We start from the raw sequence: 143,193 nt of genomic DNA on the forward strand, positions 1-143,193 counted from the left end.
GGAGGACTTGGCGCATGACTGTCCCCTGAGGGCAGTCCTTCTGGGGTCTCACCCTCCCCACATAGGCCAAAACAGAGGCCAGAGGGGGTCTGCTGTGGAGAACTTACCAGAGCAGCCAGAGGCGCCATGCCCAGAGCAGCCTCAGCTGCCTCAGTACTCTCCCACTGAAGAGAATGTCAGGGACGGCATTTCCCCTGGGCGTTCCATAATATACAATGGGACTCCTGGGGCTGGGTGAGGGTCTCTGGATTTTCCTAGATTCCCTCGAATAACATCAGAGTTGCCTTGGATACACACAGCCCCCTCTATATCAGGCTCTGTGGTAGGTACAAGGGTTGGGAAGAGATAAGACACGGCTCAGAACTACATGGGCCTTCCAGGAGGAAGCAGTTGGAGGTTGGAAGATCAAGCACCACTCACCAGCTGACCCTGACCAGGCCTCCAGGCCCAGACTCATAGAGTGGAGGGGCCTCCAACCCCAGGCTCACAAAATGGAGGGGCACCCACCCCCAGGCTCACACAGTGGAGGGGGCTCCAACCCTAGGCTCACAGTGTGGAGGGGCATCCAGGCAGTCTGGGGAGTTGGGGAGCCTGGGGGTGAAATTCAGTACTAAAAGACTACTGTGTTGTGCTGGGTGGTGGCAGCACACGCCTTTAGTCCCAGCAAAGGAAGGCAAAGGAAGGCAGAACTCTGTGAGTTTGAGGCCAGCCTGGTCCACAGAGCTAGTTCCAGAACAGTCAGATCTGCTACACAAAGAAACCCTGTCTTGAAAAAACAAAAACAAACAAAGACTACAGTACTGAGGTGCCCAGGAGTAACGGGTCTCTAGTCAGATGGAGGAGGCCTGGCCTGGCCCTGCCCTACCCAGGCCTGAGGAAGACGAGTTTCTCTGGAAGTGTGTTAGTTTACTCACTGCCTCTACCTGACAAAAGCAACTTGAGAAAGCAGTTTGAGGAAGCAGTCTATGGTGGCGGGAAAGGCATAGCTGCGGATACTTGAAGTAACCAGGCATAGCACATCTGCAGTCAGGAAGCAGAGAGAGACGCAAGAACGCTGGGATCAGCTCCCTTCTCCTTTTATTCAGCTTGGATCCCCAGCCCAATATGAGCATGCTACTGCCCACATTCAGAGTGTGTCTTCACCCAATCTAAAAGCTCCCTCACAGGCACACCCAGAAAGCCTCTTAGGTGACTCTAAATCGCATCAAGTTGGCAATCAGTATTAACCAACGTAAGGCACCTTAAGAAGACTAAGAAAACAGGCCTTCTGAAGTCAGGACTCTCACCACCCCAAAGACACCTGGGGCTCCAGATTTACCCACAGTAACTGGAGGTCAGAGCTGGCAGGCTGCCACGTAGCAGCCAGCCTGATCAAGGCTTTCCCATAAGGTAGGTGATAGGAAGTAGGCTTGGCGCAGGGAGTTCCAGCTCTCCCTCACCCTCGACTGTGGCCTCTGATGGCTCTCTGGTTTAGAGACTCTCTGGGGCCTCTTAGGGATTAAACCCTCAGGAGAGAGCCTCTGCAGCCTGAAGAGAGTGGCCTGTGTTTCTCCCTGCCAGAAGCCCTAGGGAGAATGGGGCAGGAACACCCAAGTCCCTACATCAGCAGTTCCTCCAAGGGATGCAACAGTCCCACAGCTAGGCCCCACCGCCACTTCTCCAGCTCAGAAAGAAGGCCTGGAGTTCTGGAGTTCTGCTTCCCCAGGAAAGCTCATGGGGACTTCTGCTCTATCCTTCAAACTCACCCAGCCAGCTCTCAGAGACCTCCCCAAGCAAGGCCCAGACCAGGGTCCCGCCTCAGCACACACACATGCCTCCTCCTCCATAATCCAACACCATTCTTTTCCCCAGCATCTCCTCCCTATTAGAACAGTTTTTACTGGGCAGCCGTCAGCCACCACCATACACCTAAGTACCACAAGCCAGGATGGAGGAGGCAGGGCCAGCTTCTGCCCCGGACACGCCCAGCCTCCTGGAAGGACAGAGAGAGCCATAGAGCCATAGGAACAAGGGAGGAGGTCAGGTCTTGGGCTGGGTCACTGTCACCCTGGTCCTTCCCTCAGGCCACCTCCTCACTCCTAGCAGAGAACCAGACTACTCATGCCAAGATGATGCTAGGACATTGGGAAGGTGTGGAGACAAAGCGGGGGCTAAAAGAAGAAATGGACCTAGACCTTGAGCCCGCGAGAAGGGCTAGGGTGTGTACAGCACCTGGTAGAGAGGTCACTGCAGGCTGAATTAATAGCGCTCCCTTATCACTCCAGCGGGTGTCCCCTCAGAGCAGGGGATGTAGGCAGACCCCGGCCTGTGCTCAGGATGGGCCTGACCTGGCCTCCAACCCTCCAACCACCCCGAGGTGGCCTAGATCTGCTGCAGACCTCTCCTTCGACCTTGGACAAGTCACTCCTGCCCTAGATTTGGAACATTAACAGGGTGGATGGGTACGGAAGGTGCAGCTTCCCAACCGGGTGATCTTGGAGACACCCGGATGGAGTAGAGGAACGCCTTGCTTGGCAAGCCTGACACCCACCAGCCCTTCTTTGGGAGACTCTGTCAAAAGGGCAGAGTCACCCCTAGCTCCAAGATCTTTGCTGCACACCAGGCCTGGGAACCCGAATGCCAGTGAGTAGTGACATCGTGTGATCATAAGAGCTCTAACTTTCTCAGCACAAAGCAACACGAAAAGTAAAGCAAAACCCAACACCCCAAGGCCCAACAGCACTGCTCCATGCAACCTAGTAGACACTCAGCTGCCGGTGGCCGTGGCAGTGGCACAGCATCTGGTGGTGGGGTAGGCAAGGCAAGGGACAGCCCTCTGGAGGATGGCATTGACCCTCTGGTGTGGTGCCAGGAGGCAGGACTGTTCACCAGCACCCATCCTGAGGAAGGCATGATGCAGCCTCCCTTGCTGTTAGCTGCCCACACAAGCGTTCTGAGTTTTCCATTTGTTTAGCTTTGTATGCAACTTCATTGTGTACACAGCAAGCATGCAAACAGGTATGTGTGTATACGTAAAGCCATACATGGTTTCAGGTTAAGATAAAAAAAAAAAAAACTTCCAATGTGCCAGAAACTTCTCTAGAGACTCCTTCCAAGCAGCTCCCTCAAGGATAACCAGCCCCGACCACTTCCCATAGACTGCATTGCCTGCCTTTGAACACACCAATGGACCCCACGGTACCTATTCCTTTGCATCTGGTTTCTTCACTCCCTCGTGTTTGTGTTTTGAGAAATGGTCTCTTCTAGCTAAGGCTAAGATCAAACTTAGCCACAGATGACCTCGAACTTCTGATCCTCCTGCCTCCACTTCCTGAATGCTAGGACTGCAGGCATGTGTCACCATGCCTAGTTTAGATGGTGCTGGGGCCTGAACCTGGAACTTTGTGCACAGTAGGCAAGTGCTCTGCTGACTCAGCTATTAATCATGTATACAGAGTTCTGTCTGCATGTATGCCTGCAGGCCAGAAGAGGGCGCTGGATCTCATTACAGATGGTTGTGAACTACCATGTGGTTGGTGGGAATTGAACTCAGGACCTCTGGAAAAGCAGCCAGTGCTCTTAACTGCTGAGCCGTTTCTCCACCCCCACTTCCTCAGCAATTTGATTTTGTGTTTCCAGGGTCTCATTTTGTATCCCTGAATGGCCTGGAACAACTCATTAAATAGAGCCTCAAACTTGCAACAATTCTGCCTCAGTTGTCTTGGTGCTAGGATTATAGGCATGAGCACACCATATACACTAAGCTGTGTATATGTATATGTGTGTGTGCATGTTTGTGTTAATGTGTGTGTAACTGTGAGTGTATATATAATTGTTGGGGTGTGTAAGCGTGTTTATGAGTATGTATGTGGAGAGTATATGTGTGTGTGTGAATGTGTGTGCTTGTGTCTATTAGGGAGAATATATGTGTTTATATGTGAGTGTATGTGTGTGTTTAGACAGAGTGTCACCTATGTATCTCTGGCTGTCCTGGCACTCCCTATGTGGCACAGGCAAGCCTCAAACTCACAACAATACTCCTGCCTGTCTCAGCTTCCTGGAAGCTGGGATTACAGACAACTACCAGAACATTCTTTCTTTTGTTGATAGGCACCAGGGAGGATCCCACCCAGGGCTATTACGAACACCCTCAACACCTTGCCTGAGCCTGTTGGCCGTGTGCACCCTGGTTTTGTGGGTGGATGCCTGCACCCTTGGCACTGGCGGCCATGATCACATGGGGTGCACTTAGCTCCATTTCAAGGGATGGAGAGGAGGGTTAGAGGGTAGAAGTAGCCCTTCAGCTCACACAGCACCTGAGTGCAAGCAGGCTGTCTTTGCTTCTAGCATCTTTTGGGATGGTTAGCTCATTCAGTCACCTTTCTAATTCCATCTTGTAGAATGGGGGTCGGGGGCAGGACAGGAAAGGGGAGTCACAGTACATTCCCATGAACATGTAAGCATGCCTGAGTCCTGGCTTACAACAGTCAGCTCTTCCTCAGTCAATTTTTACCATGCACCTCCGTCCTTCCCACCGGTCAGGTGCACAAGACTTGTTTTACAAAGGCGAGTGATTTGTGCAAGGTCACAAGGCTAATGATTCACAGAGCCAGAATCTGAAGCCAGGTCTGGTGCTAGTGATGTAGCCAAGCATTGTATTCAATCTACCAAACTAAACTAAAAAAAAAAAATAGTAAGCAAACTAGGACCCTCTGAAGATGAGGGTGAGCTTAATCCTGCTCTCTACCTCCCAAGGGCTGGGATCATAAACCTGCCAGCCACCACAGGCTCCTTTATGCAGTGTCGGGGATGGGATCCTGAGTTTTGTGCACGGCAGGCAAGCACTCTACCAACTCAGCTACACACCCAACCCCTTCTTCCGGCTTGTCACCATTCTAACCTCGAAGCTGGACTCAGAGTTTGGCCTGTGTTCCTGCTGGGTCCCATGGTCACTTTGGCAGAAGGCATGAATGAGCAAGAGCCTTTGACCTTCACAGGTCAAAAAGCAGAGCATCAGCTCCCAGAGAGGAGCACTGCTCTCTCAGCCCAGCGGGGACCCGCGGGCTACCCTGACCCCTGCCGCGGCCCCCAGACTCCGGGCGCCGCAGGCCCCGCGGGCCAGGGTAACCGGCAATTTCCCGGGCCGCTCTGTACTTATCCTGATGAAGGGTTCCGCGGCCCTAATGGCCGGGCGGGCACGGGTTCAGGGCGGGCACAGCCGGCCCAGCCGGTCCCGTGCTCCTCTCGCGGGCGGCCGCTTGGCCTGTGTCATCCACCAGGAATTTCTGTTTTCCCCTCCGCGGGGTTGGAAGAAAAAACAATAATTAGGTCACTGGGCAGGCGGCAGAGAGGGTGTGGGACAGGCCAGTGGCGCCCTGTTGGGCAGGGAAAGGGTCTGGGAAGCCCCAGGGTGCTTCCTCACCCCCTCCAGCACTGCAGGATGCAGAAGGGGGCCCTGCTGTCCCCATTCTGCACTCTGGGTGCACGGTTCCCATGGCATTGACCTGGTATCTCCTGCATCAACCTCTGACCCTGGGATGAAAGAAAAAGGTGGGGGGGGCATTGGGGGTTGGGACAGAGACCAAGAGACGGAAATGCAGTAGCCATCCTTAGTTATTAGATAAGCCAAGGCCTTTCCTGGGAGCGTGAATGTGGTCCAGAGGCATTAGAGAAAACATGGAAGAGGAACGAGTTTGGGAAGGCCAAGGAGAGGCTAGTGGGAAGCAGGTGAGGTGTTCGGATGAAAAGAACACAGAACTGAAGGTGAAAATACAGGTGTGTATTCCTGCAGGCATGGACGTCCACCAGAGACATACATACAGCAGGAACATTCGTGTAGCTCCACTGACTAAAGGTAGATTTTTGGTGCTGTGAGTTCCTTCGATACAAGCCAACTGCTTTACCTGATGCTCAACTACAGAGAGGGATGTGGGCTAGTGGGAAATCCTAAGGGCACCCTTAGACGAGTGACGGTCAGGTGCATTGTGGACCAGCTGAGCTGGTGGGCAGGACACAAAGGGTCTTACTTGAGTTGAGACTCCTGCTGAAGGGAAGCAGGAGCAGAGCTCTAAAACAGGGCTTAGGGATGGGATCATCACTGGATAATAGCTGCCATTTCTTTAGCTGAGAACTGGTGCCGGCCAGTTTTTACACCCAGCACTGGTGGAGATGATGGAGACCTATTAAGAGTACTGCCAGGTGGGCATAGGGAGGGGAAGCAGGCTGGGGGTGGAGGGAGAGCTCACTGGCCACCGAATAAACCAGATATGTGATATCATCTGGGGGCTCCGGGGGACTGCCTTATCTGTTGGGGAAGACATGCTTAAGATGACTCAGTCCCCTTCGGGTGTTGGTGACGCACACCTTTAATCCCAGCACTCGGGAGGCAGAGACAGGCAGATCTCTGTGGGTTCCAGGCCAGCCTGGTCTACAGAGCGAGTTCCAGGGCAGCCTCCAAAGCAATACAGAGAAACCCTGTCTCGAAAAACCAAAAAAAAAAAAAAAAAAAAAAAAAAAGATGACTCAGTCTCCATGCCAGCGCTATTGTTTGCTGTTCTTACCTGGACACAGCACCCAGATGTAGATTGTCCCAGGCTGGGATCTGGGATCCTGCACTTACTTGAGCATGCCATCAGGGCACCTAGGCAGCTTTTGCCTCCTTGGGGTACCCAATGGACTCCCCTCCATGTTTATGTTCTGGGCAGAGGAATGGGGAAGGAGAGGGCAAGCTCTCTCTTCTTAGGGCTGTATCACCTCCACTCACAGCTAACTGGTGCGATGTAAGCAATGGACTCTGGGCAATGTAGTTTCTAACTGTGTAGTTCACATGTCCAACAAAAACAAAACAGAGTGCTGGCTTACCATAGCTGAAGCCCTGGGTTTCCACACTGGGAGGAAAGGAGGAACAATGACATTTAACACTAAGGAACAGGAACTGACAAGCTTTTCCTGTAAAAGGCCAGAGAGTTTCGTGGGCCATACTGTTCTCTGTGGCCTGCCTGCCTGTTCACAGATGACACAGCAACAAGAAATCGTGTCAGCACCTCCAAAATCATTCAGTCACGCCCACTGAAATGTGCATACGATCTAATTTCCATGATCCCCCAAACACATTTCTTTCATGTTTTCCAACCATTTAAAAATGTAGATAATAGGATTCCTGTAATCTCAGCTCTCAGGAGGCAGGGGCAGATGGATTGATCATTGCCAGTTTAAGGCTGGCCTGCTCTCTGTAGCAAGTTCCAGGCAAGAAAGTACTACATAGCAAGACCCTGTCTCCAAAACAAACAAACAAACAACAAACAAACAAAAAAACAGAAACAACAGCAATAACAAAAAAACCAACCCCCTTTTTCTGTTTTTATTTTATTTTATTTATTTATTTATTTTTGGTTCTTCAAGACAGGGTTTCTCTGTTGCTTTGGAGGCTGTCCTGGAACTAGCTTTTGTAGACCAGGCTGGTCTGGAACTCACAGAGATCCATCTGTCTCTGCCACTCGAGTGCTGGGATTAAAGGCATGTGCCACCAACTCCCAGTTTGAATAAGAATTAAAGGTACTCACCTTTAATCCCAGTGGAAAGAGACAGGTAGATCTCTGTGAGTTCAAGGTCAGGCTGGTGTCCAGGATAGCCAAGGCTACACAGAGAGACCCTGCAGGAGGGCGGGGGTCTCCATGGGCTCATATGTTTGAATCTTCAGCCATCAGGGAGTGGAGCTACTTGAGAAAAATTACAAGGATTAGGAGTGTGGCCTTGTTGAAGGAAATGTGTGTCACTGGAGAACTTCGAGGTTTTAAAAGCTTATGTCAGGACAACACCTTCCCCCTCTCTCTGCCTCTCTCAGGCTGTAGCTTTCAGCTACTGCTCCAGTGTCCTGGGTGTAGCCATGCTCCCTGCTTCGATGACAGTGGACTAAACCTCTGGAACGCAAGCTCCCAATTAAATGCTTTCCTTGATAAGAGTTGCCTGGTCCTGGTGTCTCTTCACAGAAATGAAACAGTGAATAAGACAAGATCCAATCTCTCCTGGTTTCTGCCCACAACTCACAGATGTGATGCATAGCTTGTCTTGTCAGGGACTCATGTCCTTCCAATGGGAGTCTCAGTATGGGCCTGAGGACAAGGGACCCTGGGGTAAGGCAATGAAATAACTGGAGCTAACATTCCTGCCCGCTTCCAAGATCTTTTAGATTTCAGAGTTCAGGCTCAAACCCTTGTGTCCCCAAAGAACATGCTGGAGCTGCCATCATCTCCTAACAGTGCTTTCCCAAGTCTTGAAAAAGGCCAGACCTTTTTCAAATAGCCTTTAGGATCATGTGTGTCTGCCTTCCATGGATCCCCACGGAATGTTGTCACAACAGGACTAGGTGGGGGGAGGAGAGCATGGCTGGGAAGATTTGTTGTAACTCCAAACCTTGAACTCCAACCATGGCTTTGCAGCTGTCTGTCAATCCTGTCTCTGGGCATTAGTTTCCTCCTTAGAAAATGGAATCATGCTATCTGCCTGACTTTGGAGCTGCAAGCAAAACAGGCAGGTCACAGGCAAGCGTCACTTGGTTAAAGAGCGCAGACCTGGAATTCCTTCTATTTCTACTTCATCTGGTCTCTGCATGGGTGTGACCTCCCACTACAGATTAGAAAGGATGACACAGGAAGGGGCCCAAGGCACGGGAAAGGTGTTTGACTGACAGGTGCTGTATTAATAGTCAGTTATGACTTATCTGATTGCCCCCAAAGAGCAACAACACACAGCAGCAAATATTTATCATGCTACAGTTTTTGCATTATCAGGGGTCTGGGCATTGTCTGGCAGGATCCTCTGGCCCAAAGTCAGGCTGCCATCAAGCTGTGGTCAATCCTGCCGTCGGAGACAGCTGTTTTAGGAATGGGGTCTTCAGCTTGTCCTCATAGGTCACTGGCCTGGGAGCCTAAGTCTCCTTTCTGGCCTTGCTGGCCTAAGGGATCTCGGTTGGAGCCCTCTTCCTCTGCAGATCCTTACCGCCTGGTCTTCTCTACTGGGCAACTCACAACACTGGTTTTACTCAGAGAGAGCAAGAGAGTACCCAATGCAAAAGCCACCGTGCCTTCCCAATGGCCTAGCATGAGGAGAAGCACTCCATCAAACCTGTGCTGTGTCTGATTGTCAGCGGCAGGCAGGTACCAGACATCAGGCGCTAGGACCAGAAGTAGGGTTATTGGGACGCATTCTAGATGTTCCTTGCCCCGTCACTCCAGCAGACCTCCTATGTGGAGGAAGGCCATCGGGAGAGGACACACATCGTGCTGTTGGTGAACAGTGGACCAGGGAGGGCTCCCAAGCCAAAGTCCAAAGCCTGTCTGCCCTATCTTTATCTTTATCATGACTGTGTCTGTTGGATGGCCAGGGAGTTTGCAGCCAGCAGGGGCTGCATTCCAGGGCTGGCACTTAACATTCCAGAGGCATTCAGCTAATTAGTGCTTTGCCTGTCCCAGGCCTGGACCACCCACCTCCCCAGAGTTCCCAGGGACACCAACCCCCACCCTACCCTCTCCCACCTCCATTCAGGCTTTGAACTACATAAATAGGATCATGGGTGGGCAACCAGGGACATACAGTCATGAGTCAGTGATAAGGTTATAAATGAATTCCAGAGATATTTCACCAATCTATTGTTGCCAGAACCTCAGGATTGGTCCTCCTGGGGTGAAGGGTATCCTAGAAGATCTCAAGTCACTGGTAGAAAAGGAAACTTTCTCAGATCCCAAAGCCTGTGACAGGGTCACTTTCCCTGACCAAACTTCTCTGAGCTTTTTCACTGGGCTTCATTCTAGGGCCTGGGCAGTTTTAGAAGAACTGCCCTGTGCTCCATGGCTCTGGAATTTCCACCCTCATTCTACGAACTGGCTACCAGAGTCCCAGCTGGTCTGTGCTGAGCTCAGAATGGAGCCCAGCCTCTCCAGAAGGAAGCCCTTTGTTCAAGTTTGCTTCCTATTGCTGTGATAAACACCACAACGGAAAGCAACTTGGGGAAGGAAGGGTTTATTTCAGTGTATCACTTGTAACTATGATGAAGAGAAGTCATGGCAGGAACCTGGAGGCAGGGACTGATACAGAGGGACGCTTGCACGCTTGCTCGCTCCCCATGGCTTGCTCAGCCTGCTTTCTCATACAGCCCGGGACCATCTGCCCAAGGGTGCCATTGTTCACCACAGGCTGGTCCTCCATATCGATCACTCATCAAGGAAATGCACCTCAGACTTGCCTACATGCCAATATGATGGGGGAATTTTCTCAACTAAGGTTCCTTCTCCCCGATGACTCTAGCTTGTGTCATGATGGCAAGAATAGTAACCGGCACTGCTTAGAAGTACCTAATTCTCCCATAGGTGACAGTGGGTGACAGGGAGACTCCAGAGGCACAAGAGAGTTGAGAACGGAACGTGTCTGACTGGTGAGAGGCCACGTAACAGTGTGTCTACAGAGTGGCTGGGTTGAGCCAGCTGAGGTCCCAGGAGGAGTGGAGGCCTCCAAAAGCTCTGACGAGAATGTCAGGTCCTCCCTGTGCACACAGTGTCTCTTCCCCTGGGACCACTGCTCTGCTGTCTTAAGTGTGGCCAGTTTTCCAGACTCTGCTTTCACATCTGCCTTAATGTAGAAACGCTGAAGTTTTAGCTTGCAGAGCTCATGGATGTTCATAATGAAAAATGTATCTCTATAGAACGAGACCTTGCCAATGGCTTGCAAGTAGAGTGTATATGCCCTTGGTCACCAAGGGCAGACAGTTGCTGGAGCTCCAGCAGCCACCCTGTACCATGAGGAGAGCATGGGGTGGGGGCCTGTGCACAATGAAGAAACAAGTGGAGAGGCCTGGATGTCTGTCATTGTGGCGTCTTCTCTTAGCCCTCTTGGAGACCAGGTTTCTATGCTAGTCACAAATAACTTCCTTTTTTTTTTTTTTTTTTTTTTTTTTTTGGTTTTTTCAAGACAGGGTTTCTCTGTATTGTTTTGGAGGCTGTCCTGGAACTCACTCGGTAGACCAGGCTGGCCTCGAACTCACAGAGATCCGCCTGCCTCTGCCTCCCGAGTGCTGGGATTAAAGGCGGTGTGCCACCACTGCCTGGCCACAAATAACTTCCTTATAGTTAAACTATTGCGACTTTTGTATTTGATATTTTTGACTTAATGACTGTTACTTTCCGCAGAGCTGAACCTAAAGCAGCAGATAAAATCAGGAAGCTTCTTGTCAGGCTACAAAAATGTCGCTCAGTTGTCGGCATCTGTGGATGATAATTCTCAGCTTCCCCTGCTCCCAACTAGAATAAGCTTGACCGTTCTGCTCTTTTTCTAAATAACAAATGAGGAAATTGAAGCACAGAGAGGCTCAGGAATTCCAGGAGCTCAGCAGAACTGGGATTTGAATTGGACCCTCAAGTCACACTCAGTGTCTCTCCTGTGGCGGAAGTGCCTCCTAAGTTAGGGAGCCACCCTGAACGCACCCAGTCTGGTCTAAGCTGGATGCTGAAGACCACACAGCATCTTTCCTCTAGAAGAAAATGGAGAGCAGGTCCTTGCTAGCCTACTGGGGACCACGAAGAACAGGGCTCAGGCCCCAGGAGAGGTTCGAGGAGCCAGGAATTCACATGACTTAGGTGACCCCAGGCACCTGCATCGGCCACACACATGTGTCACCACATCTGGTCTGTGTGCAAGTGTGCACACGCATATATATGTGTGCGTGTGATCACACCCCTGCAATGGCTTGTGTGTGAAGGTCAGGGTCAGGTCACTCCTTCTACTGAGGCCTCTGAGGACGGAGCTCAAGTCCTCAGGCTTGCGTAGCAGTGCCTTTACCAGCTGAGCCATCGCGCTGGCCCATGCCTGGCTTTTAAAATCCAAGTTCTAGGCATTGAAATCGTGGGTTTCTGCTTGCAAGGCAAATGTTTTACTACTGACTGAGCCATCTCCCAGGCCTTTCTTCATTTTCAGAGCAGAAGTTTTAAATGATAACTAATTTGTCCTTCATGGGCCATACTTCTGCTGTTTCTGAAAACTCACTTGCTAAGTCAAAGTTACTAGATTTTCTAGTAAGCTCACCTAGAAATTTATAGTTTGATTTTGCTTTAAATATTTTTTTTAAATAAAAGATGTGACATTGCCAGGTGGTAGAGGCACATGTGTCTAATCCCAGCACTCAGGAGGTAGAGGCAGGCGGATCTCTGAGTTCCAGGACAGCCAGCGCTACACAGGGAAGCCTGTCTTGAAAAACAAACAAACAACAACAACAACAACAAAAAAAAGAGGTAACATCTATTTGTCTACACTCATTTTTTTAAACCTAGATGTCCAATTTTCCTGGTACCATTTGTGGACAGTGTTATCTTGCCACATTTTCTGAGAATTTCAGAGATGGTCACATGGGTCTATGTCCAGGCCTCTTTTTTCTCCCCATCTGTTGGTCTATTTTTTCACCAGCATCATACAATGTTGGCGGCTGCCTCTTCGTTGTATACTCCAAGGTTGATGATATCAGCTCTCTTTGTTCTTTGCTTTTATGATTTTATTGGCTTTTCTGCCCATACCCACAAAGTAATTCACTGAGTTTAATTGGGGTTGGGTTAAACATTCAGAATAAATCCAAAAGAAATGACGTCCTAGAGATGCAGGCTCAGCCGTGGTGGGTTTGTCAGGCACACATAAAACCTTGGATCAGATCCATGTGAATGGTGGTACACACCTCTAATTGTAGCACTCAGGAGGTGGAGGCAGGAGGATCTTAAATTCAAGGTCATCCTCAGCTATGCAGGGAGTTTGAGGCCAGCCTAAAAGACGTGAGACCCTGTTTCAAAACAATAGTCATAACAAGGTTCCTATCTGTGAACTTGGAAAAACCAGGAACCAGCTAGTGTGTGTGTGTGTGTGTGTGTGTACACGCACGCTCACGTTTGAGCTCATGTGTGCTTGTCTTAACCAAAGTTTGATATTTACTCCAGATAAGACGTTACATTTACAGTTAGAATACCTCGGAGTCATCACTGTCCCTGTGATTAGCACAGCAGCTGAGTAGCAGATGGGAGCGCACACTCACAGGCTCACCAACACGCCGGGCCAGCCTGAGCTTTCATTCCTGCGGCCCCCTCAGCCCTTTGTTGGCCTTCTCCCTCGCCTACACCTTTCCTTCCTTTTCTGGCATTACCACAATCTCCATCAGTGCCTAGGGCTCCAAGATCTCACCATCTCTGATGGCGTGGGGGTCGAAAGATCAGCTAGCTGCTTTTCCGGAATGTGCTTTGTTTGTTTCATGGCACTGATGAGCTCTGTGATATGGCCGACACTGTCCCCTGCAGGTGAACCTTCTGCTGGTCTCTGGGATGTCGCCAGTGGTGAGATAAGCTGTCTACCTGCCCAACCATCTACGACACTGTCTCTGGGAGCTCCCAGATGGCGCCAGATTCCTGCATGTACAGTCTTCTTCTCAAGCGCCCTCTTGGTCTCTTGCAAGGCCTCCCTGTGCCCTGCATATCCTCTTTAGCAGCAGCTCCTCCCCTTCCTCCTCGGTAAGGGACTCCTGCTGCTTCTGCACCACTGAAGATGTCACCTTCCTCAGTCATTTCTTCCTCCCTCAGGACCACAGAGGGTGGGCTCCTTTAGACACTCTAAGAGATGGCAGCAGGCACTTCTAGCTGAAGGTGGGTGACTGGCTCCCAGGGGCAGCGTCTCCCATTGGGAGGGAGCTTGCAGTGCCCTCTCTGAAGATTCTCTGGGTGGCCTCCTGCAGTCTAGCCTCAAGCTGCTAGTCACCTGTTTACCCTCGACTTGGCCCATGTGCACCTGGGCTTTCTTCACCAGCCCCCTGGGAGGGTCTGAATATGAATGTGAGCTAGCTGGCAGGCAGGAAGGTTAGGAAGTGTAAGGCCGGGGGTGGGGGGTAACCTCCTGGTATGGGTGAAAGGTTAGCCAGTGATTCGACTGTCCCCTTAGACAGTCTTCTGTGACACAAGCATACCCCACTACTATTGGTGACTGACTAGAATTCTTTGACGCTCAGGTTGTCCCCCTTTCCTCATCAGTCACTTGCTACTGATGGTCCTCAGCTTCACGAACAGCTGGAGGCTCCGGGAGGTGTTGGTTTCCATGACTGGGGCTGGGTGGCTTACACAATGCCATCGCTCTGGCCCTCAGCTGTGCTGGTGACATCGTCCAGGGCCAGCCCATCCTCCAACACCTTGGAAAAATGCAGACTTTCCTCACTGCTGTCCCTGCCCTTCTTGAACCTTCTAGAAAAATAAGAGAAAGTCTTGAACAGCACCACTCTTGGCTGCCTTGCTCTCACAGGCTATCTTCTCGCAGAGTGCTGTGCAAACATAATCAGCTCCCTGGTTCTGTTTACAGCCTCTCCAGCTGGCTCAGTCTGCGATGACAGCACGTTGGGGAAGAGCTCTGGGATGAAGGACAACAGGAGGTAACTCCAAGATCATCACCAGAGGGACACTGCTGTGTAACCCTGGTAGTCTAGGAGGATCTCACAGTGTGCACTTTGCCATCCTGGTGTCCACGGCAGGAGGAGGAAGCTGCAGGCCCCTTTCTTCACTGCTACCTCAATCGGGTACCTGACTACGCGATCCTTTTAATCCAGCATTTTGATTTCTTCTTCCCAGGGGTTTGGGGCCACATCGCCGTGGAACCCTAGATCAGGAGTTGGGGGATATGAGTGCCAGTAGCTCACAAGAAAGGCAAGTGGTCTTGCAGTGACCAAACAAGCCACTGTCACTGTTGTATGTATGCTCTCAGGCCTTAGAGGCCGGCACAGAGGCAACACGTTACAGGGAGGGCTGCATAGCTGGCAAGAGTTTGGCGTTCATGTAGCCCACCAGTCCTGCACCGTCCTCTGGGATGGAGTGAGAAGGCAGATACTCTGCAATGGCAGTGTCTCAGCAAGGTGACACGATGTGCCTCCCATGGACACCTCCTCCTCTGCTCCCTAACTTTGCCTCCCTAGAGTCTCCGTGGCTCTGGAGTCTGCTGATGAGAGTTGCTGACAGTCACCGGTTCCCAGTTCAGGCTCAGCTCCAGGCCCTGCACTGGTGCCTGGATAGCGGCTGTCGCTGGGTACAAACGTCTTCCTGGAGGAAGGGGGAGATGAAGCGGGGATCTGCTCACACCAGGCTGTGGGCCCCAGGGTCTCAATGCTGGCACTCAAGTAGGAACCCAAGGCCTTCCACATGCTAGGCAAACCTCTATCACCAAATTATAACCCAGGCTGTTCTTTTTCTTTTTCTTTCATGGCAAGGACTTAGGTAAGTGCTCCAGCTGGCCTTGAACTCATCTGTAGCACAGGCAGGCCTTGAACTCGGCTCCTCCTGTAGACGTATACAGGCTGATACTACTAGGCCCACACTGTCTTCTCTCAGTTCTCCTGTTCTCCTATTCCTTATGTAGATACACAGCTGCTGTGTGCATGTTGTTATGTCTGACTCTGTTCTTTTTAAATATCTGGATGGGAGTGTATGTGTACATGTGTGGTGCCTGTGAAGGTCAGGGGTCAGTCACATGTGTCAGGATTCCCTTCCATCTATGTTCTATTTTTACAAGCCACTGGCCGGAACTGGCAGGTCTAGCTAGGCTTGCTGGCTGTGGAGCTCTGGTGGTCTTGTTTCTGCCTCTCCACACCCCTGGGTTAGAAGAGTTTACAACAACACTCAAGTTCTAAAAAATTATTTCACCTTTATTCGTTATGATTAGCGTGTGTGTGCGTGTGTGTGCGTGTGTGTGTGTGCGTGTGTGTGCGTGTGTGTGTGTGCGTGAGTGTAGCACATCATGCTGAATATATCTGTGGAGGTCAAAGGCCAGCCTGCTGCATTTGGTACTCTCCTTCCACTGGGAGCTCCAGGAACTAAACGTTAAGTTGTCAGGGTTCCTGCAAGCCCTTCACCTGCTGCCATCTCACCAGCACTGGCTTTTTTATAAATTTAATGTCAGTTAGTTCTGGGGGACTGAACTCAGGTCTTCGGGCTTGCCTGGCAAACACTTTACTAGCTGTGCTGTCTCCCCAGCCCCTCTCCCTCCACCCTATTTCAAATAAGGTCTCAATATAAAGGCCAGGCTAGTCTTGCCCGTCTTCTGAGCCTTCTGCTCCTGTCTCTCATGTGCCTTGGCCCAGGCATGGGACGATGCCAGGCTTCCTCCATCCTTCTTGAATTTGAATGTGCACATGAATCCCCCAGGGCTCTTGTTAACATGCAGATTCCAACTCACTGAGCTTGGGGGAGGACCCAAGACTGTGCATTCCCAACAGGCTCCCAGCTTTATTAATGCTATTACTGATGACTCTTGTAGTTGGGTCCGACCACGGCTCAGGATATCTATAAGTACAGCCCAACACAGAATAGTAAACTTAAAGCATCATAAGGCTTTTTGGTTTTGCTTTTTTTGAGAATTTTTTTTAAAGCAACTCAGTTGTGCAGCCTTCGGCGTGAACGTCATAGATGATGATGCTGTGTTGCAATATGGACAGGCTGAACAAGCCTGGCCTGCGCATCTTAAGCTTTGCGGTGCTCCATCTCTCCTCTTACACTAATGCCCAATTCCCTCTTATCCCCAGTTCTAAGAGAGCTCTGCCGACCAGTGACCTGCGAAGTGGCAGGAGAGCTGGAAGGTATTTTAAGAAAGGCTATCTAAGGGTCAGTGAGATGGCTTAGTGGTTAAAGGTACTTGTCACCAAGCCAGATGACCTGAGTTCAATCCCTGTACCGCATATGGTAGGAGGGAATGGAGAAAATAGATTCCTACAAGTTCTTACAAGTTCTCTCTCTCTCTCTCTCTTTCTCTCTCTCTGTGTGTGTGTGTGTGTGTGTGTGTGTGTGTGTGTGTGTGTGAGTGATAGATACATGCATGAACACACACACACACTTTTTAAAAGAAAAAGAACAAGGTAGTAGTGGCGCATGCCTTTAATCTCAGCACTCAGGAGGCAGAGGCAGGCGGATCTCTGTGACTTTGAGGTCAGCCTGGTCTATAGAGCAAGTTCCAGGATGGCCAAGGCTACACAGAGAAACCATCTTGAAAACCCCAAAACAAAACAAAACCAACCAAATGATAAAAGTAAAAAGTAAAAAGTAATCTAGCTTTAGTTGACAAATCAGGCCCAGGATTTCTAGCACTTCTGGGGACTGAGTGGCATTTATGTCACCCGTACAACAAAGGAATAATCACAGAAGTTGACCCAGAAGGGCAGACCAGTGGACTGCGTTTGAGCATGTGAAGCAGGGAGCTGGGGGCCTGTGGGCCTGTCACACAGCAGCAGGACTTATCCTGCTGAATACGTCACCAGCTGATGTGGACTTGAAGGTGACTACAGATCATTAGGCACCCCTGTCCCCAAAGTGAGCCTTCAGCATCACCGCTGGGAGGGCTGGTTAAAAGACAGGTTGCTAAGCCCATCAGGGTTCAGGCAAGCGTTGCTGCCGATGCTTTTCCCAGCCTGTGCTTTTCCACGGAGTGGGTCTGGAGTGAACTCCGGGAAGCTGTGTTTCTGGTCCACCTTCAGGTGCTATTGATGGTGCCGGCTCTGGAATCAGCTTTGGAAATCTCTGATCTCGGTGAACCTCCTTCCCAGAGAAACCTGAAGGCCAGAGCTGGCAGTGCTGGGACTCATCACATCAGGAGGGAGCAATCTTATCAGCAGCCTGGGTGCCAATGACACCAAAGGGGTGGGGTGGGGGCTTGGCCAAGAGCCAAGGCCCCTCTGCAGGCCTCTCCATAGGCCTGCTGCCTCCTGCCTGGCCCAGCACCCCAGCCCTCTGAAGGCCCCTCCACCCAGCGTTGTTTGCATTCCTGGAGCCTGTGTCAGCCTGGACAGCAGGCGCGTCTATGTGGGCCTGGCCTGGTGCAGCCTTGATGGCTGTCTCCACACTCCAGGCCTCCTGGGCCAGGCGGAGGTGGCCACCCAGGACTCCCTTAGCAGGCCAGTGACTCATGCTTCCCCTTAGATTCCGGGAAATGCCTTCCTGCCACCACTGCCACTTTCTTCTTATTTAGTGAAAAATTATCTGAAAATTTCCATGGCAACCTAAGGATGGGGAGGATAAAGGAAGGGGTGCCAAATCTAGTCCCCGGAGGGGCCCCAAGGATTCCTGTCCCAAGAATGTATTGTGTGTGTGTGTGTGTGTGTGTCTGTCTGTCTGTCTGTCTCTCCCATCCTTCCATCCCATCCTCATATCAGCCCCAGCCTGAGTCCCCAACCCACCATAGAGCTTTGGTTCAGGAAGGCCAGTCCCAGAAATGCTTGCTTTTATTAAAAAGGAATGGTTTCACAAAGGCACAACTGTAGGAAAGGTTGTAATTTGCCCAAATAAAACTTAATTTGATCCATGAAATAGCTGTGGTTTATTGTGTAATCAATGTGCTATGTGTTTCGATTTAAAAGAAGTCAATATAACAGGGGGCCAGCAGACACCTCTGGGGGTTCACCTCTTCCCTCTGTACACAGTAGGTTCATGCAGCCTTCCCTGATAGACCAACCTGTCCTGGGTCAAGGTCCACTAAGACTTCTGGCTGGGACCACAGAGCCTCATGGCAGAGATGGTCTGGGACATCCACGAGAGCATTTGAAGCTGGTGGGGGCTTGGGGGAGAAATGAAAATCACCCCTTTTCCTAAAGCAAGTCTGTGCTGGGTGTCAGGAGGAGTCTGTGGGGACTGAGTCACCTTCCAGTCTGCTGGGGTAGGGGGTTTCCAAGGCTGCGGGAGAAAGAAGCTGGACATCCCTTCCTGTAGTGAGGAGTCCTCCTGGAGGCACTGGAGAGGGCATGGGGAACATGGTAGGGGTAGTGGCCTATGACTGTGCGCTGTCTCAGAGTGAAGGTCGTACAGGCTACAAGCAGGAGTGGAGCTGGGGTGGGGATGCAGTCTGGTCTGGGGAGGCCTCTGGTGATGATTCAGCCTGCACCCCCTCCCCTTTGCCTGCCCTGGCCCTAAGATAAAGGCACTGAGGGAGCAGAGTCTCCGCTGGACGTGTGGTCCAGCCCTTAGGAGGCAGAGGCAGGAGGAGCTCCATAAATTCGAGGCCAGCCTGGTCTACAAGGTCTACAAAGTGAATTACAGGACAGCCAAGGCTACACAGAGAAACCCTGCCTCGAAAAACCAGTAAAAAAAGTCTCAACTGGGGTTCATTCTAGAAACTAATAAACTATCTCAAGTAGGCAGTGTAGCCCAAGATGACATTAAACTCCTGATCTTGCTGTCTCCACAGTTCTGGTGATCAAATCCAGAGCTTCCTGCATTCTAGGCAAGTATTCTACTGGCTGAGCCATATGCACTGCTGTCCCTCCAGAAACTGTCATATCATGTCACTGCCCTGGCAGGGGGTTGGGGGTAGTCTCCAGGCTAGATTTACAGTCACATCTCCTTGGGGAAGGAGAGCGGTCCTGCTTCAAGCACATCCTGTGGAATAGGTAATCCTTGTGACAACCTGTGCAGTAGGTGTCAGTGACCCCACTCTCAGATGTGGAAATTGGAGCCAGTGTTGGCCTGTTCAAAATGTTGCCAGGCGTTGGTGGTGCACACCTTTAATCCAAGAATTCGGGAGGCAGAGGCAGACTGATCTCTGAGTTCGAGGCCAGCCTGGTCTACAGAGCGAGTGCCAGGACAGGCTCCAAAGCAATACAGAGAAACCCTGTCTCGAAAAAGAAAAAAAAAAAAAACCGCACAGATGTCCTCTTACCTTGGCTGCCTCACGCTCACACGTGTGGAGGCAGGATACGTCTAGCAGCCCCACCCCAATTCTACTGTGTCCTTGATTATGGGGTGTGGCCCAGCGTGCTCCCACCACATTCTTCCCCTGAAGGGGTTTTCAGAAAAGGGCCGTGCTCTGGCTCAGTGTCACCTTGGACGAGTCTTGAGCCTCAGTGTTCATGTTTTCAAAATGGGATAATTACCCCCCACACACACTCAGAGATCATTCTGAAGATTAAATGAAACTGCACACCAAAAGTGCATATGCCAGGGCTTAGCATTCAGTAGACACCCTTTAAATTTGCTCATTTCAAAATGTCCACATTGAGAGCTGAGATATAGCTCCATGGTACAGCACTTACCTAGTATGTGTGAGGCCCAAAGTTCAATTCCCAGCACCACATGTGCATACAAAGGAGCCCTCATTGAGAATACAGGTTTAAGGTAGCTTCTAAACATTCGTTTGGAGGCAGAGCAGCTCAAATTTGAACACCAAGCCTGCTGCCAACTCACCAGGTATCTGGATGGGATGGATTCTCATCTTACACAGCTGAATCTTGGTTTTACCATCTGTAAAATGGGTATATAACAGGGATGCTGAAACAGTGAAATGACAGATAGCACACAACAGGTGCTTAATAAGCAGTCATTGTTTTATCACTTTCATCACCACTATTACCATCACTGCTCTTCCGAAACATCTTTTTAGGTCTTGCCCTTGGGTATTACGACATTATGTGAGATGCTTTTTTTTATGTTTGTTCTTTTGGGACAGGGTTTCTCTGTATTGTTTTGGAGGCTGTCCTGGAACTCACTCTGCAGACCAGGCTGTCCTCGAACTCACAGAGCTCCGCCTGCCTGTCTCCACCCAGCTACTATGTGAGATTCTTAACGTGTGACTTTCCTTGTGCACTTCTTTGCATCACCCCCCTTCCCCAGCAACTTTGTTCTGAGATGGGGTCCTGCTATGTAGCCCTGGCTGTCCCGGAACTTGTTGTGTAGACCAGGCTGACCTTGCACTCACAGAGATGGGCCTGCTTCTGCCTCCTGAGTGCTGGCATTAGAAGTATATGTGCCCAGCCTGTGCTCTTCCACTGAGTGGGTCAGCGGGGAAGCTGTGTTTCTGGTTGACTCTCAGGTGCTATTGATGGTGCTGGCTCCAGAACCAGCTTTGAGAGCCTCTGACCTCAGGGAAACTCCTTCCCAGAGAAGCCTCCTGGCTCTCCCCAAAACTTCTAAAACTGCACTGGGGTCTCTGCCCTGAGGCTGAGAACCCTCTGCATCCTGGCTCTGCAGCAGACCACGTGCGGATCCAGTGACCAGAAGGATGGGTAGCAATTACACACAGGGCTCCCCTTACTTCTTCCAAGAAGGAGTCCGTCCAGTCCTGGGCATCCCCGCTGCTGCCTGGGAAGGGCAGGCTGAGGGGCACCGAGGAAAACAATACCTCATGTGTCAGCACACTGGGTTCCAGGCAGAGGAGCCAGGAGGCTTCCTGTGAAGCTTGGAGACATGCAGTGCTCCCCACCACCCTACAAGGACTGTGGGGGCTTCTCTCCCTGCTCCTGTCTGGCCAGGTGTCCACCAACCCACAGAGCGGGCCAGCTGTAAAGCCACAGTGTGGCCTGTGCTTTTGAAGCTGCCACTTGCAGCCTGAGAGGACTGTGACCCACCTAAAGCCACAGCAGGTGCCATTCTGTTTGGCTGATACCTGGTGTCTCAGAGCCTTGCTGACGTGCTTCAGGGAACAACACTGTCCCTACGTTACTCAGTGTTACCCATGGGAGGGTTGTTTGTCATCACTTAATACAATAAACTTCAATTAAGCAGAAGAGCAGTGGTTAGAAGTGTTTAATTGAGATTCAACACTAGAGCTTCCTGGTTGGCATTTATCACAGGGAGCCTATGCTTATAATTATGATGAATGATGAAGTTTATAAAGATAATATATGATTTGTGTGGGAAATTTGAAAGAATTGATAAAGAAAGTATAAAAGGATACAGACATGTCCCCTTACTGCAGACCAAAGACAAGCTTACAAGTTACATGTTACATTCTGAAACTCATACCTTAATGTAATGAAAACATTTTAAAAATAGTTTGCAGAAGTGACAATATACTGTGTCAAGGCTGGAAGGATATCTCAGTGGTTAGAACACCTACTGCTCTTGCAGAGGACATGGGTTCAGTTCCCAGCAACCACATGGTGACTTACAACCATTTGTAAATCTAGTTCCAGGAGGATTCTGTGCTTTGGCTTCCAGAGGCACCACACACACCACACACACACTTAAAATGAATCTTTAAAAAAATCTGCAATATTTCCATTTCAATGGATGCTTATTTTCTAACAGTTTTTTCCATTTAGCCATTTACATTTTTTCCCATGTGTTGATTTTTCCTTTTATTTATTTGTTTGGTTTTTATTTATTTTTTGAAACAGGTCTCTATGTATCCCTTGCTGGCCTGAAACTCACTCTGTAGACCAGGCTGGTCTCAAACTCACAGAGACCCACCTGCCTCTGCCTCCTGAGACATGTACCTCCATGTGCATCTAGTTTTTCTTTTTATGAAAGTTGCTGTTCATGTTTCCCCACTGAGGTTTTCAGATCTTCTTTTCTTTTTGATTTGCAAGTGCTATTTACATATTTTGTTTTTATTTTTTTCCTATTTATGGTGTGTTTTGGTGGTACAGAGGTTTCCAATGCTAAGCATACAAATACATACATCTTTTCCTGCATAATTCCTTCCATTTATGGCCATTCAAAATCATGAACATTTGTGCAAGTTATTTTTCTGGTTTTGTTGTTTTTGGATTTCACGGTCTCATCCATCTGGACTGTGTTCTGCTTTGTAGAGTGAGGTGAAGACGTAATTATTGTTCCCTGCCCTCGCTGCCTCAGTTTCCCCAGCACCACTGGAGAGAAGCAAATCTCCTTTCCAGGGGCTTCTGTGAAGCCCAGAAGCTTCAGACACCATTACCACCTGGAGACCCTGCCAGCCTCCAGCAGAACTTTCCTTGGACAGCCACTGAGTGTTCAGCACTGTCAAGAGCCTCAACCTCCTTCTGGGGCCACAGGAACCAAGGCAGCATCATTAACATCCTCAAGCAGCTCTTTGGTTCAGGAAAAAATAGATCACAAACAGATTATCAAACTAAACTAAGCCCTATGAGGTTGTGAGCAAGCGCCGGTGTGTGGGCACTGTGGGTGCCAGTTGAGGAGAGAGGAAGGGACAGGTGAGCAGAACTACTATATTTGGAGAGAAACACAGGTCACCCAAGAGGATTAGGGCATCTGGGTGTGAGGAGACAATGCTTACTCGATGCCATTTTGTCCGTGTGTGTGCATCTCTTGGACTGATGTTCGCTGTCTATAAAGGTTGTAATTTGAGGTAAGTGAGATGGCTCAGCAGATAAAGGCGTTGTTGCTAATGTCTAGCCCTCCTTCTAATGTCCCAACAACAGATCAGGACATGATTCTACCGAAGTTCACTCTGAGGAACCAATGAGTTTGTTGGACTCTGTAAGACAGAACACAGTCAGGCTGGAGAGATGGTTCAGTGGTTAATTGCACTGGTTGCTCTTCCAGGGAACCCTGGTTCAATTCCCAGCAGCCACATGACAGCTCACAACTGTCTGTAACACCCTCACATAGACACACATGCACACAAAACAACAATGTGAATAAAAAAAAAAAGAACAGAGTCAAAGGGTTACTTACAGGAATGAGAGTGCTCCTCCCCAAAGAGCCACACCTGGAAAGTCGCTACCCAGGAGGGACAGGGCTTCCCATAGCCTGCATAGATGGATGCTCCCCCTCCAGCTGTCCAGGCCTGTATCCTCTAGCCCCTCCCCAAGCTACCTGTAATATGGAAGCGCTGCATTAAACAGGTGGTAGGGAGTGGCTAGATAACCAGGTGAAGGTCTTCTAACCCTCATAGACCTCCATGAGGTGACGTAAACAGTCAGCAAAGCCCACCTGGAATAGTTCTCTTGCAAAGCTGAGCTCTCCAAGACTGTGGCTGCTTTTCTCAGAGGACAAGCACACAAACAGCTACTTCTCTCACAGTCCAAGGGAGTTCAATCCCCAGAACACATGTGTCTTAGCTAGGGTTTCTATCGCTGTGAAGAGACACCATGGTCATTTAATTGGGCTGGCTTACATTTTCAGAGGGTCAGTCCATTATCATCAAGGTGTGACATGGCTGCATGCCTTCAAACATGGTGCAGGAGCAGGGGCTGAGAGGCCTTACATCCCGATCTGAAGGCAACAGGAGGTGAACTGAGATACTGGATGTGGCTTGAGCGTATATGAGGCCTCAAAGTCCACCTCCACAGTGACACACTTCCTTCAACAAAGCCACACCTACTCCCACAAAACCACACCTCCTAAGAATGACACTCCCAGTGGGGGCCATTTCCTTTCAAACACCACAATGTGTAAAGATGGAAGGAGAGAACCAACTCCACAAAGTTGTCCTCTGACTTCTACATGCACATCATGCCATCCCCTGTCATGTACACAATAATAATAATTTTTAAAGATTATTGATTCTGATTTTTCAAGACAAGGTTTCTCTGCATAGCCCTGGCTGTCCTGGAAATCACTCTGTAGCCAGGCTGGCCTTGAACTCACAGAGATCCACCTGCCTCTGCCTCCCAAGTGCTGGATTAAAGTTGTACACCACCACAGCTAGAGAGGATATGTTAAGCAGAGGACTGGAGCCATAAACCAGCTAGGCCAATCTAGGGAGCATTACTGGTTCAAGGGAGAGGAAGGGGCTGCAGACTGTAATGAGTTCTACTTGTGCTCCCATGAGGACCTGGGACTTGCAAGGCAGCCAGGGCATGATGACTGCCCAGGAGGATGCCTGGGCTGGGCTGGGCTGCACTTTAGGCAGCTTCACTTAGTTGTCTATAGACAGAAATAGCTGGTGGAGTCAGTTGGGTTACCTATGAGGGACAACAGCAACAACATTGTACACATCTGGAGCAATGGAGACCTGAGCTGTGCCAGCTAAGAGGAGATAAACCTATAGGCACCTAAGTGTCTATCAGTTGGGTATCCCATGCTTAGCAGAGGGCTCTGGGCCACCTCTGCTCAGGTCCAGCCTCAGTGTCCTGGTTTCTCTGGGGACAAGAGTCAACTGTATAAAAAAACCCAGGAGCTCAAAGAGAGGTTCTAGCTAAACACTGCCTCTGGCCCTCGCCTTCCTTTTTGTTTGTTTGTTTTTCAACACAGGGTTTCTCTGTGTAGCCCTGGCCGTCCTGGAACTCACCCTGTAGTCGAGGTTAGTCTCAAACTCACAGAGATCCACCTGCCTCTGCCTCCCAAGTGCTGGAACTAAAGGTGTGCACTGCCACCGCCTGGTGCTTCTCACCTTCGTAAGCAAGTTGGTGAGCCCAACTGAGCCTCCTTTCTCCACACTGTAGAATGGGATTCTGGCATCAGTATTCCCTTAGAGAAGGGCCTCAGGGCTCCTGACAGTCTACTTCACTAATGGCACTTCCCTTCTAGCCCAAGACGGAAGCTGACAGGGAACCTGGGCTCAGACCCACTTCTCAGATGAGGCAGCTGAGACCTATGCGTGTACCCTCAGCCTTCTAAGACACCACGTGTACAGTTCAGATCCAAGGTCAAGGCTAAACGCCAAACAATTGATCCCTCAAGACAAAACAATTGTCATGGCCAGGAATTGTTGAACTCTTTGCTCCCCTTAGAGAAGAGGAAGGCACGGGCGAATACTATGTAGCCCAGGATCAATGGGGTCTCTTGGAAGGTTTTGTGTTTCCCCTATACAAATTTAGGAGCAAATGTGTCTCCATTAAAGTGTTAACAAAAGTGCATCCTGAGCTGTTGACAAATGCACACAAGGTAGGGATGGAGTATAGTGTGTGTGTGTGTGTTATGGTATGTGCATATGTGTGTGTGTGTTGTATGTGTATGTGTGTGTGTATGGGTATATATGTGAGTGTGTGCACTCCTGTGTCCATTTCTTGACATTCCAAAAGCTGCCTTTTGTTTGTTGCTCACTGATGAGAAATTGAAAGCAAAACTGTTAAAAATAAACATTTACAATGAATATGCTATTTAAACAGAACTAACAACAACAAAACCCTGACAATAAACAAGATTTTAAAAACAAATACTAAACACTGCTCACTGTGGCCAGGCCTGTCTCAACTGTTCCCAAACACCCACTCTTGTAACCACGTGTCTTCCTAGCTGTCCTGGGCACGGGGCCCTACTCGTCTCCTACTTCAGTAGACGAGGAAACCGAGGCTGGGGATCTTGAATGAGTTGCTAAAGGTCTCTTGGCTGGAGGCTGAGCTGGGTTTGGAGCCCCAAGGGCTGACTTGGAGGCCTGAGTGCTTAGCTACAGTGGAAACTGTCCCAGCAAAGGGATGCAGGGAACACACAGCCCTGGGACCAGGGTGATGTGGGTGTGATTCCTGCCTCCACTACTCTTTGGACAACTTGCCTCACCTCTTTGAGACTGTCTATCAGATGAACATAAAATTCAATGAACTGATAGAAAATGCCTAGTAGCTAACAAGCTTCAGTATTAATGTCACTAAGAAAGGCAAGAATCCTATTTCTAGGGGTTGTTCTCCCTCATTCCAGAAGCTCAACATGAATTCCTCCCTCCCATCCTCTCTTGGGACATAGGTTTTAGGATAAGGAGAGGGAGTTTTTAGAACCCTCCCCTCTGGGGGAGCTCCAAAGAAGCTACCATGAAACCATCAAGCTCAGCCTTGCATTGGAAAGGGAAACTAAGGCAGACAGAAGTCTCTCAGCACACTCAGCTGCATCTCTGATTGTACAACCATCTATTCCAAGATGACCAGGTTGAAGGACAGCCCTCCCTCTCAGTCCACAGGCTAGGGAATTCTAGGCACTTTATTTGGGTTTGCTGTTTTCTGCTTTGATAACTGTCACAGAGGCTTCTGGATTCTTTCTCCTCCGCCCTAGCAATGGCCCATCTAGCCTGGACAGCCTTTCCTGACATCTCCCTACCCTCCCCATTAGCTTCCTCATTCCTGGCTAGACTAAAGTGACAACAGGCTTCCTCTGGCTCTTGGGGGCTATGTGGAGTTCCCAAAGGCAAAAAATTCAGGAACTATTTTCATTTGCCATTCATTAAATACAGTTTTGAGAGCTGAACAGTAAAGATGAGCTCACTGCTCAGAACCCTGTACTGCTGGAAACACCATCCTTTCCACTGGGTGTGTGTTACCACAGGGACTTTAAAAGCGCAGGGAAGAGAACAGGATGGTAGGGGTGGTGGCATGATGACGTAAGTGTGCATATGCCACTGATGCACTTGCCGCTGAACCATGCACTTGAAAGTGAAACAGACTGGAGAGGCGGCTCATCACTAAAGCTTGTCTACTCTTGCAGAGAACCGGGGCTTGGTTCTCAGCATCCACATCCAGTAGCTCACAAACCTATTACTCCAACACCAGCAGATCTGATGCCCTCTTCTGGCCTCTGGGAGCATCTGCACTCATGTGCACACACACACACATAGATGCACACAATTAAAACTAATAAAAATATCTTTTAAAGTAAAAAGGGAAGTTGAGATGTCACCCAACAGGTAGAGCACCTGCCTAGCATGAAATTGGATGTGGTAGGGCACACCTGACTCAGTACTTGAGAGGTAAAAGTAGGAGGCCCAGAAGCTCAAGGCCATGCTTGGCTACAGAATGGGTTTATTTGGTTTATACATCCACACCATAGTCCATCACTGAGCAAAGTCAGAGCAGAAACTCAAGGCAGAAATCTGGAGGCAGGAGCTGAAGCAGAGGCCACAGAGGAATCCTGCTTACTGACTTGCTCAGCTTCCTTCCTTCCTTCCTTCCTTCCTTCCTTCCTTCCTTCCTTCCTTCCTTCCTCTCTCTCTCTCTCTCTCTCTCTCTCTCTCTCTCTCTCTCTTTTATTTCTCTGTATAGTCCTGGCTGTCCTGAAACTTGTTTTATAAACCAGGCTGGCATTGAACTCAGTGATCTGGCCATCTCTTCCTCCTGAGTGCTGGGAGTTCAGCTATTTCCCCCCCCCCCCCACATACACACATACACACAGTTTCTCTGTGTAGCCCTGGCTGTCTTAGAATTTACTCTTTGACCAGGCTGATCTTAAACTCAAAGACAAGTGGCTGCCTCTGCCTTCAGAGTGCAGGGGTTAGAGATGTGCACTACCATGTCTGGCTCAGCTACCTTTCTTAAACCACTCAGGACCACATGCCCATGGATGCATTATCCTCTCTGGGTGCGGTCCTCCCTGGTTAATCAAGAGAATGTTCCACAGGCTTGCCAATCTGATGGAGGTGTTCTAACTGAAGTTCCGACTTCCCATGTGACTCCAGCTTGTGCCAAGTTGGCCAAACAAACAAAACCAATCATCAGTGCAGGTAGGATTGTTCAACTAGTAAAAGTTCTTGCTGTGCAAGCCTGATAATCTGAATTTTAATTTCAGAACCAAAACCCAACTCCACCGTGTTGTCCTCTGACCTCCACAAACCCTCCCTGAAGTATATCACGCATGCATACACACAGTGATAATTTAGTTTAAAAAACCAGGTGGGGCCAGGTGGTGGTGGTACACACCTTTAATCCCAGCACTTGGGAGCCAGAGGCAGGCAGATCTCTATGAGTTTGAGGCTAACCTGGTTTATAGAGCAAGTTCTACGACAGGCTCCAAAGCTACAGAGAAACCCTGTCTTTAGAAAACAAAACAAAACAAACAAACAAAGAACCCCAAGTGGGTGGCTCCTGAGATTGACCTCTTTCTCCACAAATACAATATGTATGCATACCTGCCTGCACAAGTGCACATACACTCGCACACATGCAGGCGTACGTACATACATGCATAAATGCACACATATATGTGCACACACACGCATGCACATGCACACCCACACCCACAGTAAGTTTTGTTACATATATTTTACCAAAGTACAACTCAACCTCTGACCTGCCTTCCTGCCATCCTTGCCTCTCCAAGGTTCTGCTTACGTTGGTGCTGGCCTCAACTGAAGGTGCTCCAGGTTTGGCCTCCTTCTGCCACTGTCCTACTATATGGCCCCAGTGAGCACTCCGCCCCCTCTCTGGTCCTCACTTCTGTCATGGGAATAGAACTAGAGGCATTCTGGGGCTTTCCCAGCACTGACATGCCCCAACCTGCCTTCTGTATCACCCAATGGACCTCCCATCTCCATGAACGTCTAAGAAGATACAACAAGGCTGCAGGTCCTCAGTCCCCGAGCCTGGAGCAGGGGGAATAGTCTTAGCAACCATGGGAAAATCCAGCTGGGTGTTGTCACACCATCCTAATAAACACACCCTTCTGGAGGCCTTCGTGGTCCCTTAGAGTTTATAGAATACTCCCACACCCATGCTCTCCATGACCCTTTCGTTCTACAAACATCCCAGATCTGTCCCCTGTGGCCTTGACTGGGCTAGCCTAGAACCACGGGGGAAGGGAGATGCTTGGAGTCATGATGGCTACAACATGGATGGAACATACTAGCTGGATCAATGAGGACAGAAAGACCATGGCCTGAAGAGGAGGCAGCTGGTGGATGAGGGACCCTGAGGGACCTGGGTTGAGTCAGGCAGTGCCAGGTTTCCTCCACCATCATCCTAAGCCACTCTAAAGGCTGGCCTCCATCCTTAGGGACAGGGAGGTAGCCCTGTGCCAAGGAGGAAGCACACTCCCACTTGTTAGTAGAACCTTAGCATTCTGGGTAGAGAATGGATTGGAGAAGAAGCAGAGGATCTTGGGAGCCCATGACTAGGCACATCGGGTTACAGGCGACTGGCCAAGATCATCAAAGAGTGACAGATCTAGTCACTTCTTCAAGTCCTCCCATTTGCTGAGTATTCAAACCCAGGTTTTTCTTACCCCCTTGGGCTGCCATTCAACTCCCTTGGTAATGCCACTGGATCCTCAATGTGTGCTGGCTCTGAGTGGCATCAGCATGAGTTCACACCCCCTCCCAGTTCCCAGTACTAGCCAAGTCCACTTTTACAGACGAGGGGACCAAAACAGAGATGGTGACTCACTTGGGCAAGGTCACGCAGAATAAGGCAGTTACAGCTAGAGGTAGCTGGAACTTCTAGGCCTCTGCCATGCGTGGGATGGGAGTGTAGAATGGAGGAGGGCTGGGTAAGAGGTTTGCAGCACCAGCCACTCCATAGAGATGAATAAAATGTGTGTGACCTTGGGTACTCATAATCTCTCTCTGAACCTCACTGGAGACAGGTACACAGTTTTCAGGACTGGCACCACCGCCCATTAGCCTGCTTTTCTCATTCTTAGTTGAACCCTAAACCTCAAAAAAAAAAAAAAAAGCCAGAGGCAGAGGGAGAGATGGGGGTGGTGTGCTCAATGGAAAGAACCCAATGGAGGTGTTAACGATTCTTCAAAAACTTAGTCCATGTCAGGTGTGCCCTTGGGGCATAGGCTGCCCAGGCTTCTTTTTGGGCACAGTAAATCCCACCTACCTCCTTTTCTAGCACCAGGAGGAACCAGGCTCTCAGCATTCTTCAAGGACCCAGGCTTTGTTTAGAAGTGTCTCCTTGGAGAATGAGTCACCAGATCTTGGGTGGTCTGGGGGGTGTCCAGGCTGTCACTGCTGGGTTTTAGGCTGGAGGCAGCTGCTGCCCAAGATGGCCAACTTAGCAACTCAACCAGCTGGAGGGACCCAGCACCCTCACCTGTAACCTGGGGGCTGGAGCAGAACTCAGCCCTCAGGAGCATTCACAGAGCAGGTGAGTTAGCTCAGCTGGTAATGACACAGATGGCCAACCTGAGGATCTGGGACCCACGAAGTAAAAGGAGACTCTTTAGGCCTCTACACATGTGCACATACACAAAACGAACAAACAAATGGATGTAATTTAAAAGGAAAAGGTATCTCTGGGCTCAGCTGGGTCCAAGCTCCTCCTGCAGCTGGGTCTCTACTTTAAACAAAGTCTCATTCAGGGCCAGCAAGATGGCTCAGAGAGTAAAGGCATTTGCTGCCAGCCAGCCATGATGACCACTGGGACCCACATGACGGGAGCAGTAAACCTACTCCTGCAGATTGAACTCTGATCTCTACATAGATGGCACGATACACACATAGCCACATGCACACAAAAGAATCAATTCATAAGTTTAAAGAAGAAAGCCCAGTGCTGATCACCTCATGGGTGCATTTAGAACCCAGCCCCTGTTCCTACTGACTGTGGAACATCAGCTTGGTGCTTTATCTCAATGACGAGGGTTCGCCACATGAAGTAGACAGAGATATCCCAGGAGAGTGCCCAATTTTACCTCAGCTCCCCACAGAACTTATTCCTGGACTCACTACTGGCCTGTGGCAACCAAGGGTCCTACACTAAGAATCAGGTTCTGGCGGCACATGAGGGAGGGGCACCTGGTGTCTTTAGGACAGGGTCTCAGTAGGGAGGTCCTAGACGGATCAACTGTGGTTAGCCAGCCTAGGGACACCAGTGATCTTTGGTGTGGGGACAGGATTACCAGAGGTGGGGACAGTCCAAGGATAAATGACGTTGGGAGATGAAGTTAAATGATCTATGACTCCTGTCACCTGCCCTGAGCCACCTGCATCCTCTTGTAGGAAGGGCTCATGTGATCAGTAGAAGGCGGCAGAGGTGCTGGGATTGGGGAATTCAGTAGCTTCCAGCTTGGTCAGTCCCGTGAATGGACCTGCTCTTGGAAAGCCTTGTCATGAGAACTCTGAGGGGTGGACCTTTGGGCGAGGAATCGGCCCTTCAGCCCAGTTAGCCTGAGGCAGCCATCGCCAGATGCCTAGCTTGATTGTAAAAGCTCTGCACAAGGCGACAGAAGCATGGGGCTCCTGCCACAGCAATAGTGGGCAGTAGGGAATAGTGGCAGCTTAAAGCTGCCCGCAGTGGGTTAGTTTACAGAGTTCTCAGAGCTCTTTATGTTCACGTAAGTCTCCAAGGGAAACACAAGAGCCCTTCTGTGAGGCTATCCTCCAGAAAGCTGCTCTCATATCTGGTCCTACAGGGTGATGGAGCATCCAACTACCATCTCCAGAACTGTAAGATGCCCCATTAATGAATCAGAAGTATACTCTTTGCCTTTAACACAGCTCGTGGTGTGTGTGTGTGTGTCCTATCAAGGTCCTAAGAGAAGCCTCACTCCAGAACTCAAGACAGGAGTTAGGTCTCCATCTTCCTTCCTCAGACTGTCATGAGAGATGGTATTTTCTAGTTTGTTCAGAGCCCTGAGATGGGAGGCAGGGACCTGAGCCTCTCCCATCAGACCAGGACATCGAAGGAGCCTCTCTTATCAGACAGGCCTGTAATCTCTCTCACCCCTCCCACACCCAGCAGACACGCCCCAGCCTGGAGAAGAAGGGACACGCTCTTGCCTCTTTCCTTTTTTCTGTCTCTGATTTTTCAAGACAGGGTTTCTTTGTAGCTTTGGAGTCTGTCCTGGAACTCTCTTTGTAGACCAGAATGGCCCGGAACTCACAAAGATCTGCTTGCTTCTGCCTCCTGAGTGCTGGAATTAAAGGTGTGTGTCACCTCGTTCAGATAACTCCCTTTTCAATTGAATCCCTCTGCCTCAAATTCAGTAAGTACTGAAACCATGTCCCTGATGGCTCCAAAGCCTACTGAAGTCCTGAAGGTTCCTTATTGTAAGAAAGAGAGCTTTAAAAAAAAAGCTATAATGCAAACACTTTATTATCAAGAGTGACTGGTATTAGTTTTGTCTGGGCATTAATATTTTTAAAAAACTATACATCAAACCCAGGCTTTTCCACCTGGTTCTGCTGTATAATTTTCTTTAAAAAAGTAAAGAAGGAAAGAAAGAAAAAATATATCTGTATTGAAAGAATTACAAGCCAAAGTGCATCTTTCTTGTTTCTCCATATACACACATTGCACCATATATAAATAATTACGTTGTAAAAATGACTCCATAATTACAAGTATAATATATATTTCCATATAATATATAAAACTTTATATTAAATCTAGGTAGATGATATCTGGGGGGGAGGGCGAGGTTGTCCCTGGGGTGGTGTCTCTGGGCGCTGACCCCCGGAGGTGGGGGGACGCTGCAGCGCAGTGGCAGCCTCGATGCTATCTGTGGTTGTTGAGGAGTATCTCCAGCCAACAGGGGCAGGAGGTGATGAACTGTCGTGAGTAGCAGGGTCCCCAGCCCTTGGCAAAGCTGATGCGTACGCTGTGTGGATCATAGGGGCCATGGGCGGCGTCTGCGTGCTGCAGCAGCCCTGAGCGCTCAAAGTCGAACACTTTGATGGAGTAGCCCGGTGGCACCTTGCGCACGACCAGGGCGCGACCTCCAGGCGCATCCAGCGTTGGGGAGTTGACAAAGATGGGGTGCTCGCCCCGGTTGTAGGCCCACACACCATCCGGCTCCTTGCTGAGCAGGATGCCGAAGCCGATCTTGCTGCGCGTGCGCCGCACCGACTCGCTGCGCTGCTCCAGGTTGAGCTGGCCCAGGCAGAAGCCGCTGCCCTGAGGTAGGTCGTAGAAGATGCTGACGGCCTGGTCATACACCGCATAGAGGCGGCCCACGCGCGTCCGGTGCTCCCAGTACGCCACGCTGCACCAGTGGCTCGGCTTGGTGGCGTCTGGAGACATGCTGGCATCTGCAGGGCAAGCACAGGAAATGGCAAGGTTATTGCCGGTGCGCAAGGGAGGGGAGGCTAGGCAAGGTTTTCCAAGGTCAACCAGCAAATGTATGCTAACCTACCCACTGTGTGTCAGACCGTCAAATGGGGAGATAAACACCAACAAACAGATAGAAGCTATAATTTATGAAGCAAGTGCAACAATCTCATCAGACCCTGTCTCCAAGGTCATCAGGGCCTGCCCAGGGTGCAGAGAGGCCCAGCAGGATATGATGCAAACCCCTTAGTCTCAGACTCCACCCCAATAGAGCTCCTGAAGGGGCTTCCAGCATAGGACAGGGTTAAGGTGGGGATCTCTTAGAGTTGCTCGGTTGCACACTCTGTTGGCCTTCCATAGATAAGGCTATCCAGCACAGTGGCAAGCATTTTCTGTCGTAGGTACTCAGGAGGTGGAAGACGAGGGACGGCTCAAAGCAGCCTGGGCAATGGAGTGAGGCCCCACCCCCACCCCAAAGAATAATGCTGACACTCCCTGCCTCAGTCTCCTTACCAAGTTGACTTCAGAGCAGCATCACTTGGTGGTTGCTAAGTGCTATTTTTAAAAAGTGGGCTTTGCTCTCCCAAAATATGTGGATGTTGTCAGTGTGTGTGTTGCTCTTCTCTGGGCCGCAGTTTTTCCACTATGTGGCAAAGCAGTGACCTGTGCTTTGTCCAGTCGGCCTTGAACACAGCCCTGACTCACAGTGAGGGAGTTCTGCATGGGTGAGGACCTGATACAGGCAGGTCTGCCTTGGAAGGCAGCCCTAGAGCCTCAGAGGAGTCTCAGATGCCAAAGCCTCTGGTATCCTGGTATCCTGTCTTTGCTTTGGGCTCACAGCTCTGAGAGGCAGGTGGGGACCATGGCTGCCCATTGAGGTGACCTGATCTGTCATGCCTGCTTCTGGCTGGGGCCTTCTAAACACCCCAGCCCCTCCCAGGGAAACTGACCAACAATCAACCTAAGCCCAGGTGGGCAGTCATTACTGGGACCACGAGACAAGCTGTGCTGCCTAAGTTCTAATTCTCAGCCCTGGAACACCTTTTCACACATACAAGACTGCCTGGCTCCTAGCAAGAAACTGCCCAGGGGGTTTTCTGCAGGCTGCCACCTTAGGCTGCACAAGGACCCTATGAGCATGCTCTTTGCCATTTGTCATTCAGGTGCCAGTCACAGTGTCCTCAGTCAGCGGAGGACAGCCAATCTTCACACCAGCTAAAAGCGGGGGTGGGGGGGTGGGGGGGTGGTGGAGGGGGGGGGCGGCGCGCGACCGGGGGGGGGGCGGCAAGGAGATCCTGGCTATCCTCAACTAAATGTACTCAGCTAGTGGACTTAGATAGCTCAAGCTCAAGCCCATGGCAAGTGACCGGGATCAGAGAGATCCTGAACTCCATTCTGCCAAGCCACCGTTTCTCTCTGTAGCCATCAATCTTGGCACAAGCTTGGGGAACTCAAGGGCCAGAAAAACAGGGCCATGCCTACTGGCCATGAGCTTCCGGTACTACTCACAGCCAACAAGACTTCTCTAGTGAGCCAGACCAAGTGAGGCCAAGAAGCTGAGGAGTTATGTTGGGAGCAGAGACAGGGTGGGTACCAGGCATCACTGGGCACCTCCTCTGAGCTAGGCACTGCCTTCATAGGCGAGGAAACTGAATCCCAGGTTGCACACCTCAGAATTCTGGACCTAGCCTCACCGAGTGCGTGTGGCGCCAGCGATGAAATAAATGCAGGGTAACCTGCAAATGCCAAGCACAAACTCTCCCTCTGAGCTACACCCAGACGCCCAAGTCAATCACGCTAGAGGGCGCTCTTCCCCATCCTCTAGATCTGTGGTTCTCAACTTTCCTAATGCTGTGACCCTTCAATACAGTTCTTCACTTTGTGGTGACCCGTGACCTCCCCCCCACACCCAGCATAAATTCTCATCGCTACTTCATGAGTGCAGTTTTGCTACTGTTATAAAATAGTCATGTAAGTATTTCTGGGGATAGAGATTTGCCAAAGGAGTCTCGGCTGACAGCTTGAGAACTGCTGCTCTGGGCAGAATGTCAGGCAGGCTCTACCTTAAAACTGCACACTGGGGCCAGTCACTTCCCTTCTCTAAGCCTCAGCTTCCCTGTCTGCAATGGCAACTGCTCAAGGGACTGTGAGTCCTGTAGGTGCTTACTTTACTCTCTCACCTAAGAAAGGGATTCCTGGGCATAAGGCAGCATCATGTACATGTCAAAGTAGCAGCTTCACATAAGGGTGTGTGCCTGGGGCCAGAGGCGGGGGAGTGTGTGTATGTGTCTGTGTGTGTGTGGGGGGGGTACTTTCTCCTTGCCAGCTTCTAGAAGGCTTTGCAACCCAAGTCCAGCCGGACTCGCTGTTTCTCTCAGCTCCCTGCCCTGGTCCCTAGCCTGGCCACAGGGTCCCTCACAGGGATGGTTGGTTACCTATGAGCTGGGGTGAACAGCTGCAGCCGTCTGGCTCTGGATGCCCATACTGCCCTGTATGACCTCTTGGACCACCCTCCTGGACCATCCTACTCCAGCATCCTCTGGTCATGGACAAGGTGCCTACTTGGGTCACTGACTCTGGGGATGGCCTACTCCCCACACTCGCTACATACAAACAGAGGAATCTCCGTCCTCTCTGTGTCCTCCCCCAAAGCTGCAAATCTTTTTTTGTTTGTTTGTTTGTTTGTTTGTTTATTTTTATGAGACAGGGTTTTTCTGTATTATTTTGGAGGCTATCGGTCCAGCCCGGCCTCGAACTTACAGAGATCCGCCTGCCTCTGCCTCCCGAGTGCTGGGATTAAAGGCGTGCGCCACCACCGCCCGGCAAGCTGCAAATCCTTACACTGCTGTGAGCTCACTAAAGCAGAGGAAGGGAATAAATGAAACACATCTTGTGTCCATGTACCTAGTTCACAGGAAGCCTGTCCTGAAGGTGAGTTCAGCCAAAGGGTGGTGGGCAAGGCCTGGAGGACCCTGAGAGTGACCTCCTAGCCTTATTTCATCTGGCAGAGATACCAAAGTGTTCCTAGAGAGGGGTGTGTGTGTGTGTGTGTGTGTGTGTGTGTGTGTTCATGTGTCCAGACCTTAGGCATGCTAGGCAAGAGCTACACTTTAAAATGGGAACAGGGAGCCATGGCTCAGTGCTGTCTCTACTTTGACCTATGGGCACTTATTTTCTAACTTTGAAACCAAGGAAAACATGGTCTAGAGAGGGCCTGTGGGTTCCACAAGTGCAGTTTGGTGGCCTTATACCAGAAAGGTGGCTCCCCAGGTTGGGGGTGTGTGTAGAGTGATTTGCCTGGAGACACGAAGTACAGAGTGGCGGAGCTGGGGCCAGGACTTAGGATCCCTGAATGAGTCCAACACTTTGAATGACACAGGGCAAAGGCTGCAGCCACTTGACTGGCTGTGGAGCCACCAGCAAGCTGCTACGTGAGCCCCCTGAGACATCAATCACAGGAGGCCACTGTGGACTCCATAGAAACTCAAACAGTGAACAAGCAGGTGTAGAAAGAGACAGTCATTGTGCTCACTGGCTCCAGGCCTGTCGGAACAACCAGGCAAGGGCATTGCAGCTTAGAGGTGCTCAGAGAGGACAGTGGGTGGGGGAGCCCTTTCCACACTCCATAAAGCATCTCAGTTAGTTCCCGGTGGCACCTGTGGTGATGGGCCTGTTTGTAAGAGAAGGCACGGGAAGAAAACTGAAGTTCTAGAATGAGCCTGGCTGTGGCTCCACGCTCAGACCCACAACTTCCAAGAACCTAGTTTTGTGCAGACATGTCTACTGTAAACTGATGTGCCTCAGTGACAGTGAGCGGGCAGGCTATACCCATGAGCCCACGCGGCCCTACTCTACTCATCAGGGATAGCCTCTTCTCTTTGGGGTTCCAGAGCTCTGGTCCTGTCATCTCCGGCAGCCACCAACCTAATTAGGAACCATCTCTTTAATTGCAAATAAATACCGGGGGAGTCAGACCAGAGCAACATCAAAGATGACCCAGGTCTGACCGAAACTCCCGCTCACTCCCATTTCCCTCCTCTGAATCCCTGGCCTGCTTAGGGCCTGGCCTAGTTCCCAGCCAGCTCTGGGTCCCGCTGGCTGGGAGTGGGAGGAGGAGAAACGCCGGGAGCCCTGCTTTCCAGCCAGGAATCACTAACTGCCTCCCTTCTCAGCCTCAGTCTTCTACCTGAGTAGCAAGCAGGTAACTTCAGCGCTCAGCTCTGACTTCCCATTCCCAGCAAGCTCTAGTCATTCCCTTGCCTGGAGTACTGCTCAGCCATGCACCAACAGGGAGACAGTGCCGACCTTTCAGGAACACCGTTCAGCAATGGAAGGGACCAAATCTACACACAACAGCAATAGTACGGCCCACCCTCACGGCACCTGCTTGGCCAAGGAAGGCACAGAGAACCCACTGAAGGCCAGAGACGGGAAGTTCTTGGCAGGCAGAACAGCTGATGGGACACATAGCAGCAAAGTCGGGCTTGTCTACATGTTCAAGCCCCCAGGTTCAATCCCCCCCCCCGCAATAAATAAATAAAAATAAAGGAAAAGGAAAAAAAAAGAGGAGAGTTGCCAACCTGGGGAGTGGGGTGAGCAGGAAGGGGTTGAGACTTCCGGGGTAGGAATGGTGGGAACTGGGGTGTACATGCACACTGTGAGGAGTCATAACCAAAACACTATGCTAAGCTTTTGCTGTAGTTATGATACCTATTGTGGTCTCAGCAGGCAGGTCCCCAAGTGACGGCCCCATGTAGTCTCCCAGAGGCACCCACATTCCTGCCACCAGAGGGTGGTGGCTGCCTGCTGAGAGCACCAGGTGACAGCCCCAACTAAGCCCCACTGTAGGGCCCAGCCACAGGCTGGCAGGCCTTTCTCTAGACTTCTCTGCCCAGCCAGGGTGCCTAGAGACCAACATGTAATTTTGAGTGTGTGGGGGGGTGCGGGGGTGCTGGACCTCAAAAAGGCTGGCTGGAGTCTGGAAGAGGCAGGGAGGGTTGAAATCCCAAGAAATGCCTTTAGCTTCTTCGAATCAGCAATTTTCTGTCAAAACAAAGAGCAGGAGCGCGTTCCTGTGCACTCCCCCACAGGACCCAACTAAAGCCCAGTGAAACTTTTCCCTGCCCTCCCCTTGCCTGTTGGCCAAAATGCCCAGGGTGGGCCATCCCAAGAAGGAACCAAAAACATGCCCCAGTTAGATGGGAAGACACAACACTCTCAGGAGGCCCGTGGGGTGGTCCGTGCCCACCATTTTCCTAACTATGCTGGGCTTCACATCCATCTGGGTTACAGCCCCTGCCCTGCCACCAATTTAAAAAAAAAAAAAAAAAAAAGACTACTCAGTAGTACGCTCCTGGCAAGGTCCAACAAATTCAATTCTGGCAGAGTGCTGAGAAGACAGACCAGGTCTTCAAAAACCAGAAAGGTGAAGCAACTAGCTTGGGGTCCCACAGCAAGTTGGTTGCAGAACTGGAAATAAGCCTAGGGCTTCCTCTAAGCCCTACGCATGGGGGCCTTCTACCCTCCTGGAAAACTACTTTCTTCTGTCCTATGTCATGCCTGTGGCTTCAAGTTCCCTTCATCCAACCGACAGCTTTTCATCTGTGGCTCTGGGGCCTGGGAGCAATTACACAGGCCCTGCATCTGGTTAACCTAACACCCCTTTTAAAGCCTTGTTTGCCCATTAGATAAGTAGTTTTTGTTATCAAACTTAGGAGAAGAAAAGAGTTTCCACCGAATTCTCCTTTGTCCTTTGGGGCCCCGCAGAAATGGCTTCAGGCTTTGCAGCCAGTCGGGCAAGCAGCATTCATTAATGGCCCGCTTTCCTCGCAGGGGAGGGAGGGAGGGAGGGCCTGTCCTTCCCCCTGGCTGCAACAGCAAAGCAGGGAAAGAATGTGCTCAGGGCCACACTAATGGTCAGCAGCTGAGAGCCAGCCAAGCTCTGCTGAACGCGGTCCAGAAGCCGGCCCAGCTGACTGGGGTTCCCTCCTCCCAGCTCCCACCCACCTCCCCAGCCCCCACCTCAGAGCCGGCACCTCTGGCTCCCAGAGGAAGCAAGGCTTCCAAGAGGAAGTTCCTAATCGGTCATTACATCACGGGCGATCTGGCCACTGCTGCTGCCTGCCTGCACAGGGCCCACCGCAGGGGCTTTTTCGACTGTGGGTCTCCAGTGTGGGGACAGTGCTGTCCTCCCTCCCCAGACGGCTACTTGGTTGTTATGCAGCAGGAGAGTGATGGGTGCCAAAAAGGAGAATCCAGCATTAAGAGGGAGGCCCAGGAACATGTGATCCTCTTGACTGATGACCCAGAGGGCTATAACTCGAGGCCCAAAGAGGTGAAGTGACTTGCCAAGGTCACAGCAGAAATTAGCAATAGAGCTGGGACCAGTTTGGTATCTGCTCTATGGGGCTGGGATTTGAGCACTGGTCAGGAGCAGGGCAGCATGCAAATCCCAGTTCTGTCATTCGCCAGCAATTGTAACCATCCCAACAGAAAATATTCTAAAGAGAGGCACTGTGCCCCTCCCTTTGGCTATCAGACAACTGTCCCCAAGGAATTGGAATTTCCCCAGGAATCTCACACTGGGAGCAGGAAAAGGCTGAAGTTTGGTGTCAGCAAGAAGGGGGACAGGTGATTTTACACAGTTCTGACCACCTTGCAGGAGGGACTGGATCTCAGAAGATGGATCAATGATGGGCAGGACCATCCCTTGGACCAGACTGCCTAGCCAGACATAGCTCTTACTATCTATTTAAACCTGAAGCTCCCGTGTCAGTGCCCTAAAGATGGCCTTGGGTGGGTAGTCACTACTTATTTGTTCCTCTTCCCACGGGGGCCACACCGAATATATCACCTTCTCTGCTTTTCATTACTCCTCGTCTCTTTGATTGGCCTATAGAGGATGCATAGCAGAGCCCAGCTTGTACCCCAAAATGCCAGTAACACTATGCTATCTCAGGCAAGTGTCTTTTTGCTCCTCTGGGCCTCAGTCTCCTAAACTGTAAAATGGGGGGGTGCAATCAGTGGTTACTTCATAGGGCATTGGGATCAATTGCAACTGCATCAGATGATGCCTGGCTGAAAATGGGCAACCTGGAAATTAACAGGCATCACTAACTCACGTTTACTAGATCTCAAAAATCTAAGCTATTCAAATTATTTACATCAATTATATAATGCACAGTTCACAAGGATATTCATGTTGGGTGATGACCATGGCAGAGATAAAATATGCTAATGGAATTGAGACAAGGAGAAATAATTAATGATAATAAATCAGTCAACACTGAAGGAAGCCTTATGAATGCCAGGCAGAGTGAAAGAGGTTAAAGACACTCAGTGAACAAACTGCTAATCTGCTCAGCTCCTCTTGTGCTCTGCGGTGCTTGTGTGATGTCTGCCCGTGTGTGCAAACATGTGTGCAGAGGCCAGACTATCTAGGCTTAGAGATGGGGGCTCTTGATATTATTCCCATGCATGCTGCCAATCCCAGTGGTAGCAAGGATAACATCACAGGCACCATGCCCAAACCTCATGCTCTGCGGACTCTAAGATGTTATGCTGGGCCACACAAAGATGGGATGTTAAAAAGGGGTCCTCTAGCCTGGGATGTCGCTAAGTGGTAGAGAGTATTTGCATGCTGACCACCTTCCTGGGAGGGCAGAAAGGTTTCTCAAATGCAGCCTCTCTCTCTCCGTCCACTATCCAGAGAGTCTAGTGCTGCTCTGAAACTGTATGTCCTTTTGGTTTCTCCCTCAAGTCCAAATGTTCCACTCCTCCAAACCACAGCAGTGGGTGCTGTCCAAGGAGGACTGCATGCAGCCTACATCCTGCAGCAATGAGCAAGTTATGAGCGCTTTAGCACCCCGTTCCTAGGGCAGGCCCCAAGTCAGAGTCTCCCTAGCAACTGCAGAGAGGGGATCCTGCCCCTGAGTGACCCTCTGAGCTGGGACCTTCCTGCTGCTCATCTATCTGTTGGTCTGGGTTATCCTCAGAGGCGCCACCCAGGAAGGCACTGGACCCCTCAGGAATCTGGTGACCAGCTTCTAAGAGACCCAGCAGGCCCTGTAGGAAGTCTCGGTGTCCTGACCTTGGCCTCAAGTCCAACCTCTGGTCTCTGGTGGAACCAAGTGGCAGCCTGGGCTGTGCTGGGTACGGTTCCTACTCTTGTATCTCCTGCACGATTCAACGGATTCTGTAAAGATGAACTCCTCTAGCAGTCCTGACCGAGTAAGCTTCACTCAGGTCTGTTCTGTGACTGCTCCTGCGGGGCAGTCTTCCCAGGAGCCCCAGGCTCAACCCCAGTGGGCAGAGGAACCAGCCAGAGGGCTCACGTCTATCATGTCTATCAGCCTTCCACCGATAGCATCCTAGTCTCCCACCCAAGGAGTCTCTCCCCAGGCTGCAGGGTTAAGCTTGAAGGCACACCGCCGCCAGTCACTCCAAAGAGTTACAGGAAGAAAGACGGGTGTCAGAGCCAGCTCTTCCGTGACAGCAAGTGGGGTAGGCAGATGGGGCCAGAGACACACAACGAAAACCAACAACTTCAGTGTGAGAAAAGACCACCGAGCCCCAAGGAGCAGGGAAGTAGTCCTCAGCCGCTGGGCAGGACCCCCCCCAAGCAAGCATGTAGGGAAGGACTGAAAAAAGTGTGTGCAGTACAATAGTAGAGAGAGGACGAGTTAGCGAGCAAGCAGTTAAGCAGCTTATGGAATCCACCTGGTTAAGGGTAAGAGCCAGTTCCCATCACAAACGACTCTGACCATTGCTCCCATTCCAAGGCCTCTTTCTGTTTTATCCCAAAGTCAGATACTGAGCCCCCGTTTACTTATTTAGGGACCATCTAGAGCAGGAAAGCCTCACTTTTCTTATTGTCCCGGAGAGTCTGGCTAAGAATGGGGAGCTGGGGACCTCCTTCTTCATGCCGTCCATGAGGGAACAGCTAGACACTGGATTCCCAGGTGTTTACCAGTCCATGAGAGGCTAGTCTGGGTTATCATCTCAGACCTTCCTATTGAGACATAGTCTCATATAGCCCAGGCTGATCTCCTTCTGTAGCCAAGGATGACATGACCTTCCTACCTCTATCTCCCAAGTGCCGGGATTACAGGTGTGCCCCATGCCCAGTTTATGAAATGCTGGAGATCCAGGGCCTTGTGCATGCCAGGCAAGCACTCTACCAACCGAGCCACACGCCCAACCCATCATCTCAGGTTGTCAACGTCCATGGTCAGCCTGACTTCCCTAGTGCACTTGAGACATCAAACAACATCTGCCCTCCAGCGGTTCAGCCTTGTGCTCCAAGTTCCCACCCTTCAGGTTCCCACAGAGGGAGAACTGGGACCTCTCCATGTCTCTCTCATTTTCCAAAAGGAGCCCGAGGCTTACTTGCACAGAACCTCAGACTTTACTTGGGACCAGCAATAAAGCAGTCAAAACAAAGCACCTAAGGCTTGTCCTCCATCACCTACTGCAGCTTGCAGAAGCCACACCCCCACCTCTGCTATCAGCTCAGCTTCCTGCATTTTGAACCCTACCACCCGGTGCACCCCATCCCATACTGGATCCATATGGCTCCAAGGCCATGGGTAACAAGAAGTGAAGAGACGTCAGTCTAAATCGCTCTGTTTCTTTGAGGGCCAAGGCCACCTATATGATAGGGGACGGGCAATGCAAAATAAAAATGCAGGACCCTTTCTTCAAAAGCCATTACAAGTTCTAAGAATATGAAGCAAACATTTAATTAAGCAAGGAAGCCTTCTAGGGGGCAGTGGAAGTGCCCTGCGATGGCCCACATAATTCAGCCTTAGGGAGTGTTGGCTTCTTCCAGGGGATGTCCCATCCAAGGGTGAAGGGGGGCATTGTGGTACTTGCCTGCAATCCCAGCACTCGGAAGGCACAAGAGAGAGGCTGCAGGTTCACCTAAAGCTCACAGGTAACTGACCTGGCAAATGGAGAGGCTTTCATCTCCTTGGGTTGTCAAGTCTACAAGTGTGGAGGGCTAGGGACATGGCTTTGGGTGGCAGAGCTGGTTTTCTTACTTGCAAACACACCAATCTATTTCACGGGCTGAGAAACTGAGGCATCTTGCAGTAGTACCCAGGTAGTCTGAAGGGAGATGTCAGGGTGTTTGGGTGTTTTGCTGTCATCTTTATTTAACTCTGGCTTTAAACACCTTTTCTACAAGACTTGGCTGGAATATTGCAAAAGGCTTGATGTCACTCAAAGGTCCATGAATTGCTTACCAAGGAGGAAGTGGTTAGGTGACCAGGAATGCAACATGCACCTCCCAGATTAATTAATAATTGGGATCTGGCCTCTGCCCAGGCAGAGTTGGAAATATTCGGTGAACCCAGAGGTAGTTAACTGCAGAGGGGAAGGAGAAGTTGGCCTTTGCCTGCGGCTAAGAGGGAATACACAGTGGCCATGATTCATGGGCTGGATTACTTGGGAACCTCTTCAGTGGCTGACTGGAGCCTAGGCTTTAGGAATGCAGACACCAGCAGCCTACAGGCCACTAGTGCCCATGGGGAGGGAGGAGAAAGGGTTGATGGTGGCTTGTCAGCACCAGTCTTGTAGAAAGGGTGTAAGTCACACCCATGGGTGACCTCGGGATGAGAGACTGTGTTGGCCACCTGCTGGAACTGTGTTTGCAGAGGTAGGGGTTAATCCAAAGGCCTCACATCTATCTGGTCATTCTTACTGGCCAGAATGGTGACATCAAAGCTTAAAGTCGCACTCAGTTGGTAGAGTATTTGCCTAGCATGCATGAGTACAATCCCCAGCACTGCATACACAAGTCCCGGTGGTACAAACTTATAATCCCAACCCTTAGGAGTTAGAGGCAGGAGGCTCAGAAGTTCAATGCCACTCTCAACTTCAAGGCTAATTTAATTCAAGGGCAGCCTGGACTATGCAACACTTCTTAGTGCATCCACTCACTTCACTTTCACTAGATGATGAAGGGACAGACATTCAGACATTGGAGGGAGGACAGAAAAATGGAACATGGGCAAAAAACTGTACCTGTGTGTGAGACCCATGCCTCTGCCCATGTTAAGTCTCTGGAAGACTCTCAGAAAAAACCATGTGGGCTGGGAATGATGGTACACACTTTGAATCCCAGCACTCAGGAGGCAAAAGCACATGATGTCTGTGAGCTTAAGGCCAGCCTGGTCTACATAGTGAGTCTCATGCAAGCCAGGGATACACAGAGAGACCCTGTTTGGGGGGGGGAGAAAGAAGAAACCACACGATCAGCCTTGGCATGAAATCCAAACAGAGGAGAAAATCCCATTGGGATATCAGAGGACCCCACCCCAGCTTAGTGCACAGCCCTAGAGCCAAGCGGTGTCTTTAATTCCTAAACACAAGGGAGATCTTTCCCTCCAGTAAGCTACAAGTTCAAATGGGCACTCTGTGCCACCAGAGTGGTGGCTGCTAGTCAGGTGATGTCAAAATCAGGCCAGAATCCAGGTCCCAGGCTGAGGCAGTAGAGCAGGGGGGCTGCTAGTTATAGAGAAACCAAAACAAAATACATGGGGTCATTAGCAGGAACAATTTGCTGCTGGTGGTAACTGCAATTCCATATTGTGGCTGCCTTTCTTCGTTAGACCCACACCACGCGGTGGTGCCCTGATCTCACTCAGAGGCGTGGCACCTTAGGGGGACAGTCCAGAGGCTTCTTCATTTCCTGCTTTACCTACTGTGTGCCTATGTCTGCTCCCAACTCACAGTACTGGGAGTTGAACCTAGGAACCCCTGAATGCTAGGCAAGCACTTACCGCTGAGATATATCCTCAGCCCTTCTTTTACTCTTTATTTTGAGATTATTTCTCACTTAAGTTGACCTGACCCTGTGATCCTCCTGTCTCAACCTCCAGAGTAGCTGGGATTACAGGCCCATGTCCCCACACTCAGTTCAAAGCTTTCTATAACTCCGATGATCTGGGGATGCAGGGAGACTTTTGTCTTCCCTTCCTCCTAAGCACAGAGACTTCTGGACATAAAGCATGCATTTTGCCAAAATAAATTATTACGCACGTACAATAAAGCATCAGTAATTAGGACCCATAAATCAAGGCTTTGTAATAATTCTGAAAGTAGCCGGGTCAAAGTTGAGAAAAAGTTTTGGTAAACAAATGCAAAATATAAATACGATTTAGAACAACTGTTTATCTTACTAGCACTATATAAACAGTACATCCCAGTTATACACTGCGCTCATCTGTCCACAACACAGTTCACCAGGGACCGCTCCCAGGAAACATTCCCAGCCAGCAGCAGTCTAGGACGGTCGAAAAACCACAAAACCTGGGTTCTTAGTGTCTTTTCCTGTCACCCCTCACCCCGTCATCCTGAGCTGGTGAAGAGCCCCTGAGTTGCTGGAGTTCTATATTTGGAAAAGAAGCCACTGGGATGGCTAAACTTTCCTGGCCCCTCTCTGGTAGTCAGTGGCCACCCAGGAAACAGTGGAAACTCTTGGCTCTCATGTGCTACCCAGTTTTCTGTGCCCAGCTTCAAGAAGTAGCATTTCCTAGGGCCTCTGGCCAAGGGACTTGGCCAGCTCTGGCATTCCCACTGAGAGTGGGCAAGGAAACCCTCAGGCATCAGCACCAACGTGCCCTGTTGGTGACCTCCCTATGGGGCGATCTACGAATTAGATCTGTTCTCCCCAGGGAATCTGTGAGTGGACTAAGGTGGTCAGTAGGAAGGCAGAAGAGGGGCTGGGGAGACAGCCCAGTCAAAACAAGAGCCTGCTGTGCAAGCATGAGGACCCGAGTTCAACTCCCTATACTGTAAAAGCCAGATGTGGTGGTATTCATACGTAATCCCAGCACTGGGGAGGCAGAAACAAGAGGATCTCAGAGACTTGGCCAAGTCACTAATGAGTGAGCCCTAGTGTGAGACTCTGTTCCCCCTCCCCCTCCAAACAACAACAACAACAACAGGGAGACAGCTCCTGAGAAGCAATTCACAAGGTTGACCTCTAAGCCTACACATACTCCTGCACATACATCTGCAAACGTGGCCCCACCGCCGGCCACAACATACACACAAAACATCAGGGGAGCTGAGGGGCCCACAGACACACACAGAGTATGGGGTGGCAGGAAGAGGCTCTGTGAGCCTCTGAAGTAGTCAGCTGATAGGGTGCCTTGGTCCTGGCTTGAGAGGGACAGACTGCAAGGCCCCAGAGATGTGGGCAGGGGGCCAAGCTGGAAATACCGAAGCTGTTCCAGCTTGGAGAGGTGGCCCTGCCAAGTCGGGAAGGCGGTGCTGATGGGGATGGGGGGGGGGGCCTACTGGCAGGTTCTGGACAGGCAGGTCCCTAAGGGCACAGAAACAGGATCGACCTCTTGGGTCTCAAGGCCCATGGGGGCTGGAGTCCAGCCAGGCAGACCCAGGGTACCCCCGTCCTCGTGCTCTCTCACGGCACTGTAGCCTAAGGACCCTCCAAGTGCATAGTGGCCTTGGAGACATTGGTCAGACTCTAGTACACAGGACCATTCTCTCCTCACTTCCCGATGTCAGAGATGCTCATCGGAGCCCACCAAGATCACCTCCCACCAGGGGCTCTGTAGCTGGCTCCCTTGTAGACATCTTGGAATCTTCTGGCCCACCAAGACCCTGAAGCATGCAGGGTGAAGGAGCCATCCTTGAAAGTGGATCCCAAGGCTGGCCAGGGCCGCTCTGTGTCCTCTGAGGAGTCATCACCCTTCAGGGTAGGAAGACTGGTGTAATGAGGATGCCTTCTTCCCACTTACATTACCAGCTCCTCTGCCTCTGCTGGTGGGCGTTACATACTGGTACCAATAAGGCCAGTGCAGAGTGCAAAGTCCTAGCTTCCGTCCCAGCCCTGGAGTATCTATGTAGCAATAAGGCAATGATAGCACAGCTTGCCATATGAGTATGCCCTGCCACAAGACAGACATTGCCCACTGACGCCATGGGAACCTAACCTCAAGGTGAGCGGTTCATCCCCTCTCCCTCCTCTTGACATTTATACTACAACTCACAAACAAACTCATTTCATCGTAAGCACACAGCTTGCTTGTCATTCTTGCAGGAGCCCAGCCATTTCTACCTTGCAAAGAGCCCCTCCTGCTGGATCACAACACAGCCAAGAGAAAACCACCCTACCCAGGCCTTGAACATGTGGAGCTCTGCTCAGAGAAGGTGGAAGCACACTCCCTGAAGGGAAAGCGTGGGTAGTGTGTTTTCAAAATCACTCGTTGTGGGTTTGTGTTCCAGCCAGCAGAACTGCCCCTGAGATGGTGCGAGTAGAGAGTCTGCTTGGGAGCTGGGCTCCTCTGGTAACAGACAAATGCCTACTGCATGCAGGGGCAGGACACAGAAGTGAGAAAACACCGGGGCTGTCAAAGGAAACCGAGGAGACTCTAGCTTAGCCCCTCTAGTCAGCCCCGAGTTATTTAGGGGCTTATGCACATTTTATTGCTTTCTCCCAACCAAAACAACACGAATAATTCTAACTGCTGCTCCAGAGTTACCTCCAAGCCCATAGAAAGTCCCACTCACAGGCATTGAGAGTCACTGTCCTACTCCTGCCTCCGCATGGGTCCCATGCATTGGGGAGATTGGCCACCACCCCAGTGGGTCACATGAAGGTTTCAGGGTAAGGGTGCTCGCCCATCGCAGACAGGAGAGCCCTGAAAACTCCAGGGGACTTTGCAATTTGATGTCAAAAGGCAACATCACGCTGTCTCAAAGAAGAACCTGGGGGAAGTTAGAGGTTCTAATGGATTTGTGGAGAATTGATGACCTTCAGAACTGGAGGTCATTGAGCTTAACCTCCTCTATTTAGAGAAAAAGAAACTGAGGCTTAGAGGCAGAAATCCCTTGACCTGGCATGTGGGACCCTGTCGTGGGTACCAACGAGGCCCAGAAACTGAGACAAGGGACACCAATGAGTCCAGCCAACATGAATTATTTTTGCAAAATGGTCTGTTTGTCCTTATGGGTAGCAGGGAGAACCCCTCAGCCCCCACCCCCAGCTGTCGGAATAACTCCCTGCCTGTGCCTGAGAAGGGACCCGCCCCGGCACCACCGTGGACTCTCAGGCAGAGGATGTGCGTTGCAAAAATGGGGCAAAGTTTCCTATTCTGAAGATAACATTGTAAGACACAGGAAGTCTGCAAGCAAGGCTTGTGTTTCCAGAAGGCCTCTCTGCACACCCATTCACAGCCACCTCCATTGTGCAAGGCTTCTAGACAATCTCAGGCGGGGGTGCGTGGGGTGTGTGCAGGACAGGGACAGTGTCGTGACTGACAGTAGCCACGGCCTAACAAAGAGACCAGAGAGTGGCTTTACAGGCCATAGGCTCACTGGGCCTCCCAGCAGCATGGCCTGAGACTCCTCTTCAAGTCCTGGCTTCCACAACCGCCACAGAAAAGGGTTAAAGGAGCCTTCGACTCGGGGCCTTCAAGTCGAGATTCCCAGGCCCCACCCCTGGAGACTCTGATTCATGGGTCCTGGGTGGAGCCTGAGATTCTGTGTTTTGCACAAGATTAGGAGGCCCCTCTGCTGGCCCCATGGGTCCTAATCGCCTGAGTGTGGAGGATTCAGCAGCCTGGCACAGAGGTGGGAGAGCTGGCTCCCTCATCAACGATGACAAGGGCAAGGAGAGCAAACCAAATCAACCTCCTAGCACGAGACGGATGCAGCGGCTGCTCCGGTGCCAGGCCTGGGAGACTGGCTGGGAAGGCGACACTCTGGAGCCAGCATGATGACTGGCTGACTCAGTGGGTCTGGGTGTGTTTGAGGACAGGCCCTTGGGAGACTGTATACTTTTCCTGTGGGATTCGTAATCCAGGATGAGGGTTCAAATCCTGCCTTGACCACTGGCCCAGATGAATGCCTGGGGCGAAGGGCCTTAGCGTCTCTGGGCCTCTGTTTCTGCAGCTGTGCAATGGGTCAAGAACACCTGTCACAGGACGGCTGGAGGGTGAAAGACCTAACAGCTAACGCATTCTGTGAGCTCCCCACGTGGCAGGCACACCCAATTCTCAGAAGGCCCCTGAGAGGGAGAGGTCATTAACTGTCCTGCTTTACTGACGAAAAGAAACTAGGGCCTACTGATCCATCCAAGGTCATGACCAGTGGGTGACTGGGGATTCACACATCCAGTCTGAGGCTGTACTCCAGGCAGGAAGGCTCCCCACTGAACTAACTGCCTTCCTTCCTCTGCATGAAATGCACAAGACTTGCCTAGCCCGCCTCTGTCTGTAAGGACATGACCTGAAGAGAACATTATAAATGAGTGACAGCAAGTCCAGCCATGGGGGGACAGGGAGGAGAGATTTGGAGGTGGGGTGTCAAGTGGATGGAGTATGGGGCGCCACTCTGGGACAAGACAAAGCAGAGCACACAAACGGAAGGCACGGGCTTCTCTGGTCTGATCACAGACCCACAAAAGGTACATACTGTAAGGATGTGGCTGCGGAGGCTGGCTGGGAGCCCAGCACATGAGACCTGGCACCTCTGACGAGGTGAGTACTGGCGTCACGTATGGGCACGGCAAGTCATGGCATGATGCTGGAAGGAAAGGGTCCTGGACCCACCCTGTCCCCACCGTCCATGTGTACACATCCAGCAGACCATAAAGGGCAGGGACTCTGGCCCTCACTTCCACTAGATCCTAGAAGGTGAGGTCTCTGCCGATGCTGAGTGGAGGAGTGTACAGTGTCCAGCATGGAAGAAACTTCTTGGTTCCAGGCTCCAATTCAGAGGTAACACACTATTCTCATTCTAAGACTCCGGAGGGGCTGGGGAGACGGCTCACTTGGTAAAGAGCTTACTACGCAAACACGGGGGACCTGAGTTTGGCTCCTCAGAACCAACGTAAAAGCTGGGTACTGTAACCCTAGTGCTCAGAGCTGGGAGGGAGTTGAGGGGTAGAATGACAGCCTGATTCCTGGGGCTCGCCGGCCAACAGACCTACCCGCTCAGTGGGAACTTCGCCCCCACTTCTCTCAGTCATGAGTCCCAAAGGCGTTCATTTTTACCTTTTTAAAAACACATTCACTCTGTGTGCATGTTGGGGGGGTGCGTGTGTGCGCAAGTGCCCAAGGAGGCCGGAAGAGGGCTCTGGATTCCCTGGGGCTGGAGTTACAGGAGGCTGTGAACCACCAGCCGTGTTTGCTAGGATCCAGACTTGAGTCCTCTGGAAGAGCAAAGTGCTCTTTAACCACCAAGCATGCCTCCAGTCCCTCTTAGGAACAACAGGGAGTGACATGAAAGCGACTCCTGCCTTATCTATTTGTTTTTTTTTCATCATTTAAAAATTTATTTTACATGCCAACCACAGTTCCCCCTCCCTCATCTCCTCCCCCCCACGTCCCTCTACCCTGCCCACTCTTCCTCCGTCTCCATTTTTTTTAAAGATCATATAGTTACACTATGTGTGTAATGTCACACTGCTACAGGTCTAATGACAAAGCAGGAGTTCTGAAGAGCCAAGAGAATGGAGATGTAGTTCACTTGGTAGGGTGCTTGCCTATCACACGCCAAGTCCTGGGTTCAGTGCCAGGATAAACCAGCCATGGTGGCACACACCAATAATTTCAGCACTCCAAATGTAGGGACAGAAGGATTCCAAGCTCAAGCTCATCCTTGGCTATATAGTGAGCTCTGAGCCAAGACACGTGACAGAAGAAGAGGAGGAGAGGAGGAGAAGGCAGCATTGGCATTGATACACAAGGCTCCCCATAAATACTGTCCTTTGGTCAAGTCCAGATGAAGCAGCCTACTCCTGTAAGGCCATCATTCGGGAAGAAGAGGCAGAAGGATTGCCCCAAGTTCAAGGCCAACCATGGCTATATAGTAAGACCCTCTATCAAAATAAAAGGAAAAGGACCAGGCTTGGTGGCACATTCCTTTAATTCCAGCACTTAGGAAACAGGCATGCAGATCTCTATGGAGGCCAGTCTGGTTCACATAGAAGTTCAAAGCCAGACAGAGTTATAGCAACCTTATGTCTCAAAAAACAAAACAAAACTGTGATCAACAAAGTTCCATGCACTTTTCTTTTCTTTTCTTTTTTTTTTTTTTAGTTTTTATGAGACAGGTTTCTCTGTATTGTTTTGGAGGCTGTAGGACCAGCCTGGCCTCGAACTCACAGAGATCCGCCTGCCTCTGTCTCCCGAGTGCTGGGATTAAAGGCGTGCGCCACCAACGCCCGGCTCCATGCACTTTTCTATCAAGTGCCTCTGTTCTGGCTAGTTATATGTCAACCTGATACCAACTAGAATCATTTGGAAAGAAGGAACCTCAATTTGAGAAAATGCCCAACCAGGTTGACCCATGAGGCACATTTTTTTTTTGATTAATGACTAATGTGGGAGGGCCCAGTCAACTGTGGGTGGTGCTACCCATGGGTAGGTGGCCTTGGGTGCTGTAAGAAAGCCGGCTGAGCAAGTCAGCCTCCGTCCCTGCCTCCAGGTTCCTGCTCTGAGTTCCCACCCTGACCTCCCTCAGTGATGGAGTGAGACCCGAGAGTTGTAAGCTGAAATAAACCTTCTCCTTCCCAAGTTGTTTTTGGTCGTGGTCTTCATCACAGCAATAGAAACCCTGACGACAGCTGCATCCCTCAGACACAGCAACTTAATGTAAAGCGAGTCAGTGTGGTGTTAGCTTCAAGGAGGGTTCTCACCCCGACGGCCCTACCCGTGTGGCTGTCCCTCTCTTGTTCTACTTGGTAGCCACCTTACATTTGCAGAGAATCTGACGTCTACCGGGCAGACTCTGGGCTGGTCTGTCACCTGCTAGCTCTTCCTTCTTGGCCTGTGGACATCTAAGCATTCATGCTCAGGGCAGGACGGGCCCCTTAGGGCCCTGAGTTACTGAACTGTTTGCTTTCCACACACGTGGGCAGGGCACCCTATAGCTGAGGGGTGGAGCCCAGAGAGGCTGAAACAAGTCACAACAGGCCAGGCCCCAGAGGCCGGAGACTCAGTCTTGAGGAAGAGGGGTCCTGATGGGTGTCCCCAGGAGCAAGAGGAAGGAGAGAGCAGCTCCAGCAAGTCCCACCCTGTCTCTGCTCCACAGACCAGTCTGTCCATTCTCTCAGTGCCCAGGGCCTCTGCCTTTCTGGGAGCTCCTAATTAGGACAAGGGTAGCTAAAGGAGCTCCCAAGCCCAAGGACAGAGCATTTCCCACTATGTGTACCACGGCTCCTGGAAACTTCCCACTGTGTGTACCATGGCTCCTGGAAACTTCCCACTGTGTGTACCATGGCTCCTGGGCACTTCCCACTGTGTGTACCATGGCTCCTGGAAACTTCCCACTGTGTGTACCACGGCTCCTGGAAACTTCCCACTGTGTGTACCATGGCTCCTGGGCACTCCCAGACCCAGACTTGCACCTTCAGGAGCCAGTAGTTTGTGAGTTTACAAAGGCACTCCCTAGCCATCTGCTGGGGTGTCTTCAGCCTCTACTGGATCTTTACATTGCTGAGAGACAAGGCTATCATCAAACTTCAGAGACAACAGCAGGGGCCCCCAGCCTCCACCTACGTAAGGATCCCCAGTTGGGCTTCTCAGCCATCACAGTACAACTGCCTCAGATAGACATGAAAGTGGATTGCTTCTCAACAATTTATTTGTTATTTTGAGACAGGGTCCCTATGTAACCCCTGCTGTCCTGGAACTCACTTGGTAGCCCGGGATGGCTGTGGTAGGGGAGGAGGAAGGTACCTTCTCAGGGAGAAGAACCAGCCCTGTCCCCAATTCAACCTGGGGCCTCTAGTCACTTCACTTCTGACTTACTGTTACTCGGGGCAAGTCACTGCCCTCCTCTGGCCTTCATTTCTTCAGACTGTGGGAGCTAGACTATCAGTAACTCTGCTGCCCCGGGACCGCGGGGGCTGATGTAGAGGGGACCCTCCCCTTTGTGGGTACGTGGGAGGAAGTGAAGGAGGAGGGCAGGCAGGACAATGGAAAGGAGCATTTCAGCGCTGGGGTAAACAGCTCTGTTGGCATGGCAGAGCAGGCAGAGCCGGTGAACCAGAATCCTGAAACCGTTAAAAATAGGAAAAGAAATGGCACAGTTCACATATTTTTGCAAAGCTAAGTTAAACCAACATCTGCAAAAAATATCCCCGTTAAACAGAATCGCAGGATTTCATTAAGTAAATTGCAAGTTGGCAAAAATTCTGAAAGAAAGGGGAAAAGCCACGGGCTGGCCTGTAATTTAAACCTTATTTTAACTGTGACAGTATGACTGCAAAAGGGCTCCTTTTCCAAACGAAAGGAAAAATAAAATAAAATAAAATCTAAGGGAAAAAATAAAAGTTTTTTTCCAGGAGGGCCTCCCGCACACCACCCCTTCCCCCAGCCTCCAGCAGCATTTTCTGTAATCGAAGTGGTACCTAAGTTCCCCAGTTTTCCCATGGAAACGACACATGGGGGACAGAGGGGGAGGTGTGGAGGAGAGGGAGGAAAAAGTGAACACACAGACAGAGTCACCACTGTCACCTCTAATTAGGATGGGTCCCCCCCCTTACCAAAATGGCTAGAAGCACAGAACCCTGGGACTTTTTCCCTTCCTCCCAAGCCTTCAAGTCCAGCCCCACTGTGGCTTCGCCTGGCCAGACATCCTTATGAGGTGGAGGCTGGGCCAAAGGGCCAGGGTATAATATGGTGGTGGGGGGTGTCCCTGCTCCTCCTCAGCCTGGAGCCTCTATCATTCATCTTTAAAGTGGGGTACGAACAGCAACCACTGCCCACAATCTGGGGTACTGCTGGGGCAGTGAGAGGCAAAGAGAAAAATACCCTGTAACATGTACGGGGCCCACAGAGCCCAGGGAGAGCTGGGGCAGGGGTCACTGTAGCCAGGGAGGGCTGGGGAGACCACTGCAGCCAGGAGAGGCTGTGGGGGTCCACAGAGCCCAGGGAGGGCTGGGGCAGGGGTCACTGCAGCCAGGGAGGGCTGGGGGGACCACTGCAGCCAGGGAGGGCTGGGGGGACCACTGCAGCCAGGGAGGGCTGGGGGACCACTGCAGCCAGGGAGGGCTGGGGGGACCACTGCAGCCAGGGAGGGCTGGGGGGACCACTGCAGCCAGGGAGGGCTGGGGGGACCACTGCAGCCAGGAGAGGCTGTGGAGGTCCACAGAGCCCAGGGAGGGCTGGGGCAGGGGTCACTGCAGCCAGGGAGGGCTGGGGAGACCACTGCAGCCAGGGAGGGCTGGGAGACCACTGCAGCCAGACTTTGGGGCTGGAATAAGTAATCAGTGTTGTAAAAGTCACTAAAGCAGAGTGTGGGGGATTATACTGGGGTTCAGTCTATGCTAAGCACAAGTTCTAAGGGAGCTACCCCAGCGCTCCTGGACCTTAAGGTCGGCCTTGGCATTTAACAGTGAAACACACACTGTCTCATCCCCCACCCCATTGAAACCTCTGGAAGCATCCCCCAGTCAACCATCTAAAACAGATAAATGGCAGCTGCCCACCCCTCCACACTCTGCCTGAGAGAATCCAAACTTCCTCTTCTGGTACACGTGGGAAACTGAGGTCAGGCAACAAGTGAAAAGTGGAAAGTGAGCTGACCATCTCCATACAGTGGGGAAATACAACTCTGCTTCCGCACTGATGGGGCCTAGAAGTCCAGGAAGACCTACCTGGAACAGAGTACCCTTTGGATGACTGTTTTGAGTTGAGCCGTAACCTACCCTAAACCCCTGTATGAAACCTTGAAGGGTACAGAGAGCATTGGAGCCAATAAACAGCTCTTCTCTTCAGCCAAACAATCCACTGTTAAAATTTCAAACAAGATTTACTGCAAAAAGATGTACTGTCAGTGTAATTTACAGAACCAGAAAGGGACAGACACTTGCCCAAGCTCACACAGCAAGTGAGCAACAGGAGGGACTGAGTCAAGAACCCTGCATGTCTGATTTCCTGAACCCTACCCTCATCCTCATCTCAGGTCTAACCTGCTTCTGTCGAGAGCCAGAGTCTCATCGGACCTGCGAAGTGGTGTCGTTAATAAACTTTTGAGCTCTGACACTGTTGTCTGGATTAGTGGCTCTCAGCCTTCCTAATGATGTGTTCCTCATGTTGTGGTGACCCCCAACCATAAAATTACTTTTGTTGCTACTTCCTAACTGTAATTTTGCTGCTATTACAAATCATAATGCATATATCTGATATGCAACCCCAAAGGGGTCATGACCCACAGGTTAAGAACCAGTGGTCACCGGGTGGTGGCGGCACACACCTTTGATCCCAGCACTCAAGAGGCAGAAGCAGGAGGATCTCTGTGAGTTAGAGGCCAGCCTGGTCTACAAAGCTCCACAGAGAAACCCTGTCTCAAAAAACTAAACAAACAAACAAACCCTGAAAAAAGAAGAGCCACTGGTCTAGAGTCAAGGTACGTTTTTCTCTGAGCCCCAGGAGTCATTTGTAAAAAAAAAAAAAAAAAAAAAAAAAGGATTGTGATTAACTGTATCTCAACACCTAGTCACCCTATGGTTAACACCCTCAAGACAGGTGTTAGGACTTGGAGACACTAAAATGGCTCTGCTGGTCAGCCAGCAGGAACTCATTCCAGACAGCCCCATCTGTCTGCCCAGGGTCCCTCTGAGAAATCCATACAGTGTACACTAACGAGGGTGACTGAGTCCTTCCACTGGGCAGCAGAGGAGAGCCTGAGCTGGAGAGGGCTCGGCAGTTAGGAGCTGTTCTCACAAGATGCCAAGAGTTCAGTTCCCAGCACCTATGCCTGGCAGCTCACAACCACCTGTAACTCCAGCTCAGGGGATCTGACACCCTCCTGGATTCTGTGGGAACTGCAGCCATGTGTGTGCACGTGCACACGCAAACACACACACACACACACACACACACACACCATTCTGCTATGCGTACATAATTAAAAATAAAAGGAGGTCTCGAGTGTTGAGCTGCACACTCAACAAGAGATTTAATGGAGCAGCACACAGGGCTGTGGATTAAGTGTGTGCTCATACACAAGTGTAGTAGTTGGAGCCTAGATAGAGGAAGTGTGACTGAAAACAAGCCTGCCCCCTCCTGGGTATAGTCACCTGGCTGCAGACGTGGACATCAAGTCCAAGGAGACCCTGCTAGTGACAGTGGCTCTTTCTACGCTGACAGAACTAGAAACCTTAGAAAGGGAGAGACGAGGGGACTGGAGCTGCACTTTGTCTCTGGCACTTAAGGATGGTGCCTGCTCAGAGCTCGACAATGACAGGATAGTGAGGAACTAGCTGTGGCACTCCTGAGAGGCACCAGAGGGAGTTGTCCTGAGCCCCCATTTGGCCCTCAGCAACACATGCTTCCCCCAAGCTCCAGAGTTACGAAGCCTTGTGGGAAGTTAAGGGAAAGTCTGGAAGTTTCCTCTCCAAATTCAGCAAGGGCTTTGGAAGTGGGAAGATCTGAACCAGGCAAGGTAGAGAGAAAGTTGTGGATCCCAGGGACCATTTTACCATGATGGGGACTGGATAAGCCACTCAGGTCACTCTAAATCAGGGTCACCAAGCATTCCGGCCTGGTCTCTGATATCACATGACTCTGGGCACAAATAAGTCTCTCCCTTCCTCAGAGCCCTAGTTTCCCTATCTGTGGAATGGAATATTTTTTAGTTTTTATTTCCTGTGTGTGTGTGTGTGTGTGTATACATGTCTGTGTGTGTGTGCACATGTGTGAACAGGTATCGGGTTTAGGGTCTGTGTGTGTGTGTGTGTGTGTGTGTGTGTGTGTGTGTGTGTGTGTGTGTATACATATGTATGCACAGGTATCGGGTTTAGGGTCAAGGTGCACTTTTCTCTGAGCCTCAGAGAAGTTGTGTGTAGGCTTGTGTAGAGGCCAGAGGCCAACCATCATGTGTTTCTCACTTGCCCTCTCCCTTGTTCTCTGAGACAGGGACTCTCACTGAACTAGGATCTCACTCACTTGGCTGGATTGGCCATCCAGAAATCCTTCTGTCTCTACCTCCCCAGCACCAGGATTACAAGCATGTGTCAACATGCCCGGCTTTTCACAAGGGCTCTGGGGTTCCAAGCTCAAGTTCCCACACTTGAGGTGCAAGCACGTCATCAACTGAGCCATTTGCTCCAGTCCCCTGGAACGGACTCTTTGCTGAGTGACACCTGACATGTCCCACAAAGGGACACTGAGGGATTTGGGAGAGGAGCCCCAAGATAACCTTGCCTGCCTGCTTGGCTATGTCCAAAGTCACTCTAGGGCCTCAGAGCAGCGATGCTGGAGCTAGGGAGGAGTCATAGGACTACCCAGAGGTGGTCTGACTCACACAAAGCCCAGAGAAACAGTGCACTACTAAAGTGACATCAGGACAGGCTGGGGACTCTTCCTACCCATCCCTAGGCATGCTCTCAGCTTTATGACCTGCCCCTCAAATCCGCTCTTAAAAAACGTGTGATGGTCCCAGAGGGCTTCAAAGCCTGCATGTGAGGTTGTGGACAAGTACAGCCAGGGATGTATGTTCCTTGGTACCTGGGCTCATCAGCACACTAGAAATGATTAGGCAAACTCTGGAATGTCCACCATGATGTCCACACCTAATGAGTAAGACCATAGTGCATCTCTGCAAATTCCGTTATATCCCAGTTCTCTGCCCCTTGGATGCCACTCACTATATATACCCTTTGTTGTTGTTGTTAAATTTTTTTAAAGATTTATTTATTTATTAAGTATACGGTATACTGCCAGATCTCATTATAGATGGTTGTGAGTCACCATGTGGTTGCTGGGAATTGAACTCAGGATCTCTGGAAGAGCTGCCATTGCTCTTAACCTCCGAGCCACCACATCTCCTGCCCCTCTGTATGGGTTTCTAAGAGAGCATCTGTTCCATTAAGTTGTGAGCATTTTGAAGGAGGAACCAGCTGCAGTTCCGTGAGGAACATGTCTCAGAAGGACTCAAAAGTCCCCCGGGTTACCTGCAAGCTGGAATCAGTCCTGCCATTGTGGGCTCCAGCTGGGGAATCCTCTACAGAAATGGCGCCAATGGCCAGGTCTGTGGCCTGTCAGGTGACAGGGAGGGTTCCCCAGGACCATAGCATCTCATACCAACCAGCCCAGCCCCCGATACACCTATCCTAGTATAGACAGAAACCTTTCCTGAGGGGCAGAGACCACACCGGCTTCCTGGGCCTCAGTGACATTAGTGTAAAAATGAACACTACCCTCAATGGTTTTGCAGAGGAGTGAATGACAGCTTGGTGTCCAGCGCTTAATAGTCCATTAGCAGAATTAGCAGAAGGAGTTGATATGCTTTTAAGTGTTACCCTGAAGTGTTTCTCATAGGACATTCCTACGTAAGGGACAGAGGAAAGGCAGGCTGGCCATTGAGCTCCAGGTGTCACCAAGTCACCATGTGGTCTGAGAAATCACTAGTATGTGACTTCCTTTCCTCCTGGGTTCTCCCTTGGTCCATGCAAGTGCTGGGAATGATGGGTGACAGTCAGAAGCCAAGGTCCCATGAGTACAAGCACCTGCCATAGTGACCCAATAAGACAAGAAATAGCTACCGCTAAAGAGGTCAAGTGTCCTCCCCCATGGAGGGCCACCTCCCCACCAACCAGCTTTACAATATTGCCTTGGACAAACATGACTGTGCCATCGGTAAAGCAGAGGCGCGAGATGCCTGGGCTGGTTTCCTGTTGTGGAAGTGGCACTGAGTGCCACAGGAGAGCTGGGTGGGAAGAGGGTGCCCATCTGGTGAGTGAGTATCTCTAGGTACCATGCAGGCTACCATCTGAAGCCAGCAATCAGCTGGTGAGCTGGGACTAGCCCCCCCTTTTCCGATTCTACCATAAGAAGAGGAATGTCTGCAGACCTCAGTCACCAACATCCTCCTCAGCAAACACACACACAGACACACAGACACACACACACAGAGGCTTCCCCATAAGGGTGAAGTCTCTGTAAGGGACCAGGGTCTAGCACATAGAGACTCAACAGGTGTGAGCTCCATGAATTAAACCAAGACTACCACTGAATGTTGAGCCCTCACCGACTCAGGGCAGATGGCCATACCTGGGTTGCTAGGTGCTCACTCAGTACCAGGAATGCATACCCAGGCAGAGTGGAATAACAACACAGCTCCATCAACCCAGGGAGGACAGAGCACACATTCTACTGGTCCCCGAAGTCCTCACAGGGCACAGCATCAGCTGCCCACAGCCCCACTCCACCCTACTCTCTGGCCTTTCCTGGGTCAACTCCCTTTCTGTCTCAGGCCCTGCTCTTGTTAACATCCAAACTGAGAAAATGTCCCCTTGGCATTGGGCACATCATGTGGTAGCCAGGCTCCAGTTCCTTAAGAGCCAAGGAGGGTTGAAGGACCAAGGACCAATGCTTACCCATCCACTCAGTGCCCTGCTGCTACCCACGAGTCAACTCCTAGGAAGTGCCACATGTCAAGTTCGGTGAGTCACTCTGGGAACATCCATTAGCCACAGGATGTCCCAATCTTCTGAGTATACAGAAGAAAGTCTGTCCTTGTCCTTGGGGCACCTCCAGTCAAGCTGGGAGATAAGAGGGAAATGCCTGCCAAGAAAGGGGCGTTTGCCACCCCAGGGCCTGCCTGGGCAGCACCTAGAGCAGTCCTCTGCTTCCGAGAGGTGACAGGCCCAAGGTCACAGCCTTGCTATCTTTCATTGAAAACTGACTGCAAGCCCCTCCAGGGTCAGGTTGTGACAAGCCCCTCTGTGTGCCCCTGGAAGCTAGGGGGGGGGGGGCGGTGGCCACCTCAGGTTATCAACAAAGGGTTGTTTGTTCATCTGTGTGTGTGCTCTCAGGTGTGTACACGGTAACCTTGAAAGACAAAGGCTGGCCAAAGTTGGCCTCCCTGCTGCAAACACTGCACCTGCGTGTGCCTAACAGCAGACCCTCACTGGCTCCACTGTTCCAGGAACCTGGCACTAAACACCAAGAGCTTGGGCAGGCCGGTGGATGCCCAGGGATGCTGTCCCTTCCTTTCCTAGATCTGCAGAGGCCCTGCAGGACATATTTCTACTCATTTTTTAAAAACCAGGTATAGATAGCAGAAGTAGATAGAGAGCCACAGACTCAGCCTGGGTACCAGGCACACAAACTGACAAAGTTAGAAACTGAGTTGGCACAGGGAGCCTGATTTTGGGTATTGTACTGCTGGAAACAGGTGCACACACGGGATCCCAACAATGGAAGCCAGAGGTCAGAAGTGCAAGCTCATCCTTAACCAGGTAGCCAGTCTGAGATGCTGGAGTTCAGAGCAGGAAAATGGGAAAGGGTGAAACAAGGGAAGCAGGGTGGGGGATAAGGAACCAAGTCTTAAAGAGGGTCAGAGACCAACCAGGACTACACAGTTCATGCCCAGCAAAGAAAACATTGGGGACATTTGGAAAAGCACACCTCTACCAAGTCTCTCCTGGTGGCTTTACAAGGAAACTCCCGTGGAGTCTCCTTCTCCCGATAATCCCGGGCAAAGGCAAGTTAAGAATCTGAGGAGCGGGAAGGGGAAGACTGGGGGGAGGTGGCAGAGTGACCCCTCCCAGAAAAGGGCCCGGAGAGCGAATGCGGAGAAGCAGGGCAGTTTCCAACACCAACCTTCGGATGAAAGTATACCCTTCAATTAAATGTTGAAACCGTGTTTTCTCATACTAAATCACTGAAGCGTTGGCGCATTCCTTGAATATCTCAGGGCACTGTTCATTTTTATTTATTGTTGTAACCCAATGCCCTCAGCAGTGTGAATGGTGTTATTCGAGGGAAACTTGTTTTGCAAAGGGGAAAGCTGTCCCAGGCCTCTTAAAAGGTTCATTATGTGCAGGGTAACTAGGCTCTATTAATAATCCTGGACTATATGGGCAGGGCTTGCTTCCCAGTGAGCATTATATTTTCCGCCCTTCTGTAAACAGGTCCTCTGCACAAATGCTTTGATATTCAATTCCTCCCCAGCTCCCCCCACACCACCACTCTTCTCTGAGCCCGCTCCTTATAGAGGAGAGGGGGGGGGGTAGTGGAAAGAAAGAAAATCATCATGCACACATATTTTTTCAATTAAGCCACGCTTGGTGCCAAAATATATGGATCCCACTAATAGCCATAAGTAATCTGAAGGTCTTTCCCCCAAATATTTTGATTATTTTACAAATCCCCCAAGGAATGTGCTCTTAGGGTGATTTATGGTGCCCGGGGAGGCTTGTGACTAGAGAGGGAGGGATCTGGCTGCAGCGAGGCGGATTAGGATGTGGGGCTGGCTAGGTGCCAGGGCCAGGAGAAGTAGGGCTCTCAGGGGAGATGGTAGGCCACCTCTGCAGGGGTAAATAAGATGAGGGGTAATCAGTGGCCAAGGAAATGATGGCCGAGGCAGAAGCGACCACCACAGACAGTCCCTGATATCTAGTAATTCTGTTTTAAAAAGATGTATTTATTTACACATATGAGCACTGTATTTGCATGTATGTCTGCATAATAGAATAGGGCATCAGATCCCATTGTAGATGGTTGTGAGCCATCATGTGGGTGCTGGGAATTGAACTCAGGACCTCTGGAAGAGCAGCCAGTGTGCTCTCAACTGCCAAGCCATCTCTCCAGCCCCGATATCTATTCATTCTAAAGCCCTTGGAGTCATTTCTTTGTTCACTTTTGCTTTGTTTTGACATATGGTCTCTCGAAGTTGCCCAGGCTAGCCTAAAACTGGAAATCAACCTGACTCACTTTGTGGCAGGTGCCACCAAGCTTGCTTGCACTTGTGTGTTCTTTATGTGGGGAATGTATGTGGAGCGGGTGCACACACATACACACGCATGTGTGTGCATGTACACATGTACGTGTGTATAGAAAAGCCTGAGATCAACTTCTGTGTCCTTCCTCAGGAGCCATCCATTTTGTCTGTGTGTGAGAGATCTTGTTTTGTGCGTATGTGTGTGTGTGTATATGTGTGTATATGTATGTATATACACATGTGTACACATGCTTGTGTGTGAAGACCAGAGGTCAACTTAGTATCTTCTTCAATTATTGTCTACCTTATTTTTTGAGATAATAGTCTCCCACTCAACCTGGGGCTCACAGATTAGCTGACAAGCCCCAGGGACCCTCTTGTTCCCCACCCGCCTATACTGGAATTACAGGGATGTCCAGGCCTGGTCTTACCTCTGTGGATGCTGGTCTTCATGCATGCATGGCAAGCACGTCTCCCAATGGGTCACCATACTTACATTAGGAGTTGGGACTTTCTGCTGAACCTCTGTCGAATTAAAATCTCTCACTTTCCAACCCCTTAAAAAATTATACTTATTTATTTGGAGGCCCTGGCAAGTGCCCGAAGGCCAGAGGACATTTGGTAGGGACTGGTCCTCTCCCACTGAGTGTGCTTCTGGGATGGAATTCAGGAAGCGAGGCTCAGTGACCCTACTGGATGCACCTTTACCATCTCACTGGCCCATTTTTCAGTTGTTAATCAACAGCTACAACTAAGAGGGAAACAGAGTTGCCTCCACCTCCCAAGGCTCCCTCCCCCTAAGCCTGAAGAATTTCTACAGAAGAAATAGGCTGGGAGTCACAAAGATTGGCCAGAACCCACAAGCCAGACTGGACAAGTGGTTCCCACTATGAACACCTTGCCAGCCAGAGGCACATAGCCACCCAGCTCCAGAGGGCACACCCTGTGGCCCCTCAAACCAGGCAACCTCTGGCCAGGCCATCCTCTCCCCACTTGCCAGACAGAGAAAAGAATCTCTGTTCCTTCGTCTTGGCTGAGCGCTGTCCCTGAAGAGCAATGGGACCAGTTATATTAACTGGATTACTGTGTAAAATGAAAATCAGCCAGAAGGAATTTCACATATTAGTGCTGTTATCCCGATAATTGACATGCTAAATGTCCCTGCACACAACATCCTGGAAGGTGGCTTAAACACTCCGTCCCTTACTTAGACTTCAAAACAATGTTGACCCTGAAAGCCCATGTTCTTTGCATGCCTGGGTCCACACATTCAAATCTGCCTTGAAGTTTGGGGATCCATGCTGGGAGACTTGCTGTGCTCACAGGTGAGTTACCGGCCATCAAATTCACAAGCCTCTGTCAAGATACTTTCAAATCGAAACTCTTCTTCGCCTGACCCCTGAGCCTGAAGTCAGCCACAACTGGAAGGAGCTGTAATCCCAGATAGAAAAACCACTATATCTCCCTCCCACACTCAAATGATGTCTCAAGAGAGCACCCTTCCCAAAGGAAGTGACTCTTTTGTAGGTCTCTCTATGAAGCCCTGGCTGTCCTGGAACTAACTCTGTAGATCAAGCTGCTCTGAACTCACAGAAACCCACTTGCCTCTGCCTCCCTAGTGCTGGGACTAAAAGTGTGGGCCAGACAGCTGGTTCTGTTTCATTTTTGAGACAGGGTCTCATGTAGCCCAGGCTAGCCTTGAGTTTGTTATATTGTTGGGCATGACCTTGAACAGCTGATGTTCCTGCCTCCACATGGCCAGGCTTGAGACTACAGCTACATACCTCCATGCTCTGGGCTTCGGGCATGCTAGGCAAACTGAGCTATATCCTCAGCTCCAGAAGAGACTTTTTAAAATTTATTTATTTTTATGTGCATGGGTGATTTGCCTGCTATGTCTGTGCACCGTGTGTGTGTAGTGTTTATTGTGGCCAGAAGAGGGCGGCTGACCATCTGGACCTGGAATTACCCACCATGCCACTGCTGGAAAACCAACCTGGTCCTCTGGAAGAGCAGCCAGCGCTCTTAACCACTGAGTTATCACCCAAGAGACTTACTAAAAAGACTCTTAGTAAATAGGTCTGTACAGGGTTCTATCCCCAGCCCATATACCTCCCCGTCCTAGGGCTAAGCCAGAGAGGAACAGCAAACACAGCAAACAATAGGCTGCAGGCAGGGAACTTGAGGATGTGGAACAAAGAGCCAGCTTGCAGGGAGGGAGACCTTTATTTCCAGAAACTCACGTGTCAACCTAGTCGCATCCTGCATCCTACATCCTACACTCTACACGCAGCCCCACGTGCCTTTTGAAAGGTCTCAAGTTTGTTGGGGACAGAAAAATCCCCAGTCTTGCGAACATGTAATAGGACAGGAGTCACAGGCTGTGTGGCTGCCATGCCCCCTTCTCTTACCAATTCCAGCCTGTCCATTGCCCCTGCTTTGATGCCTTCCAGCAGATCACAGAAGCTGCCACCCAGGCACCTGCAAAACCCCTAAAGGCCTGGAGTAGCCCTTTGTCTCTGGTTCCAAACTGACTGCAGGAAGGGGTATGCAAGAGGAGCGCCATAGGGCTGTGGAGGGACTTCAAGGGGCCTTCCCATCAGATACAATGTGATCATCACTACAAATAAAAACAGATGTGCAAGAACCCAGAGAGCACTGACTACCAACTATTCCCTGTCCTTAAGCATCCAGGGCCCAGAAAAGGGAAAGGACTCACCCAAGGTCATACAAAACCTGGAGGCAGAGGCTATGCTACAGTGTACTTCCCAAAGGCCTTTCTCCTGTAGCTGGGTCCTGTGTCAAGTACCCTGGGTAAGGAGGGGTGAGACTCAGGGAGAAGGGAGTAGGGAGCCACTGAGCGCTACTTTAATGGAAACTCCCCTGGTGGAGTCAGGAATGAGGCAGAAGGCATACCAGCCTGAAGGCTGCAAAAGAAAGGTCTGGGGATAGGGAGATTGCTGCTTAGAACTTAAGATTCCAAAGCAGGATGCTTGGCTGGGGCCTCTCTTCCTGAAAATAAACAGCACACAACCTTATTCAAAACAGAGGGGCCAGGGGAGGGGCAGACTGCCATGCTCTCTGGAGGAGGGGAGAGGAGGCAGCAAGAACCAGGGCTAGACAGCAATGACCCTCACCCCAAGTCACCTGGGGAGCTGGAGTCCTGCCAAGTCAACCCTTTCCCTGCCACCTCCTGACTGCAGGCATCCAGACTTTCCTATCCAAAGCCAAATAGCAAAAAGCAAAAAAGCCCACTATCCCAAAACTCCTTAAAACAAAAACTCCTTAAAAACAAAACAAAGGAACAAACAAAACAAATTAAGGCTTAGTTAATTAACCCTGGGCTCAACTCAGGTCCTACAGTAACTTAGAATGAGGACAGGGAAGTGCAGCCTGCGAGCAGCCCAACCGAGTGAGGGCACCATCCTGGGTTCGTTCCTGGCCTACACTTTACCCCTTTCTCCAGCTATGGATGCCCGCTCACTCAGCCAGTAACTGTGGGCAGTGACTGGGCTTTTGGCTTGGTGAAGCCATGAACAAGACAGCCTCTGCCGTCAGAAGCTTGCTACTGGCCACTGATGATGCTCTCTATGCAGCTCTAGCAGATGCCAGGGAGGGAAGGGGCAAGGTGGAGGTCTGGGGGTCTACTGTGGGTCCTCCTCCTGCAGGCAGGTGGAAGCCACCTGAGGACAGGGGCCAGGTCCAAGCCCTGTGGCATGTTCCCAGGGGCCTGGCCTAGCAGGCCACAGGGCATTCACTCAAAAGCTGGGAGCCGACTATTTACCTAATGCCTCCCTTCCTCTGGCAGGAAGTCGCTCCCAGAGCACTGGTTTTTATTTTTTAATTTTTTTCCTCAACTCTTTCTGGGCTCCTGGCTTGGAAATCACAAAGGATTGAGAATTACAGGATTTGGGTCCTTTCTCCCATCTCTGCTGCAAGAGAAAAATGGATGCAGTTTTCGGGAGGGCATTCCGACCTTAAATGTGCATGGCCTTTGACAGGGCAATCCCATTTCTAGGAATTTATCCTAAGGAAACTGCCAGTGATTTGGATTTAAGTGCAAGCATGCTTGACCAGAGGTTGTGTTCATGGTCAGAGAGAGAGAGAGAGAGACAGACAGACAAACAGACAGACAGAGAAAGACAGAGACAGAGAGAGAGACAGAGAGACAGAGACAGAGACAGAGAGACAGAGAATCAGAGAGAGAGAGAAACCACTGCTCCCTCTAAAGGCCCAGAGCTGGGGGACTGACTGGGTAAACATGCTGGGTCCATGAGAAAGAATACTAAACAGCCGTTGAAGGCCACAGGGAGTATGGGTTGAATTAAGGAAATATCCTCAATATGGCCACAAGGAAAGACACCTCAATTGTGTAGGCTTCTTCTCACACTTATCAACATATGGAGAAGAACACACCTCCCCATCTCATATTTTAACTTCCTTTATTCTCTGAGAAACAAGATGACCAGAAAAAAAAATATTCCAAATGATTAAAACAACAACAGGATTATTTGCTTTCGGAGTAACAAGAGTTGAAAGCAGTTTGTTTTTCCCTTAGGCCTTTCTTGCTTTCTAAATGTTCTGTAATAATCACGAATTACAAGAAAGGAGATGGGAGAGAGGGAGGGAGGCAAACCAAGGAACAGAGTGTTGGTGGCATATATGTAAATCCTAGCATTTGGAGGTAAGCCTGAGGAGCCAAGTTCAAGGTCATGCCCAGCTACATAGTAAATTTGAAGCTAATCTGAGCTACATGTGACCTTGTCAGTGTGAGTGAGTGAGTGTGTGTGTGTGTGTGTGTGTGTGTGTGTGTGTGTGTGTGTGTGTGTGTGTGTGTGTAAAAGAGGGCTAGGTAGGCTGGAGATGACTCAGCTGCTAAGAGCTCTTCCTGTCCAGGCAGGGAACCCAGGTTGGATTCCCAGCACCCACATGGTGGTTCATGAGTGTCATGTATAAATCCAGTTCCAGGGGATCAGACGCCCTCTCCTGACCTTGGGTTAGTGCGCACACACAGCATACGCACATATATACCTTGGGACACAACAAACATACTCATAAAAATAAATTGGGTTAGGTGATGGTTCACTATTCAAAAAACTTGCTTTGAGGACCAGAGTTCAGGTTCCCAGGACCAACAAATAAAACCTAAAAGCTGAGTGGGCATGGCAACCCACCTATAACCCTGGTACTAAGAAGACAGACAGGGAATCCCTGGAGCAAACTGTTCAGACTACCCATATTTGGAGCTCTTGGTTCAATAGAGACCCTGCCTCAATAAATAAGGTGGAGAATGACTGAAGAAGACCCCTGATATAAACCTCAGGCCTCCACACATATACAAACATACAGTAAAACATACATGTTCACACACATATGAACATACATATACACACATACAGTATAAGAAAAATCTACTGGTTCATTTGCTAATTAGAAGGAAAACAAAGGCCTCACAGACAATGACGGCCAAGAAGGGAATTCTTGCACAAGGCTTGTCCTATGTCATCACACTTTATAGTCACAAAGGCCCTTCTGAATGCACACCCATTTAACAGATGCGAAATCTGACTTGGTGCCAGCTCAGAGGCCACCTGTTAATCTCCGGGGCCCTCACACCTGATGTTCCAAGGGAACACAGCACAACAGACCTGTGACATTGGCGTGGGCGTGGGGGGGGGCGGTGTTAGGAGAAAAACACCCTATCCAGAACTGCTAATTCTAAGAAGAAAATTGACAACCGCCGTTCTCCCTCTGAAGGCTGAGGAGACTCTCAGAACCTGGGGGGTGGGGGTCGGGGTACTGCTGGCTGGAGCAGATGCCACTGTAATCTTCCCTGGGCAACTTCTACCCCAAAGGCATCAATGACTCTCAGAAGGACAGGCAATTGAGACCCACAGAGGAAAAGGTTACACAGCCAAGGTGTGGGCCTTTACCTACGCTGAGATGAGAAAAGTCAGGGAACAGCATGTGGGTAAAGCCAGGGTCTGACATGGGAACCCCAGAGCTGTGAGGCCAGGCTGACCCCCCCACCCAGAGCTGTGAGGCCAGGCTGACCCCCCCACCCAGAGCTGTGAGGCCAGGCTGACTTCCTCCCCCCCCAGAGCTGTGAGGCCAGGCTGACTCCCCCTTCCCCCCCAGAGTTGTGAGGCCAGGCTGACCCCCCCTAGAGCTGTGAGGCCAGGCTGACTTCCTCCCCCCCAGAGCTGTGAGGCCAGGTTGACTTCCTCCCCCCCCCCAGAGCTGTGAGGCCAGGCTGAGCCCCCCACCCAGAGCTGTGAGGCCAGGCTGACCCTCCAGCTCCTCCTAGGGACAGACCGGGTTCCACTCTGGGAGCTCCATACAGGGGACGGCAGCACCAGTAGGGCTGTGGGGTCCCAGTGCCCGAGAGGGCCAAGAAGACCTGAGAGGGACAGTCCTGGCCTAGAGCACTGCACATGCTAGGACAGGACAGGACTTGCTACATCATCTGCTGGATGCTGAGGGTGCATGGGGTAAGACTTGTCCCTTTCACTGACAAGCTGGAAGCTAAGATAACTTGTCCCCTAGATGGTAGTAGCACTCTTCTTGAGACAGGTGGATCTCTGTGAGTTCGAGGCCAGCCTGGACTATACAGTGAGTTCTAGAACAGCAAGGGCCACACAGAGAACTCTGTCTCGAAAAACCAAAAATAAAATAAAATAAAGTAACTTGTCTCTCCACTCCAAGATTCTGTAATTCTCATGGAGCCCCGCCTACTAGGGGGCAAAGTTTTTAGACATCTTATGCTGTTCGGAGGGGCATTTTGAGACCATATATTATGGGTGGAATTATAATGGCAAAATTTAGGCCCTTGTGCCTATTCATGGCAGTGAGGGGGGTTACTGACACGGGGGCCTGAGGCAGAGGAGAGGGTGGCTTGAGGGTGAGGGTTCCCCACTCACCTCTTAGGGGCTTCAGGGTGGGGCCTCTGCTCCCTGGAAAGCTGTAGGAAGGCTAGTTACCTTTTTGTTTGTGTATTGCTCATTTATTATTTTTTGAGATAGACTCTCACATAGTCCAGACTGGTCTCAAACTTCCCCTGTAGCCAAGGATGACCTTGAACTTCAGATCCTTCCACTTCCACCTCCGAAGGGCTGGGGCTCCAGGCGCAGGACACGACACCCCATTTCTGCAGTGCTGGGGACAGAGCCCAGGTCAAGCCAGGCAAGTGCTGGACCACCTGAGTCACACGCCCAGCTCTGCAAGTCATCTTACTCTCAGCCTGGTAACAAACACCTCACTGTCACACGGGGTCCCCGGCAGGGACACAGAAGTCCCCAGAGGGACTGGGGACACATGGGCAGAGTCAGAAGAACTTTGTGGAACCAGTTCTCTCCATCTTTATGTGAGTTGCAGGGATAGAACTCAGCTGTCTTCACTGATGAACTTAGCCCACAGAGCCATCTCATCCACACCTTAACTTTCAGTTTTTAAAACTGCCCCCAAACTGCACACTCCTAGGCCCTACACCCTGGAGACTGAGTCAGAGGACCCGGGCCTGGTAGTCGGCATGGAACATGGGCTTCCTGACCTGGATGAGGCCCTACAGGCCTGTTGAGTCTGAATGTGACAGTTCCTCCCATTCGGTCTCCTTCCTCATGTTACAGATGGGGAAAGTGACCCAAAGCTCTTAGACATCCCTAATGAGATATAATCTAAGCAAGGGCAGGGCTTATGCAGGGCAGATGGGAAATTCTGTGCTGTGAGTTCAAATGGCACCAGTGTGGGGTCTGGGATGCCACAGATCAGCCAGGGTTAGCAGGCGTGGTGAGTGAGGGCTGGGGGGTCTTTCTCACCCACCTGCTTCTAGAGATAGCTGACATACATCCACCATTTCCCCAACTGGTCCTGAAGGAGCCAGAAGTCCAAAGGAGATGGAGCTTATTGTTACTGTTGTTATTTCTCAAACACAAATTATTTCCATCCGGAAGGCAGAAGGATGAGGACCACTGGAGTCCTCCGGCCACTGGCACACAGCCAGCCTCACAAATGCCTGGCAGCTGGAGAGAGGCACAGCTAAGGCTCACTACTAACAGTACTCCCCAGCTCAGCAACAGAGCCCTCCCCAGCATCTCCTGCCACGTCACCCTCCGGGGGACTTGAGAATCAAACACTGGGTGGCCTTAGGTCCCCACTGAAGTTCGAGCAGAAGGAAGGGACAAAGACTGGGCTCACTCACTTCTTATGGCGTTGACTGTAGTTCAGGCTGACCGTTACCAGCAGGGCCATTGGCTCCTGTGAGTGGAAGGGGAGGTAACCAGAAGCCAGAGTCTAACTACTGAAGCACCCACACGTGCCCGGCACAGGACTGAGCACCAAGGGCATATTCCAGTTATCTTTCCCAAGGACCTAGCAGACGAGCCATCTTTTTTAAAAAATTAATTTTTGGATTTTATGTGTTTGTGCCCGTGTGTGTGTATACCATGTATGTGAAGGTGCCGCGGAGGCCAGATGAGGGCATCAGATCTCCTGAAACTGGAGTTAGAGGCGGTTGTGAGCTGCCATGTGGCTGCTGGGAACCAAACCGGGGTCCTCTAACTGATGAGTCATCTCTCCAACCCCTACACAGGCTGTCATCATTCATTTTATAGAAGAGAAGTTAAGACTCAGAAATGTTAAGGAACTTAACAAAGACAGGAGTTAATGAATGGTAAAGCCTTATTCTAAAGCCAGAATTCTGCAAACGGGGAGGGGGTGATAAGAGAAAGAGTTCAAGCCTGGCAGACATAATGCCAGGCAGGTCACCCCCCACCATTCCAGCTGTGTGCTGATATTCTGAAGTTCCTTCCTGGGGTCTCAGAACAATGCTACACCTCTGAGCTACACCCCCAGCACCAAAACTGTATTTTTTTTTTTAAGTTAAGCAGAAGGAGTCAAAATGCCCTAGGAAAAGATGATGCTATTTGCAGAGTCTGGTTCTGGGAGCTCCCGACATCTCCCCCCTGTGTCATCTCCCCCTCCTGGCATCTCTCAGCACTTTCTAGGCTTCCCCACTTCCTATAGCGAGCAATGAAAACAGAAGCCTGTGAAAATGGTACAGCACACACCCCTGGTCCAGAGTGGACCCCGCCCGTACTCTCCACACCCTTGTGGACAGAAGGCCTGCGGCAGGAACTTGAGGAAGATGGGAGCTAACGTTCACAGCCACCTCCGGTGTCCCAGAGGCTACAAGATGTAGTGATCCACTCCTGGGTTTCACCCACAGCCAGGAGAGAGCCTTGGCTTCCTTCCCCAAAGCAACTCAGCATCCAAAGAAAGGTGGCAACAAAGTAACTCAAGAATCACCTTGGCTCCCTGGGCACATGACCTTGCTCCAAAAGGGAAGAGTCTCCCAAGCTGCCTGGCTAGGCAGACACTCCACCATACCCAGTCCATCACAGACCTCTTCCCAGCCCCAGGCAGTCGCCACCAATTCTTATGGTGATGCAAGCAGGCATCATTGTGTCAATCTGTTTGTCATCTGTAGTCCATCCAATCACAATCTGAGCTGTGTGAACTTGCTATTCTTTCATTCTTCCCCTCCTGGACAACAACGTCCTATCTGCCCTAGGATTATCTGTCCCTGAACCTCAAGAATAGGGGCTCCCCGAGGACAAGGACTCACTTCTTTTTTAAAATTTGGGTAGGAAGAGAAAAAGAATACACATAACATTTGCATGGGGGGGGCAGAGGACAACTTTTTTTTTTTCCATCCTTTGCTTCTGTGCTTGAGGCAGGGTCTCACTATGTAACCCTGGTTGACCTGGGACTTCTATGGAAGTCTACAGAGATCCACTTGCCTCTGCCTCCCAGGGGTTGGGCAATGCTTTATTACCTGTTCCCAGCCACGTATATAGAAGTGCTTTCTCAGAGGACATTTACAAAAAGGTAACACATGATAACATAGGACAGATTGGCAGGAGAAAGAGAACAGTCTGGCAGGACACTCAAGTATGGGACCAGCAGAGACTGGGGGTTGCTGGGAAAGCCTGATGTCCTGGCAATCTGAGGCAAAGTCCACGCACAGGAAGCCCTGCTGAACTTTTCCCTCCTCTTCTTGTGGATTGCTGGGACGATGCTAAGTTGGGGAAGGGTGTGAGTTCCCAAGAGGTTGGAGCTCCAGCCTCTCCCTAGCACATTTCTGGGCACAAACTAGGACACGGGCTTCAGGAAATTTCTAGAGGTTCCTTCTCCATCTCTGGTTTTCCTTTCTACTTTCACACACGAGGGAATCTGAATCCTCAGGCCAGGAGTCCTTAGCCTAGGTCATCCTTGGCCCAGGTCACCCTTTAGAGCCACCTGCAGAACTCATGGCAACTGGAGGGGACAAGGGTAGAGAGGTGCACTGGGGAGGCTCTGCTTTACTGGATGTCTTGCTCCTGGTATAGCCAGAGGACCCTACCATTGCAGGTTCTGCTGCCAGGAGGCGGGAGAAAACAACAGCCCATAAACCATGGGTGGGGGTCTGCACTAGCCACTGTTGTATCTCAGACCCATGCTTTGTAAGTCAGATGGTGCAGCAAAGGCTGTCAAATATCCACAGGCTACGCAGGCAAACTGTGTCTCCTATGTACATTGAAAAACGCTCTGGTATCACTGTCTCAAATACTATTGGGGACATGCCTATGCAAATTGTTTTCATTGATTATCTCAGATTCAATGCCAGTGGGAGCAGGTTGGGGTGGTCCACGCCTGTAATCCCAGCACTCAGGAGGTAGAGGGAGGAGAATCAGGAGTTCAAGGCCAGCCTGGGTTACTTGAGACACTGTCTTAAGATGAGTGGTGGAGGGAGCCCCCAGAGAGACAGCTCAGTGGGTAAAGTGCCCAAGTATTAACTTGAATTTGCATCCCCATAACCAAAATAAAATCCAAGCAATGAGGCAGGCTATAATCCCAGCACTGGGGTGTCAGTTACGGCAGAAATGGCAAGCTTTAAGTTCAGTGAGAGATATGCCACAATAAATAAATTAGATAAGCAAGCAAATAAATTGGAGGAAGACACCTGACTACTGATATATATGGTGCATATATGGGTAAGCAAATTTCCTCACCTCCCACCCTCACCACCCGCACCTGAATACACACTTTAAAATGCAAGAGGGCAGCCTGTATTCATATGCTAATCCTACACCTAGGACTAGTTACTTCATGCCTCTCATCTGAGTTTCCCTTTGATGAAAGGAGGAGGAAGGGAGCATCCCAGCTGCCTCCTCACTTACCCTCAGAACTTTGCTTCAGGAGAGAATTTTGTGTTTTGAGCCAGGGTCTCTTGCAGTCGAAGCTGGCTTTGAACTCACATCCTCTTGCCTCAGCTTCCCAAGAGCTGCTTTTTTTTTTTTTTTTTTTTTTTTAACCAGTGTGAATGGCCCAACAGGGAACTGGTATTAGATGTCCTTCCTGATCTTGCTCCAGTCTCTCTCTAGTAGGGTAAGAAGTCATAGCTCCCAGCAATGCCAAAGGACAAAGAGCAGGGGTCAACAGGCAGACACCATGTCCGGTACTCTCGCTGCAGTCCAGTCCTGGATGACAGCATGACTGTGCTGGCCAACAGGCTGTGGTCACCCCAGGCCCCGCCTTTCTTAAATGAATCAAAAGATCTGGGACAGTGAGTGTCCTGACATCCTCCAAGTGCTGCCAAGGGTCTCTGCTTTCCTGTTCTCCAGAGTCCTGCTAGTTAAAGCCTCTGCGGCCTTCCGCCTGGACCTGAGGCCGGAGGCTCTACCCTCTGCCACACAGTGTACCTGTGACATCAACGGCAGCCTCCCCTAGGTGAGATAGGTAATTATGAAAAAAATACACCAGCCATAGAGAGATGGCTCGGAGGTTAAGAGCACTTTTTACTCTTGATTTAATTCCCAGTATCGCATGGTGGGTCACAACCATCTGCAACTCCAGTCCCAGGGCATCCGATGCCCTCTTCTGACCACTATGAGCACCAGGCATGAGCATGGTACACACACGCAGGCACATAAAATTTAAAATCTAAAAAAGGAAAAATACACACCAAACACAGCTGGCGTGATAGCTCAGTGGATAAAGGCACTTTCCACCAAGCCTGACAACTGGAGACCCACGTGCCTGAAGGAAAGAACTGACTCCACACACATACCATGGTATATGCACATGCACACACATGCACACAAACACATAGCACACATACACACAGAGTGCGCACACACACAAATAAATAAATGTAATCTAAAGAATATTTAAATAGGGCCGGGTGGTGGTGGCGCACGCCTTTAATCCTACCACTCGGGAGGCAGAGGCAGGCGGATCTCTGTGAGTTCGAGGCCAGGCTGGACCAACAGCCTCCAAAACAATACAGAGAAACCCTGTCTCGTAAAAACCAAAAAAAAAAAAAGAATATTTAAATAGCCAGGTGGTGGTAGCACATGCCTTTAATCCTACCACTCAGGAGGCAGAGGCAGGCCGATCTTTATGAGTTCGAGACCAGTCTGCTCTACAAAGAGAGTTTCAGGACAGGCTCCAAAGCTATACAGAGTTTTAGACATGTGGAGTTAGGTATAGTCACAAAATTGTACAACCAGCACCACTGTCTGGCTCCAGAACTCCTTGCTCTATATATAAGTCATCATGCTCCATCACAAGTTTTGGAGTTCTGATAAAAACTGGGGCTGGGAGACACTTGCATCAGTAAAGCACTTGCTGTGCAAGAATGAAGATTCCAGAACCTATGCACAAAGCCCAACATAAAGGGCACACTTGCATTCCTGATGGTAAGATGGGGGCAGAGACAGACAGAGACAGAAGGACACAGGGGAATCGCAGAAGCTCTCCAGCCAGTGGTCCTGATCTTCTCAACGAAGTTCCGGGCCAATGAGCATCCTTATCTAGAACAAAAAGTGGAACCCCGAGGTTCTCCTCTAACCCCCACATGCATGTGCATGCATGTTCGTCCTCCCATACACAAATAAACACACGTGAGCACACACACAATGTGTCTGAATCACAGCTCCTTCACTTGCTCCTGGAGTGACTGGAAGGTGAGGGACACCTTTCTGGGTTTCCGTTTCTTCGCCTGCAAGGTGGGATAACTCAGAGGTTCCAGTGCAAGTCAAGATTAATGAGCAGTTAGTTAATGCTTAGAGGCGCTCCTCGCTGAGCTGAAGGCCTAGCTAGGGCCCTCTCCAGCCCTCTTCCGCCTCTCCGCATCCTGTCTGTCAGGTTCCTGGGACTACTGTGGTAACAAAGGAAGGGACAGTTGCCTCCCTTCCCAGAGGTGGAGCCACAAGACCAGTACTAACAGGTTCCAGTGTTTTCCCCAGCTCTGCCCAGAGCCCCATTCCAAACCAAAGAGTTACAAAGGCCTTTAAACTCCACACTCGGCACTTCAGAGTGAGGTCAGCCAAAATCCGCTCTTCCAAGCCCAGGGGTTTTAGATTTTGAAAACAGTCAAACATGAACTGACCACCTCTGAGTGTCAGCAATCCTGGATGGGCCTCAAGCCTCCTGGCCGCCAGCACCTATGCTGCCTCTGGCCTTGGAGTCTCCTTCTGGTCCTACATAGTCCAAAGCAGGGGTACAGAGTGGAGGGTGGGGGGTACAGATCGGAGGGTGAGGATCTAGGCCCCTCCCATCAGCCACTATCCTGCCCTAGGCTAAGACTCTGCCCTCTCTAATTCATGGAAAAAGGAGAAAATTCCAAAATAAGGTCTTAGCCATTCCCCCAACCTCAGCAGGTCGGGGCACTGCCTCCAAGCCTGACCACCTGAGCTGTCTACCCAGGACCCACAGTTGTCCTATGACCTCCACAATTGTGCTGTGACAGTGCGTCCCCCTAAATACACACACAAAGTAAACATATATAATGTTTAAATGTTTAAGCTTCTAATGACTAGAAGTATGTAGCTGGAAAATGTTTGTGGTTTTTTTTGGGGGGGGTTGTTGGTTTGGGAGAGTTTTATTTGTTTGAAGACAGGCCGCCTCTGAATTTGCTATGTACAGAAAATTACCTTGAACTTCTGATACCCCTGACTCCACCATCCTAGATCTGGGATTATGTGTGAGCTAACACATCTAGCTTCTGCGGTGCTAGCAACCGAACACTGGGCTTCGTGCACACCAGGCAAGTGCTCTACCTACCAAGGAGGGGCATTCCCTGGAAAAGATAAAGTACCACTTTATGATGATGGTAAGTACTATGAATTGAAACTAGGTGGTGATGCACGCCTTTAAACCCAGCACTCAGGAGGCAGGCAGGCGAATCTCTGAGTTCAAGGTCAGCCAGCCAGCCTGGTCTACAGAAGGAGTTCTAGGACAGTCAGCTACATACAGAAATCATGTCTGTCTCAAAAAGCAAAAAACCCCGAGACACATCATAATCTCATAATTGGCTTTTGACAAAGGTACCAACCAATGTAGTTCTCAAGGAGGGAGGGTGTCTTTTGAATCAAAGGTAGGAGATAATCATTTTAAAAAATCTAGACCTGCTGGGTGGTGGTGGTGCATGCCTTTAGTTCCAGCACTTGGGAGGCAGAGGCAGCAGGATCTCTAAGTTCTAGGATAGCAAGGACTACACAGAGAAACCCTGTACCAAAATTAAAAACAAAGTCTAGACTTATATATATATATATATATATGTATATATATATATTTGCTCTTTTTACAAAAATCAATTCATCATAATTATATAGATCTAAACCCAAAACCTAAAACAATAAAATCTCCAGAAGAAAATATGGTGAGCTTGATGTTTGGAAGAGCCCTTCAGAAGGCAAGAAAAGCATGAAATGGAACAAATGATAAAGTGAACTTCAACAAAATTAAAACCTTCTGCTCTTCAAAAGACTCCATGAAGAAAATGGAAAGACAAGCCATAAGCTGAGAGGAAATGTTTGCAAATATCTTCTACAATTTCTGATACCTAGAATATATAAATAGTAGCCTAAAGTCAATAAGCATACAACACAATATAAAAGTTATATAAAGATCTGAATACATACGTCATCCAAGAAAACACACAGGAAGTAAGCTGTGTGGAGAAAAGCTCATTATATTTCACCAATAGGAAAACGTGAATTAAAACCCAGCAACCATACTGGGCACATACACAAGTGACATGAACCCTGGATCTACAAGGAAACCCAAAGGCAATGTTTCTTCTGTTTGTTTGAGAGAGTCTCATGCAGCCCAGGCTGTCCTAAACTTGGGGCAATGGGGGATGACCTGGAACTGACTCTCCTGCCTCTACCTCTCCAGTGCTGGGATTACAGGCAGGCACCTCATGTCCAGTCTTACATAGAGTTTGAGATGTCTGGGCATTAAACTCAAGGTATTGTGTACACACAGCAAACATATAAGAGCCCTCTACTGCCAGGCCGTCCTCACAGCCCTATTTTCTATCTTCGTGTGGTAATAGTTCCATAGGGGCAAACTTCATGCAATAGGAGACTTTAAAACAAAATTTTGAGAACATACAAGGCCCTTACCTGGGTCAAATAACAAACCCTACCAGCTCCAGAGGGCTTGGATTATTTTTCTAGCTACAGGTAGACTTACTGATGGAGCCTAGGGGCCCATGCCAGCCTAGACTATCAGGGTCATAGGCTCTGGAGACAGGCAGATCTGGGTGCAGGTCCCTGCTATTCTTACTCTCTTGTCAACCTTGGGCACCATCTCCATTCTGAGCCCTGGTTTTCTCTTCCATAAAATGAGTAAGTGTACAGAATAAGAAACTCGGCATTGTCAGGGCGGTGGTGGCACACGCCTTTAATTCCACCACTAAGGAGGCCTAGAGGCAGGCGGATCTCTGTGAGTTTGAGGCCAGTCTAATCTACAAAGCTACACAGAGAAACCATGACTTGAAAAATCCAGAAAGAAAGAAGAAGAGAAAAGAAGACACACAGCATGATGTCTGCCCTCATCCTGTACTTGGTCACTACAATACACCTGCTGTGACTATCATGGCTGCATCAATGAGCAATCTAGTCACAGGGAGAGACTCTGAACCTCACCTCCAGCGTGGTGTGCTGCCAAAAGGCGAAATGGACCCAGGTCCAGCCCCAAAGCCATGCACTGTCTGGCAGGGGACAGAATGCCTACGCAAAGTCAGTCTTCTGCATGAGCTTGGTAGAGAAAGAACAGCCACTAAAAGCAGAGAGAAACAGAAGCCACTGAGGGCTGCAGTCTGCGGAGGCTTCCTGGAAAAGGAGGGCTTTTAGTAAACTCCAAAATCAAATTAGGGAGTGTGGAAATCTCTCAGCAGGTAAAAATGCTGACTGTGTAAGTAACGCACAAGGATATGAGTTCAAATTTCACACTCAAGTTGGGGATGACGCCACACACACGCACCAGTGCACAAGTAACCCCAGGCCTGGAGTAGGGGGAGGTAGCAAAACCAGGCAGATTCCAAAGGCTTGAGATCCAGCCTAACGACAAGAGTCAGCTCCAGAGCAGTGAGAGACTCTGTCTCAAAGACTAAGGTGGGTGGTGAAGCCATAGAGGAGGACATCAGTATCCATCTCTGGTCCACGTACATCAGTACACACACACATGGATAAATAGCACACACATACAAAGGCAAAAAAGAAAACAATCGTGTAGTGTCTGGCTCAGTCAGTGGAGTGCTTGCCTAACATACACAAACCTACATTCCCAGTCCTCAGGACAGTGGCACAGGCCTGTATTCCCAGTCTTCAGAACATGGAGGCAGGAGGGTCAGAAGTTCAAAGCAATTCCCAGCTACATAGCAAGTTCAAAGCTAGCCTGAGCTACAGGAAACTGTCTCAGAATAAACAAACAAAACAAGCCAAATAGGATATTGAACCAAAGGAATGAGAACCAGGGAAGGGAAGGCTTGAAAGATTCCTTTCCCGAACCTCTCTTCTCCACCAGATGGCTCTGCCCATCCTCCTAGGGCTGGCGCCCAGCAGTGTTCATCCTTGGCATTTCCTCCCTCAAACAACCCTGTGCCAAGGGGCATGACAGAAGAGCTTAGGCCCTGCATGTGTGTCCCCATTCCTGGTGGGTGGGGTTGGTCTGGGACCTTGGGCCTTACCCACCCCCACCCCCACCCATAAACAGGTCCCAGCACACACGTTTCTTTCCAATAGCTTTAATTTCAGTTTGTCTGTGGTATTTTCTTAAGACTAAGTGTTTTCTCTGCAGTCCAGCGCCCCCCTGTCTGCCCCTCAGAGGTCTGTCCCTTGTCCCCAGCCCCGGACCCCTGGAAGCTCTGACAGCAGGCTCCAGTGCTGCCTTTGATGCACACCACCCTCTAGACTTCAATATTGCTGTGTGCCTGGCCCCTTTAATAAGTCATTTCCGTGGAAAACCCTGGTAACTGGGTAGTGAATCAAGCCTATAAATACCTCTTACCCATCAAAGCACCCAAGAAAGGGAGGGTGGGCAGGCCCTTAGGGTAAGTGGCACATTGCCCCTCCTGTGGCTTACAAGAAGCCCCTGGCACCTGGACCACAGCAAATGTACTGAAAAGATGATGAAGTTGCCCCAAGAGCCGGCGTCATCAAACAGCCGAAGGACACTGCTTGTCTCTGTGTCCCAGGGACAATCTCAACCCAGCTCCCAGGACAATTTACAGCTCAGAGAGGCCACGCTGGCTGCGGCTCCTGGGGTACGGGAATGTCATATTTTGGCTACCAGTAAAAGACCTGGTTTATTGGAGACACACTTCTTTTCCAGTGGTGAGTTTCCTTCCACTCTTTTCTCCTGTTTGTTTTTCCCAGAGTGCACTGCCCAGGGTCTCTGGTTGAGAAGCCAGAAACCCAGAACTCAGATCTATGTGAGTGATAGGTTGGGCCATGGCTGCCATGTGGGTAGGATCCTGGACCCAGTGGACAGATTCCCATGTCTAAGCCCAGTTCTGCAGCTTAGAATGAGCAAAACCTCCCCTCCAATCACCCCAACTGAAACACCGTGGTCTGGACAGGAGGTTGTGTGAGAGACTGTCTCCAAGGTTCAGTCTGTACAGTGCTTGCCTTGTGAACATGATGACCCGAGTTTACAGGGCCCACATTAAAGGGACAGGGAAGGCAAAACAAAACAGGCATGGTAGCATATGCTTGTACTCCAGCACTGGGGAGGAAGAGACAGGCAGCTTGCTGGGGGGCTCCTTGGCCGGCCAGCCTTGCCTACTTGGCAAGCTCCAGGCCAGTGGAGAGATCGTATCTCAAGACACAAGGTGGACAGCATCTCAAGGAATGACACCTAAGGCTGCCCTGCGACCTTCAAATACACCCAGATATACATAAACATATACACACACATACCTAGGCTATGACCTTGGAAACAATCCCAGAGCCTTTAGTAAAAGGCGACAGGCTAATCATGGATAGCCAGCATCACCATTCCCAGGTATATGCCTGAGAGAAGTATGTTCCCATGTCTTTGAGAAGGCCAGCTTGGGAACGTTTACTGTTGCATCACAGGTAGGAGCTTCAAACTAGGGGCCCCAGATTCCTGAAACAGTGACGTGGGTGAACTAGATGCACAGAACTCACAGACCCTCCACTCGCCCCACAAAACTCACAGAACTTACAGACCCTCCACATGCCCCATAAAACTCCATCCAGAAATGAGGATGCAGGCGGTGAGACCAAGCAGCAGCACAGGACATTCACACCCTCGCTCAGGAGAGATAGCCCAGTAGTAAGAGCATTGCTCTGCAACCATGAGGACCAAAGTTCAGAGCCCAGCACCCACGTGGGACAGAGGCAGGAGGATTACTGGGGTTTCCAATCTAGCCGAGGAAACTCTGGCCTCTGGTCTGGAACGGAATGAAACTGAGCTGCACCGCCTGCAGGACTCTGTGGTTGTCTAAGCTTTTGAGTGCTGAGGAAGGTGGAGAGGGTTCTGGCTCCGCCCAAATTCTGCATGGCTGCCCATCTGGAGCTTGCTGCCACGTTCTCTCTCACTGAGCAGAGATCAGAGACAGCCCCGGCAGCTTCTGAGGTATGAAAGTAGCACCACCGTGCTGGTGAAACCCACAAAGACAACTGACTGGACAAGGGGGAGCTCTTGAATCCCAGACTGATGGCTGAGAGGCCAACAGGGGACTGATCCAAACTCCATGAATGTAGTGTCAGTGAGGAGGCCTCAGAAATTTCTGGGACCTTGGGTAGTAGACCAGTGTTCACCATGGCATACAAATGAACTTTGGGAGCCCATTCCACATGGAGGGATGCTCTCTCAGGCTGGACACATGGGGAAGGGCCTAGGTCCTGCCCTGGATGAAATGACAGACTCTGGAGATCCCCCCAGGTGGGCCCCACCCTCCCTGGGGAAAGATGTGGGGCCTGGGCTGGGGGTGGGAGTGGAAGTAGGGCTGGGAAGGAGAAGGGGGAGGGAGCTGGGATTGACATTTGAAGCATGCACGTTTCTAATTTAAATTTAAAAGAAAGAAAGAAAGTAGCACCACCTAGCCAGGGATCCAGGAGACCCGGGCCTTCTACTTTTGGTCATCTCAAATTGCTACCCATGGCCTTTCCATCTGAAAGATGGGTCTATCAGTGGAATTCCTTGATTCTCAGTCCTCTGCACATAGCCGAGCCAACCCAGTCCTTCCCAATTTCACTAGTGACTTTCCTACCACCTCATCCATCTGGTGTCACCCCAAACCAGGCAATGATGGTTGGCTTCTCCAACTCTGCCCTCTCTAGCCTAACCCCAGGTGACTCAGAGAACAAAATCACTTCCAGGTTTTTTGAGTCAGGGTCTCATGTAGCCCAGGCTGGCCTCCAGTTCATTATGCAGCTGAAGAAGATCCCCTTGCCTCCACCTTTCAGGGGCTAGCATTACAGGTATGGTCCCCACGACTAGGACGTGAGGTGCTGGGAACTGTACCCAGGGATTTGTGCATGCTAAGCAAGGTCTCTACCAACTGGGCCACCTCCCCAGTCCCTTGCTCCTCTTTTAAATGTCACTAGTGTTGGCAATGATTCACCTAGACTGGGCTGGTGGCTTCGAGACCAGCTCCGGACCCGAGACCTCTGTTTATCCAAATCCAGAAACTTCTACCATAAGATGAATAGGGCCTTCTCCCCCATCCCACCCCACCCCCTTTTTTTTTTCTTTTTTGATTTTTTTGAGACAGGATTTCTCTGTTATAGCTTTGGAACCTGTCCTGGAACTTGCACTGTAGACCAAGCTGGCCTTGAACTCACAGAGATCCATCTGCCTCTCCCTCCTGAATGCTGGGATTAAAGGCAACGCCCCACCCCTGCTCAAGGAATAGGGCCTTCTAACACAAGGCTTGGGGGTAAGGTGGGTAATGGACTACTCTGTGGAGTTCAGTCCCTCAGGCCTTACCCTCTCAGGCTGGGGACCATGGGGACAGCCCATGAAAGTATTCTTTCCACATAAAAGGGACAAGCAGAGAGGACCATGGAAGAAAAATGTTTCGTACGAAAACATCTGGTCAAGTATCTTCAGGAGATATTTTCTTCATGAAAGAAATGCCACTCGCCGGGCGTTGGTGGCTCACGCCTTTAATCCCAGCACTCGGGAGGCAGAGGTGTTGGGGAAGTCCTGTTATTTGCCTGTGCATTTGTCAATAAAGTACTGTCTGGCCAATAGAAAACCTAGATAGGAGGGACTAGGAGTCGAGGAGGATTCTGGGAAGGAGAAAAGAGAGAGAGACCCCTTTTCCTTTCACTACCTTTTATCTCTACCTTGACCCCGCCCTGTTGGGCAGGTAGCTTTGTGGGGTTCACTCCTACACAGAGGCAGGCGGATCTCTGTGAGTTCGAGGCCAGCCTAGACTACCAAGCGAGTTCCAGGACAGCCTCCAAAGCCACAGAGAAACCCTGTCTCGAAAAACCAAAAAAAAAAAAAAAAAAAGAAATGCCACTCAACCCAGACAAAGAAACCTTCAAGTGCAGCCCCCCGAGTGTTGCAGATGCCCAGACTGGGCTGGAGAGAAAGTGTGAGGGAGGGCCCAGCGTGCACATGGCCAAAATTACACAGGAGGTAGCCTACTGCCCTTTCTGGAAGGTCCTCAGAAGGCCTGTTGCTTTCACAGTGCCACAGACCACCCACCTGCCATGAAGAAGGGGCCCCAAGATGAATCCCGCGAGTGAGGCCATCTAATCCCGCTCAGAGTCAGAGCACCCCAGAGAAACATCTACACCCCCAGTCCCAGAAGCTGCATCATCTCAGCTCCCCCACTGTCTTGCTGGCAAGTCACTCCTTTACCCACCACCAGCCAGGAGCGGAGGTGCCCTGTTGCAAATGATAACATGTTCTCTACTCCATCACCATCTTGGCCTGGTAACCATGGCAACTAATTCAGCAGAACCATACAGCCATAGCTAGGTCTATGGTAATAGTCAAGGTGCTGCTGACACTCCCTAGTTAGAGAGAGAGAGGTGAGGATCTTGTGTCCAGCCATCACTCCCTCTGCCTTTCCCCAGCTGCCAGTCTATGGTAATAGTCAAGGAGCTGTTGACACTCCCTAGTTAGAGAGAGGGAGGCAAGGATCACCAGATCCTCACCTGGGAGTCCAGCCACCACTCCCTCTGCCTCTCCCCAGCAGCAAGCGCTCCTGGAAGGTGCTAGGGTGTAGAAGAGAACCCGTCACAGAAAGGAGACTATTGTAGGCTTCCATGACATCACCATTCATGATGGGGTGGGACTCTGCGATGGTGTGGCTGCTTTGAGTTACAAAGGCTCCTGAAGGGAACCCCTCACCCATCTTCTGTGAGTAAACCAGCAAACTCGCTGATTCCCCAAGCTGGACTTCGAGAACATACTATTGTTGGTCACCGGTGCCTAACTGGAGTGAACAGACATCTGGTCAGCTAAACCTTGCTTTCCTGAGGGCAAAAAAAGCCCCAGAAGCCCAAAGACTCTGAGTCCTTCACTTTCAGGGGGCAGACAGAGTGAGCACCTTATTAGATCCCACGGTGGGGGGGGAGGGAGGGCAGCCAAGCTTCCCAGCTTCCAAATTCCACCACTTTCCAGCTGAGTGACCCAAGACAAGCATCTTAACCTCTCTGAGCCTCAGTCATTTCTTCCTTTAATTTGGCTAATAAAGTGGCTGCTCATAGAGGTGCTGGAAAATTCCATGAACTCATAGATGTATGGCACTTGAGAAAGCGCCTGGCACAGGACTCTGTGCTCCCCAGGTTATTAAATAGTGTATGATGACTGCTCTGTCTTGATCTCCATGAACTCTCTCAGGATTTCTCTGCTCACAAAAGTGAGCCCCTGCTGTGGGTCAGCCTAATGCTATACAATGTCCTTTAGGACCAGGGATGTCAAAGGATTCCCTGGCCCCAGTGGCCATAATCCCTCTGTTTCAACCATTCCTCCATCATACAGGACAGGCACTCAGAATCCATCTTTCCACATCCTCCTGTCCTCCTACGTCTGTCTACCTTCAGCTGTTTCTGCACAAGCCATTCCTTTTACTGAGAGAACACTTACAGTCTGTTCATAGTGAGCGCTTAGTCAGCCTACAAAACCCAACCCAGAATGGCCTGCTCTGTGAAGTTTTCCCTAACACCCACATATCTCCAGCAGAATCCTGGCATCTGGGATACCAGTCCTCCCCCCCTGAGGAGCTGTGTCTCAAGCCACTACTGTGCATTAGGACAATAATGAGAAGAGCAGCTAGGATGGTGTAGGTCATAAAGGGCAGCTTTGCACCCATCCTCCTCCTAAGGCCTAAGGGCTGGGACCAGCATCCAGGGGCACCATGGAGCCTGAGGTCTCTGACCCAATGGGCTCCTGGGCAGCACCACTAACTGAGATGCGAGAGGAAAGGCCCTTGCTTGCTTTGGGTCACCTGGCAGGAAAGGGCAAAGCTAAGAGCAGAACCCACCCTGGCAATCTGACTTATCTCACGGTGCTCCATCGCATACTCCTGGAGGTGTCTGCCCATCCCACCACACATACACAGCAGCCACCTCTATCACTCTGCATGCCCGGTCACCTCCAGCAACCAGCCTGGGAGAATGAGGCCTCTGTGAAGAGTCAGCAGCACAAAAGAGAGAAAACGGAGATTGGAAAAGGAATACCAGGAAGGAGCTTTGATGGGGGATGGCCTTCTGTATATCTTATTGGTTGATGAATAAAACACTGTTTGGCCATAGAGGCATGAAGACAGGCGGGGCTAGAAGACAGGAGAATGCTGGGGGAGAGGCAGAGCACGCGAAGGACCAGGAGGACAGGACACCAGGCGTTCTCTGGTAAGATAAGGCCATGTAGAAGCGCATAGATTAGTAGTTATGGGTTAATTAAGATAGAGCTGGCCAGTAATAAGCCTTGGCCATCGGCCAACAGTTTTATAATTAATACAGCATCTTGTGTGTTTATTTGGGGTAACGTGGCAGTGGGACCTGGCAGGACAAGTAACTCTAACAACAGGGCTTTTCCAGTAGCAGCCACTGTTCATATGGAGACAGCACTGGGCTACCACCACCCCAAGGAGCCTCTCTAATCTAGGGAGCCCCCAGGACCCAGTATGAGACCGCCCCACCCCTACAGAGTGTCACAATCCTTCTCACTCCAAGGCCTAGAAAACCATCTCCTCAGCTAGCATTTCCTCTCCACTATCTGCTCTCTCCTCCAGACCACCCAGTGTTCCCAGGCTCATCCCAAGAACATCATTCAGCGACAACAGCGTCCAGACCCTGCGGACCACCAGGTGTGACTGAGACTGAAACTCACTGAGCTGGCCCTATATCCTTACATGCTATGGACTTGGTAAAAACGTTGGCTAAAATCTGCCCCGGGGTGGTGAGATGGCTCATCGGGGAAAAGTGCTTGCTGTCAAGTCTGACAACTGAGTTGGATCCCCAGGACCCGCACGGGTGGAAGGAGACAGCCAACTCCTACAATTGTCATGTAATCTCCACACATGTGACACTCAGGTTCACACATATATACACATATGAATGAACAAATGATGATGACGGACTTCTAGCCATCTTTAAAACCCTATGCCGGTACCCCCCTCTTTCGAGACTTCCAGCTGCCTCTCAACAGGAGGTTCCTAATTGCCTCCTCCCACAGCATCTGACATGGTAGAACTGATGCAGGTCTTATCTCTGGGCCAGGCACCCTTAACAGCCACACCCTGGCACAGCACTACACCTTGCTGACCAGAGGCTCAGTTACCTTCTTTAAAGGGCATGCTACTTATTATCCCCATTCCACAAGTGGGAAAACTGAGGGCAGGGTGGCTAAGCAGGAGCCAGAGAAGAGACTTGAACCCAGAGCAGTTTCGAAGCCCCTGCCTGTCACTCGACGCTGCTGCAAGGCTAGACATGTCCTGGCTGTAGCTGAAGGAGCCCTTAGGGACACAGAGCCTATGCTAGACAAGACCTGTGTGATCTCAGCAATCAAGACAGTGACATTGTCTCATCTGTGCCTGATGATGCAAGCAGACAGTACTCTGCCGAGAGGTCTGGACAGGTACCAATCCCACCAGGTAGCAGGTGGACAGACAACACAGGTCCACCTACTTTTTGACTTATCTCCAGCTACCAATGCTTGCTGTGTGGTTCATAGTCTCTTAACCTCCCTGAGCCTTAGAGAATGCAATCGAGGACAGAGGGGCCTGAGGATCTTCTGATTAGGTAGACACCAGATCCAGCTCAGCCCCAACCCCCTCAGCAGTCCCTGCCTTCTATGGAGGGGTATGCCCTCATTGATATAACTCAGACTGAGAAGCCAGCACACACAGTCAAGGCCAAGGGAAGGAACTGCTTTGTCTTCACTGCAGGCAGCTTTTATGGCAGACAGACGGTGCTGGACTAGACAGACACCTGGCCAATTATCTGATAGGCTCTTGGTTATTCACCAAAAGGTGATGGTGGGGTGTGAAGACAACAGCAGGTGCCCAGCATGGGATTGGGCAGACATAAGTGCTCAGAGACCCACTACCTAGAGTTCTCATTTAATGACTAGTGTTCACAGGACAACTAACACGGCCTGGACGGGCAGAGGCTCCTTCCCTCTTTCGCCCAGCCAGCATCCAAGGTTCCCATCTCAGGAGCACTCTTCTTCTAGGCTGGAGTAGAGGATGCTGGGAGCACCTCGCCTGTTCCACCAGCTTCCCTCATAACACATGTTCCCTCCGCCCTCTCATTCTGCAGTCCCTCAGATGACAGCATATTCTACCTTCCAGAAGATGGTAACCTACAGCCACTCCAACTCCTCATACTTCATCCTCCAACTAACCGAAGGGAACAGAAGAGGAATGTTAGCGCTGTAAGGGAGATGCCTAAAGGGACTCTGCGAAGCATGGAAACCATAGCACCAAAGTTCCAAGTGCATCCCCCAAAGAGACCTCATTCTGTCAATGAGAGTTATAGAAGTGCCCCCTTTTCTGCATCTCCTCATGCGTCCTTGTCCATCACGGCCTGTGACTAACCCCTAAATCCAGCCATCCCCCTATGTGGCCTCAGTCACAGGACAGGAAAGATAAACAGAGAGACTCTGAGCAGGAGTCGCAGAGAAACAGGAAGTTCTGCCTGGCTGTGGCTGCCATGCTAGAGGGACCAAGCCCTCAGGAGCACTAGGCCCTCAGGGGCACAGAAGGATGGCAGTCGGTTGGTGGGCTTGCTCAGTAGCTGCACAGAAGCATGAAGTCCTGCGTCGGTCAGTCCCAGCCCTGACACTGAAACTGGCCAAGCCTCTGCCAAGCTACTTTGCCCAAACCTCCCCATGCCCAGTCTGGGAAATGGGGCTGACCACTCAGCAGTGAGAGGACATGATGTAGAGAAGACATCTGAGGGGGCCTTCGGGGTGCTGTTCCAGCAGGGACCCTGTGGGTACACTTGGAAGGATCCCAGTTGTCTCATTGGACGGTAGAAACAGCCAGTACTGGTCCGAGTGCCCTCGCCACCTCCACCCCAGTGGTCCCCGACCATCGAATGTCCCGGATTGACACATGCCCAGTGTGCATTCTGCCCCCGGCCTTCAAATCCCTCGATTCCCTTCTGGGTGACATCACTCTAGCCCACAGGATGAAGTATCTGTGACTCTACTATCCACCAAGGCCTGCTACCTCCTGGGCCTTCCCCCACCTGCAAGGGACCCCTCCCCGAGTTTTTCCTCAAGTGTGACAGCCAACACCAACACAGCCCAAAGTCCAGGACACAAAAAATGTTCCACTTGCTTACTCAGGCCATGGGGAACCCAGCCCAAAGCCCATTACCACCTCATTCCATCCTCCCACATGGGAAACCCCAAACTTTCTTCCCACATCTCTTAGCCTCTCGGAATGCCAACCATAGACACGTTTTTTTGTTTTGTTTTTTTTTTTCATGACAGTCAAGACCAGCCGTGGCCTCTTCACTGCCCAGTACTAGACACTCAGCTCTGAGACCATCTGGGTAGAAATCCCCAGCAGAGGCCACCCCAACACAGTCCAGTCTACAGTTCCCATGTGTTGCGGGGAGTGGGGGGTGCTCTCTGCAGGGGCTAGGTTGAAGGGGGTCCTCTGGAGGCGTGCTGAGTTTCACTCCTTCAAACAGGAACCACGCACCAGGCCTCCTCTGGAATCAAGGAAGCTCACAAATGCAAACACACTATGAAAGACACACACAAGTTTCCACTATTAATAAGGAAAGAGGATGTCAAAGTGCCCTGTCCTGCAATCCACACCAAGGCAATCTAGCTAACAGCAGCAAGGAGAGCTCACAGGAATCCAGAATTGTAAATACAAAAAAAAAAAAAAAAAAAAGAAATCAGAGCCCCTTGTTTCAGAGTCACAGGGGGCTTCTGCCTGCATTGACAAATGAGAAAGAATGGTCTGTGGTCTAACTTCACGTCACCTGGCTGGACTGTGACAGGTCTCACTATGTATCCCCAGCAGGCAGGAACTATAGACAAGGCTGCTCTCCATCACAGACACCCGCCTGCCCCTGCCTCCTGAGTGCTGGGCTCAAAGGCATGCTCCACCATACCCAGCTACCCGGCCTGGATCTTTGAGGGAGGGAGAGCACACTGGACAAGAAGAGTAAAAAGTGGCCTGAGAAGGGGACCAGGGGCCAAAAAGTAGACAAGAGCTAGGGACAGGAGACCTGCACTCCTGTACCACCTCAGCCATGAGCTCACTGTAGGGCCTCGTGTCTTCAACAGCCATGCTCCAGAGCTTTTCTCCAGGGAAGACCAGGGAATGGACAAGGAAGGACTCGAGGCTAGGGAAATGGATGGGGGTCTGGGAGCAGCCGGAACTGTGTCACCTCAGGATGAGAAGTTAGAGAGGGAACTCTGGGAATATATTCATCAGGCTACACTAAACTGTTTCAGACAGGGAAGCGGGGAGGGGAAGGGTGACACAACAGTAGCAAGGAGCTCAGGCTTGAGTAGCAAGGCTCCCGCAGTCACAAAGGCTGCTGTGTGGTCCCAAGGGACACAAGGAATCACCATCCGTATGGGTTGCCACAGCCCCGCTGTGCTGAAGCAATATAAGATGCCGGGGTGGGGCCTGGCTCAGGGTGACCACTCACCCCGCCACCTTGCTTTTATAGCTTGGGTGTGGAGTCAGGAAAAGATGCAGAGGCCCAGCTAGCCACCCCTGCCCCCAGGTCACAAGCCCAGCTGCCACACAGCACACCCTACCCACCATGCTCCCAGAAGGCCACACAGATCTCACCACCCAAGTTCCTGGCCCTCCTGCCCCTGTTCCCCCTAACTACACTCTCACAAGAATTCCCTTGAACGTGAGGGGCCTTAGGGCCAGTAGCTGGGCATCTCAGACAGGGGACGGTTCCTTCCCCCTGCTTCCTGCCTGCCATCTCTTGCCAAGTACAGGGCGTTGACACTACCAGCTTTGCCAGTCTGCCCATGCTATCCCTTAGCTTACCACGGGCCCTCCCCTGAGCACAGAGGGAAGACAGCGCATGTGCGACCCATCCACCTTGAGGCCTCCTGTTACTAAGAGTGTCCCTGGCTGCAACGATGGAGGGGCCTTTCTAAGTCATGGGAATGGGAGAAACATGGTAGAGATACCAGGTTAAAAGCTGGCCAGTTATTACCTTCAGATTCCAGCCCACACAGACCACACAGCTTTGAAGCACAAGCTAGCCTTGAACTCCTCTTGCCTCAGCCTCCTGAGGCATGCAACAACAACAACAACAACAACAACAACACACACACACACACACACACACACACACACACACACAAATGCAAGCACAAAAATCACAAAAAATCAAAATCTTTCCAAAAATCGTCCCATCGATGCACCCACATCGGTCCCACTGGTACCACCCACAGCAACAAGTGAGAAGAAATATGCCAACCTGAGAATTCACCCGGAGCAGTGATGAGGGAGTTGGTGGCCTCGGTTTCAGTGTAAGACAATGTGGAATCGGACAGATCTGTTCGAGGGGAAAAAGAAAGAGAATTCAGTTGGCAGAAAGGCACCTGTTCCCACGCACAAAGGGCAGATGTCCCTGATGACCACTTAATTAATGTATATTTATTCATGTAGCCCTGGCTGACCTTTATTTCAGTATGTAGCCAAGGATGACCATGAACTCCTGATCTGATCCTCCTGTCTCTTATCTCCTGAATGCTGAAATTACAGGCATGTGCCACCAAACTGGGTTTATGCAGTGCAGGGAATCAAACCCAGGGCTTCACGTATGTTAGGCAAGCGCTCTACCAACTGAGCTACACCCACAGCCCCCTCACAAGTTTCTGGTGTTACCCCCAGACCAGGCCAACCATCTAGCCCCAGAACTCTTCCCGAAAAACTGCAGACTGCTGTGACCCTGACACCTGGAAGAGCCTCAGTGGTCCTGACCACAGGAATAGTTCACATTCAGGGGACTGAGCAAGCACCAACTTGAAGCCTGTTTGGGTAAGGTTAAATTAAGTCCCTGAACAATTCATAGCTGCTAAACTTAATCACAACCATTAAAATTCTTGAAGTTGTTCGTTCTTGCTTCCTTCCTCCTTCCCTTCCTTTCTTCCTCCCAGAGCTGGGGAAAAGTAACAAATCACTAGCCACCTCTGTCCCCACACGCCTCTAATTAAGACCCAAGTGTCTGCTCTCAGATTAACGTTTGCTGTCTCCTCACCTCTCCCACTCCCCAGCATCCACACGGCCTGTGGAGCTTGGGCTGGGGTTTGCATCTGTGCTCGCGTTTTGAAGAGCAGGCTTAATTAAGCACTTCATATGGCATGCATCACCGGCCATCCCCGGCCTGCGGTGCGTTGAAATGGAAGGGAACTGTTTCTGCCCCACTAGCTTCATAAACTGATGCTCTGGGGGACGAGAAGACTGGGGAAGTTTTCCCCCCTAGGTCTGGGCCTTTGTAACTACCAGCTTGGGGTTGTCTCCAGTAAAGGACATGGACCTTGAGAAGTTGAGAAGACATGGATGGGGGGGGAGGCCTGAAACCTTTTTCTTCTGGTCACCCAACACAAGCCAGCCCCAGCTAGCCTGGGGGTTGGGGATTCCTGAGACAATCCCCTGAGCTTAGGCTCTAGAATTCCATTTCATCTTGCAAGACTTTTTTTTTTTTCCTTTTACTACATTGCTTGAAGAGCAGGAAACATGAAACATTAACCAAATCCTTTTTTTTTCATTTCCCACTTGCCAGATGCTGAGTTTTATTTTGGTTTCTGGTCTCATGATCAGAGAGACACAGAAGTGACCTGTGTGTGTGTGTGTGTGTGTGTGTGTGTGTGTGTGTGTGTGTGTGTGTGTAAAGAAATAATTCAATGTACTATTTCTCAAGGGAACAAAAAATATCTGCTAGTAACAATACTGAAAATAAAGGCATGAGAAAAATCTTTTAAAAAAACCTTCAATGATAAAGATTTAAAATTTTGCATTGCTGTGTATGTATGTCTGCTTGCATGTTTGTGTGCATGTAGGTGCACATTGTACATATGTGTGTATATACACCAGAAGTCAACTTTGGGTGCCATTCCTCACCTTGCCTTGTGAGGCAGGGTCGTGACTGGCCTAGCTCACTGGCTGGTCAGTGAGTCCCAGCACTTTACTGATTGGCCATCTTCCCCGTTTGCATTTAATATCTACTGCCCCCAGTGCAGAATGCCTGGAACCTCAATGTTACTTCTCTGAAGGAGCAACACCAGGTCATAGGCTCAGTCCTATTACTTTTTTAAAAGTTTTACTTGTATGGTTTTTAATTACGTGTAGGTGTGTGTCTCCCTGTAGGTACGTGTATACTGGAGCTGGAATTACAGACAATCCTGAGCTACCTGCTGTGGGTGCAGGGAACTGGACATCCACATAGGTAGCAGCCAGAAGTTTTCAGAAAGAGTAGGAAGGGCAAGTGGCTTCTGCCTTTGGAAGTTACTGAGTGCTTGTCACACACTTGCCTCGTCCACAGATGTAGACTTCCCACCGAGGCCCTCAAAGGCAGCCTTCCTATGATGGCTGCTATAGAAAGAGATCTCTCCCAGCTTCTAACACCACCTCAAGTCATGGAGGGATCCTGGATGGGATCTGGAGGCCCAGTTCAAAATGTACCTCCAGCAACAGCCCGCAGTATCGGAGGTCACTACCTTTTTCTATAAAGTGTAAGCACCTTCGCCTGCGAGAATCTCACATCCTGCCCCGCTTGCTCAGATGTCCAGGAGCAAGACGGAGCAGCAGCGGGCAACACGGAGGAGCATCACTGTGCACCGGCTGCTTGCCTTCAGGCCACCTACATTTTGTTCACCTTTCATATTTGGGGGGATGTTCTTGCAGCTCTATTTTTTTCCCACATAGCTTAAAAAAATAAAAACAGAGCCGGTCACAGTGGTGTGTATCTGTAATTCCAGCAAGCAGGAGGCTGAAGAGGGAGGATGGAGCATTTGAAGCAAAGCCAGCCTAGACTCTATAAGGAGATCCTGTCTCAATCAATCAATCAGTCATCAAATTAGTAAAAGCCATTCTTATCTCTAATGCTAAGATGGAGTGTTGTGAGCCCCAGCAAGGGTCGTGTGTGCTTTCTGGGACTCAGGTGTCCCACCTGTGACACAATGGGATATCTGTTAGCTTCTAAATGGTCACTCTCTAGGGCTTGTCTGCTTGTCCCCAAGCTGACTGACACTTGCTCTAGCAATGATCCTGCCACTGGTTACGAACTTTTGACTTTTCCTTTCTCTAATGGAGAGAGGCATCTTCTATAGGACAAGTATTAACTGTGTTGACTTAGGAGATGCTAAGGGTGGCCTATGGAAGGAAGATGGTGAAGTCATGGCCTGAGCTGTGACTGCCCTGGGTTGGTGCCGCAATCCTGCAGCTCCTCAGCTAGAGGGTCTCCCTCTCCTCACTCATCTGGCTCCTCCTCATCCACCACAAGACCATGACCCCTCTAGTTCCCAAAGAAATAAACAAAGCTCCCTGAGCACAGGGGACACAGCTAGAACAAACATCACTGCTCAGCCACTGCCTCCCACACCCTTGAGGGACAGCCCTCACCCCATTTGCCATGGATCAAACTCCTCAAGTAACTCTGGGGTGGCCATATTTCTGATCTCTCTAGGGATGAATGGCTGGAAGGAACCTGGGGTGAGCCCGACTCCATGATCCTGGAGTTCATGCACTCCAGAGAGGATGCTTCTACCATAAACTTATTCTTTGTGGTCCACTGGGAATGTTCTAGCACCCATAGCATGCCAATGGCCTTTGGAGGCCTGGACCTCACAGTAACTGCTAGTCACAATGCTGCTGTGGAGGAGCTCTTAAAGCCAGCTCACATACTACTGGAACTCCACAGACTACATCATTGCTCCAAACCCACTGGGGAGAGCCCAGGGCCCAGGGCATCTCTGCTTTTAAATTGTGTGTGTGTGTGCGCGCGCGCGCGTGTGTGTTCATGCAAGTGCTCGTGGAGACCAGAAGAGGGCATTGGATTTCCTGAAGTTGGAGTTACACGCAGTTGGGAACTGCCCAGTATAGGTGTTGGGAACCGAACCCAGATACTCTGCAAGTGCAGTAAGTGCTCTCAACCCATGAGTCATCTCTCCATCCCCTCATCGGCTTCTAAAATTGTATGTGTGCATCCCAGAACATGAGCTGACACTTAGCCCCAAGGTTGTATAGAAAATATGTCTTGCCATTGCACAGGACTTATCTGAAATGTCACACCCTCTCCACTAAGTTCCCTCGGAGACAGCTAAGCCACCTGTCTACCTGTCCAGGTGGGGGACAAGGACAGATACAGCTCAGCAAACACTCTATGCCCTGTCTGCCTCTGGCACTCCCAGTTGACACACTGGTGGACATAACCCAAGGCTCAGGGAGGAAGGAAGGGAAAGAGACCCAGAAATTCCACCCCACCTCCAAAGAGCAGCTTAAGTCAGAACCCATTCATCTCCCACAAGCCCATGTTTAAAAGGTCATAGAGAGGTTAACGAGGAGCCTGGAATTTGAAGATGTAAATAGTCTCCCTGCAGCAGCCCAACCGTGGGAGTGTTTGTAAAACTTCACCCTGTTTGAAAGCACCCAATTCAGCCCACCCCTCAAGAGGAGGGCACACTTACCCAGTGGCTTGTACTGGTCACGAGGAGACAGCCGAGAATAGGGGGGTGGCGGTGATTCTGGAAGACAGGATAAGCATGTCACACCTGGTGTCCCGCGTGCTTTTAACTATTAGTTTCCTCAAATAACAAGCTCTGACCCCAGGAAGTTTCCACCATCTCTGCTGCTCCCTGGGGCTCAGTCCCTACCTGTACCAACTGTGCTTTGTGAGCAACAGAGTTCCTTCGTCTCTCTAAGATGATTTCCTCAACTATTAAACAGGGGTGATAATCATCCCCTTTGGTTTTGCCAGAAGAGCAAAAGATAGCATATGCAAAATGCTTAGCACAGCTCTTGGTCACACTCCCATAAACAGCACCTTTATTATCATTATGACTAGAAAAACATTAGTGCAGAAGTCAGCGCTCGGGCTGCCAGATAATATACAGGAGGCTCAGTTCTGTTTGCATTAGGGCTAAACACCAAGTACGGTCTCTTAGTGTAAGCACAGGCCTTACGATATCTGGGATATACTTATACTGAAATTTTAAGTTGCTTGTGTGAAAGGAAACTGAATGAGCATCCGAAACTTTTATTTGCCACCTCCGACAAGCCAAATCAGAGTTCAGAAAGCCCACACATGGAAACATGGCTGGGGAGGGAAAAAAAGGGTGGGGGACTGGGGACATGGCATAGATGTAAAGAAGCTTGCTGCCAAGATGAAGGACCTGAGTTTGATGCCCAGAACCCACATGGTGGAGAGGGAGAACAGATGGCCTCAAGTTGTCCTCTGACCCTCACATGTGTTTCATGCCATGTACGCACCCCCACTACATACATGATTACAAAATAGATTTTAAAAACTATTTCATCCACATTAGAACCTCTATTCCTGAGTGTAGGGATGGCAGCAGGGCTATGGGGCCCTGGATCCCTTCACATTCTAAGTCAGTTACTTCCAGGCTCTGGCCTGAGTCTCTCGTTTTATAAAGGAAGGCCAGGGTTGGGTTCCAGTCTTCCAGCTCAGAGCCTTGATTCTTGATTGCCTATGGTGTTTTCCTTTGGGCTGCCTTTCATTCGCCTAAAATACTCCTCCTTTAAAACATATACTTTGCATTCAGAGGAATTTCTTAGGCTCTTGCTTTCCCGGGAAGTAACAATTTGCTAAACTAAGTAACAATCTGGGTGAATGAGATGACCCTCCATTTTCTGTAAATGAAACTGAACCCCATCAGATCGCAAACTAAAGCAAACTCTGCAGTAATAAAGGGGTAATAACTATTATTAGGTGGGTATCAGGAATGACACAGGGTAATGACTGTTTTTGCAATTATAATAAGGCACCATTAGTTACATGAGCATTAGTTATGTGCTATCCATACACCTAAAGGAGGATTCCCTTTCCTGCCAACCTGTCTCTGCAGCCAGAGGTGGCTTCCTCAGAGTCAAGGCTCTGCTAGGGCAGGGATTCTCTGTGGACAGGGTCACAGGAGAAGTCAAATAGGGCAAAGTCACTGAAGAGACCTGAACATTCACTTGATGCCAGATGCTTTCAAGTTTCTGTATTGTCTCTGATTTTTTTTTAATTTATTTTACGTGCACTGTTGTTTTGCCTGACTGCATGTATGTCTGTGTGAGGGTGTCAGAAGTCCTGGGAACTGGAGTTACAGACACTTGTGAGTTGCCATTGAACCTGGGTCCTCTGGAAGAGCAGCCAGTGCTCTTAACTGCTGAGCCATCTCTCCAGCCCCATCTCTAACTCTTATAACCCTCAAGAACACAATGGTTAATCACACTAATCAGACACCTGTTTCAATTTAGTCTTTTCTCAGAGATGAAAAATAATTCCTTAAGATGGTGTTCACATTCATTTTGCAGACAAGGAAACTGACTGGCTCCGGCCACCCAAGACAATCATGGCAGAGCTGAGATTTCCACCCAGGCCTGAGTTTGGCTTCACTGTTTCAAAGGGCCCCACTGCACCCAGTGTTCACTTATGTTTCCAGGCAAAGGCAAAGGAGTGGGAGAAAGGATCTGAGAGACAAAGGGGACCTACCAGTGACCCACACAGGACATGGGGTGGAAGACTTTGAGTAAGAGCATTCGTCCTCAACACAGCGGCCAGCCCTGACAGAGAGGTCCAGTCACCCAGCATGGAAAGGCCTGGCGCTCTCAGGGAGAGCGGCCTGAGCCTGGGGAGCGGAAGTGACTCTCTGGAGAACTGGCTGTGGAGGGAGAACCAGAGCCATGTCTAGCACACACCCCCTTTTACAATCCCTGAAACCCAGGACATGGCTAGACATCTGCCCCCACACCTGTCTCCAGCAAGCGACTGTCACCAACCCTAGCCTTCCCCATCCAACCCCTCTTTCTCTGAATTTTTTGGAAACAAGTGTCTCATATAGTCTAGGCTGGCCCTGAATTCTGTATATGACCAAGGGTGACCCTGAACTACTAAGCCTCCTGAACACATTACAGACATATCCCTGGCCAGTTCCAGTATATCTTTCAGGGACTTTAAAATGCTCATCATGTTTCCCCATTTCGAAACACCCACTACGCACAGTCACATCTAAAGTAGAGGTTCCTAACACTGTCAGTGAGACAGAAAGAAAACAGATAGGCCAGAATTTCAGATATGCAGCCAGGGTACGACAGCCAAGCTTCTGGGACGTACTTCATCTAACCACAGATCCTTCTAGAAAGTAAAAAGCATAAGGCTTATAGTCACCAGCCCAGAATGCAGAGCTGCAGCATGTCAGAGGTCAAAGGGGGTGGGGCTTCACCAAAATCAACTTTTACTTATTTTGACTCTGAAACAGGGCTCAAGCTAGCCTCAACTGCATTCATGCATCCTCCTGAGCATTGGAGTCACAGGCATGCACCACCAACAAAAGCTCTCAACTCCTTTTTTATTAATGGAGCACCTGATATCTATCCAGTAAAAGACCCGCCCAAGGCCATGCTGGAAGGCTGCTATGTAAGTCATCGTGTTGCTGTTGGAGACCAACACCAGGTAATCTTGGGGAGGCTCGAAGATCACCCTTTGAAAGTATACGATTTAGTTGTTTGGGGTGCATTCGAAGAGTTGCGTGACCATTACCATGATCTATTTATTGGACATTTTTGCCAACACAAGAAGAAACCCTATCCCCATTAGCATTTACTTCCTATATCCCAACCCCAAACTCCAGGCAACCAGTAATCTACCTTTTGTCTCCATGGATTTGCCTATTTTGAAAGTGTCATGTACATGAAATCATACACTCTGTAGCTTTTTGTGTCTGTTTCTTTCACTCAACACAATGTTCTCCAGGTTCATCCATGCCTTGGCATGTGCACGCACTTCACCCTTTTTTATGGCTGGATGATATTCCATTGTGTGGCTACATCACACTTTGTTTATCCAGTCATCAGCTAATGGACTTTTGGGTTGGTTCCACATTTTGCTGTTATGAATGATGTGCTGTGAACAATACCAGTAATTCTTACCTGTCCCTCCTACTCCCCTCCCACACAGCCTCCAGGATTTAGGAAAATGGAACCATATGACACTTAACTCAGGCAGGCTAGGTAAGCCCTCCACTGGGTAAGACACAGGACCAGAAGAGAATCTTCACATTGACCCCTAGCTCTCCATCCACTGCCTAGAAGATATCCTAGCTGCTGCTAAGAGTTATGCTGATTTGGAAATCATTTACACACTGTAAACTCTAAAGGAACTTCCATTCTCTATAGGATCCTTGAAGAGAGCTGGACATGGACAAGTGAAAAAGAGAAAGACATCAAAACTCCAAGCCCATCATACTTCCACCTAAGGCATAGACTATAAGACTCTCCCCTAAAGTCCTCCAAAGGCTGAGTAGTCAGCCAGGGGCCAACAGCACCAGAGTCAGCCCAGCCCAGGCCCCTCTGGTCAGCCCTCAGGGGCTACCTGGCCTTCTGGGATTTAGACCTCCATTTGAGGCCAGGAGAAAGTTCACAGTCTGTCTCTGAGCCTGGGGGGAGTTTCCACTTGACATCACTTTCCAGCCATCTTTGGGGCAGCTCTTTGCTGTAGAACAAGACCCACACGCTTGCCTGATCCTCCAACTTTTCTTTTCTTCCTCTCAAGGGGTGACAGGCAAGCGGGAGTGGAGGGGAACTCCTGGATGCCTGTGTCTTCTTCCCTCAGAACCTAAAGACTCCAACCTCAAGCCCCAGGACCGGAGGACAGAAAAGGAGCTCCTGGCACTTTAAGGCCGAAGGAGCCTAACTGCCCAGATTCCCCCAGCAGCCAGATAAACAGCGCAGCCGGCTGGCGCCGGCAAGAGGCAAACTGGGCATTATCACTGCTTCCTCACCTCCAAGAGAGGAGCGGGGAGCAGACAGACAGGCCGAGGGGCCGCGAGGGGGCGGGGCGGGGCCGGGAAGCCCAACTTGAAATTGATCTCATTTCAAAGGGATAATGCCAGGCCAAATAAAAGGAAAAACTTTCTAGCTCATTCTAATTCCTCCAGGCCTGGCCTGGGAACCCTGTGTTTTCCTAGGCAGCCTCCTCCAGTCCTTTAGAAGTTCTCTCTCTCTTTCCCGGGCACAATTTGGATAATAGTAATTTACTGAATATAATTACAGAAAAAAAAAGTAGGGAAGCAAAGAGCAGGAGATTCATTCCAGAGTTAATGGATACTTGCAAGAGAAAGGAACTCTATAAACAGGTCAGAGCTGTGATTAAAGTATTTCTCCACATTTCCGTCCACATAGGCACCCACCAAACTCAGCGCTGCCTTTAGTCCTAAACAGAAAGGCCCAGGATAGCTCCCAGAAGCCCCCAGAATGTGTCACCTCTGAGCCTGGTACTAAGGGCAAGGGGACTCTGCAGGACATCAGTTTCTAAGACAAAGCCCATGGGGCCTGGAACCTGCCAGTCACCTCTTGACCTCAGGTGTTCGAGCTAACCCAGACCTTTATAGGTGGGAGGAGTCCAGGGCCATCAACTTGCCAGGCTCAGAAGGGGACCACACTTCCCAGGTGTCTTGACACTGGGAGCCTTGAGGATGGCGGCCAGGCATGAATGACTGGTGCTGGGTGTTCCCACGCACTTTACTCTAGTTGTATGCGAGATCAGACTGTCTGTCTGTCTGCCCACTTGCCCAATGCCCCAGCCCTCTTCCCTGAGCTGGAAAGTTGGGAGGAGCGGTCTCCTTATCAGGACGCGCTCGGCTGAACCCCAGCTATGTGCCCGCCCATTTCGAGGAGCCAGGCTGGCGGCCAGCCCCGGGGGCGGAGTGCGCAGTAAAGGGCTTCCCCAGTCCCCAGTCCCAGGGAAGGCAAGGGGGTCAACTTAGCATACTGGAAACTCTTGCTTCTTTCCCACACAGTCCTCAGAGGTTCCCCAGTAGCTGACTAGAGCTCTCCTAGGTTCGTGGCTAGCAGAGGCAGGGAATATATTCATTTTGCATGCCCCTCCACCCCCGCCCAGGGGGAAGTACCTCAGAACAGCTGAAAATGTCTATAGAGCCCTCCCATACATACACACTCATCCAAGGTCACTATCTGGACGGAGCCTAGGTCCAGATTCTATAGTTCATCAGGTCTCTCTCAACCTCCCCCTGTACAAACAGGGTCAATTCTGAGAGCAAAGAGTAGGAGCTGAGTGGGGTCTGGTCCTAAGGCCTCCTGCTTTTTGCTCCTCCTGAGCAAGCCCACCAGAGCAAGCCCTCTTTAGGTCCACCCCTCCTCGGAGGCTGCTCCAGGTTAAAGGCGTGGCACTCCCAGAGGTGATCCAGTTACAGACACACCCACAGCCCTCTCGGTGGCTCAGACCACTGTCCTAGCCCCTCCCCCTCACCTTCTTCCCACTTCTTCCCACCTCCCGGGAGGATTTCCTGACAGCATGAATCCTACTCTTTCTATCTATCTCGGTCTCTGTCTCTGTCTTTCTCTCTCTCTCTGTCTCTGTCTCTCTCTCTCTCACACACACACACACACACAACATACACACACAATACCTGGTACAGAGTAAAAGCTCAACAAATTTGTTAGTACTGTGACTTGGCCACGGGGGGGGGGCATATCCACTAGGGCCTTGTGGAAGTGTACTGGGCCCCACCACCCATCTCCTCCTAGGAAAAAAATGAGAAGAGGCAATACAAGTACAAATAGGGTCCTCCTCCCCAGGGACAGAGATTGCAGTCTCCTCCAGGGGAAGCTGTCAGATAGCCTCCAGGCACAGAAAGCCAGGGATTACCCAAAGTCTCTACATTGATCCTGGAGAGACAAATCATGAGGGAAGCACATTAGGAACCATAGTAAGGGAGGGAAACTTTCTCTTCATGCCACTAGGCCCTCCTCCATACACTGAGCGTGTTCTCTTTCCACACTTAAGTCAGGAGACCTGAGACCTGACTAGAGCAAACACCTGAAACTAACTACCTGGACCATTCGCCCCTGCAAACCCTCCCATGCCTTGACTGTGTCCACCGACCCTATAGTGAGTGTTTCTAGTGGTACAGAAAACACGTGTGTGTGTGTGTGTGTGTGTGTGTGTGTGTGTGTGTGTGTAAGCTCCGGGCCCATCAGGGGCCTTCATCTGTTCTCACCTCTGCTCCTGCACCTGAGCCTGCCTAGGTAAGCAAGGCTAAGGTAGGGTGTGTTCAGAAGATCCCAGAAGAACAAAGGGACTAATAACAAAAGAGCTAGCAGCCTCTCAGATGCCTTAGGAGCCTCAATTCTAGAGGTGAGCTAAAGGCAAGAATTAAGAGCCCTGATGATGGAGGAGCCTGGCGACACCACCCCCACTGCCACCCCTCCCCCCAAAGGATGTGGGAAACAAGAGCTATTGCCCTGCAGAATCTGGGCTCAGAGCATAGAAAAGGACAAATGGAACATTTTGCAAACACTTTTGACGATAGGCACGACTAGCCTGCAAACAATTTCACAGACATACCTACCTGGGTGCAGAAAAGCACAGCCAGGGCATAGGCTATGTATACAAATGCTAGAAGCTGGTTACCGACTGGGGTGAATCCCCAAAAGGGAGATGTCGCCTACTCCTTTGGCCTCTCCATGGCTTGCTATCTCGTTTCACAAAACTGCAATCTACTTTAAGTCCCAGGAGCTGCATACAGAAAATCGGAACATGCCCTTTCTAAATTCGCTGGTGCTACAAGGGAAGTTAACCCACTGAAGTTGCAGACATCTACCCCTCAGCTTTTCTCAACCCACTGCAGGCTCCCGGAACCGGGGAGCTTCCCTAGAGCATCCACAACGAGGTGGCACAGAAAAGGAACAGAAGATGAAGGCGTGGGTCGAGGCGACCCCGTGCGCGCGCGCTCACCTGGCCCGCAGAGCCGGCTGAAGTGGTAGGGGTTGCAACACACCGTGGGCCCGTCGGCGGCAGCGGCGAAGCTGTGGCAGCCGCACAGGGGTTTCAGCTCCACTGCGTGCTGCAGGTCTGGCCAGCGAAAGAGGCGGCCGAGCAGCAGCTGCGGTGGCGCAGGCTGGCCGCCCAGGCAGAGGTCCGCGCGCGGCACCAGCACGCAGCCGCCCGGCACGCCGCCGCGGGACTCCACCGCCTCCAGCAGCGTGTCCAGCGAACGCTCCTTGAGCCGCTTGAGCAGCGAGTACGTGACGGTCTTGAGTTCCTGCTCCAAAAGCAGCAGCCTAGAGCGGGCTTCGCGACCCCGAGGCCCGCCACCCTCCTCTGGCTCCGGAGACTGCCCGGCTGCGGGATCACCAGCGTCCCGGGGCGCGCCCGCAGCGTCCCGCTCGGAGAAGAGACAGCAGGTCACCGTCTCACAGTCACTCTCAGGCAGCCATCCGGGGCCTCCAGGCTCCGCCACATCCAGCAGGGAGCCCTCAGCTCCGGCCCCCGGCTCCGACACCGGCCTCGGGGGGCCCCCCGTGCGCCGGCGCCTGCCGGCGATCGGGGCGCCTCGCGGTCCCACCGCGTCCCGGGGCCGCCGCGGGACTACCGAGCGGACTTCAGAGCGGCCGCAGCCTCCACCCTCTCGTGCCCGCGGGGCAGGCTCAGCTCCGCTGCCCAGGCTCCCATCCTCTTCGCCACCACCGCCGCTGCCGCCACTGCCTTCCTCCCGATCAGGGACCACACGACTTCGCCAAAGTCGCCGCACCAGCCCCGAGCGTTTAGACCTGAACATACGATATCCTTTGGCGCCTGGGGTGGTGGGAGGGGAGGCGGTCTCCGGTTACCGGGGGTCCGTTCCCTCAACGAGGCGCCGGCTGCGCGGGCCGCAGCCCCACATGAAGCTCTGCCGCGGGGCGCCGTGCAGACCGCGCACAGCCTGTCGTCGAAGGGGCGCCGCAGGGCTGCAACATGAGGGAGCTCGCGCCGGGCAGGGCCGGGAACACGCGCGCGCCAAGCCGCAGTCCGCGCGGGACCAGCAAGCTACATGGACCGCGGTGGGCCGGGACTGCTCAACTCCAGTCGCCCTGGAGCCTTCGGGGAGTCGCGGACGAAGCGATGCTAGAAACACCCCGCATGGGCCGGCGAGCCTTCAGAAGTTGTGCGGCTGGTACACAAGCACAAAGCGCTTGCGTTGTACCCCCAAATGAGACTGCACAACTCTGCCTTCAAAAGCCCAGTGCTACGCTGCATGGGCTTTCCCTGCAGGATCCGAAACTGACGCTTGTGGATAATTCCCAGATCCCTGAAATGAAATGAAATAAAATAAAATAAAAATAAAAGCAAAGCAAGAAAAAGATCCCCAACAAAACCCAAAATGCTTGGATTTGCACGCACGAAAAGCAACTCCGTCTCAGGTCCCGGGCGCTCGGTGCACTTGGAGTAAATCTCTCCTGAACGCGGGTGTCAACACATGAGTGGAAGCCGTAAAAATCCCAAGAGCAGCTAGGAATCCTTAATTAAAAATGCAATCCACCGAGGCAGAGGTCGCAGCCCGCCCCACGCTGTGCTGGGTCGCTTCGGGCGCCGCGGCTGCCGAGGTCGCCCCCTTCCCCCCTCCACCAAAGTGCCTCCCGGTGGCCCCGCGGTCCCAGCGAGGTTTGGCGAGGCAGCGCCCGGCGGCTCTTTCTCTGGGCTCCGCTCCCTCGCTCGCTCCCCCGCTCGGCGCCCTCTCTCTTTTTTGTTCTCCTCAAACGCACACTGAGGGCCCCCGGAGGAGCGCCGCGGAGTCATTGGCTGCCTCCCATCATATGCCAGTCTAGACACTTTGGCGGCTCCGCGGCGCTGATTGTTGCGCAAACAAGGTTTCAAGTTTCTTAACTCTTAAAGGAGAACACGTCCCATTGCTGAGCCCAAGGCTCCAAGGGGGCTGGTTCCTGGGGCGGGACGAACCCGGGCCCCCGCCCCTCTCCCGCCCCGGCACCCCCGCCCGGAGGCTTACAGCGCCGGCGACTCGCTCTTTAGCTCACGTCGCGCCTTGGGCACGGATACGAGCGATCCCGCACACGCGCAAGCAAACACACACACCCTGCTACCAAGCTCTGCTCGGTGAACCCACAGCGACCCGGACTCCAAGGCGGCCCTTTGCCTCTCTCTGGCTTGTGCGCAAACTTGCAAACAGGCATTGCACTTTAGAGTCGGTCCAAACCCCCAGCCTCAGCGCGAGCTAATAAAAATGGGCGTGTGTGCGCGCCTTCCTGCCCTGCGTCTCTGGGGAATTGGGGGGGCGGCCGAGAAGTTGGGGTAGCAGGATCTTCCGTGACCAACGAAGGCTCCACGCACCCCCTTCCCAGGACTTGGGGTGGGTCGCTCTACTGGGCTACACAGCGATGGGGGGAGGGGGGCGTAGAACACTTCGATCCTGGGAGCTCCAGGACAGCCGGAGGTGGGGACTTGGACAGGGTGGGGTAGAGGCGGGAGTGCTCCTGCTCTTGGATGGCTCCTCTCGGTCGCCTGGGCTCTCCCGCCAGGCTGCCTGGCGTCCCAGGCCCCCCTCAAGCAGGGGCGCTTACTTTTCCCTTCTTGGATTTACTTTCTGCCCCTTCGAGAGGGGTGTGCTTTTCCCAGCTACGTTTCACTATGAAAACGGGCAAGTTGGGGGAAAGACTTGGGGGCCCGGCACGGAAAGGGTTAAGGCCGCTCCTGCCCTGGAGCCGGCGCGGCGGGGTACCTCCTCGGGCGTGCTTGCTAGTCCGAGGGTGGCAAAAGTTCAAGCTTGTAAAGTCGGGATTGGTCCCGCGCGGAAGGGGAAAAAGGCCTGGTTCCCCCTCCCCCTCCCGGGCGTGGCGCCGATTGGCTCAGCCGCAGGGCCGGCCCCGCCCTCCCTGGGCGCACCGCGGCCCCACCCCCGGCGCAGCGCCACGCCTCCTTCCGGGCATGAGCGGGGGGGCCCCGAGCTCAATGAAAGAAATTCCGCTACTCTCATTGGCTTGGGGCTGGACGCCGCTCCCCGCGGGAGGCGGGGTGCAGAGGATGGGGCGCGGATTTGTGATCCCCCCGTTTGGATACCCGTGCTCTGGGCTGGTGTCGTGACCGCAGCGTGCAAACCCAGGGCCAGGTCTAGGTGTGCGCTGGGGGAAGGGCCGAGTTTGCAGGAAAGACCCAGAATCATTTTCTGAGCCCTACCTGGAGTGAGGTACTCCTGTGCTGCGCGGGCCGATTATCACATCCACCCCTCACAATTTTGGCCAAGGTGAAACATGAATAGTCCTGACCATTGTTTCTCCTTTGAAAATGTTGAGACTGATGCCTGCCTCACAGAACGAAGATTCTAGGAAACAGTGCTTACTAATAAATGTACACAATACAAGTGGACAGTCAGCACCCACATGAACTTGCCTTGGGTCTCTTTCTCGCCCGTGAAGAAGTTGACCGCTCCTAAAATACAAAGAAAGCACTACAGGATTGTGCATACCCATTAGCTCCAGCACTTAGGAAGTTGATCAGGAGTTGAAGACTATCCTGGGCTACACATTGAACTGGAAGCTAACTGGGGCTGCATAAGACCCTGTCTCCAAAAGTCCCCCCAAATAAAATAATAGATATAAAAATAAACCAAATGTGTTTTCTTTTATGAAGATTATATTTACTGCTTTGGTTCCAGGTTACAATAATAGCAGATATTTTAAGCTCTTTACCACAGTAACCCAAGTTTCAAGCCTAACCAGCATGTATGCATTCATTTACATCTCACATCCTCATCGGATTTATTTTCTCTGTGTACAGCTGAGGAAACTGAGGCACAGAAACTTGCTCACTTAATTTGCCACATTGGGAGCACTAAGACACCAAAACCAGAAAGGCATGTACTGTAGGGGAAAAGGGCCAGCCAAAGAAACACATCCTGAGCAGAGCCAAAGAAACACACCTTAGCTCTAAACCAGAACCAAAGAAATGCACCCTGACCCTGAAATCAGTGCAAAGAAATACACTTTGTGGGAACTGAACGTGACATGCATAAAACTTTAAATAAAAAATATATGGGAAAAAAAGAAGAAATACACTTCATCCCTGGAATCAGAGTCAGTGAAATAAATACAACATGGCCCTAAAACTAGACTCAAAAGACTAAAAGGGACCAGTGAAAGAAACATACTTTGCCAGCTGGAGAGATGGCTCAAAGGTTAAGAGCACTGACTGCTCTTCCAGAGGTCTTGAGTTCAATTCCCAGCAACCACATGGCGGCTCACAACCATCTATAATGAGATTTGATGCCCTCTCCTGGCATGCAGAAGTACATGGAGGCAGAATGCTGTACACATAATAAATAAATCTTTAAAAAAAGAAAGAAACATACTTTGGCCCTGAAACCAGAGCCAAATCTGACCCTGAACCTGTGCAGAAAACTAACTAATCCCTGAGAGCAGGAGATCTAGCCATCCTAAACTCAGGGATTGAAATCTGACCAATCCCCACCCTGGAAAAACTCTGCTCCCTAAGAATCCCTATATAAACCCTGTGTCTGTTCAGTTTGTGGCTGTTCACGCTGCGGGCTGTCCTCTGCCAGCTTGGCAAAGAGCAGCCACTCTCCTGGATTCTTCCCTCCCAATAAATCTCTGAATGAGGTTTGGGTGAGACCTTCTTTTGCAGGGGAGCAGAGACGACCCTGGGCAGAGTGGAGCCGAGCAGGGCTGCAACACTTTTGTGGGGAAACCTTCCCCTGCCAGAGCAGAGTTGTTGCACCCAATTCTCCACTCTCCACTCTCCCAGGGAGCAGAACTGAACAGTAGCAATTTTGCTGAGGAAGCCTTCCCTGCCAGAAGCAGAGCTGATACACTGTAGAAGACTTCCCTGAGTCAGGGCTGTAACCTGCTTCTCTTACTGTGACCTGTGGTAGTCCTTGGCTCCCCAGCTCCAGGCTACCTTTCCATCCGAGCTGTAACACTCAGTATTCTGTGACTTCCGAGTGTCAGAATACCTGTCCCGTCCAATCCGTCAAAATGCTTACATGTACCAGCTGTGCTCTTACCCCCAACAGCTGGAAGAGGTGCATACCCTTGTGTTGTCACAGCATACCTTTTAGGGGAGTGGTTTCCAAAATGTAGTGCAGGGTACTTGCCTCTCTTAGACCTGTTAGATTAACATGTGGTAAGAGGCCACAACTCCCTAATACAGTGCTCTGGGGTTGAAGATGACTGACAACCAACATTATATAGAAAACTAAGGCACAAGGCCTTGGACACAATAGTTTGCACAAGCTGTCATTACTGACAGGGGTAGGATTTGAACCTAGCCAGTTTGACTAAGAAAAAAGAGTGAGCACCATAGGAAGCAAAGACACCAAGACTCCTGAAGGAGAGGTTCCCTGCCTGTAGACAATCCAAAAAGCCTACCTTATGGTAGGGATGGATACTTCCAGAAGGCTTCCCATGGCCCCCAGCCCTGGAGAAAAATATTAGTTGAGGCTTTTGTCCCTCCTGCCCCTTACTCTAGCACAAACATCTCTTCCTGCAAAGTCCCTGAGAAGGACCAGGCCAGGAGAGACTAAAGCAGGCCCTCAAGAATCCTGCTACCTTAAGTCAGGGACTGGAGAAATGGTTTGAATTTGAATGTGTAGAGAGGTCCATGTAAAAAGCCAGTCACAGTGGTGCTGGTCTGCAACCCAGAATTGGGGAGACTGGGACAGAGAGAAGCAGATACCTGGAGTTCTCTGACCAGTCAGTCTGGCTGAATGAATAAGTTCTAGGTTCAGTGAGAGACCTGTCTCAAAAAAAATAAGGTGGAGGGTGATCAAAAAGACACCCAATGTCAACTTCTGGCCTCACACATGTACACACCCACAACAAACATACCACAAACACACACTAAATAATAAAACAAAGGAATAAATAAGAGGGCTGCTAACTTAAGCAACATTTAGCGTCTTGGCACTGGCTCACAGGAGATGTAGGGTGGGGACGGTACCTAGGAAGGGCACTCCTGCACTGCATCCAGAGTCTGGTAGGTCTGAGGTCAGGGCCAATGCTATGGTTCTTCTCCACTTGATAAGCGTGGGTTATCTATCCACTATAAAATGGGAATAGGAATCATAGTAGGGACAGCTGCCAACATTAAATGACAAGAAGCCTTAGAGCAGCACTTTGTGCCACAGGACGGCTCCTTCTCTGGGCCCGTTCAACTTAGTGCTTGGCACACCTTGTAGCCACTAGAGGGTGTGTGCAGTAGGAGCCAACTGTGTAGGCCGGTGGAGTCACAGCTCTGACCTCCACCCTACTAAACTGCCACGTTCAGATTACTATGCGATGTAGGAAACAGAGAGGAAAGGCGGAAGGCAGATCCCAGTTGCCCATCCTCAAGGTCCTGCAGCCACAGGAAGTCACCCAGAAAGAAGTGACTCTGACCCCTTAGGTTTACACCTGTCTCCTACATCCTTCCCTTTCTCCTGGAAGCCCTCCATGCATCCTCATTTCAGCATCACCCTACTTTGGGCAGTACAGTTTCATGTTCTCCCCTCTGAAACAAAAGCCTACAAGGGCAGAGATGGGGAGCTTGTCAGGCTAGGTCATGAACATCAGAAAAGATCAGAATAAGGCCTCTGGGAACCCTCTTGTCTGAGACAGCACTGCCTCACTATTCCTGGCTCCCAAACACTCAGTATCTGTGGAGCAGCTGAATTAAAATTCCCCACTTCACTGAACTCTCCATCCTACCCGGCCGAACCCTCCTAGGCATCACCTCCTGACAACACAAGGAAGGTCTTGTTGTTTCTTCCTAGACTCTTTTTAAGTGCCAGAAACACAGAGGTTAGGTTATTTGTTTCTGGTCATAACAGCCAGTAGGTGGCAGAGTCAAAATCAGGTGAGTGAGCATCTCCTTAGAGTGCACCTCGTTCTACAAAAAATAAAAAATAAAAATAAATAAATGGCCTTTTGCCTTTAGAAAGTTTCCACACTAACTAATAGGGAAGGAGGCATGAGACAGAAGAAGTCACAGAAGCTAGAACTTGCTTCCGGGTTGTGGGAAGGAACTGGGAACTAGAGAGCACAGTTTACAAAGAAACCATAAGGAAGCCTGGCCACCTCTTGCCATAACTAAATGAATTGACCAGAAGGCTCATTATAACCCACTGCACAGAAACTGATGCAAATACCTACTAATTTCATGGAGAACATTTGTACATTCAAATGTTATAGCCCGACCATACGACTGGCTAAGTGGTGTTGTCTCCTCCTTTGGAAGGCAGTCTGCCTGCTTGGCCAACATAACCCCAAGTGGAAGAGCTGGGGCACACCTGAAGGTGACAGACAGCCCCTCTGAAACTTTGATACATGACCTACAGACTCTTTCTTGGGGGAAAAATGCCCATCTACTCAAAGAGAGTTTTGGGCTCATTGGTATTTGTTGAGTTCCTGCTAGGTGCCCCACCCTCCAGTAATTCCAGAGCTCATGGAATCTGGTGGAAGAGACAGACCACAACAAAACAAGCAGGATGCACAGAGTACTGGAAACAAAGTCCCCAAATTCAAAGTAAAAGAAAGAAGAGGAGAGAGAGAAGAGGTATGTGAGGGAAGGCTTCCTTGGAAAGGTGACGTTGGAGGGAGAGAATGAGGTTTTAGTGGTGACATAATTAAATTGAGGTCTTGGTGGTGACATTGAAATCGTAGTGGTAGTTGCTGGGTGCGGGATGACTTTCTAGCACATTGTCTGCTTGCGAAAAGCTATAGGAATAGATCCCTGAGGCAGGAGCATGACTGGGATGCATGTGTTTAGAACATTCCAGGGCCTTCACAGAGGTTAGAGAAATACCGGGGGCAGATGTGGGCTCGTTCAGGCCATCGCTGGATCTGTGGCTTGTGTTCTAAGTCAGTTGGAAGCCACTGAAGGTTCTGAGCAAGAGAGGCAGAACCTGCTTTCCAGGTTGTATCATTGACTTGCAGTGCTGGGGATCAAACCCTGAACCATGTGCATGCTGGGCTAGTGTGCTACCGCTGAGCCCAGGCTTTCTTTCGGGCTGGCTTTCTGTCTTAATCAGCTCCCCCTAACTGCATGTAGAGAATAGTTTGCAGAGCAGGCCCGAGCAGGAGCCTGGTAGGAGGCCTTGCAGGTAGCTAGGTGATTAGCAGCAACTTGGACTAGCGTGGGAGCAGTGGAGCAGTAGATAAGGCTAAGACACATATATCCAGGCTCTGCAGCAACATTGGAAGATGAAGCCCATAATATTTGGTATATATGTTTTTGAGATAGGGCCTCATATAACCCAGGCTGGTCTCTAACTTGATATATAGTCAAGAGTGACTTTGAACTTCTGATTCTCCTCACTTACCTGCTAAGGGCTAGTTTTACAAGTATGCACTTCTGTGTTCTATGTAGTGTTAGAGGTCAAAGATACTTATTTACTTGATTTTTAAATCAACTGTTTGCCCATATGTATGTCTGTGTATCCTATACATACCTGGTTCCCTCAAAGGACAGATGAGGATGATGAATCCCTGATCCCCTGGAACTGGAGTTTCAAACGGTTGTGAGCTGCCATGTGGGTGCTGGGGACTTAACCCAGGACCTCTACAAGAGGAACAAGTACCCTTAACCCCTGAGCCACCACTCCAGACCTCAATTCACTTGGGTTTTTTTGTTTGTTTGTTTGTTTGTTTTTGTTTTTTGGGTTTTTTTTTTTTTTGGTTTTACGAGACAGGGTTTCTCTGTATTGTTTTGGAGGCTGTCGGTCCAGCCTAGCCTCGAACTCACAGAGATCCGCCTGCCTCTGCCTCCCAAGTGCTGGGATTAAAGGCGTGTGCCACCACCGCCTGGCCAATTCACTTGTAAGTAATAGTATCTACAAAGGCACAAATATGTTAGTTACATTTATCACTTTCAAACAAAGATATATGTTGAGTAAGTAAGTCTGTTTAACTGTGTATAACCTCAAATGACTTTGGGATCACCAGTGGACATGTGTTTCATCAATTTCCAACTTCACCCCTTTGATTTTTCTTCATTTGTTCGTTAATTCATGATCATCTCTCAGAGAGGATGATTCCTCCCTGTTCTGTCTCTAAATGGAGTGAGGGAGGTATTTCCATAGCCTTCTTGAACCAGTTGCTGGTGTTAGTCTAGCCAACCCAGGTCTCCTACACTGGGGACAGTCTCAGGCAGGACCAACTAATGGTTAAGAGCCTGGACCACAAGATCCAGCTGACCTAGATTGGAAACTTAATTTCTCCACCAGATGGCTGTCTACAGACAGACTGCCCGAGTCTCGCCTTCTTCTCTTCCTCCTCCTCCTTTTTGGGGGTATTTTGTAGTGGTGGTGGTCGTGAAAATGGGTACACTTCTGAGGCGAACATGCTAGAGCTGAGCTACCCTCCAAATGTCTCTTTTGCTCTGCACAGTTCTCTTTCCTTTTCCTTCTCCTTTTCTTTTCTTTCTCTTTTCCTCCCTGAGAGTCTTGGTACAAAGCCCAGAGTGACTTAGAACTCAGTAGGTAACCCAGGTTATCCTAAAACTTCCAACCCTCCTGCCCCCACATCCCCAGCACTGGGGTTACAGGCTTGTCTATCAGTTCTAGTTTATAAAAATCTGAATCTTAGATGGCTGTGACATTAGACGGCAGTTTGGAATATCAAAGTTCACTGTCTAGAGGCTGGAGAAAGGATTCATTCTGAAAAAATACTTAGATTGCTGCTCTTCCAGAGGACCTGAGTTCAGTTCTTAGCACCCACATCAGGCAGCTCACAACCACTTGTAACTTCAGCTCCAAGGGATCCACTTCAGGAACCTGTACTCATGTGCATAAACCCACATAAAAGACACAAGTACAGTCAGTCAGTGGTGGTGGCACACACCTTTAATCCCAGCACTAGGGAGGCAGAGACAGATGGATCTCTGTGAGTTCCAGGCTAGCCTGGTCTACAGAGCAAGTTCCAGGACAGCCTCCAAAGCCACAGAGAAACCCTGTCTCAAAAAACCAAAATAAATAAAATAAAATAAAACACAGGGATAGTGGTTCATGTTTGTGATCCTATCAATGGGGGAGACAGAGACAGGTGGAGCCTTAGGGTTCCCTGGCCAGCCAGACTAGCTTTACTTGGCAAATTCCAGGCCAGTGAGAGATTTTGCATTTAAAAAAAAAAAAGTAGACAGTGCCTGAGGAAGGACAGCACTCAAGGTTGAACTCTGGCTTCAACACCTTTACATGCACACGGATAAACACACAGTGTCTGACATGGAATAAGGATTCAGTGGGATTCAGTGAACTATAGCTCATGTTAGTGAAGCGAGAATAGAGCCAGTTATTACCCAGTGGGAGCACTATATTAGTGGCAATGCTTAATCCTGTGGCAATTCCTTAATCTCGTGGGCTGGGCCCCTCTCACTGTCAAGTGGTTGACTTGGAGTTTTGAGTCAGGCAGGCCTCACAAAGGGACTCACTAAAGGACTCATGGAGGGACTTGCCCGTTTAACAAGCTGATAAAACAGCTTCAGAACTCTTAGAGCCTGCACCCTGGTCATGGAGGGAAGTAACTGAGATCACAGTGTGCAAAGCAGTTAGAGGTGTGACTGTCTGCCCCCAGGGTACTTCCAGGAGAGGGCAATGCCCTTACCACTGTCAGCTCTTCCTCTGGGAATGTGTGGGGACTGGGATGCCTGTCATGGTGGGATCACCACCAAGGCTGATCAAGGGTTCAAGCACCCGAAGTGAGGGTTTGGGGCCTTGGGAAGCTAAGGGATTTTCCCGGGACAAGTGACTTGACTCATAGGTGTTGGGAAATTTTTTTCTTCCTTTAAAACAGTCTAATAAAGCCCAAGCTGCCCTTGAACTTGCTGTACAACCAAGAATGAACTTAAATTCCTGAGCTTCCTGTCTCTACCTTTCCAGTATTAGCATTACTAGAGTGCACCATGGCAGATTTATAAGGTATCAGGAATCAAACCCAGGACTTCCTCCATACTAGGTAACACTCTACCAGCTGAGCTACATTTCCCAGCACCAGGAAATATATTTTTACATGATATATTTTTCTTTAATATATACATATATTATATAAATATGTAAAATAAATATCTATTTTTAAATTTTAATTGCTTGGTTTTCCATATATTTACATAATGACTTTTAATTGTTTCACCCCTTATTCTCCTCTCTCAGCTCCCTCCCTATTCTATGACATATATTTACTTGCAACAGATTCCATTTTGAATATTAAAACTAATGGAGATATACCAAGGAGTAGAATGAAACTGTTCATAAATATTTGATCAGAGATGAGAGACCACTCAAGACTGTCACTACCACCGTGAACACTTCCCCAGACTGACCTAAGACCTGATTCCACATAGGCCTCACAAAAGAAAGTGTTCAGTGCTTGATTCAGCAGCACATATGTTAAAAATTGGAACAAGACACAAAAGATTAGCATGACCTCTGTGCAAGAAAGTATCCAAGGGGGCTGGAGAGATGGCTCAGAGGTTAAGAGCACTGGCTGCTTTTCCAGCTGTCCTGAATTCAATTCCCAGCAACCACATGATGGCTCACAACCATCTATAATGAGATCTGGCGCCCTCTTCTGGCCTACAGACATACATGCAGTCAGAACACTATATACATAATAAATAAATCTTTAAGAGAAAAGAAAGTATCTGAGGACATGGATACACTGCTGAATTTGAGCACATTTCCATTGAGCATAGCTTTCCAAGGCTAGATTACTGAAGAACTGAGTAAAATGATGCACGGTCAATCACTCCTCCACACCATGGAGAGAGAAACTTCTGCCTTCCTTTCTAACCTGGCTGCCAGCTGGAGACCCCCCATTTGCCCCCAGAGATTAAAGGCTGGCCTCCAAGCTGCCTTGCCCTTAGATGGCTCACCTGCATCTCTCCTCTTCCCTCTGTCTCCTGGTCTCAGAGAGCCCCCCACACGCTCTCCAACACCCTAGTCTTTGCCATTGGTGGTCCATCTGCCTTTTCCTCTGAACCCCAAGCCTCCCTTCCTTGCAGGACCCTGGCATTGGCATGTCCCTCTTCCTCAGGACTGGAGATGACTTTCCACATCCCTAGTCTAGCACCCTGGGAACACCTCAGAAGTGTTGGGGGAAGGGGGCCTCTGAGGCCTCACTCTCAGTCCTCACTCTCAGCCTGCATCTGTCTCTAGGTCGTCACTCTCAGCCAATCACACCCTATGCAGATGCGCTTCCATCTGTGCTATTTCTGAAGAGTGGGAAGCTGCACTCCATAAACATTATTTTATAATAAAAGAATATTAAAAACAACCTTAATTGTATCGATATAATATCTAGTTAAAGAATGATGTTCACCACCCAGCTATTGAAAAAGAAAGAGGCACCTGAACATAAAAGATCAAGATAGAAAACAATTTAAAGCCGGGCGTTGGTGGCGCACGCCTTTAATCCCAGCACTCGGGAGGCAGAGGCAGGCGGATCTCTGTGAGTTCGAGGCCAGCTTGGTCTACAAAGTGAGTTCCAGGACAGCCTCCAAAGCCACAGAGAAACCCTGTCTCGAAAAACCAAAAAAAAAAATAAAAATAAAAAAAGAAAAAAGAAAACAATTTAAAAAAGAACTTTTGGAGGGCTGGAGACATGGCTCAGTGGTTAAACACAGGCTACCTTTTTTTTCTTTGGTTGGTTTGTTTTCAGACAGGGTCTCTCTGTTATGTAACTCTGACTGTCCTGGGAACTTGCTGTGTCGATCAAGCTGGCCTTGAACTCACAGAGATCCACCAGCTGCTGCCTCTCAAGAGCTGGGATTAAAGGTGTGTGCCACTGCACCAGCCTCTGACTGCTCTTCCAGAGGACCCAGGTTAAATTCCCAGCACCCACATGACAGCTCACATCTTCTGTAACTCTAGTTCCAGGGAATCTTTGCCATCTTCTGGCATCCACTGGCACTGCATGAGCATAGTACACAGATGGACTGATAGGCAAAATATCCGTACCCCTAAAATATAAAATAAAATAAATCTTAAAAATGTAAAAACAAAACAAACCCTAACAGTTGACCCCAATGGACATTATGCCACAGGTCCACTCCGACTGTCCTAGGGACTTGAACCCATGTGAGTGCTAGGGAAGTGCTATAACCATTGAGCTGCATCTCTAGCCTCACTATACTAAACTTCACATTCATTTTATTTTTCTGTTCCACTTTTGAAACAGGGTTTAATGGCCATTAACTCACTGTGTAGTGAAGGATGGCTTGAGCTTTTGATCCCCTTGCCTCTGCATCTTGGTCACTAAGACTATAGATGTATGTCACTGCACCCTACTTACCTCAATTTAAAAAATTTGCAGGCAGGGCAGTGGTGGCACTCACCTTCAAGCCCAGCACTTGGGAGGCAGAGGCAAGTAGATCTCTGTGTGTTTGAGGCCAGCTTGGTCTGCAGAGTTCCAGTACAGACAAGGCTACACAGTGAAAACCTGTCTCACACCTGCCCCCCCCCAAAAAAATCTGTTCACAGATGCACAAATGGTCTTTGGAAAGATGTACAATAAAGTCAGGCATTGGTGGTGCCTGCTTGTCACGAGACAGGAGGATTACTGTGACTTCCAGACTGTGCTAGGCTACCTCGTGAGACTGTCTGGAGATATGCCTGGTAAAGATGGATACATGCCTCTAGAGGAGAGGTTCTTGGAGAACACAAATATGTACATTACAATTCATAACAGTAGCAGAGTTACAGTTATGAAGTAGCAACAAAAGTAGCTTTATGGTTAGGGGTCACCACAACGTGAGGACCTGTATTAAGGGGTCGAAGCACTAGGAAGGCTGAGAACCACTGTGCTAGAGAAAGGCACAGGTAGACAGAAGCTGGCCACTCTTCAGCACAGAACCATTGGTCTTTCGTTCAATTGCTTGTTGGGTTGGTTTGGTTTGGTATGGTTGTGCTGCATTGTTGTGTTTTGAGACGGAATCTCACTATGTAGCTCAGGCTGGCCTCAAACTTGCCGTCTTCCTGCCTCAGCCTCCCAAGTACTGGGATTACGGGCAGTGTCCTCTGCCACACCCGACTTTTTATGTTTAATTTTTGTTTTTAGCTCTAATTAATTTTGGAGGGCATATGTGTCCTGGAGCGAGAGAGGAGGTCAGAGGACAACTTGCCCGGGTTGACTTTTCTCCCTCAGCCATGTGAATCCCAGAGATCAAACTTAGGTCATCAAGGTTGGCGGCAAGCTCCTTTCCCCATGCAGCCATCTCAATGGCCCCCACATCCAGCTTTTTAAAGTCATCCAGTGGTGAATCACCAGTACTTGTACTTGGCACAAAATCTAGATGGTTCTATTTGGGACGAAGGCCACATCCCACTTTCCATCTCCTGCCCCTTGGCATACAGTCCCATGTGGACACCTGTCAGTCCCCTCTGAACACTCTCTCCCCAAGCTGAATCTTCAGAAACATTGTAAACATTGCTTGCAGAAAGGAAGAAAACCAACAGAAGAATTGTTTATTAAATAATTCTAATCCCCGAACCAGTCCATTGACCTGCAAAGCAGGACATGACTAAGTGACAAATGAAACCGACCAAACCAAGCAGAGACAGAGGTAAGAGCTGATGACAGTGGGACAGCACATCCTGCCCCGCCTCGCTTGGGACTTCCTGTGTGTATGTCTTCCTTCCCAGCCAGGCCAGGCCTGGCTTCACGCTTTTGTTTGCTCCAGAGCCTGGTGTGCAGAAAGCCTATCAGAAACACTCCCTGTCTTCATTCCCTCTGGTGCAAGTCATGCTCAGGGAAGGGACAGAGGACAGAGTCTCCAGCATACTCCAGGGCCTGGTGCTGTACACAGGCAGCATTGTGACTCCTGCAAACACTGGACTCATCCATCTTTACATACCCCCATTAATAAATTAAAACCTATTTGACAAGTGTGCTGACACAGGAACAAAATCCCCAAAATCCCTCAGGCTAGATCTGTTGTTATTATCATGAAGTAGCCCTAGTGAACCTGCAGCTAGGCTGCTAAGTCCTGGTCCTCCAGCTCTGGCTCTGGAGTAGCTGGGACTACCGTCTTGTGTGCTCTACCAACGCTACCTTATAGGATTCTGGGATTCAAGCCAGGGCCTCTGGTACTCTAGGCTGGCATTCTAGTCACTGAGTTGCATCCTCCAGTCCTTGTTTCTTTGGATTTTAAACAAAACTCAGACACTTCATACACAGTAACTAATGAGTATGTAGGCTCTGAGCCTGAGCGTAGGCCCCAAGCATGGCTTATGTTTACTAACCAGTAACTGCTTCTCAAGAATAGCCGGCTCTAGGAAAAAACACCCTTGCTTTGTAGCCCTGCAGATCCTGGGCCACAGTCAGACTACCACTAAGGCTGCAGAGTTTAGTCCTGGATAACATGCCCATTGCTGGTAACGGAAGAGTGTCCACAAAAGAAGGAATGTTCTAGTGGGTCAGGTCCACAAGGGGCCAAGAATCAAGGTCCTGTGTGACAAAGAGGCAAGAGGCAGTGGTGAGAGACACGGGAAAGGTTAACATCTGGCTCTCACTCTGCTTGGGCTCTGGGCCTTGCCACGTGTCCCAATCGCGTGGGTGTTTACAAAAAACATTGGCTGAATCACTCCCAGGCCAACTTCACGGGTACTGGGACCACAGATGGGAGCCACCATGCCGGATTCTCTGCCACCTGAGCTCTGTCCTCAGCCTCGGCCTTTGTTTGGGCTTCTGCAGTCCCTCTGGTAATTCTAATTCATGCCGCATTCGTTATTTGGACTTACAGCTGCAGGCAGAAAGCCGATCGCTCACATCTTAAACCCCAAGCACAAAGCCGAGTGAGTAAACTGGAAGTAAGCAGGGCACTGTGTTACTCTCAAAGCCCACCCCCAGTGATGCACTTCCTTCAGCAAGGCCAGTTCACCCAAAGCTCCTCACACAGATCCACCAACCAGGGGCCAAGTTTTAAATGCCAGAGGCTTTGGGGGAAATATCTCATTCAAACCAGCCCTCAGGCTAAGGCCCAACCGTTACAAAGCCCTTGCTGAATGGAGAAGGAGTAAGGCAGGGCAGGGACCTCTCACCTGGCCAAGTTCTGAGACCATAAGACCTCTCAGTGGTTGCCAGAGGCAGAACAGAGTTGATGTCCCTCTCCTGAGCCCTTCTGAAGTCCTGTCATTAACACTATATTCTTTTCTTTTAAAAAAATTTAGGGATTTATTTATTATGTACACAGTGTTCTACCTTCGTGTATGCCAGAATGTCATAAGAGAAGGCACCAGATCTCATTATGGATGGTTGTGAGACACCATGTGGTTGCTGGGAATTGAACTCAGAACTTCTGGAAGAACAGTCAGTGCTCCTCATCTCTGAACCATCTCTCCAGCCCTCTTTTCAAAAAAAAATTTGAGATTATAATTACAACATTTTCCCCTTCTCTTTCTTCCCTCCGTGACCTCCCATATATCCTTCCCCAGTCTTCTTCAACTCCATGGCCTCTTTTCTCTTTTGCCACTAATTGTTTTTGCATATATATATATATACATATTTATATATATACATATACATATATATGTCCACCTTGGCATATGCATTGTTGTCAGACTTGTTCAGCTCCAGCTTGGGCAGGCATGTTGGTGAGACTTTATGGGCATAGCTTCTGACATTACCAAGAGACACAATCTCACAGCAAATGCTCTGATCCTCTGGCTCTTACCATCTTCCACCCTCTCTTCTGCAATGTTTGCTGAGTCTTGACTGTGGCAGTGATTTGCAGACGTATCTGCTGGGACTGGGCTCCCCAAGTCTGCATTTTGACTGGTGATGGTTTTCTGTAACAGTCTGTCTGTTGCAATGACAAGTTTCCTTGATGAAGGGTAAAGACTACACTTATCCATGGGTATAAAGACAAATGTTTATAGATTGTTGTCAGGGATTATGCTGGTTTAGTCAAGTCATAGTTATAGATTCTCCTTCAATAACCATGACTTCACTAACACTGAGCAATGAGCTAGTACCAAGACATGGTTTCTGTCTTGTTGAGGGGGTTGTAAGTCTAGAGAGCTGTTGGTCTCTGTCAAGGTATTTGTGTTACTACTACACCCGTAGGGTATCATGCCATATTGGTCATTGATGTGGTCATTTATGTAGATAGGTGTTTTGTATACATGTATGTCTGTGTACCACATGCATGATTGCTTCCCTCCGAGGTTAGAAGAGGATGTCGGATTGCCTGAGACTGGAGTTACAGATAGTTGTAAGCCACCATGTGGGTGCTGGGAATTGAACCTGGGTTGTAAGCCACCATGTGGGTGCTGGGAATTGAACCTGGGTTGTAAGCCACCATGTCGGTGCTGGGAATTGAACCTGGGTCCTCTGGAAGAGTTGTCATTGTTCATACCACTAAACAATCTCTCCACCTTTCCCTACCCTTGTATTCTTTTTCTTAAAGACAGTCTCTCAGGCTAGGGATGTAGTTCAATTGGTAGAGTGCCTACCTAGCATGCATGAAGTCATGAGTTCAATTCTCCATCACCAAATAAACAGGGTGTAGTGGTACATGCTGTAATCCTAATGCTTAAGAGATGGCAGGTCAGGACAAGGGGGAGCTCTTGAACCCCAGACTGAGGGCTGAGAGGCCAGCAGGGGACTGATCCAGACTCCATGAATGCAGTGTCAGTGAGGAGGCCTCAGAAATCTCTGGGGCCTTAGGTAGTATAGACCAGTGTTTACCATGGTGTACGAATGAACTTTGGGAGCCCATTCCATATAGAAGGATGCTCTCTCAGCCTAGACACATGGGGAAGGGCCTAGGTCCTGCCCTGGATGAAGTGACAGACTCTGGAGATCCCCCCAAGGAGGGCCTCACCCTACCTGGGGAATGATGTGGGGATTGGGTGGGGGCTGGAAGGGGACTGGTGGAGGGACAAGGAGGAGGGGTGGGAGAGGGAGCTGGGATTGACATGTGAAGCATTCATGATTCTAATTTAAATAAAAACATATATTGAGGGGAAAAAAAGAGATGGAAGGTCATAAGTTCAAGGCCATCCTAAGCAACATAACAAGTTCAAGGCTGGCACTGAGAGAGAGCTCAGTGATTAAAAACATTATCTGGTCTTTCAGATGTCCTGAAGTTCAATTCCCAGCAACCATATGATGGCTCACAACCATCTGTAATGAGATCTGGTGCCCTCTTCTGACCTGCAGGGATACATGCAGACAGAACAATGTATATATATTAAATAAATAAATCTTAAAAAAAAAAAAAACAAGTTCAAGACTAACCTGGGCTTTATGAGAACCAGTGCAAGGAAGAGAAAGAAAGGGAGGGGAATGTTCTGGATCCACCTTGAGTACCACTCTCAGCCTAGAACCTTCTTGGACCCTGGGATGGGAAGAGAGGAAATGCTCTGCACAACTGGAAAACTAATTTGAGGAACTCGGTAAGTGGTTTCTTCGAGGCTTGGTGTTGTCCTCTGCGTACTGGATACAGTCTACCTTCAGCCTCCAGAGCCATCTCAAGCCTGACAAGTTAGCCCTACATGGGCTAGCTAAAGCCTGTGTTTTTCACACACATATTCAGAAGATCTTGGGCTCTGTGACCCTTTAATTCTTTTTTCTTTTTTTGTTTTTGTTTTTGTTTTTGTTTTTTTGAGGTAGGGTCTTATTTGCAACTGAGGCTTGCTGTGAACTTACTTACTCTTTCTGCCTCTGCTGCCCAAGAGTTGGGATGACAGGAATGTGCCTCCATGGCCAGCTTCATGGTAACATTTTTGAGTGAAGGGAGGACCTGTATTCTCTGTTTCACGTCTTGGTCTGGAAGGAATTCTATAGTACACATGTTTTCGTTGTTTTTTGTTTGTTTGTTTGTTTGTTTTAAGTTTTTCCTTACTTTATCTGTCTGACTGCAAGTAAAAACAGAAAGGGACCCACAGATCATAGGTCTGCAGCCGTGAGAAGGATAAATAAGGGAGGTTGCCTAGAGATATTCTTTCTTCCAGGAATAGGCAGGGGGAAGAGTGAAGGCCAGGAAGAGGTCGTTGGGGGTCCTTGTGGGGAAGATTATTGCAGCTGTAGTAGTGGGGAAGTTGGAGGGTATGAGGCAAGGTTGGTTCTTAGGCCTAGCCAGCCCACTGCCTCACCTCTCCCAGAAACAGGGTGTCCTCAGAGGTCCACAGTCCCTGTGGTCAGCAAAGGTAGCCCAGGGAAACCACCACTGCCTCCAAGTGCATCCAGGTCATTCTCCCCAACAAGACAGTATTGTTTAGAGCTCTAGTGCTGGGCAGGAAAAACAGAGAGGTCAATTGTTCCTGTCATAATGGGTATATAATTTATAATAATGTTGGCTATTAAGGGATTTTTCATAATTAACTGGCAGTGGTGTGCTATTTCACTGCGTTTTTGCCTGTCATAATGATCTTGAACTCTGCAAGGCGGTTTTGAACTTGTTCAAATTAAACCCTGAATACAAAGAAGGGCAAGATCCTTCCAAATAAGGGGGAGGTGGAGTGGTATGACCCCGGCTGGCCTCCTCCCAGAATCAGGGCTGGGCTGTGCATAACCAGCCAGGCTGAGACCACTGACTTCCTGGGAGAAACCTGCCCAGAGGCCAGGCCTGTGTGTTGAGCTCTAAGGCAGCTTCGGCAGCTGCCTGGGGAAGATGGATTTTCCAGTACACCTTGATTGCATATCACACAGCTAGGGTCATAGTCCCCTTCTCCACAGAAGTAGGCTTGCTTTAAAAAGATCCTGTGTGTACATACATGTGAATATATGTGCAGATGCACATACCCATGTGAAGGCACAGGTGGAGAACAGAGATTGACAGAGGGTCTTCCTCAGGTGCTTTCAACATTACCTTTTGAGACAGGGTCTCTCACTAGCCCGGGGCTGCCCTCTTCAACTGGGCTGGCTAGTGCACTCCAGGGATCCTCCTGTCTCCATCTCCCTTGGGATTACAGGCATGTGCTACTGCACATGGGTTTTTGTGGTTTTATTTGGATGTTGAGGATAGAGCTCAGGCCCTTATGCTGGCATGGCAAGAACTTTACCAACTTTACCCAAGAGAGTGCGCGCCTGCCGCTCCTCTACCTTAAAGGGGTCATGTCCAAACCTGAAACCATGCCCAAAGGGTATGGCCACTACAACAAGTTCACTGGCAAGGCAAGATGCCACTACATGTCTCACTAAATCTTTTGGTCTTTTTTCATAAAGATGTAGGAAGAAAAACGATTCCTCCTCTTAAAAAACAAAATCTAGGGGTGAAGAGATGGCTCAGTGGTTAAGAACACTTGCTGCTCTTGCAAAGGTTCCAAGTTTTGTTCCCAGCACCTATACAGTGCCTTACAAACATCTGTAACTCCAGTTCCAGGAGATGTGACACAGACTCTCCCCATGACCTCTGCAAGTCCTGCATATATGTGGTATACATACACACATACAGGCAAAACATTCATGTACATGAAAATAAATGGGTTTTTTGTTTGTTTGTTTTGGTTTGGTTTGGTTTTTCAAGACAGTTTCTCTGTATTGTTTTGGAGGCTGTCCTGGAACTCGCTCTGTAGGCCAGGCTGGTCTCAACTCACAGAGATCCACCTGCCTCTGCCTCCAAAGTGCTGGGATTAAAGGCCTGGCAAATGAATGTATTTTAAGTTGGGGTTTTTTTTTTTTGTAGTTGTTGTTTGGTTGGTTTTGTTTTTTGTTTTTTCCAAGACAGGGTTTCTCTGTGGCTTTGGAGGCTACCCTGGAACTAGCTCTTGTAGACCAGGCTGGTCTCAACTCACAGAAATCCACCTGCCTCTGCCTCCTGAGTGCTGGGATTAAAGGTGTGCACCTCCACCACCCGGCTTAAGTTGTTTTTTGGTTTTGTTTTTAAATTTGGTTGTTCTGTTTTGTGTGCACGCATGTATACGCACCACATGCATACGTGGTGCCCAGAGAGGTTAGAAAAGTAAGCCCCCAATTAAATGCTTCATGGTGTCTTCTCACAGCAATAGAACAGTAACTTAGACACACCTTCTCACTAATAAAAAATGATAATTTATTTTTATATGGACAGATTCTGTACTGTGGGGAAAGCCATGCAGGTGTGAGCATAGTCACATGATCACCCCTACCTTCTTGTACACTTGCTTAGGCCATGTAACTATTTCCGTTAAACAAGATTAAGTAGAAACCCTGTGTGAGACTTGCAGGAATGCTGTGTGATGGAAGCTGACACAGTGGGAAGCACCTTTTCTTAGCCTTTAACTTTTTTTCCCCTTGTGGCCTAGAGTATGGTTGTGATGACTGGATCACTAGAAGCCATTCTAGAACACGAAGCCATTGCAGACAGAAGCCATCCACTAGAGATGGCAGAACAGACACAGAAAGGAGCCTAGGTCCCGGACCTCTTGAACAACCTTGCCCAGCTCGGACTGCCTCTTCGTCTCCTGCCTTTTTTCATATGAGTAGGAAATGTCTCACTCAATTGCTGTTATTTTGAGTTTTTCAATTAGAGTTTGTCCAGCTGAATCCATTTTAAGTAACTGATACCACTACAATGGAGAGAATGCATGTGTCTCTCCTCATGTTGAATCTCAGTCAACACTGCAGTAGCATTAGAGGACAGAGAACCCGGGAATGAAGGTCCAGGGAGCTCCTTTACCCAGTGCTGAGAACCCGGGAATGAAGGTGAGTCCAGGGAGCTCCTTTACCCAGTGCTGAGAACCCGGGAATGAAGGTCCAGGGAGCTCCTTTACCCAGTGCTGAGAACCCGGGAATGAAGGTGAGTCCAGGGAGCTCCTTTACCCAGTGCTGAGAACCTGGGAATGAAGGTCCAGGGAGCTCCTTTACCCAGTGCTGAGAACCCGGGAATGAAGGTCCAGGGAGCTCCTTTACCCTTGTGCTGACATGAAAATATGGCCGTCTACGAACCAGTCAAGTACTCCTGGACAGACACCAAATCTGCTAGTGCTTTGACCCTGAGCATCACCACCTCCATCAAGACAGTCCTAGAAGGGACAGGACTGTCCTCATTTCCAGGTAGCTACAGGCAGCAGGGCAGGTGTGGTGGATATTCTTTTGTCGATTTGATGAAAGCTTGGGTTCTCTGGGAAGAGGGACCCTCAACTGAGAAAATGCTTCCCAGGAGACAGGCCTGTAGGCTTGTCTGGGAGGCATTTTCTTGCTTAGCGATTGATCGATGCTGAAGGTGTCACCGCTGAGCAGGTGGTCCTTGGTGGCATAAGAAAGCAGACTGAGCCAGCCATGGAGAGTAAGCCAGTGAGCTGCATTCTTCTGTGGTCTCTGCAACAAGTTTCTTCCCTGACTTCCCTCAAAGATGAATTGTGACACTGAAGCATAGTCAAAGAAACCCTTCCCTCCCCAGGTTGCTTATATTTATCATAGCAACTAGATGTCTAGGCTGCAGTTCAGCACTCCGACCTGGATGACTTTAATATAACACCCTTTACCTGCATCTGTGGAAGGAGGTGAAGCTTCATGAACACAATCCAAGCACTTATGATGGCACCAGGCACAGACCCGCCCAAGGGATTTAGTTCTGATTACTCATCCTCATCTCCACACATCCTCCAGAGGCTCAGCTGCCTCGCTGACCTCTAGTGGAGAGAAGGATATTGACTTGACAGAACAGTCACTCATGAAACCAGGCAAGGTAGCATATGCCTTTAGTGCTGCCTCCCAGCACTCAGGAGGTAGAGGCAGGCAGATCTCTGAGACCATCCTGGTCTACAGGGAGTTCCAGGGCTACACAGAGAAAGCTTGTCTTAAAAAAAACAAAAGAAAAAGAGAAAAGTCACACAATATCTTGGATTACTCATATTAGATTCTCTCTCTGAGTGTGTGTGTGTGTGTGTGTGTGTGTGTGTGTGTGTGAAAATTTGTACACACATGCATAGCATGAGGAGGTGAGAAAGATTCAACCTCAAGTGTTGTTCCTCAGATGCCTCTACTTTGTTTTTTGAAACACAATCTCTCATGGACTGGGGTTCCCTTAATAGGCATGACAGACTGACTAAGCAGCCCCAGAGACCTCCTATCTCTGCCTCCCTAGGGCTGGGATTACTAGCTTGCAGCGCAGCACCCAGAAGTGTGGCTCAAGCTCAGATTCTCCTGCTAGTGTACAATCCCCTTACCAACTGGGCCATCTCCCCAGATCATAGAGCCAGTCTTACAGGAAATGAATCTTGGATGCTAAGACTTCCTGGGCCACATCTGAGAGGGGACAGCAGTGATAGGCAGCCAGGTCGTCGCAGGACTTACGTGGAGAAAACTCTAATGGGTGCAGGAAGCGTCTGATATGTCCAGAGAAAAGAGAGAAGCACTGGGGGTACCCAGTCTCTTCCTGGACCCCAGGGTGGGTGACCAGAGTGCATACCAGCTGGTGCTGCAGGCCTGTGCACACTGTGCCCTTACTGTTGGACTTTGGGCTGGCCTCGGCCAATTGGAGCCATCAAAGCACACCCTCAGGGGTCCAGAGGCCCAGTTCATTGTGTCAGCCCTCTCCTGACTCTACTCTCTCTGGCTGAGCTTCCTTCCTTCTCTCTGTTCACCAAGAGGCAGTAACAGCTTGGACGAGTGCCAGCCTAGGATACTTTTACACTAGGATGCCGCTCTCAGGTCCCCTCTGTACCTACTTCCAGCTCCCCACCTGGGCCTTCTGATTGAGCTGTCCTCTGCCTTTCCCTGGCCCGATCCTTCTGCTGGCTGGGACAAAGCTCCTCCGACTCCTTTAATCAAGTCTCCTGGATCTCTGCTTAGCAGGTGTCTTCCAAATTCCAAGCAGCACAAGCCTCCACCCCATCCCCACTTCCTCCCCTCTGCAACAGCATCACCAAGCACTCAGTCCCCTGGGCTCATGATCTGGTGGCCACTTGTATTTGTTCCCTGTCCTGCTCTGTCCTAGCCTGCTGTGATTGTTCCCATGAGTCCTACCCCAGCTGCCCCCCCCCCACACACACACCTCCACTCCACTCATTGCTAGGCCACCATTCCTGCTTGTCTATCCCATGACAGCAGACCCCCCCCCGAGTCACAGGTACCTCTGAGTCATGCACCTTGTACTACTGCTAGAAGTTTCCTTACAGGCTGTTTCCAGCAGGCTGCATCTCTCAAACACCTGCTTCTATGTCAGCAAACCAAACTCCACATTGCCTGAATCTGCCACCAGCATGATCCATGTTCTCAGCCTACCCCAACCACTTTGGCTCCTACTACATTTCCTGGCTAACATGGGTTAGCTGTGGATGGGTAAACACCACTCCAAACTCAGTGGCTTGACACAATGCCTGAGATTATTTGACCTTTGTGGCGTCAGCTGCTGTTTTACCAGCTAGGTAAGAGTGGTTTATTCCACGCCTAAAGACCATCTAGATGAAAAGGAACGACTGGGCCACATGTTAGTATCATCGTAAAGACCAGTCTGGAGGTGTATCAGTCATCTGCTTGTTGCTTCATAACAAACTACACAACTAAAAACAATAAATGTAGATCCTCATAGTTTCTAAGGTCTCGGGAGTGGGGTTTGATTCAGTTGACTACTCGCCTAGAATGCACAAAGACCTGGGCTCAGTCGCCTGCATGCACAAACCAGGCATAGAGGCCCACATCTGTAATCCTAGCACTCGGGAGATACAGACAAAGTGGTCAGAAGTTACATAATGACTTTGCAAACAGCCTGAGGTACTTGAGACCATGCCTTAAAATAAATAAATAACTACAGACTCAAAGAACAGGGATCCAGTTCAGTGACCCACTTCTGATCCCTGGCATGACTTCGACTCTGGACTGGGTTTCTTTGCTTGGTTGGTTGGCTGGTTGGTTTGGTCTCTGCCTCTGCCTCCCCATTCCTCTTCCTGTTCCTCTTTTTTTCTTTTCTTTCCTTCTCCTCCCTCTCCTCTTTCTTCTTCCTTGAGACAGGCTCTCACCATGTAGCCCAGGCTAGCCTCCAGTCCGTGGTGCTCCTGCCCAGACTCCTGAGTGCTGGAGTTACATGTGTGCCACCACACCCAGTCCTTTGCACAGCTCTTGATGGGTCCTGGGCCTTTCTTGGCTTCAGCTGGAGGCAGTTTTCCTTACCTCATGAGTGGCTTACAATACGGAAGCCAGCCAGGCGGTGGTGGCGCACACCTTTAATCCCAGCACTCAGGAGGCAGAGGCAGGCAGATCTCTTTGAGTTTGAGACCAGCCAGGTCTACAAGAGCTAGTTCCAGGACAGCCTCCAAAGCCACAGAGAAACCCTGTCTCGAAAAAACAAACAAACAAAAAAACTAACACAGAAGCCATGTTCCTACCTAGTTCTGCAGGTCTGGACAATATGTTCTGAGCTGTGGGAAGGGGGCAGTCACTGGGCCATGTTAAAAGCTGTATGTCCCTCTAGGCTTGGTCCTGGGCTAGAGCAAGTGGTAAAACAACTGGCACTGTGGCAGGAGTGTGCAACACCTCCCAAACCCACAAACATTTGGCCAAAGCAGGTTACACATAAATCCTAGACTGAAGAGATGGAGAAGGAAACCCCAGGTCTTGCCAGGAAGTGACTCAGCCATTGCTAAGGGCATAGACCCTACAGACAGGAGAACTCTGTCCATTTCTTTATTTCTGAGGAGTCACTCAGGTTTCCCCTGTTCCTGATGCCTCTGCCCTCTGATCCCTGTCTACCTCTATCTGTCACCAGCCTGCTGGTGTTTAAGGTTCAACATCCCCAGTTGTTATGGAAAAATCTTTTTGTACACTGTGAAAATGTGTCTTTGCCAAGGTACCTTCTGATTGGTTTAATAAAAGAGTTGACAGGCCGGTAGTCAGGTAGGAGGTATAGGTGGGACAGTCAGATACAGGGAATGCTGGGAAGAAAAAGAAGGGAGGAATTGGAGGAGGTGCTGTGAGATGCGGAGCAAGCAGGTTGGGAAGTATGTACATGAGGTAAACAAGTTGGGGCATCACGTAGATTAATAGAAATGGGTTCATTTAAATTAAAAGAGCTAGCCAGGTGGTGGTGGTACAAACCTTTAATCCCAGCACTTGGGAGGCAGAGGCAGGTAGATCTCTGTGAATTCAAGGACAGCCTGGTCTACAGAGTAAGTTCCAGGACAGTCAGGATGACATAGAGAAACCCTGTCTTGAAAAACAAAACAAAAGCCGGGCGTTGGTGGCGCACGCCTTTAATCCCAGCACTCGGGAGGCAGAGGCAGGTGGATCTCTGTGAGTTCGAGGCCAGCCTGGTCTACAGAGTGAGTTCCAGGACAGCCTCCAAAGCCACAGAGAAACCCTGTCTCGAAAAACCAAAAAAAAAAAAAAAAGAAAAAGAAAAAGAAAAACAAAACAAAACAAAAGGCCCCACAAAAGTTAAAAGAGCTAGCTAAAGACAAGCATAAGATATCAGCCGAGCATTTATTAGTATTAAGTCTCGGTGTGGTTATTTGGGGAGCGGCTGGCCAGACAGAAAAGTCCACCTACACCCAGTTCCTCTCCTTTCACTGTGGTGACAATTTGTCACTATGGTGACAAATTACACAGAATCTTAACGCAATCCCAAGCCATCCTCTTGCAGTTCTAGAAGTCTGAAATGTGAATGGGTATCCTAAAATCTAGGTGATGGCGGAGCTTCCTGCCTCCCAAGATCCCAAGCCTACAGGCATTTTGCCCACGTGTTTGGAGTGAGACACACGGACCACAACACGCATGTGGAGGTCAAAGGGCAACTTGCCAGTCAGTGCTCTCCTTTCACCATGTGGGTCTGGGGAATCAAACTAAGGCCATCAGGCTTGGCTGCAAGTGCCCTCACCTGCTGAACTGTCTCAGCAGCCCAGCCTTGTGCCTTGGAAAAAAGAAATCACTCAGTTGCCCTGTCCAACTTCCAGTGGTGGCCTGCATTGCTTGGCTCATGGCTCCTCTTCCATGTCACAGCCACAGTGACTGGGGGAGTGTCATTTGCATTACTCATTGTGGTTCTTCTCTCTGTTTCCATTTATGAGGGAGGGCTTTGTGGTTAAAGTCTTCTCTATGACCCAGGACAATCTCTCTGTAACAAAGCCAGCTGATTAGCAACCCAGGTACATCTGAACCTTCATTCTCCCTTATATGTTACCTAATATATTCCCAGGTTGCATGGACATTGACATCTTTGGGCCATCATTCAACCAACTAGTCTCCTATCTCCTCCTTACCCCCAGATCCTTGTGTACAATGTCAACAGGCACATTTATTGAGCACTTACTGTGTGCCTTGCCAGAACCCTCCTACTCAACTTCTCTCTAAAGTTTTCTAAATGATGCCATTCTGCACATGCCTGTGGGGAATCTTCCCTTAGAGATCTCATTTTATAAACTGAGGCACTGAGCTGCTCCCCAAGGCTATGCAGAACAAGTAAGTGATAGGCATTAAGCTGGGCCTGGTATTGTAGGCCTGTGGAGGCAGAGGGTGACTGTGGATGGGAGGAGACAGAAAAGAGATGATGGGGGATGTCCTTCTGTATGCTATGAATATGTTTCTCTTCTTGGTTGATGAATGAATACTGATTGGCCAGTAGCCGGGCAGGAAGTATAGGCGGGGCTACCAGACTAGGAGAATGCTGGGAAGAGGAAGGCAGAGAGTAGCCACCAGAGAGATACTATGTAGCTACTGAAGGAGTAACATGTTAGAGCATTAAGAGTAAGCCACAGCCTCTTGGTGATACAGAGTTTAACAGAAATGGGTTAATAATTAAGAAAGAGGTGGCCAATAAGAAGCCTGAGTCATTGGCCAAACACTTTATAATTAAGTCTCTGGCAGTACAGAAACTCTGTCTACAGATGGCAAGTTCAAGGCCAGCTTAGACTAGTTAATACTGGTTGTCAATGTAACAGACTCTAAAATCATGTAGGAGTCAGCCCTCTGGTATGTCTGTGAGGGAGATTCTCACTTGGGTTCACTGAGGTGGGAAGTCTCATACTGTGAGCAGAACTGTTCTGTGTGTTGGAGACCTGGACTCAGTAAAAAGGAGAAAGTGAGCTGAAAATGCACCAGCATCTGTCTCTCTCTGCTTCCTGACTGGATACAATGTGACAGCTGCCACTGCCACCAGGCCTTCCCTGCCACAGTGGGCTGTACCCTCAGACTGAGTCAAAAAAAAAAAAAAGCCCTTCTTCCTGATGTTGCTTTTGTCAGAGATGTAGTCTCAGCAACAAGAAAAGTGACTGGTACCTGAGATGCTATCCTAAAGTAACAAGTAAACAGAGAGCTGGATGTAACGCGGTGACAGAGCAAACGGCTAGCACAGGAAGTCACTAGGGTCATCACCCAGTACCGTTTAAAAGGGGATTGGAGTCGGGACTGAATACTAAATTTGAACTCAGGTCTACCCAACTCAAAAACCATGGTCTCAGCACATGTCTTTAACCCCAGCACTTGGGAGGCAGAGGCAGGTGGATTTACAAGCTCGAGGCCAGCTTGGTCTACAGAGCTGGCTCCAGGACAGCCAGGGCTACACAAGAAACCCTGTCTCAAAAGAGAGAGAGAGAGAGAGAGAGAGAGAGAGAGAGAGAGAGAGAGAGAGAGAGAGAGAGAGAGAGAGAGAGAGAAGAAAAAGGAAGAAAGAAAGAAAGAAAACAAGCAAGCCATGGTCTCAACCGCTTTTGCTACCCCTTTTGAAGTTCCTGCTTCTCTGTGCTCCTTCACTGAGTGGTGGGGTCTCTCTTTACAGATGGTCTTCTGAAGTTTCCACTTAGAGAAGCTGGATCTCCACCCCTCTGCCAAGACAATCTGCCTACTCCTTACCAGATAGATCCTCACCCAGCACACACCCCCTCTAACCACATGCTGCTGAGAATTTTCACCCTGGAGGTGGGAGTGCAACCAGGGAACATGTACCCACAGACTCCTCATAAGGTCCCTGTCACAAACCAAACCTCCATTCTACCAGTGTTCACCTTGGGGAACCAATTAGTTTATTAGGCAGAGCAATGGGCAGAAGCTATGGTGACCTTAAAACAGCCACATTGGAACTGGGTGTGGTAGCACCCACTTTTAGTCCCAGCACTCAGGAGGCAGGAAGATGTTTGAGTTCAAGGCCTGTCTGGTCTACAAGAGCAAGTTCCAGAACAGCCAATACACAGAGAAATCATGTCTTGAACTCCCTCCCCACCAAAAAAAAAGAAAGAAAGAAAGAAAGAAAAACCAAAACTAAACCAAAAAAAAAAAAAAAAACAGCCTCATTGGAAGACCAGGACCCAGCAGGGCTGGCTGATGGTTTCCCAAGGCTGTATAAATGGTACCCCTTCCCTAGTATTTCCCCTGTCTATAAATACTAGCCCCACCCCCAGACCCTAAGGCTACAGGCACTTAGGTCAAAATTGTGTACAACTGTTTGGGAGGCGTGGCTAGACAGTCAGGTGAGGGGGTCTTCCCCCTCCTATGAGGAAACATCAACAGCCAGCTGTAGTAGTCTCTTATGAGCTGTCACAGCAAAAACTCCTTGGCAGTTTAGCTAGGAGGATAATGGTGTATAACACCGCTGTATAACTTCGTATGAGGAAGCTGAGGTTCTGTGAGCTCACACTCCACTGCAGGATTCTTTAACATTGGTCCAAGCAGTAGAACACAGGCCAGGCTCCAAAGTCAGCCACCCTGGAGCTGGCCATCTCTGCAGCTAATGAGCAGACTGGGCTTGTAACCAGTCACCTTTGGAGCTGGCAGGGCAGCTCAGAGTAACTGGATGCTCTAAATCACACCTCTACTTTATTGCTGTGTGTGATTCTACTGGAATGATTTACTCTGGTTTTGACACTGCACTGTCAACTATGTAATAAAATGGTGACCTGCCTCAAAAGGGTTGTCAAGTTCATACACTTACAGTGTGTGGTATGTGGTGTATGCATGCATGTGATTGGGTGTGTTTGTGTGGAGACTAGAGGTTGAGGTTGTGTTATTGTCTAAGGGTCTTGATTGGGTTCCTTTCTTCTGCCAGTTAAAGAATTAAAAGGTAAGACAAAACTCCAGCATAACAAGTATCATAGGGGAAATCTTAGACACAGCACAGAACCAGCTGGTAAAGAAAGGCTTTTATTGGGGGTAGGAAACACTTGTAGCAATGCACAAAGAGAAAAGCCCTCCGAGGCTGGGCGTTGGTGGCGCACGCCTTTAATCCAAGCACTCGGGAGGCAGAGGCAGGCGGATCTCTGTAAGTTCGAGACTAGCCTGGACTACCAAGCGAGTTCCAGGATAGCCTCCAAAGCCACAGAGAAACCCTGTCTCGAAAAAAAAGAAAAAAAAGAAAGAGAGAGAGAGAGAGAGAGAGAGAGAGAGAGAGAGAGAGAGAGAGAGAGAGAGAGAGAGAGGCCCTCTGAGAGAGAGGAGGGCTGGCTATAGGTTTTAAATGGTTTTTGAGGAGTCTTCTCCTAATTTAGGGTTGGTCAGTTTGAACAAAGACAGGGAGGCTGATGGGCTTGCAACTTTAGGATAAACAGGTCCTGATTCAGCCTTGAACTTGTCCAACCGGTCCATAGTCAAGGGGGCCTCCTGGCTATAGAGGAAGCCTGTCAGGTCTTTGTTTTCAGCTGGTAGGCTTTTGTCTCAGGCAGTAGGGTTGTGTTGGAAGTTCACCATCTTTATTACCTACTCATGAACCCTCTCCCTAACCGTCTGCCTCTCAGGGAGATACAACTTCTAATCCTTCATTTGTCATCTCCCCTGACACTCTCTACCTGTTCTTTTGTGTTTTTATGTCTTTTGTTTTTTGTTTTTGAGGCAGCCTCTCTCACTGACCCACAAGCTTACTGTTAAACTTGATGACCAGCGAGCCCAGGATCTCCTGTCTCCACCTGTCAGCACTGGGTTTGCACATGCACACCACCACCGGCAGCTTTTTCATAGGCTCTGGGAATTGAACTCAAGTCCTCACACTTGGACAGTCAGAGCCCACTCTACCCACTGATATGTCTCCCTAGCCTGTGCCCATGATGCTCTTGGTAGTATTTGCCACCAGAAAGCACCCTTCTAGGATTGGCCATGAATGTCAACTAACCTGACTGGTGGAGGGTTACCTGGCCCCTGTGTCATCTCAACCTTGCCAGGCATCTCCCTTTGTACAAAACTTTGTATGATCCCTGACTACCTAAATGGAAAGTTGCTTGGAAGACAGACATCAATTCTGAGGGAATGTTTTGGAAACTGTGCAGGCATATCCAGCCTTTTGACATTGTGACATGATACTGTCATTGACAACGTTCATGATCAAGAAACACATAATAGAGTTAGCAACAACGACAACAAAATTCCCAAAACACTCTTGTGATGTTTTAAGTGACTTTATGACTTTCTGTTGGGCAATATTCATAATTAGCCTCAGCAGCATGCAAACCATGGGCTATGAGTTGGACACCACCACCCGTGGACACTACAGAGTGATGAGCCCAACATGGGGTGTGCATGCATGCCCTTTGCAAGGCTTTCCAATGCACTTAGCAGTTAGGCTGGGGACTAAGAATCCCCCCCAATGTACCTCCTCAGAACTGGCCCCAGGGAACAGAGAAGCCTGCAGCTGTCCTGTTTCCTCCTCTGTCTACCCCACCCCCACCCATCCTGGGGTGGCCTCTGGTTGCAGGAATGTGATGGTATCTTGGCAAACAGACAGCCTGTTCCCAGAGGAGACAGGGCCGCCACTGGGAGGCCTGCTTCTCCGCAGACTGGGCCACAGTAAACACTAGGGTCTGTCCTCTTTATCAGTTACTCTCAGCAGCAACGGAGACAGTCTGCCTGCTGGGGAGCCAGAGCGGCGATAAGCACGAGGCTGGGCCCAGCTCCCCGGCAGTGGGAATCTAGCGGCTGCCCTGGCTTGCGGCCCCTGAACACTTAGTGTGGGTTGACTAGCTGGCTGACTGTTCACTGAAGAAGCCAAGACTAGAGTGGTGTCACAGCCTGAAAAGCCCCGTTTGCTCTGGAAAGACTCAGGGATCTGAACTTCAGGGTTTTGCAAGACATCATTATCACCAGCGTCATCTCCACAATCAGAGGATGCTCCCCTCTCCAGAATGTTCCAGTCCACACCCCATTAAACAAATGAGTAAAGTCCTTCCGGAAGGACCAGAGAGAGCTCAGTGAAAGCCATGGCACTAGGGACTGAAGAACAGCTTCCTTGTCATTAGACCCAGGGCGGCTCACAACCCCACGTCCTTCTAGGTCATAGCCAACCTTAAAATTTTTAGATATTATTTATTTTGGAGGGGCATGCATATTATGATGTGTGTGTAGAGTCAGAGGACAACTTGTGGGATTCAGTTCTCTTTCCACCACAAGGATCCAGGGAATCAAATTCGAGTTGTTAAGCCTGACAATAAGTACCTCTCCCCACTGAACCCATTCACCAGCCTACAGCTAACTTTTATGTGAGAAGTCGTGCCCACTGTGGCCTCAATTTTGTAGCTCCCTAGAGATACTAGATGGAGGAGGAAACTGGAGAGAAGGGAAGGGAAGGAAATATACTGACCAAGATTGTAGAGCCAGGCTAGGGAACCCTAAGATCAGCCCCATGACCTGGAACTCAAAGTCTAACATGTCCTTTTCCATGACTGGCATCACCTCCCATACAATAAACAGTAGGGGGCCCAACTGTGTCCCTAGGTCAAGTCCTGGATCCTCTCTGGAGTCGTGAAGTAGATTATTATTGGGGAAGAAAGTCCTGGGTAGATGGCTCAGTGAGTAAAAGGCTTGTTATACAAGCACCAGTGAGATTCCCCAGCAACCATGTAAATGCCGGATGTTGTGGTAAGTGCCTGTAGTCCAGTCCTGGGAAGACAGAGACAGGAGAAACCCTGGAACTAACTGGATAATCAATGTAGCTCAAAAAGCAAGTTCTAGGTTCAACGAGAGACCCTGACTCACAAACTAAGGTGGAGGTAGGCTGAAAGATGGTTCAGCAGTTAAGAACCCTTGGCTGCACTTCCAGAGAATTCTCAACACCACATGAAGCAACTCGTAACCTTCTGTAACTCCACCACCAAGGGATCCAGCACCCTCCTCTGGGCTCCACAGGCACCTCTGCACATGTGATATACACTCACAAATGCAGGCACACACATAGGTAAAAACAAAGATTTGTTGTTGTTTGTTTTGAGACAGGATTTCTCTGTGTAGCCCCGGCTGTCCTGCAACTCACTATTGAATGAAAAAAAGAAGGAAAGAAAGAGAAAGAGAGAGAGAGAGAGAGAGAGAGAGAGAGAGAGAGAGAGAGAGAGAGAGAGAGAGAGAGAGAGAGGAAAAGAAAGGACGTGACTGATCCTGGGTATGGAAGAGGAGAAGGTCTATTGTTGATGTGTGGGAGAGCATAGCTGAGGAAGGGACCTCTGGTGGAGTCCAGAGTGGACACAATCTAGAACTGGACAGTGTGGGGAGCTGCGGGAGGGAAAGGAGAGGGGAGCAAGCACCACCAGTTGCAGTCTCTTCAAGGCACCAGCCTTCCTAGGTGCTTTCTCCTGGCTGCTGAACTTTAGGTGGCCTTCCATTATTTTCCCAACAGGGCTACCACCACCTCCCAAAACTCCCAATGTGATCATAGGGATCTGGCCTTTTAACAGAACCCTGGTGTCTCCTCTCCTACTCCCACAGACACTGGGAATCAGGGCATGAAATTCTCAAAGATAGGCTCTGAGCTGAAATTTGGGATGCAAAAGAGCCCAACCCCCCCAAAAAATCTCAGATGTTCTCAGGTCACGTGCCATCCTGCCTCTGCATTCATACCCCTAGGTACTCACATAAGCCAAGAGCAGTCCCACATCCCAAGGCGGTAGTCTCAGGCCTTTAATCCCCTGAGGTCACATCTTCTGCCATCTGCCTTCAACATGCATCTGTCACCACCACAACTACAGATACAGAGTGCCCGATGGTTGGCAGATAGTTGGCAGCAGATGGGGTCCCTTTCCCTACAGAACTTCCTTTCTAGTATGGGAAAGAAAGGAATAAACACAAATATGGGATAAGTATGTAAAACCTGTAGCATTGGAAGTCAGTTCTTACATGGGCAGGCTCACTCTTTAAGAGTTAGTGGTTTGACTAAAATTAAAGCAGAACAATTCATAATTTATCACCTATAAAGGTAATAATAATGACAATTATAATGACAAGAAGGAGAAGAAGAAGAAGAAGAAGAAGAAGAAGAAGAAGAAGAAGAAGAAGAAGAAGAAGAAGAAGAAGAAGAAGAAGAAGAAGAAGAAGAAGAAGAAGAAGAAGAAGAAGAAGAAGAAGAAGAAGAAGTTGGGTTTGGGGTGTGCTATTTGTCTGTTTGTTTAATTGATTACAGACAGGGTCTTGCTACATAGCCCAGACTGGTTTCAAATGTGATCCTCCTACTGTCATAGAATATTATTTTAACTAGGCAAAGTTGTGTTGCATTTGTTTATTCTGCATTTGTTTAACGATGTAAGGATGTATGTTTAACTATGTAAAGATGTGCAGCATTTGTTCCACCTTGCCTGCCTAAGGCACCTGATTGGTCTAATAAAAAGCTGAACAGCCAACAGCTAGGCGGGAGAAAGGATAGGCAGGGCTGGAGGGCAGAGAGAATAAATAGGAGAAATCTAAGCTCAAGAGAGTAAAGAGGAACAAGAGAAGGAGGAGAGAGCAAGGGAGACGCCTGGGGCCAGAAGCTAGACAGCCACTAGCCAACCAGACACGAGAAACAGTTAATATAAGTTAAAAGAGCTAGCTAGAAATGAGCCTAAGATAAGACTGAGCATTCAAAACTAACATTGAGCAGGGCGTTGGTGGCGCAGGCCTTTAATCCCAGCACTCCGGAGGCAGAGGCAGGCGGATCTCTGTGAGTTCGAGGCCAGGCTGGACTGACAGCCTCCAAAACAATACGGAGAAACCCTGTCTCGAAAAACCAAAAAAAAAAAACAAAAACAAAAACAAAAAACTAGCATTGAGTCTCTGCGTCTTGATTTGGGAGCTGGTTGATGGCCTAAAAGAAAAATCCTGCTACATCCTATATCTCAGATTACAGGCATGTGACCTCACATGCAAGTGGAAAAAGCTTCTTAAGTGGGGTGGTCAAGTCTGTCTTGTCGAGAAGGTGGCATTTTAATCAAAGCATCAGTGGAGGCAAGGAGCAGAGAATCCAGGGAGCAAGACTTGCAAGCAGAACAAAGGCCCTGCATGAATTCCTCTGCTGTCTTCTGGGTACCCAGCTTTCACTTCCTTTTATTTGACCCTTAGCTGAGTTCAGGAGGTTGCTCAGTTAGCCATTTGGAGCTGCTGAGGACAAAAACCACGCCTTTTTTTTTTTTTTTTTTTTTTTTGGTTTTTCGAGACAGGGTTTCTCTGTGGCTTTGGAAGCTGTCCTGGAACTCGCTTGGTAGTCCAGGCTGGTCTCGACCTCACAGAGATCCGCCTGCCTCTGCCTCCCGAGTGCTCAAAAACCATGCCTTTAATCCCAGCACTCGGGAGGCAGAGGCAGGCGGATCTCTGTGAGTTCGAGGCCAGCCTGGTCTACAAGAGCTAGCTCCCAGGACAGCCTCCAAAGCCACAGAGAAACCCTGTCTCGAAAAAAGCCAAAAAAAAAAAAAACCTAAGGGACTTGAGAGTCACACCATGTCTTACTACAACATATGCAGGTGTGCGCACACACACACTCACACACACATACACATACACAGAGAGAGAGAGAGAGATTCTCACAGAGCCTACCCATTCTGCCCACCAGCGTGTGCCTTCTTTAATATCAACTGCAATGAACTGAGGAAGAGTAGGTCAGAGTAGAGTGCTGACCCTGTCTAGCCTCCATAGGTCTCCCTACGTCTACTCTGAGCACCTACCTAAGAGTTGGAAAGTCACGAATGTGAAGCTCAGAACCCAAGACCAGAAGCCAATTGTTTTCTTTTTGTTGTTGTTGTTGTTGCTTTTTGAGACAGGATTTCTCTGTATTGCTTCGGAGGCTGTCCTAGAACTTGCACTGTAGACCAGGCTGGCTTCAAACTCACAGAGATCTGCCTGCTTCTGCCTCTCGAATACTGAAATTAAATGTGTGTGCCACCAACGCCCAGCCCAGGAGTTATTTCAACACCAAAACCTCCTCCTCTGATTACTATTCAGTACACATTTTTGAGAGGAAGTCAGGATCTTGGGTAGCCCAGACTGGCCTTGACCATCATGGTGGGGAGGAGGCAGGCAGGCAGGCGTGGTGCTGGAGAAGTAACTGAGAACTCACGTCTTAAGACATTCCACCAGGAGCCAGGCAGTGGTGGCGCACGCCTTTAATCCCAGCACTCCGGAGGCAGAGGCAGGCAGATCTCTGTGAGTTCGAGGCCGGGCTGCACCGACAGCCTCCAAAACAATACAGAGAAACCCTGTCTCGTAAAACCAAAAAAAAAAAAAAAAAAAAAGACATTCCACCAGGAGGAGAGAGCTAACTGGCAATGGAGTGGGCTTTTGAAACCTCAAAGCATGCCCATAGTGACACACCTCCTCCAATAAGGCCATGCTTCCTAAACCTTCCCAAACATTTCCATCAGTTGGGGACCATTGTGGGGCATTCACAGTCAACACCCCAGTAGCCAAGGATGACCTTGTATGTCTGATCCTTCTGCCTCCTCCTGGGTGCTGTGATTAGAAGCAAGGGCCCCCGTGTAGTGTATGGGTTAAGCAATGCTGGGGACGGAATCCAGTAAGGGCTTCATGTGTGCTAGGCAAATGCTACACTCTCTGCCCACACATACTCATTTTAAAAATAACTTGGGGTGCTGGAGATATAGCTCAGTGGTTAACAGCACTTGCTGCTCTTCCAGAGTACCCAAGTTTAGTTCCTGGTACCCATGAGGGATGGCTCACAACCATCTGTAACTCCAGCTCTGGGGGGGTCCAATGCCCTCTTCAGACCTCCATGGGCACCCTCACAAACATGGCAGACACACATATACACACAGACAATCACACATTAAACAAGTAAATGACAGGTCAGATGTAAACACAGTACACAATTCAGAACATCAAGAGGCAAGTGTCCTTGTGAACCTTGGTGACTCTTTTGGCACTTGACTTAACCAGAGGGCTAAGTCCCCTCAAAGATCCTCCAGTTGGCAAGTACTTCCAAGACAGGGAACCTGGGTCCCACAGGAAGCACATGCTCTTAGCTCCTTGAACAAAAGCTACATGGGGTCACTTAGTCCCTACTTGGCTATCCCCTAAACGGCAAATGTCTCCCATCAGGGTCCTCAGGAAGGCTTTTTGCCACACCACAATGAAGGCTCCTGATGTAATCTCGGGACTGGGCCTGACTAGCTCTTAGGCTATGAGGCCCCTGTGAAGAGCCACTCCTCTTGGGGAGCTCAGAAAGTGATGGGGGCCCAGAAAGAGGATAAGCAGAAAGTGATTTGGAAGAGGACTCCAGGCATCAAAGGAAATCATACTTTACAGATCTTCTCTGCATCGAAGATCCCAGTGATTACCTCTGTAATCTTTGTCAGAGCCTTGACAGTGTGTACACACACACACACACACACACACACACACACACTGAAGCCACAGTGGAACACTGTAGTCTTGATGATGCCTCTCCTATAATGAGAGAGAGAGAAAAAAAAGAATAAACACAGAAGACCCCAAACAGAGAGAGACTGCCATATATAAAGAGCAAGGCATGGTTAAGAAATTCCAGGGGTCACCTTAGTCTGAGGTGGCAGACACCAAACAGGAAGTCGCAGTGTAGGTTTGGTGTAAGAGCCCTGCACATAAAAGCATGTGTCTCAATTTTGCAAGGGGTGGAGATCAAGAAGCAGTCAATGGCAGGAGTCAGCTTGTGTTCTGCCTGAGTCTCTCACTTCCTGTGACAGTGTGGAGAATAAGTGGGAGGCAGGATAGTCTAGAAACCCCCGATACAAGGTTTGAGGCCTGGTTGACACTGAGAGACACTGTATCTATGTTCTCTTAAATTGGATTATGTTCTCTCTCTCCCCCCCCAGTCCCTCCCTCCCTCCCTCTCTCTCTCTCTCTTGTTTGTGTCTGTCTGTCTGTCTCATCTGAATTAAATGGAATTTTTTGTTTTATGTTTTTTTCAAGGCTAGGCCTCAGGGAGTGCAGATTGGCTTCAAACTCACTGTATAGGCGACCATATCTGGCGGGGGGGGTAAAAATGAATAAAGTGTATGAACAAAGTGACTAAGACACTCCAAAACAGCAAAGGCAAGAATGTTATGTTAATGAGGCTTAGCATGCCCATCAAAAAGCTTAATAGTGTCCTGGGGCTTTCCGAGTTCACCCTCACTTAATCCTCCTAGCAACCTGAGGAAGTGGTATTTTACTCCCAAACTACCCGTGAGGGGACAACTACACAGGAGCTGGGTATCTTCGCCATGGTCAGCCGGAAGGACAGCCTGGGTTCAGGGACCTTGACCTTGACCGGGGTGAGTTTGAGTGGAGCCAAAGGCACCGGTGGCCATCTTGAATTGAGTGGGCGTGGCCTGAGTGGAAGGACCGGAGGGGACCGGGCTAAGACGAGCCTAGACTCACAGCCCCAGCTTGGAAAAGAAAGTACTGCCCTTAAAATTGTTCTGCCTGCTACAAGCTCTGGAAGACCCAGCTATTTGGTGTTGCTTCCAAACCTGAAACAAAACACAAACAACCGCAGAGCTCTGCAAAGCGCAGAGGCCAGGTGATCACTCCGCTTCCGAGAGCAGGGGGCATGTGGGGGAGGGGGAGCCGGATTGGCCCTCCTGTGCAGTGCCGGATGTCATGACAACCAGACACAAGATGAGTCTCCAGAGCTGGCGCCACCTCTGCTGAGGCCTTGGCCTTCCAGGCTTTAGTTCTCTCCAGGGTGAACGCCGCTGCCGCCGGCGAGTCAAGAGGGAAGAGGAGGAGTCATACCTCTGCCTGTCCCCCTTCCCCCCCTTGCTCATGCTGCCTAGAAAGTTCCAGTGGTTCCTAAGTCACACAGGCCCTCAGGAGCTTGTCGTCCCGGGCTCTTTGAATCAGGAACCTGGTGGTGACGCCAACCATGTAACCAGCAGGTCAGGGGCTCCCGACTCTGGCTCTAAATGACTGGCTTGCTCCACACAGATTTCCCTGATTCTGGCCCAAAGTACAACTCTTCCCTCTTCCTTGAGCCCAGATGTTATCAATGTCTCCTTATTGCAGCAGAATCAAGCCCTGAGCTTTCCCAACATCCAAGGCCTTTTACAACCTAGCTCCACCTTCCAGGACAATCGGCCAGTGATTCATCCCGACAGTCACTCAGCTTATCTTTCCTGAACCGTGTCCTGTTTCCAGGCTGGTGTTCTTGCTGTCCTGTTGGCCTGGAATTTCCAGTCTTTCTAATTCCTTATTGACCAAAAGTCTAAGTTTACCTTTCAGGAAATCTTCTTGGAGTGCTTCCACCTTCCTGGAAGTTCCAGGTCTGTCCTCTCAACCCAGGGGATGAGCCCTGGTTGCCATTTGATTTTGTTATGAGCTAAATTGTGGCACCACCAACTACAGGGGTTGACTGACTGACTCCTAGTACTTCAGAATGGGGTTGTCCTTGGAAGTAGAAGCCTTAAATAGGTCCTTAAAGAGCCTGGAGAGATGGCTCGGTTAGTAAAATGTTTGCCTTGCATCTGAATCTGATCCCCAGAATCCACAAACAAATCAAACAGACACACAAGTAATTCCAGTATCAGACACGGCAGAGGTGGGAGACCCCTGTGGCTCCAGCCAGCCGGCCTAACCCAAGCAGTGCATTCAAGGCTCCTGAGAGACCTTGCTTTGAAAAACAAGATGAGGGTTGGAGAAATGGCTCAGAGGTTAGGAGCACTGGCTGTTGCTCTTCCAGGGGTCCTGAGTTCAATTCCCAGCAACCACATGGTGGCTCACAACCATCTATAATGAGCTCTAAGGCCCTTGTCTGGCCTGCAGTCATACATGCAGGCAAAACACTGTATACATAGTAAATAAATGGATAAATAAATATAAATCTTTTTAAAAAGGAAAGAAAGAAAAACCAGATGAATAGCAGCGCCCAAGGAATGAAATCCAAGGTTGCCCTCTGGCTTTCATAGATGCACACACACACACACACACACACACACACACACACACACACTTCAATAAGGCAAATGCGGCCATTATCAAGCCACTTCCAATGTGACTGGTGTCCTTGAAGGGGAGGGGATATGGATAACCAAATGTCCAGGGATGAGTACCCGCAGGGGAAGCATCGTGGTGGGACAACAAAAGGGTGGCTTCCTGCAGCCAGGGAAAGAGGCTTCTGAGAAACTAGCCCCTGACTTTGACTGTACACTTTCATACTTTCAGCCTCTAGTATTGTGGGACATTTACTTTAACCCACCAACACAACTCCAGGCTAGTTGGCCTATGAGCTTCTCCTCAGTTCTCCTATGAGCTTCTCCTCCTCAGTTCTCCTGTTTCTGCCTCCTTCTTGCCATTGGGGTGCTAGTATTACAGGTGCAAGCCAGGCCACAGAGTCTAGTGCAAAGAGGGTTGGGGGAGGAGTTCCGGGGATTGAACTCCATTGTCAGGCTTGTACTGCAAACATCTTTATCTACTAAGCCACCCACTCTGTTGACCTCCTAACTTCCCTTCTACCTTGCTTACCTTGAACTCTGGGATTGCCTGCCTCCTAAAGTGAGATTACATGAGTGTGCCACGTGGATGGAGGGATGACAGAGGATTAAGAGCATTTACTATTCTTTTTGTTTTGTTTTGTTTTTGGAGACAGGATTTCTCTGTGTAGCTCTGGCTTTCCTGGAACCCGCTCTGTAGACCAGGCTGGCCTCAAACTCACAGAGATCCACCTGCCTCTGCCTCCCTGTTGGGATTAAAGGCCTGCGCCACCACTGCCTGGCTACACTTGCTGTTCTTGCAGAGGACCCCAGTTTCATTCTCAGCACCCACATAGTGGCTCCTCACGACCATTCATAACTCCAGTTCCAGGTGATCTGGTGTCCTTTTCTGGCTTCTTTGGGCACCAGGCATACACACAGTGGTGCACACAAATACATGCAGGCAAAATATCCACACACTTAAAGTAAAAATGGATAGTTTCTTTAAAAACTGTGTCACCACATGCGCTGACATCTTTCTTTCTTTTTATATTTAAATTAGAAACAAGCTTGTTTTCCATGTCAATCCCAGCTCCCTCTCCCTCCCCTCCTTCCCTGTCCCCCACTAGCCCCCCCCATCCCATCCCCCTTCTGCTCCCCAGGGAGGGTGAGGCCTTCCATGGGGCATCTTCAAAAGTCTATCATATCATTTGGGGCAGGGCCTAGGCCCTCCCCTGTGTGTCTAGACCGAGGGAGCATCCCTCTATGAGGAGTGGGCTCCCAAAGTCCATTTGAACACTAGGGATAAACACTGTTCCACTACCAGAGGCCCCATAGACTGTTCAGGCCTCCTAACTGACACCCATGTTCAGGGGGGCCTGTTTCGGTCCTATGCTGGTTAC

At 50.0% G+C, this 143,193-nt stretch overlaps 1 protein-coding gene, 1 long non-coding RNA gene and 1 other non-coding gene across 5 annotated transcripts; 2 read left to right on the forward strand and 1 right to left on the reverse strand.

Moving 5' to 3' along the window:
* Positions 1 to 32,398: 32,398 nt before the first annotated feature.
* Smad6 (SMAD family member 6) lies at positions 32,399 to 103,717 on the reverse strand. Its single transcript, XM_013117387.3, has 5 exons — positions 103,243 to 103,717; positions 101,818 to 103,150; positions 94,523 to 94,579; positions 90,313 to 90,390; positions 32,399 to 33,351 (listed from the first exon to the last, which is right to left on the reverse strand). The coding sequence occupies exons 2-5, from the start codon at positions 102,638 to 102,640 to the stop codon at positions 32,819 to 32,821; spliced, it is 1,491 nt and encodes a 496-aa protein (XP_012972841.1). The 5' UTR covers positions 102,641 to 103,150; positions 103,243 to 103,717; the 3' UTR covers positions 32,399 to 32,818.
* LOC121137504 lies at positions 83,382 to 88,503 on the forward strand. 3 transcript variants are annotated; one of them, XR_005874759.1, is made up of 4 exons: positions 83,382 to 83,752; positions 85,150 to 85,245; positions 85,629 to 85,703; positions 87,157 to 88,503. It is a non-coding gene; the product is annotated as an uncharacterized LOC121137504 (long non-coding RNA). The 3 variants fall into 3 exon arrangements; XR_005874760.1 differs by lacking the exon at positions 83,382 to 83,752 and adding an exon at positions 83,788 to 83,934; XR_005874758.1 differs by lacking the exon at positions 83,382 to 83,752 and having other exon boundaries at positions 84,681 to 85,245.
* A 9,486-nt stretch (positions 103,718 to 113,203) lies between the features above and the next one.
* Positions 113,204 to 113,314, forward strand: LOC121137735. The gene has a single exon (XR_005875039.1). It is a non-coding gene; the product is annotated as a U6 spliceosomal RNA (small nuclear RNA).
* The last annotated feature ends 29,879 nt before the right edge of the window (positions 113,315 to 143,193 follow it).

This window comes from Mesocricetus auratus, unplaced genomic scaffold (genome assembly GCF_017639785.1).
Source record: "Mesocricetus auratus isolate SY011 unplaced genomic scaffold, BCM_Maur_2.0 Super-Scaffold_100691, whole genome shotgun sequence".
Lineage (NCBI taxonomy): Eukaryota > Metazoa > Chordata > Mammalia > Rodentia > Cricetidae > Mesocricetus > Mesocricetus auratus.

Excerpts from the sequence above, each read along its gene's own strand:
- Smad6 (XM_013117387.3), bottom strand. The coding sequence starts at position 102,640 with ATGTTCAGGTCTAAACGCTCGGGGCTGGTGCGGCGACTTTGGCGAAGT. Across the intron at positions 94,580-101,817 it reads CAGCCGGCTCTGCGGGCCAG|AATCACCGCCACCCCCCTAT; the intron begins GTGAGCGCGCGC and ends CCTGTCTTCCAG. Across the intron at positions 90,391-94,522 it reads TGACCAGTACAAGCCACTGG|ATCTGTCCGATTCCACATTG; the intron begins GTAAGTGTGCCC and ends CCCCTCGAACAG.